This window comes from Canis lupus, chromosome 20 (genome assembly GCF_048164855.1).
Source record: "Canis lupus baileyi chromosome 20, mCanLup2.hap1, whole genome shotgun sequence".
NCBI classification, from domain to species: Eukaryota; Metazoa; Chordata; class Mammalia; order Carnivora; family Canidae; genus Canis; species Canis lupus.
The window spans coordinates 49,927,164-50,071,342 of NC_132857.1; the positions used below are offsets into that span (position 1 = coordinate 49,927,164).

The 144,179-nt window shown below is 34.5% G+C and overlaps 2 long non-coding RNA genes across 4 annotated transcripts; one reads left to right on the forward strand and one right to left on the reverse strand.

The window, feature by feature from the left end:
• Window positions 1-9,329: 9,329 nt before the first annotated feature.
• Window positions 9,330-48,216, reverse strand: LOC140611944 (uncharacterized). Of its 3 annotated transcripts, XR_012013259.1 has the most exons (6): window positions 48,165-48,216; window positions 29,125-29,290; window positions 23,537-23,706; window positions 10,609-10,799; window positions 10,266-10,410; window positions 9,330-9,665 (listed from the first exon to the last, which is right to left on the reverse strand). It is a non-coding gene; the product is annotated as an uncharacterized lncRNA (long non-coding RNA). The 3 variants fall into 3 exon arrangements; XR_012013258.1 differs by lacking the exon at window positions 23,537-23,706; XR_012013260.1 differs by lacking the exon at window positions 23,537-23,706 and having other exon boundaries at window positions 10,609-10,909.
• Window positions 48,217-48,295: 79 nt separating this feature from the next.
• LOC140611945 (uncharacterized) lies at window positions 48,296-71,212 on the forward strand. Its single transcript, XR_012013261.1, has 4 exons — window positions 48,296-48,879; window positions 68,903-69,103; window positions 69,393-69,448; window positions 70,904-71,212. It is a non-coding gene; the product is annotated as an uncharacterized lncRNA (long non-coding RNA).
• Window positions 71,213-144,179: the final 72,967 nt, after the last annotated feature.

Below are 144,179 nucleotides of genomic sequence, written 5' to 3' on the forward strand. Positions count from 1 at the left end.
GAATGGATATATCAAAATAAAAATCAAATATATTAGCCTATGAGTTACCATTTGTTCTAGGCCTATTAGGCATGAAAGAAATGTCAGTTCCCTGAAGTAAGGGTGAGATGGCTACTCTCTTCCCAGTTCGGTGGAGGTAAATGCAGTGCTTTTTCCATAAATGATGTTACTTTACTTGCTGAAGATACAAAGGCTCACATATTACATTCAATGCACCTCCTGGGTTTTCTAGTCTTTGTTATTAAGAGGCATTGGCTGATATTTATTCAGTTTTGACTTAAGATTTAATTTTGATCCGTGTTTTTATGTATGCCTAAGATTTGTTTTGAAGGAATTCTAGGACTTAGGAACGAAATAGGATTCCTGATTTCCTGTGGATGGCTGTGCCATTTACATTTTGTGATGTTGGCAGATGAGAAAATGAACAAAGAGGGCAAGTTTTCGAAAAACTCAATGAACCTAGGAGCTTCAAACATTTAAGTTAGTAAGAATGAGGTTCAAAATGTCACCCTAGCTAGAGATGAAATGAAGAGGACTATCCAGTATTATGCTTATGAACATAAACTAATTTGCTAAATTTAAGAGTAATACCCTGCCCTCACCCCCATTTTCTCATTGGTAAACTGGTAAGCAATACAGAAAGAATGTCAAAGCTGGGTACATTCCATGACATTCATGGATTTCTCTGGAACATTTGCAAGCACATGTGTCAGAGAGGCAGGACACAAAGGTGGCTTGTTACAACAATCTATATAGAAAACTGGGACTTCACGCCTCAGAGATTGACAAAACATTCAGCAATTGGTCTGGAGAATGAAGTTCTAAACTGGGACTACGTTTCCCTGAATCCTTAGCCACATATATTAAAGAACTATATCCCCTCCAGCAAGGATCTCAGAAGATTTCTATCCTTTGAGACTGTCTTGATTAAATCATCTTCTTCCCTGCTTTTAGGGTATACTTTTATTTATAAATGATATTAATGCTTGGGTATTGTGTTAAAAGCCTCACAAAAACACCAAAAACACCATGCCAATTTTCTCTCATTCATCATAAGCAAAGGTTAAAAATGTTTTATCTTGTGAATATTTTTTCCCCTTGTGGACCTCATATAGATAGATAGATAGATAGATAGATAGATAGATAGATAGATAGATGATAGATAGATACAGATAATGGATAGATACACACATATAAAATTCTGAATTTTATATATGTATATTTAATATAATTACACATATAAATTTTATTTTCAAATGATTTTGCTGAATTTCTAAGATGATGCAGAGCATAATTCTATCTTGGAAATATACTCCCCTTTAGAGGATTGAGAATGCACATTTGTAAATTTGTCACACTTTGCTCACATTTTTGTTTGCCTCATTTGGTTGGTGTTTGCCTAGTAAGCTGCAAGTCACTAGCAAGAGCGTGAGGCTTTCCCTGGGCACTGTAGGTGCTCAATGAATAATTAATCATCAAATGAAGCTGCAGCAGTTACCAGGAGGTTAGCCACCAGGCATCAGCTGCTATCTTGTGCTGGCTTGAGAGGAAAATAACTGACTGACATGAAATTAGGTAATTCTTAATGAAATTAGAACCTTCTTTAAAAAAAAAAAAATCTGCTGCTGGAATCATTCAATAATAATCATGGTAAAGGGAATAAAAGAGAAAAAAAAATAATCAGCATTTTTTTTCAACTTTTCTACAAGTGAGTTGATAAAAAGCCATCTACTGTCATTCATAAACACATTCTCAGATGTTATCATTTTCTCAACTTCCCTGATGCTCTTTTGGCAGTTCTATTCCACCCCCCCCACCCTCCCCACCGCCCCCCCCCCCTCGCCAACTGCCAACTGTAGCACTTCACTATGCTGTAGCAGTTTTGAGTTACTGTGTCTTTCTGAGACATTGATAATTTCCACCTCATACATTGTAGTGCTTGCAACTAGGAAAGGAAAATTGTGATGTGTCATCATCTTGTCTTTAAGAGATTTCATTTGCAAAATTCTCTTAGTGCAAACCTTACTATGATATTAAGTTAGACAACTTGAATACCACATTACAACCTGGCAAATCCTAACATATTCTAAATTATTAGCAGGAAGATCAAATAAAGGATAATAAGTTTGCTGGAACTTAGGTGGTAGGTGGAGGAAGCAGAGAAAAGCAGCAAATATAGAGAAATGATAGAGGTTAGAAGTTGTGTTTCTTGAATAAAATGGTCTAACTCTGTTGAAACATTAAAATGCACTGGAGATACAAAAACCCCAGACAAAGGAAGACTGAAATTAGATCAATCTCTTTATCACGTAACCAGAAAATGGGAAAGGACTAAGGCTGAGATACGTTAAAAGTATATTGAAGAGCTGTCTGAAACTTTTTATTACCCCCAAACCTGTAATTCCTTTGAGTTCTCTGGTCATCAGTTGATCAATTGTATGAGTCACATTATGTCACCTGATTTTCTGTCTTCCAATAAAGTAGTTTTTAATTTCCAATCAGGATAAAAGAAGAGCAAAATCTATATGAATTGTTCAGAATTGTCTTTTTCATGTCCACTGCTCTGAGGTGTCTTTTCTATGGGAAGCCCAAAAGCAAGACCCTCTGAGGATCTTTGACCCCCTGAGTGTTCTCCTCCATTCTCTGTAAACCTTGGGTCTCGATCAAACTTTTTTTCATTTTTTTTTCATCTTTTACCCTTTGTTCACAGTCCCAGGTTAATATACATAAAAATGCTTGATTATGAGATTCACATTGAATTTTTCAAGTTAAATTCAAAACTTTTCAGTCATTTGAAAACTGGTTCTTCGTTATCTACTATGAGCAAAAGCATTAACCAAGCCAGAGAGGTAGGTGAGGAAGCAGTTGAGGTGTGCAGGGATTTTTCCATAGAAGTAATTTGTAAGAGCGTTGGTCTCACTCCCTCTCTTTCAACAAATAGCTGTCTTTAGAGAGACCTGTTCATGCTCGCTCTTTCCCACAAATAAATGAATAAAATCTTTAAAAAAGGAAGAAAAAGAGATGACTCCAGCTTCTCATTTTAAAGGGCTTTGTTGAGGTCCAATTTACCATAAAATTCACATATTTAAAGTGACCAACTGAAGGATTTTTAGTATATTCAGTTATACAACCATCACCACAATCAATCTAGAATTATTTTCATAAACCCAAAAAGAAACTCAGAAACTGTGCCTACTTCTACCTTCACCCCTAGGTAACCACAAATATACTATCTGACTACGTTTGCCTATTCTGAACATTTCAAACTTTTGTGATTGCCCAAGCCATCTTTTTTCTTACGGGGTCCCAGTGTTGAACGTGTGCCAACACCTGTCAGTGCCCCACAGAGGAGGCTCACAGTCAACACCAGGAGGCAAGCTGATGGTTTTTTGTTTTTGTTTTGTTTTGTTTTGTTTTGTTTTTGTTTTTTTTTGTTTGCTCCCTCTGTGCTGGGTCTGGCTGTATCATCTGTAGTGGGGTGGGGAGGGTGCTCTTGTGTCCACGAATAGTCTTTTTTTGTTTGCTATAGTCCTATGAGACTTTGGAAAGCAAGCTCCATTGACTAATAGAGCCAGATGACCTAGAAGCCTGTCCTCCCTTGAGTGGCAGCCACAAAAGCTGGGTTGCTGGCTGGGTATACACACGAGTGCCTTCTAGGGAGATATTGGCTATTTGGAGTGGACTTGAGTGAGAGGCAGAATTGGTGTCTGCTGGCTTCTCTGGTCCCCAGGGAGGATCACAGATAGCTCCCAGATGTGTGCTAAATTACAAGTCTGACCCTCAGGCAGCAGCTTTTAGTGTATGCAAACAATCCTCTTTCAGGGAAAGACTAGGAAATGGCATTTTGCTTGTTGTGTCTGTGCTGAACCCCTGGAGCACAGCCACATTAATGAAAGATAGTCCAAAGAAAGGCAGGCAGGGACAAGGCGCCCCCAACCTAAAAGGAAAGCACCCTTGAAAGGATCTTACACCACCCTGGAAGGAGCCCTCCACCTTTTGCCATTTGATAGGTAGATGACAAAAACCTGGCTGTATAACAGAAACATGGAGGATTAATCAGATTAAAACAGCCTGCCAACAAACCCAGAACACCAACCCCTAGACTTAGAAACTCTGGTGGCAACCTGCTCAGGTCCCCCCTCTCTTCGGGAGTTTTGTACTTTGCTCTCCCTCAACAAACTTTGCTGCCCACCAGTCTTCATGTGATCTATCTCCTCAGCCTTCAAAGCGGTGTGACCCAGAACCATGGCCACCAAAGGAAAAGGAATCCTGCAACAACATGTCCTTGTGAGCCCACTAAGAACTGTTTTCTGTCGCCTGTGGGTTTCTGGATGTGAGTTCTGTTGGCTTTAATAGCTAGGTGTTTGGGGAGGGAAGGGGACAGTTTCTAGGTGGAAATCTTAAAAGTTGGAGCTTTAGATGTAAAGTCCAAACCCATCATTCCTCAGCATGAAGCTGGGAGTTGTGAATTCCCTCCTGATTGAGGAGTGAAGAGGTTTGGACATTGTTTCTAAATATAACCCCTAATTATGAAGTACTATGGTCATATATACTCCGGTTATACACATGTCGTGTATGTTATTCTATGGAATTAAAAAAAAATCTTTAATTAAGAGGTGCCTGGTTGGTTCCGTCGGTACAGCATGTGACTCTTGATCTTGGAGTCATGAGTTTGAGCTCCACGTAGGGTATGGAGATTACCTAACAAAATAAAACCTTTAAAAAACACAAAAACAAAGAACTGAATTTGAAATTCATATATCAAGGCATTACTGAAAAAAATAAATTAAAACCACAGACTGGAAAACTGAAGTGTGTGCTTGGAAGCAATACAAAAAAAAAAAAAATCAAAAGGATTTAGTGAAGTATTAAAATTGGTAGAAATTGAAATGATGGGTAAACTATCAAAATTATCACTCTTCCAAATAGAATGAGAGCCTGGACATTGACTTTTGAGGAAGTGGAGGAAGATTAATTTCCACTAGTGTCAAATGCAGGTATAAGTACCCTCAGAGTACTAAATGAGTGTTTTTGCAATATTAGGAATTTTAAGGACCTATGTTCTCTCATGAGAAAAGAGAACTATAAGGAAAAGCTTCTTTACTGGATATTTATTTTCCCCTAGAAGCTTACTGTGTTTGTTCCCTGGGTTACTTAAAAGGGGTTCTTGCACAGCAGAGACCTGATCCTTGTGTCAAATCCATCCTAATGCCTGGTTTTGTAAATAAAGTTTTATTGGAACAAAGCCACACCCATTTTTGACAATTGTGGTTGCTTTCAGCCTGTATTGCAGGGTTGAGCGGTTGCGACAGAGACCGTATAGCCCACAAAGCCAACATTGATTCTCTGGCCCTTTACAGAAAGTTTGTCAATGTCTGTTGCACAGTAAACTTTTTAAAGTTAGTTCATATCACTATTTTTAAAATTGGATAGTTAGGTTTTGTCATCTCAATAAATTTAATTGCGTGCATGTTAGCATGGAAATGACAAAGGTAAGGACGGAAAAGAAATAAAGCCTTTATTGCTTTGGGACACGGCTGCTAATGACTAATTTCATGTTTACAATTACAAATCTCTGTGACAGCCCACCAGACATGGTCTGCATTGAAATAAGGATGCTGCAGTGAGATCAATCTGGAATTATTTTCCCTGAAATTTTAGTGTTTGGCCCTAGAAGTGAGTTCGATGAGACCAATGGCTAAGCCTGGACAAATTGTTTCTGTTTAATACCATGTCAGATGCTCACGTTCAGAGGTTTGGCCATTCTCCCTCTCTTTCTCTCTCTCTCCCTCTCTGTTTCACTCTGTCTCTGCCCTCTTCCTGTGTCTGGTTTTGCCAATCTCTTTGCTTCCTCTCTCTTCCTCCCCTTCCTCTATTTCTTGTCCTCTTCTTCTTGACTCCCTCATTCACAAAAGCCACACAAATTCAATAGCTGCAGCTTTGTTTCTACATTGTGACTTTCAATATTTTATTAGAAACCCAAATTGAAAGCTGCCTAATGATCCCAGGAGAAGACTGCCAATTTAACATAACCTCTAAACAACATTTGAGAGGCAATTTCAGAGGGCCACAGTGGAGCGGGCATTGCAAAATCCACCGGTGCAGGGGCAGTTTAAAGGGATATGCATTTCGGTTCCTCCTCTTTGCTTTTAGCACAGCCATGGGGTCCTGCAGACATTTGCTCCCCATACTGCTGGCTTCTCACTTTCATTTTTATTAAAAAACTAACAAGGAGCATTAAGCAGCTCCCTGTTTAATTTCCCATAGAAAAGCAATAGTTTCGAGCAGCCCACTGGTGGAGGGATATTTAAATGCAAAATGCACAGCTGTGCCAAATGTATGCACCAGAGCAAAAAGGGTTTTTTAATATGACAGGTTAATACCATGGATTTTTATTTCATTTGCCACTGAAACAGCTAATCAGAGAGAATTGGACCAGTGGAAGCAGAGGTGAAACTGGGTAGTTGTTAAGAGACAAAAGATATTGCTTGTCAACCTTCTGTGGTTTTAATATTATGCTAGTGAGGTGCTGCAGAATTGACCAAACGTTACCCCACTGAGGAGATTTGCTCTGACCTACCCTCACTTGGCTGAGCCTCTAGAAGCTTCCTGCACAGAGACACTAAGTGAACCATGTTTTCACCCAGCCACCTGCTCAGGCCCTGCATCTGTCCTACCCAATGGGGGAAAAATTATATTAAAGCAAGCGCTAGAAAAGATCACACAGAGGAAATCTTTAAGGCTTCCTATCAGCCTGAACACTTGGCTTCCCTTTGGCTCTGGGTAAATAGACACATAGTAATGTGAATGATTGTAGAAAAGAGAGATTGCCCTAAGCACAGATTTCATGAAATCTCTGTATAAGCCAGGCGACCCTGTCAGATGACCAGCTTAGCCCAGCCCAGGTTGATAGGAGAACAATTCTTTAATTACATTTTTAACAGATGTCGCTCTTAAGCCGATCCTGCTTCCTTAGGCCAGGTTTCCATAATGACCTTTCCTTTTCTTTAGTTCATAACATACACATCCTAGTTAAAAAAAAAAAAAAAAAAAAAAACATGTAATGAATAATAATGCTTCCTGATAGGAAGCTTGGCAAGACCCCTGGATGGTACTTAAGATCTTAGGTAAAGATGCAATTATGATGTTCACACCCATTAGGTCTGTTTTTCCTCTTAAGAACAAGGTTTTGTCAAGACATAGGTCGAAAAGTAACTTTCAGAGTCAAAAGGAATGTTGGCAAATATGCCCTGAATTGTCTCTTTTAGAATTTTTCCTTTTACTCGAAATGAATCTGTGCTTGGCCCTGGGCCCCTTTCTCTAAGTTTTAGGATTGTAGTTTTAGGATTCAGTTTCTAAAGTCCAGACCCACAGCCACCTAGATCCCATTAGATACAACTATAAAGTTTTGAAAGATATGTTCTACTTTTCAAATAGTAGAACGTTCAAGTGATGAAGGTGTGAAAGAGGCCACAATCCACATATCTGAAGGGAGCAAGGTGTTAGTAGGTCCCAAGCGGTAGACAGATCACCACAGAGTAAAGGAAGAAAACATTTTCCACTAATTTGTTAACTTATAGCTCAGGAAACAGTTCTCTTGCTTTCAAATTAAGTCATTTCTGCTCTGCTACCCTAGACAAGCATCATGAAGGAACCATCTGAGGAGTTGAGTGAAGTTTTCAACAATAAATTGAAAATGGCCATTTACAAATGACTGCTTTCATACGGGTCCTTCTTCTGTTAGCTAAGGCAAAAGAGGTTAGCTTTCTAAAATAGTAAGCAGAAAAAGAGAGAGAGGAAGGGGGAAAAGGAAAGGTAAAAGGAAAGTATATCTGTAGAAATTAACTGCTAAAGGATTGATCTAAGGAGAAAGGCTATTATATTTCTAGAGGAAGAAGCAAATAGATCACCTGTTTTATTAAGTAGACACCTAATATATGGATAACTCTGAAATGATGTTTCCATTTCTTCTGGTTAAATGGTGTCATGCATGTATAATGCAGCTTCTGAACCCTGAGCCCAGAATACAGGTGGGCGGCAATATTTGCTGCCATTTGGTAGGTGCTTATTGTATGTCAGGTATTTCATTAAGTGCTTTGTAAAAAATGAAATTCAGAATCTTGTTTAGTGTTTGAGATGACTCAGGTCAGCCTGAGAATAGCTGGAGAATGATATTTGATTTTACGCCTTATATCTAAAATCCGATTACTGTAAAGTTGCAGTTCTTCCTACTTACACTTTGTTCTCTCTTAGCCCTTGCTATTTTACCCCTTTGGTACCAACTCCTCTTCCATCCCCTCGTTCCTAACAACCCATAATCTGCATGCTAGTGCAGCAGCCCTTGGTCCAACTCCAAATTAGCACAATTGAGTTTTCTCCCCAGCTTTATTGGGGTATAACTCACAGATAAAATTGAAAATTTATTTTCAATTCTGAGTACAAAACTAAAAGTTTACAAATAAACATAGTCGCATGCCTTTTTCATCTTCTCCTCCCCCTTTACTCTGTTTTTGTCAGTGAATGTAAATAGGCTCATTGTCCCAACTCACATGCCTGAAATATTCTTTTTTTTTTTTTCTGCTGGAGAGCTACACCAATGAACATTTCAAAAGATCAGCTTGTGTATTTAATTTAAATAGTAATCCTAGAAAATAAATCCCATCCTGATCCCCTGAGTGAAAAATGGCTCCAGCAGCAAGGAGGACTCTCTGGCCATTCTCAAAGTTCCTCTCCAGGTCTGGAATATACTTAGGCTGTGAGAATAGCTTTATCCCCTTGACCACAGCAAAAGAACTTTCACAATTAAGCCCTACAATTTATTTACTTATAATTATGCTTGTCTCTGTAGATTGCCTTTTCTTTAACTTTTCAATACCTGATTCTAAAGGCATCATGTGCTTTTATAGGTCAAAGTATCTTTAAAAGCTTTTTTTTTTTTTTTAAAAATGGCTTTAGTTGTTTTACTTAGAACATGCTCACCCAGAGAAAGTCAATAAGACAGGAATGACTGAACTAATAGAATTCCAGGTGATAACAGCAATCAAATTCTAATTTGGCAAAGTCAAAATGAAGAGTTTCCATCACCTTACAATCTGTGTTTTTGATATTTTATTTCTTCAGGTTTACCCCTTTCTACAAAATGCCTAAAGGAAGAAGATACCACCTAAAAAGTAAAAGGCAGCATTTATAAACATCTAAAGGGATTCATTCATTATTCAGAGAAAAAAAATCATTTATCTGAAATTAGTTGGAAGTAACACCAATAATGAATGAGAAGGGAGGCATGTTGTATATATTTTGTCTTAACAGAGGAGACAAAAATGTAACCCTTGAAAGCTAAACAGAAGCAAAAGCTTTATTCCATTTTTCTCCTTAATATACTTTATCCTTTTGATAAATTCACAAAATTATAATGTAAATTCCTCTTCAAAAGTGCAGTTTGGTTTTAGGTATACCCATGTTTCATTTTGGCCATCTGACCCTTTCTTCTCCTGTTCCTCTTTTTCTCCTTCCCCTTCCCCCTCTTTCTTTTCCTCTTTTTGTTTTCTTCCAAGGTTCAGGGTCTGTCTGTAGGGATGCACATATGTGTGATTATATAAGTTAAAGAGCATGCCTCTTCAGATGTCAGCCTTTGGGAATTTCAGGATTCGGGATCAGGTCAGAACCTGGAATTAGTTGGAAAAGACAAAAGAAACTGTGGCGGATAAGCAACATTTGAAAAGCCTGGACTATACAATGCTGCCAAGCTTCAAAGAACCTAGCTAAACTTGATGGACAGCTGTTGTTCAGTTCACTGTGCTAAAGAATCAAAGTGTGTAGATTCACTGGCAAAACTTATGAAAGGTCAGGCTTCTCAGGCCAGAGCTGTTGAGAAGCAAACAGAGCAGAGAACAAGACAACAGGGGCTGAGTAATACCATGGCTTCATTTCCTTCACATCAGAAAGTGTTCGCCTTGAGGCCTAGGAAAGCAGTTGAACTGGCCCTCTGAGACAGAGATCACCTATGATCACATCACCACCAGCATCAACCTCGTGGTGTTTGTTTTTATTTATGTTTTTATCGTGTTGTTCTTGCCTCCTCTCTTTTAGCAGTGTAAGGATTTTTTCCTGGATAACTTCATCATTTCTAATTTTAACGTTCTTTTTTTTTTTTTTTTATGAAAGTGCTTGTATATTTCTCATAAAAACATAGAAAACACCCATGAGAAAACGAAAAAGAAAACAAATACAAAAAAAAAAAAAAGAAAACAAATACAAATTACTACCACGTGAAGACAGCCACTTTTAAAAAATATTAATTGTTGTTTTGACTTGCAATTCTTGGTATGTTCTGGTTATTTCTTCCCTCAAACATTGAGATCCTTAGGTATCAGTTGACTTCGTCTCAGGTGGAGACTTCATCTTACACACCTTTCAAAAAAAGGAGGGACATGTAAAGGGCAGGAATTTCTATAACCTATCTATACCTTCATCAACATTGCATAATATAGAAGTAACTAAAAAGAAGCTATAGATAGAACCAATGAAGGTTTGCAGGTTTATTTAGTAGCGAAGAGCAAGAGAACTAAAAGCAAGGAAGACATATTGATTCAGAAGGAATGTGGTTACCCATTCAACTGTCCATGTTGCCCGCAGCTGTGCTCAGCCTCATCACACAGAGGCTAATAGTCAATTGCACCTCAAAAGTGTAAGTCTGTACAGCTCCGGAGACATAAAATATCTCAATAGTATATGTGAGGAGGATGAGAATAGCATCTGTGCTTCAATACCTGCAGAGTATCTGTGCACCTGCTTCTGTCCTGGCAAACAAAACAACAGTAGTGAAGTAATGGTTGGTCCTAGGTTTGTGGGAGATTGGCAGGGAGGAGATCATAGGTGAGATGGTGTGACAGCTGCATTAGAGAAACATCTGCAAAATATTATAACCATATTCATAAAATGTGTTCATTTGAGGCTTCAAATAGTCATTTATATTTAGTGCATTCTGTCTTAAAGATGTCTAGTTCATTTTTTCCATTCGTAAGGTCTCTGACTTAAATGTCATCTCCTCAGAGAATTATTTTCTGAATTTTATATTTTTGGTAGGCCGCCACCACATACCTGGTTACCATCTTAATTTCTTCATAGCAATTATCATCTGAAATTATCTTTTTCGGTAAATTGTTTATCTCTCATTTTTCCCCAATAAAATTTATACCTAATGTAATTGAGATAGTTTTCTGTGTTCTTGATCATTGTATTACTAGATATAGAACTTAAAATACTGCTTACAACACAGTAGGTGTTTGATAAATACTTAGAAAACTTAAGTAAAACTAAAACAATAACAACAACAAAAACAAACAAACAAACAAAAAAACTAGGTGCATGTAAGACCATAGCTTCACTGATTGTTTTATCTTCTTTTTCTCTATTCTGAAAGGCACGTGGTAAATTCCTCACTGTTATTGTGGATTTTTCTATACATTTTTTTTTCCTGTTTAAAAATTAAAGGTATTTTATTATATGCATATGAATTTTAAGAATTGGGGAGTGGAGAAGAGTGTCAGAGGCTAAGCAGGCAAGTATTCAGAAAACATTTGACGTGAAACCAGTTTACCATTTTCAAGTTCCCTTTCATGTTTGTGTCACCTTTCCCACCTCCTCCTTCTTACACTATATGCAGAGTCAGGGCTAGATATTACTCAAAGAACACTTGTTCCAGACTTTCATAGCACTCAATATAGCTGGGAGATCAAAACAAAGACTTCATACACTTTTCAGCTTATCAATGTAGAGTAAAACATGAAACAAACAAAAAAAAGGAATGAAAAAGTTGTATCTTTTCTTTCTTTTTTTTTTTCACACAAAAAATAATAATGTGGCTAGGAAGCCATCGTTGAAACCTGCATTCTGCATCTTTCAAATGAGCGTTGTACTCTGAGGAGGAAAGCAATGTGTTTTATTTTAACTAACACATGACATAAAATTTCCAGTTGAGTCATGGAAAGAGTGAAAAAGAGGAGAAAAATGAGCCAGACAGTGAGACAGTGCTGAATGCACAGATAATAAGGAAATGGTTTCCTTGGCAACAACAGCACTTTGGAAGGTTTCAGACAAGAGTACAACTGGGTACAAAGTATCTGATTAAAATTTATTGCAGGAGAAGAAAATTGTTCAAATTGAACAGTACCAGAATATGCACTGTAAATCTGAATGTGATTGCTGAAAGAAATATATATACATATATATAATTTTTTCTAATTGATTTTATTTTCTCCATTTTGGTATAAAGTAGCATTTAGGAGGCCAAATTAATCTAGCAAAGAAAGTTTTTTAAAATAGCCCAAAGATACTGATGCTTGATTTATGACTTAAGAATCAAAATCCACTGATAAAAGCAACAAAGTATGTATCTTTGAAAAAAATTCAGAAACCTGTTATGAGACACCTACTATCTCCTTTAGCTCCATTTCTTCAGAGAAGGATAATATTCAGTGTTCATTTTCAACCATCAAGAATAAGAAATATTGGGGAATCCCTGGGTGGCTCAGTGGTTTAGCACCTGTCTTCAGCCCAGAGCATGATCGTGGAGACCCGGGATCGAGTCCCACATCAGACTCCCTAGATGGAGCCTGCTTCTCCCTCTGCTTGTGTCTCTGCTTCTCATTCTCTCTCTCTCTCTCTCTCTCTCTGTCTCTCATGAATAAATAAATAAAATCTTAAAAAAAAGAATAAGAAAATTTTCTGTATATTTAAAAATAATTCATGCTTAGCATTTAATTTTCAAAGCTAAAATGGACTACAGATCATCAAGATAAAAATCTATTGTATAAACTTGGAATAAACAGAGTCAACTGGTCAATCTGACAGGCATATTCTGGTACATACAATAATGACAACTTAGGCCCTGTCCTGCATATTGCGTGCTATAAGGACATAAAGAGTAAAAGGTTATTGGATTTCTAAAATATTGCCAATTCTGAGAGGATATTTTCAAATGTCTTAAGCCAAAATGAATCATCATAACATTTTAAAAATCCCATTTTATTGCAGAAAATAATGTTCATTATTATAAAATAATTTTGTAAAAGTAATTCTGAGTTCTAAATCTTATTTTGATTGGTGTCTATATGTAAGGAAACTGCACCATTCAGTTTTCATTACTTAGCCTTACACACTGGAGATAATCATAGGAAGTGGTGAGTGAGCTTTAGCTCATTTTTATCTGTGATTACCACTTAAGTTTTCTGAGAACTCAGCATGTCTAAGAAGTTAACTCCTAAGGAAGCAAGAGAAATAATATTTCTATGAGGCAATTGAAAGTAAGGGAGCTATATTAGCTTTTTAATGTACAAGGTACACTTGGAGACTTCTGCTGAAAAGATGTAGAAAAGCAGAAAGCATTTCTATTTATTAATTTTGTCCTTAGTTACAGCTAACATTAAGAAATTCAAGTGAAAGAAATATATGTCCATACTTAATTTTTAATTTTAGCTCTCTAGGAAAAATATGCCAGGTCAAAATTTTAGCAAAGGGCCTGGGTTTAACTAATGTAAATGATTCATTCATCCTTAATAATGATGGGCAATTTCTAATGAGTAGAAAGTGAGAAATAAAATTAAAATGTCTACAGAACAGTATATGGAGACCCACATTTTCTTTCATTTACTTCTATTTCTGGTAAATTGTATTTAAAATATCATTGGTAAAAGGACAATGGAATTTCTAATTCCACCTCTTTTATAATTATGTTAGCAAATGTCCTTGCCTTTGGTTCTGAACTTTTATCATTAATTTTTTAGTTTATTTAAATTCTCATGTTAAAAGACTATTATTTTGAGAGTGAAAAACCCCGTGCTTGGGTAGAATACAAACTTTTTTTTTCTATTTTATGAAATTAGCACAGTGCACAGATCATTATTACCCACGTTAATTGACTTGCCATTGAAAATCTGATGATTTTTATAGAGATAATTCCTAATGTGCACATTTCTAATAATTTGCAGCATGATGTCAAATTCATTTTTATTAGAATTTTATTTTTTAAAAGAACTTTATAGAGAGCCTGGGATAGCCTTAATACTTGAATGGATACTTAGAATGTGAAAAAGAAGATGAGAGCAAGGATTTTGCTCTAGAAGAAATTACATACCCCCTAGAGGGAAAAAGATATGACTGTCAAATTACTTTCACGTCTTTGGGCTCAGATGCAAGTTAATAGCATACCTAGTCATTAAGGTCTATCTAAAATGCCACTAATTCTATACCTGCACTGATTCACCAACTACACCCTTGCACTATGTTTTTTCTCCCTCATAGGAATATAATTCTTAAAGTGAATATTATCACCTCTAAGATGTGTATTGTTTTCACGGTTATTATCATGTAAGATCAGTAAAGGATTCCCATCACGGAGATACACGAAAGTATGTGTAGGCAGGAGTGAAGCCAGAAGGGTCATTAAAAGGCAGTAAAGGAGCTAAAGCCTCTGGCAAAGCAGATGGGAGAGACCTACACGAATTGGTGATTGTAGGATGATTAATTAATGGTGATCAGAAAGATGGGTAAGTGGGAGAAGTAAAGTCATAGTGGTAAGCTGATGAATCTGTGAAGATGGTGACTGTGATCTCACAAAGGAAGTGATAGATTTAAAAAATGATGGAAAACTTAGAAAGCTGACTGGCCTTGATGAAAGAGTGAATGTAAAGGGAAAAGGCAAATCTAGAGCCAGAGTACAATCAGGAAACAAGAAGGCACTTATTAAAAGTAGGAGATGTTTGGGTTCAAGTTTTAATCATCTACTAAGTTTTAGTAGTAATTTTAGTAATTTTCTTACTTTCCTGAGCCTTATTACTTCAATTGTAAAAGATAAAAATAATATTTTATTTGGTAGTTATCAAGACTAAGGAAGATAATATGATATAAATTCCTTAATCTGGTGTCTGGCAGGTAACAAGAATTCAACAATTATTAATGCAAACCTTATTAATCTGTTGTTACATTAATAATAATAACTTAATATGAACTTATAATTCAATAACATTGCTAATATTATTCTTCTAATTTAATTTAAGATTTTATTTTTAAGTAATCTCTACACAAAATGTGGGTCTCAAACACACAACCGCAAGATCAAAAAAAGTTGCATTCTCTATCAGCTGAGCCAGCCAGGTGACCCATCTTCTGATTGGACCTAGCTGACTCCTTCACCCCTTAGATGACAAGGGACATCTAAATGAAAACTCGTTGAAGTGGGGAAAAAAAGAAAACTGGTTGAGGGAAAGAAAATGTTCTAGATTTTTTTTTTTAAATAATTATTGAGGATCTTGGAAACTAGGCCAAGGAGTTAGAAACAACTAATAAAAAGGGACCTTTCCATAAATCTTTTTGATTTGAGCTGAAAGTGGTGCCTTATCTATTCCTGTGATGTCCTAGGAAGCACAAAGTAATAAATAAATAAATAAATAAATAAATAAATAAATAAATTTTGTAAGCCAGACCAGTCTCTGCCTTTAGTTTGCTACTGCAAATCTGAGTGGTTTTTGCTGATACTAGTAACTGGCAATGTTATATAATTTTGAAAGAGGATGTATGATCCTGAAAACCAAGGGAATTTCAGAATATTTGAGTCAGTAAAACATAAGAGACAAAAATGATAAGAAACACCCACTAAATTAAAAGCTCCACAGGGGCAGAAACTATATCTTGTTCTATTTATAGCTAAATACCCAATGAGTGTTGCACTTAACAAGGAGACTTTGAGTGAATGAAATATTATGGGTTAATACTAATTTGACTACCATTTATTTGCACTCACTCATGACTGCCCTCTTTGTAAGTCACCAAGAGGTGTTTCTACATCTGTTCGAGTCCAATATGTATTTTGTCTTTCCATATATGTGTTAGTAATTGAGTCCAATGTTTGGTAAGATTCTAGTGTTTTTCATAATGCACATGAGACAGACTGTGATTGATCAAAAAGATTAATTTTTAGATTTTATTCACTAGCTGGAACATGTTCTTTGGCTTTGAAAAGTAACATTAAAATTTTTAAAATAAAAATTTAATATTTCTAGGGACCTTAAATTGTATTACAGGCATGCTAATATTATGGGTACCAAGATATATTTTGAAATCTGAACCTTCTAACTAGAGGAATTTTACCTTGATCTAAACTATACTTTTTTCTAAACTCTTATTTTTTTGTAATTAATTTTAAAATATCTTTGGAAGATAGAAGGTATTTTTAACCTACATTAAATTCAGAGGTACTTTCTATTAGTTTTCCAGATAAATAAAACTGTCTGTCTGAAATTCAGTTCTAATGAAACACTCTACTCAAGGGCTTTGTGAAAGTAACTATTTATAGCATGTCCTTCTGGAAATGGAAGGTAACCCCTGAATGGCACAAAGCTTCAAAATATTGTTAAATGTTTCTTTGTCATTGTTAAATAAATATTGGTAGGCATCAGAATTTTTGAAGAAACCTTCAGAATTAGTATACTAAGGATCAGGAATTCGATCCTAACTACACATTGGATTTAAGGATGTCTCAAAGCTAATAAAGGTAAAATAAGTTATTTTCCTTTTATATATATGAGTTTTCTAAAACCAGCATATAAAAGTGGATTTGGGGATCCCTGGGTGGCGCAGCGGTTTAGCGCCTGCCTTTGGCCCAGGGCGCGATCCCGGAGACCCGGGATTGAATCCCACATCGGGCTCCCAGTGCATGGAGCCTGCTTCTCCCTCTGCCTGTGTCTCTGCCTCTCTCTCTCTCTCTCTCTCTGACTATCATAAATTTAAAAAAAAAATTAAAAAAAAAATAAAAGTGGATTTGGGGCAGCCCCCAGTGGCCCAGCGGTTTAGTGCTACCTTCAGCCCAGGGTGTGATCCTAGAGACCCAGGATCAAGTCCCACGTTGGGCTCCCTGCATGGAGCCTGCTTCTCCCTCTGCCTGTGTGTCTACCTCTCTCTCTCTCTGTGTCTGTCATAATAAATAAATAAAATCTTTTTAAAAAAGTGGATTTGTATTAATTTTTGAAAACAACAGAAATGTATGTTTTGGCTTCTCAGTAGGTTCCACAATTTCTTCTGTGACTAAGTTGATGTTGAAAATAAACCACATGTTTTAAATGCATCAATCTATAAATCTCACTTTCTAAAACAACAGTAGACCTTCCTATCTAGAACCTTTGATATTAGCTTAATGACCCTTCATTTTCCATAAGTTCACATTTAGGATCATTCTCTCCATAAAAGTCAAAATAGACATGACATGAAACACATTTTATATTTTGGATATTTGCCAATTGTTAGCATTTTCATTTTATTTTGTTTTGTTTGTTTTTTTAAATTTTCCTCAGTAACTCCCTCTTTCAATTATAGGAACACACAGTGACAACTGAATGTGGATAGCACAATTCTTTTCTTAAGTGTTTTAGCATTCTTACTCATTGTTTTGTTTTACATTATTTTATTGATAAATATACTAAGCTTAAGAAACAACTTATCTTTGCAGTCTCATCAATTTAAAAGCTACATTTGATTTAATTAATAGGAGGAGTTTATGGGAAAAGCTTTTATCGATGGGCATTGGTTTAAGATATCTTGGCCTTTTGAGAACGATGCACTATAATAATTGGTCTAAGATCATGTTAGAGAGAGCAGGTCACTTTATATTCTCTCCCAACTAATAGAGGAGTCAGGTGAGGTTGCTTCCTGACACGGCTACTATTTCATTATTTTGGCTGATATTACCGACCTGAAGAAGCTATTTCCAGTATTACTTGGACCCAGCAGATATAGTCACTGACAATCAATGTGTAAATATAGAAAACAAGCCAATTTCTTCGTATCTGGACCTCTATTTGCCATTAATTTTCCTCTCTTGATTACACAATAAATCACATCTATCAATTCCATTGTATTATGATCTAAAAAAAAGGTAATTGTGGTGTAGTCATCAGGGTAATTATTGTTCTGGGTGTAGGGAAGCTATAGTCTACCTCAGGTTTTGAAACAGTGAGACTTGGGCTGAATAATTTTATGCAGTGATTTCTCAACTTGCACTGCACACTATCATCACTGGAGCATCACAACAAAACAAATCAGAATGCCTACAACTGATTCCCACTGCCAGAGTTTTATACTTCTGTGATTTGTTTTTCGAGAATAAAATGTTCCAAGTATGTAATTTTGGTACATTTGTTTTTGTTTTTCTGCAAATAGGCAATAACACATTTAATCTAAAATTTAAAAGTCAAGAATAAATATTTAACTTAATCCATATAATTTTTAATAATAAAATACTATAGATAGGTACTTTCCTTAAAAGCATTTTCATCCTCATTTTCTTCTTTAATGAAGTCTGTATAATCTAAAAAATGAATGGAATCAAATCTAATCCTAAATGTGATTTGTTTAGAGAATATAGACTCCTGATTCCTTTACCTTTTCAGTTAAAAAATATACCTCTTGGTGAAGATATAAATATATTTTCAAATCATTACCCAAAAGTAAAAAAAAAAAAAAAAGTTTCATTAGTTAGTTATTACATAGTATATACCTCCTTACTATTATTTCATTGATTTTCTAAGACTTTTAATATACAAATTGCAATCAGGAGGAATTATCAGTCTACAACTTCTTCTGCTTGCAATATAATAGAGAAGATGTACACTAATAATCTTACAGATATTATTACTGTGTTTAGCAGGTGAAGAGAAGAAAGTCTTGGGCTCCACATATCTTAAAAACTAACAATAGAAGATATAGCTGTTGTCACTCCAGAAAAATGAAAGAAAATCTTTGATTAATCAGGTAATTAAATTACATAAACAAGGGATAAAATGTAGAAATTTTTAGTCTCCGAGAACAGAAAAGAGCAGAGGTAAACTGACGTATAAATTACACACAGCTAGGGACACCTGAGTGCATCAGTTGGTTAAGTGTCCAACTCTTGATTTCAGCTCAAGTTGTGATGTCAGGTTTGTGAGATTCAGCCCTGTGTCAGGCTCAGCACTGGGCAGGGAGCTTGCTTAAGATTCTCTCTATGACCCTCTCCTCCTCTCTCTCTTAAAAATAAATAAAATTAAAAAATAAAAAATAAATTACACATATCTAATTTAACCTCTCATACCTCTGTATCTTTGGCATGTGAAGCTATATATGTCATCCTGATCTTGTTATTTCTGGCTGTCTTTTTCCCTCCTTATATCTAGCTATGAGCATTTGCATAGGGTATGCATATCAATCTGCCTTTTGGTGTTTCCAAATTCTCTGTTGAATTTTCACAAATCATTAAAATTGATCAAAAAAGTCAAGTTGAGTATCATAGTTTTACAGTTTATACCAAGGAAATTAATTTAAATTTGAAAATCAAATATATATGATTGAATTAATGGGGAATCAGAAACTATTCAAATTTCATCTCCAATGTAGAAAGAGCTGAACATAGACACATCCTATCTTCACCCTCTGGAGATGAAATTTAACACCCTCTGGAGATGAAAATGTCTTTGCCTCTTTGCTATTTGTCTATATCTTTTTGTCCTTTGCTTGCCTCCTAGCTTCATTGTATCAATTCTATCAAGCTATTTTTTAAACTTCTTTTTCACACAATCATAAATTTTTGAGACTAAGAAAGACCTCCAGAGTCTCAGTCTTATCTCTCATTCTCTCCACAAAAGGATTTTCTTCTCACGATCATAGGTGGCAAAAAATGCTCAGTGTTTCAGTGAAATGTCCCACATATATCAGTACCAGATACTGCGTCACTCCTTATTTCCATAATCTTTAACAGAAAAAATGTCATAGTTTTATATCTTCTTGAGAATCTACCTTTTAATACAAATTTATTTTGTGCCATGTGAACTCACAGATTTATTCCTTGATTTACTTTGATTCCATTATTTTATTATTTTTATTTCATCTTTTTGTATATATATTTGCTTTCTACTTATTCTAATCAGTTTGCCTTTAGATTTTCCTTCTTACAGTGCCTGCCAACATGAATATAGAAGGTTTTTTATCTATTGCTATTTGAGAAACTAGAAATTATATATTGTCTCAGAATATTAAAGGACTTAAGCCTAAATTACCTATATCTTTATTATTTATCTATTCTAAAATTCTATGTTTTATACTTGGTTCTATTATCTTCACTTTTTTTAACTGTTCAATTCAATTAGCACTTATTAATTCCCTGCTAATTGATGACATTATACTATGGGTTGAAAGCATAGAACAATTAACCCTCAGGAACTTTACAATCATGGCCCCGATTGTCAATATGCCACAAACATCCATCAATTTAATTCGATTTAAAATTGGCTTTTGCTAGTTACTTGAATACACCAACGGTTAATGGTTCCCTTGGTGAAGTAAATGTGAATAGTTATTATCCTGTAAGTATTACTTCTGAGGTTAGAGAAAATGTGAGCTCTTATCATAGATACCCTCACCACCCCTGCCCACAACCTTCTGAAGACCTGACCCTACACATATTTGAAAGATATTTTACTTTCTAGTAGATAAGAACTTAAATTTAATTACAGTAAGTCCAAAATTATAGCTTTTGGGAAAGAGTCACATACCAAATCCAGGTTTATAGATAACCATAAAATTGAAAAAGTTGGTACTTAGACCAAAGTTAGAACTGACTTTTAATGCCAAGTTATTGAGCAGCCCATTTAGATTAAGGGGAAAGCAAAACATTTCACTCATGGATTTCTATTTCCTTTTGAAGCTTAGAGGGTTTTTTTTTGGGGGGGGGGTCTGCTTCTTCTTTGAAAGCTGTTATAACTTCATTATAAAATGTGTTACATGTATAGTTGGCCAAGATAACAAAAATACTTAAATGCAATTCAGAGTCATTTTTCAAATGCACCATCCCTAATCTAATATTCTACAGATTACACATGACATAAGTAAAATGTGGTCAGCCAAAATTTCTAGTGTTTTCCATCATATGAAATGTGTACATCACAATAAAGCCTATTTTGTTCTTATTGATGTTATTAAAATTTTATTTTGAATATACTTTATTTCTGAGGTGTGAATCCTTTCCGTTTCCAATGGATATTAATATTCTATTGGAAACAAGTAAGCAAAACTTAAGACACACTTAATAGTGAACAAAATTCTGTAGGATAAATCATTATCCAGAAGAGAAAGTAAGGGGGGATGTTGAATTTTCAATCAAGTAGATCATTTTTAAATTTTTTATCTGCTGGACCTAGCCTTTCTGAAAATTATAACTTTTTTCATTCTTCTTTTGTACGTCTTTCTATTGCCACTTTCTTATGTCTCCATCTCAATCTTCATCATAGCCAACACTAATTGTGCCACTTGTCATGTGTTGGGCACCTTTCTCACTGCTTTCATGTATGATTGATTTACCATTCATATCTACACAAGATTCTATTACTACTCTCCTTTGCACACATTAGAAAAGTAAAGAATATAGAGATTTACAATTTTTCTCCCCACATCCCTATTTCCTGAAAACCCTCAGGCATTTTTGAATAGATGAACCTTGCTCAGGCTTTTCTTGAACAAAACAATTAATTTAGGATTTGAAATGCAAAGTTGTTAATAGGATATGAACACAACTTAGGCATTCCTCCCTCTTTACTATTCATGTATGAATCTGGTCCTCATCTGAATAAGTTCAAGCACTCAGTGTTTCAGCTCACTCAGAAAATGATCAGAGCAGATCCTCTCTGGCATAAAAATTAATTCATGCTAATCATATATATATATAAATATCTCTGCTACATCAAAGTATCAATGTATTAATTTGCAATGAGAAATTTAATTTCCTGAGATAGTGATATTTTCAGTGACTAGAGTAAAGATGAGGGCTAGTCTCATCCTTGAATAGCAAGGGAGGAAGGATGTATAAGTTATATTCATATCTTATCAACACCAACACCATATTCAGTCTCCTCCGGAGACTCATCCTAGGCACCCAGCTGCCTGCCCTTTTATTAAAGAATTTGCAATTTATAATCTCTTCTGGCCCCAACCTGTTTCCATACCTATTCTCATATTCCTTAAAATATCTCTATGCCATCATTCCAATTAGCTAATATCCTCAAAATAACTTTTTATTTTGTCTCTTTTCATCCTTGTATCTTTTTTCGCATCATGGTAAGATTTCCTTTCTCTTTTCCTGTATCTGGTGTAACATCTTTTTCTTTATACTCCTAATGTTATTACTCTGGTAAGAAATGTCATTATATCCTGCCTAGAAAGTTATAATGGTCCCTGAATTGGAATAACCAATAAATTGTCTCCATTGCCTGAAGATTTATGTTCTTAGGGTATACTCGAATATTATTTTTTATCTTTACAGACTCCCCCATTGCCTACTGAAGTAATATATATATATATATATATATATATATATGTATATATATATATATTTAGCATGAATCCTATATGAATATATATTAGCATGAATCCTATATAGATATATATTATATTATAAATATATAAATATATATATATAAACCCAGAGTTGAACATTCAAGAACATTCAATACCTTACTAATCTCCTTCATATTACTACTCATGGCTTTCTTATTTAATGCTACACATTTTATATTTACTCATCCTGTTCTTTTTCCTAGAATAATATCCCTTCCTATCCCTTGTGTACTAAATTTTTTATCAGTCTACAAGACCATTTAAATGTCACCTCCTCCATAAGGTCTTCTGGAGCTTCAGAAGGATATCATTTATCCCTCCTTTGACTTTTCAGAGGACTACATTTTTACTTTTCTCAGACATTATTATTTTTTCTTACATTAGAGAGACTTTACAATCATTTATTTTTCTAATAGTCCACTAGACCACAACTTCCAAGATCAAGGATTAAGTCTTATTCATTTTTGTTTCCCCGTATTATCTACTTACTAAGTAAGTATTTAATAAGAGCTTGTCCCATTTTAAATTAAATAGATCAAAAAGAAGCACTTGGAGCCCCTACTTTTTGTTTTATTTCATCTTGAAGCTTTACTTCTCTGACATTTCCCAAAAACTGTTTATACTTTCTGTGTCAGCAGAATTTCCCATTAAGTGAACAGTTTCAACCTACATATGAAAAGTTGTAAGCAGCAGTTCCTGGCCAGACAGTATTTCATTATCTTCAGTAATATCTGAGTCTAAGAAGATCATCTTTATTATATAGATGCTATAAAGAAATGTAGTTTAAATGGAAAATTCATCATTTATGTATTTTATACAGTTGAAGAGTATTATCAGTAGTGGTTCTTCAAAGTTTTCCCCTAAAATACTCAATGTCTTTCAGTGTTGAAATAATTTTAAAATTAAATTTAAGGGCAGCCCCGGTGGCCCAGTGGTTTAGCACTGCCTTCATCCCAGGGCATGATCCTGGAGCCCCGGGATCAAGTCCCACGTCAGGCTCCCTGCATGGAGCCTGCTTCTCCCTCTGCCTGTGTCTCTGCCTCTCTCTTTTTCTCTGTGTCTCTCATGAATAAATAAATAAAACCTTTTAAAAGAATAAATTAATTTAATTTAATTCACTTACCCTTTCACTCAGACACCATGGGCTCTTTGGAATGGTTTTAGTTTGTTGGTTGGTTTGTTGGTTGGTTTTGGGGTTTTTTTGATGGGTTTAATGTAGTAAGATGTCCTTTGTAGTTTTCCAAGTCAATATTTGGCAAGATAAACTGCTAAGCAGATAGCATCTGTGAGGAACTGAGATGTGCAAGCTCTTCACTAAGTGCTTATGGTTTATGCTCAGATATAGTGCAATTTCACCAATGAACTCAGAAAAGCAGAGTAGATATTTGGCATATTCCTTTCCAATCTGTTTCAGTGTATTTTATTCATGGTATGGACAATCTTTGAATTTTTTTTTTTTTTTTTTGCTAAAGAGATGAAATCTCACTGTACACAAACAGAGAGAATTATAACATGTCAGCTAATTAAAAAAAGATGTCAAGCTAATAAGTGCACCCTTTATTACAAGCACATATGGAAAAAATCTTCTTGAAAATGTAATTTATTTCCATTCTCCTAAACCAATGAAACATTTCCTCCATAGAAGAATCTTGATTATATGTGTTGAAAACTCCTTAGGACTCCTATATGATATACTTTATTCAGCTAAGTATAGTTTCTCTCTGTATCTACTAAAATAAAACTTGGGACTTATATTATACTTTCTTTTCTCCATTTTTTGAAAAGATAGTTAGACAATATACCCATGTTCAATTTTGACTACTTTTTTAGTTTTCTTTTGATGTAATCAGACAGAATTCATAGTTCCTCTATCTCTCTCATTCTCTCTCTTTAGGTTTTAAGACCTCAAAACTAAAATTTTAAAGTACTGCTGAAAGTCAAGATAAGTTAGGAAATGGCAATAAGTCTTATAGCATCTGGTCATTTGCCCTTTTTTTCTTGCTTTACTTGTTCTATAAGGTGAGCAGTAATCACTTGCAGGAATTAAATTTGAACCAATTTATCTATCTATATTATATACATTATGCTATATACTATATATATTATAATTATATACATAAAACACAGTTATAAATATATATTGTTATGACATATATGTTACTATAGTCCAGTGAAAAAGCATGACCAGAAACAAGAAACTCTCCAGTTTTCTCTTTGGCATAACTAGCTGTGTGAGTCAACACACATCATTTCCTCCACAGTCAAATATGTAGCAAAATTTATTTTTTCTAAGTTTTTATGAGGTTCAACTGAAATATGAATCCAAAAATATTTTTTAAATAAGCTTATCTGCTGTGTAAATTCAGGTGGTGGCAATGGGTTGAATTATAAAATAGAAGAGAAAAAAAAAAAGTTAAGTCGTTGAGAGGGAGTAGAAAAAACATTGAAGAACACCTCCAGTAAATACAGTAAATAATTATCTTCTCGATTAAAAGTAACATGATATCTCTAAATAAATCTTTCCTATACCTAGTCTGTTTTGGAGGTCAGTCAATGAAGACTGATTATAGCATGTAAATACCGAAGATGATACTGACTGATGATGAATGAGACATATAGTTAAAGCTCACGTAAAAGATAGAATATCTAACAGGATGATGGAGAGAAAGTAAATATTGGGAATATTCAGGAGGTCCTTCTAGTTTGGAAAGCACTCCCTAAAATTTTTGAAGTTTATTTTTCCTTTAAACTCAGGATCTTATAGAACCTAGAAAAAATATTATTAAAAGATGTAAAGGCACTGTAGGAAATAAAGAGTTTATAAAAATTGAATATATTGAATGGTAAATTCCAAAGAAATATAGCTATATTATACTGTGAATCTCAAATTAATCCTTCCAATCTTTTGAGAATATTTGTAAAGCAAAGGGTGACTTCTTTTCATTCTGTTGTCTCCCCCCAAGTATGAATCGATTACTTGTGATAATATTTGTCATCAATATTCCCATCAATATCTTTAGTTTCCAACTAATCAGTTACTATTTTAAGTACAGGTCTTTATGCATCATCTCAGCATAGATTGAAACATATCTCTGCTACTACTCAGTAGCTTGTTTTGTTTTTTAGTTGTCATTAGACTAATTCTTTGCTACCCTTCCCCCTTTAAATAAAAGAATTCCATGAGATGGAAGCAAGTAACGCTTTCAAATATGAACATACTAGACAAACTTCCTTGCTCGTGAATTGTGCCAAGGGAAGCCTGCTACAAATTTCCCAGGATTAGGCAGGTAGGCAAATACTTTTTGGAATGAAAGCTGTGTACAACACTGTCCTCCATTACTGTTCTCTCTTTTCCCATGATTATTCTCCACCAGCAACTACTGTAGGCTATAGAACCAGGACCCAAATTAAATAATCTGCAAGATGACATTGTTTTTCCATGACCTATTGTGTCATTCACACTAGTTACTGGTAGTGAATAGAGTGATGACGTGGAGACTTAATTTGTGTATAAATGAAGGATGCATAAAATCACTAGGCAGTGACAGGGATGAAACCAGAGATGTTGAGGAAATCACTGGCATTTTTGGAAATCGGATTTGGGCATATATGTAAAAGCAAAAGGAAATAGGGGGGGAAAGCTCAAAACAGAATATCATGATGGAGAAATTCAAGCAAGTATAAATTTTAGCCATGTGTCTTTAGAAATTTGTTGGAGTGGTTTTATAAGGTAAACGCATCTTAGTTGTTATTTTCTTACCACTGCAGAGAAAATTCCAAGACTGTCCTCTAAACATGTTTCTTAAGCAAAATAAACTTAGTTTTGCTTTCTTTTAACATGTTTTTTGAGTTTTATGTTCAAATATCACATCCAGGTAGTATTTGTAATTTGAATTTAAAAGTTACCATGTGGTTGATGGAGCTGAGATGAAACCATCAAAGGCAGGATATTTCTATTGAGATCTACCGACCTGCAATGTGTGGAGTGAGAGTATCAAAGAGAACAGTTGCAGTATAATAAATTTTGAAAAATGATACATATTTTACATAACATTCAAAAATCATCTTTAAAAAATGGATTGCTGAGTTGTATTTGTTCTGCGGTGCTTTACATCTGATCCATTTGTTTTTTTTTTTTTTTTTAAGAACAACAGTGATAACTGTTGACTTTTTTTTTTAATTTTTATTTATTTATGATAGTCACAGAGAGAGAGAGAGAGAGGCAGAGACACAGGCAGAGGGAGAAGCAGGCTCCATGCACCAGGAGCCCGACGTGGGATTCGATCCAGGGTCTCCAGGATCGCGCCCTGGGCCAAAGGCAGGCGCCAAACCGCTGCGCCACCCAGGGATCCCACATCTGATCCATTTGAAGGCAACGCTTCCTTTATATCCACACGTTGCTAAAGACTATTTTTTGGCACTTTTCCAGATATTGCGCTCACCACGTTTCAGCTTTAAATTTTGTTCTGAAAATATGGATTCACTAAATTGTAGAATGTTTAAGGAGACAGTTAAATTCTAACTACTGTATTGGGATATTTGGAGCAAAACTGTAGTTGTGTTTTTTTATGCTGTCTTTCCCTTTGGAATCTCAGGAAAATCCATGTCTCTGATGCAGTCCACATACCACAAGAAAGAATAGTATGCTTTCTCAGTAATTTGTCACTTTCTGTATGATGGAAAGCCTCATTTTCTAAAAGAAATATCAGAAAAGTGAAGGAAAGCACTTTGTACATTATTTTATCATTTTACCAAGAACAAAAATAATGGTTTAATACTTCCCGTAATTCCACTTTTTCCTTTTGCATACAAAGTAAGTTGCACAAGTTCAAGATTAACAGATCCTAATTGAAATGCTAAAAGATAAATATACAGTGTAATTATCCAGTTTGAAGTTTAACATTTTTGAAGATATTTCAATGTGAAAAAAATCTGTTCAGAGACTTCTTAACACATGTCATATTATAGAAAGAAATGAGCACTGATTTTTCTAGATATTTTCAGTGCCTAACAAAATATGGTATTTTATCTTGACTTTGTAACCAAGCACCATATTTTTAAACAGATGCCATTTCTCTTCTGATTCCTGTATCCCATTATGAATTACCTCAGTTGGGAAGAGGAGGGGGGAAGCATTTCATCAAAAAATAAGTCTATGCACCTGAAATACACTATGTTCTGAAGATAATAAAAAAATGTACACATACGATCATTTATCTCTGCTGATTTGAAATATCATCGAACCTTTAGAGCCAAAATACTGAAGTCTTGAGAGATACCATGAAACCATTAGAGTGGTATATTTATACTTCTAAAGGTGATATTCTTCTACCCCAATAAAATCTTTCCATATATGCAAACAATAATGGCAACAATGTAAATTGAATTATCCACAAAATACTATGTTTTTATTATAGCATTGCTAAAAAGATGTTCTGGGCTATGATACTGTTAGAAAGTGCTTTCATATTGTATATACCCGGGCTTCTAATTAGGCTTGTCAATCACTGATTGATTACTACCATAAGATGAAAGACCAATTGCATCCCAGCAATTATATTATCTTAAGGGTACAAAATGCAATGTTCTGCTCTCAGCTGTCAGCAAGATTTCACTGAATGAAGGTCTGTTCTATCACCACAGGCTGTTCAAAGGCCCTTCTGAGAACCTAAACGGCACATTAAGCTCTAGAAATACTGCTACTCAAAAGAAAATATGCAGTGGATTGAAGTTGACTAAATTTTAATTGATGAATGAGAAATCATTGGCATTGTAGCTTCACATTCTGTAATTTTAGGAAAATATAATCCATACAAATATGCAAAATTTCTGTTTCCATACTTCATATGCTTCCCTTCTTTTTTTTTATTTTTTTTAATTATTCATTTATGATAGTCACACAGAGAGAGAGAGAGAGAGAGGCAGAGAGAGAAGCAGGCTCCATGCAGGGAGCCTGACGTGGGATTCGATCCCGGGTCTCCAGGATCGCGCCCTGGGCCAAAGGCAGGCGCTAAACCGCTGCACCACCCAGGGATCCCCCATATGCTTCCCTTCTTATCCCTCCCCACTTCTCTCTACCTGTTGACTCTCTCCACGTGTAAACACTTCCACGTCTGTGAGGAGACACATGTGTTTCATATATTGAACTTTGCCTTTTGGCTTTTTAGAATTTTAAAATAGTCAGTGGATATATATATTTCTAAATATATTCTAGCAGCATAAATATTCTTTTCTCTCCGTTTCCTAAGGTTGAAATATTGTCAAGTCAATAATTATTTAATAATGAGTCAAGATTAATTATTAAATATTGTTTTTCATCCTAAAATGTACTCTTTTGGGGATAATAAACTTTCCAGTAACATTGTTTTAGGTGTATCTTTCAAATTCCAAAGTCAAGAGTTTAGGAGAAATATGTGGTTTAAGAACCCTACAGCCATGATAGCTGCTATAGTTTCAAATATTTGGAGGAAAAAAACAAATAACTGATTTAAAATGTGGAAGAGAGGCTTTAAGTTAGAGACTTATTTTGAATTTGACTTTTTGGTTTTCCGCTTTTCCAATAAAGAATACTGGATGACCTCCTAGTGCTATTGCTATGAAGCAAACCACCACAAACTGGGAGTAGAAAACAACACCATTTTCTTACACTTAAGGATTCTTTAGGCCAGGAAATAGGACAGAGCACACTGCTTCACAGTGTCTGGGGCTCACCTGGGAAGATTTGAATAGCACGGGACTGGAATCATCTAGAACTTTCTTCTCATGCCTTCCTTGTACTGGGGATGGGATGACTTGAAGAATGGTTATAGCTGGATCTGTCTATGGGAACAGCTGTAAGAGGTTTTCTATGTGGCTTGATATTCTCACAATATAATGGCTGGGTCAAAAAAAAAATGTGATACGAGTGAGTATGAGGATGTGGAAAAGCTACACGAGTTTTCATAAACTAACCCCAGTCACACAGGATCACTTCTGCTGGGCTCTAAGAATTGAAAGCAAATGCAAACCTCATCCATACTCATGGCAAGGGGACACAGAATGACCTCTCCTGGAAGGAGGCTAAAATAATTTACCACTATTTTAAAAAGCCAGCAAAATTTCATCTGAACACAAATTATTGATCACATCTGCAAAATAAATCAAGCTCTCCCAAGGCTCTCAAAATGCCTAAACTCTTTATGGGATTAGGTTCAAATTCAAGAGCCAAGATCCTGTCTTTTAAATATGGTCCAGGTATGGATAATGCTCCTCAGTGTGATCTTCTAATATAGTCCTTGAGTTTAGTCTCTCTTGGTCTTAAATCTGGTGAACTAAAGAAATGTGTTATCTTGTTTCGCATACCCAAAGTACAAGAGTGAGGTAGGCATAGGCTAAGTACAAGTGGCACTCCTGCTAGGAGATGGATGAGGGGAGGGAGAAGGAGAGGGACTGGAAGTGCCCAGCAGTCAACGTCCCATCGCATGTCTAAGATCCAGCCAGTATGAGTTGCCAGTTTCTGGGTTAGAGTCCACTCCTATTCCCTGGCTCCTGGCTATGGAATTCTCCATGGCTGTGAGCTCCAGCCTCTGGGCCCTTGTTCTGACGTCTGTGTTCTGTCCTTTCTATAAAAAGCAGCCCACGTTTGCAGCTGTGTAGTTGTTTCAACCTGAATCCTACCTGGAAAAATAGGGAGTTCAAAGCCCTTTTTTCATTTTGTACTCTCTTTCCATCCAAGCTGCTATAAAAATCTTTAAATTTTATGTGTTTTTGTGTGCCAATTTATCATTCACTTCATTAGACAAAGGCCACACCTCTCTTGCACCGGCTGTAATGAGGCTATGAGGAAAGCCAACAAACAAACATACAAACTCTAAGGGTCTCAGAACCGTTGGTATCCAACAAAACCTTTGAGAGACTTTATACACTGAAAGGGTTTTTGATGCACATCTTAAATCTTTCAGAAGTCTTACAAAATATGTTATGGTCATCCCTTGTTTAATTTTTAGCCTGAGACCATACTTTGCTGATGCATCCTAGATTTGCCTTGAGGCCTTTCACTACTTGAAAATATTCTGCTGGCAATAGTGGGTGTGGTAGCCATAACAACATGCCACTCAGATCTCTTGTTAGATGAAGCCCACTGACAGATAATCCCAGTGGGGCGCTTAGAATCTACCACGTAAGGAATGAGCCCATGTTTCCCATGGGCTGCTCTCGGCAACTAAGTGTGGCAAGGGTAAATTAAGCACCTTCCTATGAGAGGAAACACTCCCCTGATGGGGGACTTTGGCTTATCTGCCTAGAAGAAATTTCTTAGAACTGCACTGCAGCTGGCTAATCTGCCTATCCAACACACTCTCTCTCCTTCACAGGGGACAGACCTGCATCACAATCAAGTGGTTTTTTTCCCCACCATCCCTGGCTTCCCCACTCTTTTCCCTCACAGTATGTACTTGAGGAAATCTCTTGCACACCTCATCCCTTCTTGCTGTCTGTTTCTAGAGTAACTGACTAACACACATGATACTAAGAATTTCACGGTGGAGAAGGCCAAATAGAAAACTCTGAAACCATCTCCCTAAAAATAATATTATATCCTGGAGTGACTAGAGTTTAGAACTAATGACCTACCAGATGCAAGGGTGATGGTTTTATTATATGTAACCTCCACTTAATTCACCAATATGACCTCTGCAAAAATGGGATGGATTCTGAATAATGACTATAGATTCCTGAAGGCTTAACCAAGTAGTAACCCAGATTATAGCTGCTGCGCCAGATGTGATATCATTGCAAGAACAAATTAGCAAGACTTCAGGTACGCTGCGTGTGACCACTCATTTGAAAACTGTATTAGAGTCAGATTTAAAAAGGCTATAAAAGAGTTTGCATTCATGTCAGTTAAACAACAACATTTATTTATGGTTTGCCTTAGGACTATGTTAATATTCTTATTTTCTACCATAATATAGTCTGAAGATGTCAGCTCTGCCTGGACAACTCAAAGAACATTACACATATCATTACATTGATTATATCACACGAGTGGACCAAATGAGTAAAGGGAGGCTGGAACCTAGAGGCCACGTAAAGACACATGAGCCACAGAGGCTGAGAGAGAAATGCCACAAAATTCAGAGACCTACCACTACAATTAAATTTTAGGAGACTTCAGACACATGCCAGGATATTTCCTGCAAAATAAAAGATGCATTGCTGCGTCTTGTGTGCTCTCCCACAAAGAATCACAGCATTTGGTGACCAGCCCCTTTGGGTTCTAGAGACAACAAATGTTAGGCATAGGGATACTGCTTCACCCCATCTACAGAATAGCATGGAAGACTTTAACTTTTCATGGGGCCTGCAAGCATCTCTGTTACCTGTAGTGTGACTAACAACCTCAGTTTTCCTGGAACAAATGGGTTTCCTGGGACATGAGACTTTCAGTGCTAAACCCAAGAAAGCTCTAGATAAACCAATGTGGTTGGTCACCCTGGTTGGTGCATAAAATCTGGCAGACACTGCAGTGTTGTAAGCATCAGCAGTGGTAAAAATGTAGGATAGAGCTCGCGGTAAGCTGCAGTGAAAGAATAAAAATGCAGACACCTGGAATTATGGAAAAAGGCCATGCCATTCCAGCAGAGAATTACACTCCATATGAGAGCGAGAGGAGTTTAGGATGGATAGCAGAAGAGGGAGAGGATGATGCTGATGGCTCCAAGATGAGTTACTGTGATGGGGGCTATCTCCATAACCCATTCTTCTAAGTTTACTCTCAGGAAAAGAGGTCCCAGGGAACCCAAGAGAAGCTGCTCTTGGCACATATGCAGAGAAGTGTACTGCGCAGCGTAAGCAGGGAACTGTGGTTGCTCAGAAAGTGCATAACCCAGATCGCCTGCCGCAGGGAGTCTAGTTGACAGATGACCGCCATCTCTCAGTACCACTATTTTCCTATCGCAGTCTTAATTCGCAGCAACTTTGGCCTGGCTAAAATTCCTTAGACCTGCACTCCAGTCTGAGGTTCTGTTTACGCACTATTTTCTCCTGTTCTCTCCTTGTAAAGTGTCGTGCCTGCATCATGGTGTACCACCTCTCTCTCCCTCCCTTGGCTCCCTGCTCTTTCTAACTTACAGCTATTCCCACTCCCCACCGCACTATAAATCTATCACACTCTAATCTTGTTTTGACATCTGCTTCTTGGAGGACCTGAACTAATGCACTGGGAATGAGTTGTTGCATTTTAAAACCAGGAAATCCTGATTCTCATAGTTTCTCTATGTTCTACTTGAAAGACTAATAAGTTCTCTTTAGCTCATCACTCTCTAGTCTCATCTTATGATGCGTAGTTATGGAATATAAGGGACACTTGGAACATGCTGCCGAAATATCTCCTTGGCTGGATCTCTCAGGTCATTTAGGTACTTTGTTTTTCCATGTTACTGTAGGTGCCAGTTGTGCTTAATTCTTGATCACTATGTAATGAGAAATCGGTTTTCCTCCAGCTTCCAATAACAGCTTCCTTAACTTATTTTTAAATTTTCCCAACAGCTTCCTCAAGGCCTATTCAAGCATTTTCCATGACCTAGTTCCAAGGTTAATAGCATGTTTTCAATTTGCTCTTTATATTTTAGATTTTTGTGTTTTGTTGTTATGCATTTTGTTTTATGGCTTTAGCCCACCTCAAGTTACCACATTCCATTTCAATGGTTATTGGTGAGTCAGAACCCATTTCAAACTAAGGGCATACAATGCATATTCTACTATGTTCATGCATTCACTTTTGCTTTTCCCTCATGTTCAAAGTGAATCCAAACTCAAATATATAAATGTCAAAAGGAAGAGTGCATAGACCCTCCTGTTCAATAGGAACAACAAATTTGGAGCCATTTATTAAAATGTCCATAGATAATATTTATCAACTAACTGATTACCAATTTGTAAATGTGTAATATTAATGAAAGAAAATGTGTGACACTAATGAACAGCCTAGGGAGAATTTTCAGACCTACAAAGTATTCATTAACCCTTCCTATACTTAAGACTCTTCTTTCTATCACTTGCTACTACTACCCTTTCAGCACAGAAAAGCAACTGTCTTTAAAACTGGTACTCTGCTATCCAGAGACATGTTTTTTCCTCTACTAATGAGCCTACAGTATTTCCCCTTATGTTAATTCAAATCCAAATTTTTCATCCTCATCTCTGCCTTGAAATTTGATTCTTATGTTCCTCTTCTTAACACCAGTCCTCTTTTCTAGAGAGTTCAATCCTCCCTAAATGCCTTCATAATCTAAATGAAATGGATTTTGTCTTTCTTCACCATCAATCTAAATCTCATGTTTGCTATTGACAAATGGCTTAAAACCTAATGTTTTCCAAAAGATTGTCTTAACCCACCATCTCACAGATCTCTTTGAATTTCTAAGTCTCCACGGCATGTGTTTTCTAGTCATATGCCCTGTTAGCTAAATGAGAATGATATACTCATTCTTATTAATTCTTTGTTATTTAAAATCTATTTCTGGATTGACAAATTAATTCTGTTTTGTTGGGCATTTTTGTATATTTGATTTACATCCTAACTTATGGTGTTCATAGTTCTCAGATATTTGCTGCTCTTTTTAGTTGTGTGCTTTAGTTTGGGACCTCTCCCACATTCTGGACTGTGTAAACTGTCTTGTGGGTTATGACATCCTATTTGGGTCCTTAGCTTATTGCTATTGTGGTAAATTTCAGTTGGATGCCTTTAAAAAAATGTTATACAAATTCAGTGCCTCTGAGAAATCCTCTTTATTTTGGCCAAGATTATATGCTCATTAACTAGTTTTTACATTTCTTTTCTTGTAATTTTTGTAGATTGAAGATGGCAAGCAGTGATTTCAATATGTAACCCATCTGCCATTTTGATAGTCCACTGTATATTTTATGTTATCTTCCACATAGTTGACAAGGATTATATTTTCATCATCTTGACTTTCAGAGTAGCTAAAAGAGTATCTTCAATGTAATAAATGCTCAATGAACATTTTTTTGAATGATATAATTAAATGTCATAGTTCCAACTCATGGTTTAATTCTGATATTATTTTGGGAATATGGTTTTAAACTGAAATTAAACCACAACATCCCCTTGGACGTAGAATATAAGAAAATATTCATAACCAGAGATAAATTTGAGAATTAGGATTTACTTCAGAGATTCAGAAATAAATTTAAATTTCTAAATTTCTCTAGTTTTTCAGCTAAGAATGGTTTTACTCCTTTCAAAAAGAGATTTATAAAGTAACTCGTATTTTTTTAGGTATTGTTCTGGATGCCGAGTTTATAGAAATAAATAAAAATTTAAAAAATCCTTCCATTAAGGAGTTCATATGTGTAGAGCACTGAGATGTTTTCAAGGAGGAAAATATAGCTGAACAGGATTGCCAAGAACAATACCAGCTGGTGAGGGCAGAGAGTTTTTGAAGGAAAGATTGGGTAGAAACTTTTAGGCCATTGTGAAGATTTTGGTGTTTAATATGAGCTATATGGGGGACTACAAAAAGTTTCAACAGGGGAGTGACATAATTTTGGTACTGTTGCCTAGTCCCTCTATGCAGTGCCCATCACCTTCATTTACTTTTACACCACCCTGTAGCAGTCATTCTCAAACTTTTTGATCTCAGAAATTATTTTATTAACTTATTTAAACTGCTAATAATAAATCCACTTCATGTTTACATATAAACATATTTTTATGAAAATATTTTTAAAATACAGAGAAAGGGATAACATTGTTTTACATTTTTCAGATTTCTTTGATGGCTGCTTTGAAAGAAAACAATTGGATTCTTATATCTGCTTCTGCATTCAATCTATTACAATATTTTTTTGGTTGTAGTATATTGAAAAAATCAAATATGTAGTTAGAAAATGGAAAAATATTTAATAATCTATTCATATGATTATGGATAGTGTTCTTTGATATAACACCAATAATTGATAAGAAGTAGTTTCTTAAATATTGATTACACTGCAAAATCTGAAACCATATCAAAGAAACTTTCACACTCTTTTGCATTAATATTCATTGATTAATCTTGTGATCTGAATGAGTGTTACCAATATATGATATTATAACAATATGTTGATCATTTAGAAAATACGGGTTTATTGACTTTTGCATATCTTTTATTGACATATTTCATTACATAATATTTAAAAATTACATTCAGTAACAGCACCTTTGATCCCACCAAAAAGGTCTTTAAATATTATGAAGCTGACAAATTCACAGTGGCAGATAAAAGTATTCCAAAATTTTAATTTTCTCTTGAAAACTCAATTGTTTTCCCTTGGCAGCATATACTATCAGTTGCTTTAGTCACTTGTTTATTTCTGAGAAAATATCTGACCCAAGTCAAAATATCCATAGTATTGGTTTGGCATTCTTTTAAGGAAAAATGATATTTCATGAAGTTTTTAGTTCAGTTCACAACTTAATCACACAACGGTTTTCCTTTAGGCAACCATTGTATTCAACATGCTATAGAAGTACTTTATGCACACTTTCCATTTTGCCATAGAGTATATTAGAAGTAGGTACTCAAAAGCTGATATTTAATAAAACTAGTACTTTTTAGTAAGTTATAACTGAGACATTTATAACTGAAATTATCATTGGTTTTCTGCCAAATTATAGCAGTTAATACTACAATACTATTTGACTATTAGTACATCCCTTGATTCCTGTGAAGGCACCAGCGATTTTGCCTACTATTGTTTTTAACCATCATTTCTTCTTTTCTTCATCATTTCTTCATCCCATAGATCTTTCAGAGTACTTCGTTTAGTGCATGTGCCTTACCCCTCCTTGAATTATGACTAATTATGTTTCTGTCTCTGCCATATTCCAAAGCTCCCTGAAGTCAAGACTTGTATTTGATTTTACTCCATACACCACCTCAGTCACACAGTGATTTTCCCTTTACTACTAGTATAATAAGTACTGATTGAATGAGTAAATCAGCAGATTTTTTTTGTTCTAAATGGGAGACAATATATGTCACAATTTTGTTGAAATTCCCACCAAATCTTTCTATACTTAAGCTATCCACAATACCATGCTGTAATAGATTGTATGCATTATAATTTATATTTACCAATGCACAAAGGTAATCATTTGCCTTACGGGAATATTTACATGTGTGTAATTTTATTTTATTTTAATTATTGATTTACTCCTCTCTATCTTTTATGATAGAGTTCCTGGTGGACAATGAATGTCTTATGAAAGTTTACTGCCTAGTATAGTATCTTGTATGTATGAGTCATTCAAAAATTGAAAGCTGATGAATAAATAAATAAATAGATATTTTTGGATAAAAAACTTATTCACAGATAAAAAATGAATGGTAATAAATGATACTGGAGCAACTAGGAAATCACATAAAAAATTATCCTAGACACAGAATTTACAAACTTCACAAAAATTAACTCCAAGTAGATCACAGGCCTATGAGCAAAGGGCAACTATAAAACTCCTAGAAAATAACATAGGAGAAAATCTAGATGACCTTGCATTTGGTGATGACTTTTTACATATAACACCACAGGAAACTCCATGAAAGAAATGGTAAATTGGACTCCATTAGAATGAAAAACTTCTCTGTGTATGAAACTCTCAAAAGAATGAAAAGATATATATAGATATATAAATACATAAAAAAATGAAAAGACAAGCCAGAGACTGGAAGAAAATATTTACAAGATTTCTCTTCTAAAGTATTATTATTCAGAACACACAAAGAACTCTTAAAACTTGACAATGAGAAAATAAACAACCTTATTAAAACATGGGCCAAAACTTTAACAGACATCTCACCAAAGAAAGTATATAAATGGCAAATAAGCATATGAAAAGATATGTCATTGGGAAATGCAAAGTAAAACAACAATGAGATACCACTACACACCTATTAAAACATTCAAAATCCAGAACAATGACAACACGAAATTCTGGTGAGGATGCGGAGCAACAGGAACTCTCAATCATTCATTCATTGATTGGTGAGAATGCAAAATGGTACAGTCACCTTGGAAGACAGTTTGCAGTCTCTTGTAGAACTAAACATACTCTTCCATACAATCCACAATTATTTGTGGTATTTACCCATGTGAATGGATAAATAAATTATGGTACATCCAGACATTGGGATATTATTCAGCACACACATGCACAGAAAAGCTATCCAGCCATGAAAAGACATGGAAGAAACTTAAGTGCACATTACTAAGTGAAACAAACCAATTTGAAAAGGCTATATGCTAAATCATTTCAACTATATATTTATATATGACATTCTGGAAAAGGCAAATCTGTGGAGATAGTAAAAAGATCAATGGTTGCCAGAGGTTAGAGAAGAGGGATGGATGAATAGACAGAGCAGAGAGGATTTTAGGACAGTAAATTACTCTTTATGAAACTGCAATGGTAGATAAATGTCATTATAAATTTGTCCAATCCCATAGAATGTACAACACCAAGAGTGAATCCTAATATGATAACAGTGTGTCAGTGTCAATATAGGTTCATCAGTAGGCTCAAATGTACCATTCTGGTCAGAATATTGATAATCAAGGAGATTATGCATATGTTGGGAAAGGTGGTAATTGGGAAATCTTGTGGTACTTCCTGCACAATTTTATTGTGAACCTAAAACTACTTTAAAAAGTAATCAATTAAAAAAGGAGAAGAAAGGAAATTTCCTTATATGGATGGTGCCCACTCAACATAATCCATATTGTATAGATTACAAAACATATTCACACAGAAAATTCTATTTTCCCTTATATAAACCAGTTAAGCATAAAATACAAACGTTATTAACCATTTCCTTCATTTGTCATTGCTCTACAATTATGCTGTTGTTAACCAGTCTTTCTATTACTGTTAAATGTTTACTTTTGGCAAACCTTTGGCTGCATAATAAATGCATACAAATGGAGGGACTGGTAATTAGTTGAAAACTTATAGCTTGATTACACTATTAAAATTATAATTAGAACAATTGTTAACTTGTATTGATTATGCACTAAAAATTGTGTAATATTGTCTCATTTACTTTTCTTAACACTTATGTGTAGAAGGTTATGTAGTTCTACTTTCACATAAAGAAATTGAAACATCAAGTAATTTACAGAATGCTATACAGTAAGCAGTTAGAACCAGGATTTGAACCCATGTACTCATTCCGTTATGCTCCTAAATACTATAATGTCACACTTTTTGCAAAATAATCATTAAATATTATTGAAAAGATGATATTTTGCTAAGCATTCTAAATCAGTCTAACCTTTTAATGGTTTATAGCCCAAGATGCCCATTGTACAAATAAAGAACAGCATGTAGGTGGAGTTTGCCTTGGCCTTAATAGCTTTTTATATGATGGTATGAAATTAAATAATTGCAATGATTTAAATTCCACTGACCGATATCTCCCCTGCTATTGTAATAGACTAACAACCTACAGGGTCCTCTTTTCAATTGCCACTATTTTCAGGAATCCCCAATGGGTATCAAATATGTTCATTAAACCTATCTTCTCCCATCAGATGTTGGCAGTTGTGATAGTTAATTTTATGTGTCAACTTCGAGAGTGTTTTGAATGAAATTAACATTTACACTGGTGAACTTTGGGTAGAGCAAAATTCCCTCCATAGTGTAGGTAGGCCTTTTCAGTTGACAGCCTGAATAGAACAAAAAACCTGGTTTCCCCAAGTAAGAGAAAATTCTCTAGTAGGCTGCCTTTGGATTTCATCTACACGATCAGCTCTCCTGGGTCTGCAACCTGCTTTCCCACACTGCAGATTTTGAACTTTGGTCTCCATAATCATTTGGCCAATTCCTTATAATAAGTCCTTTCCTTTCCTTTTTCCTTTCCTTTCCTTTCCTTTCCTTTCCTTTCCTTTCCTTTCCTTTCCTTTCCTTTCCTTTCCTTTCCTTTCCTTTCCTTTCCTTTCCTTTCCTTTCCTTTCCTTTCCTTTCCTTTCCTTTCCCCTTTCCTTTTCCTTTCCTTTTCCTTTTCCTTTTCCTTTTCCTTTTCCTTTTCCTTTTCCTTCCCTTCTCTGGAGAATACTGACTGACATACCAGGCCCTGCAATCAGTGGCTTAGCCTGTCGTGGTGGCCTACCTACATAGTGATTTGTGACTAACTGGAGAAAAAGGTCACTCCCTCTCATGCAGTATTTTGCTGGAGAGTTCTCAAAGCAGAACTGCTTGTAATTCAGTCTTTCACACAGTTTTTCTGTACAATTTTTATTTTTATAGTCCTTCTTCTTGGGATATGTGAGACTGATGATTTAATCAGAATTGTGACTCCCCTTCTACAATGACTCCAGTTAAAGTTAACTCTCATGCACAGCTACTTCTTCTCTTGGGATGAATTATTTCCCTCTGTTACTGTCAGGTTGGTGTGTTACACTATCTTTCCAAGACATGCTTCAGATACTTCAGCTCTCTAGTAGTATTCTTTCCTGCGGATCACTTCAGATGCCATGCAAAGAAATTCTCTTAGGAATGTCCTACCAGGACTCTAAGAATGCCCAGTATGTCTGAATCTCAACAAAGGTAATATTACCCAACAAAGTTAATATTTCTGCAACATGCGGAATACTTTTGTTCTAATTCCCAAGGCATTTATATTCTGTGGGAAAATTAACCCTCATGTGTCCTATTTTATTTTTCCATTTGACCAGATGTCAATAAGCACAAAACACTAGTAGTTCCACTAACTTCACTTATGGACATGGAGAACTATAATTTTCCCCAAATTTTGTTTGTATAAGAAGAATCTTTGGCATAAAGGGTAAAGACAAATTGTGTCCTATGAGGGAGTGATCTGATGCTTATCAGATTTGTTTATGCACAATGTCTTATCTGACTAATAAGCACATATTTATAGGGACAATGAATGATTCAGAAGGTGATATCTGAACAGAAATCTGACATACACACTAATATTAATTGTCACTCCATAAAATGATGAGATTAGGAAGAAAAAGTAAGATTAGAAGAATATACAATCTAAAACAAAAATCCTGTTTAATTTTTTGAGACAGTGAACAATGACAGCTCAGTAGGGTTTAATGTTTAATTAGGCAAGGTCACAGCTGAACTTTTAGTTTTCTTCCTATTATTAAGTCTTCTATAAAGAGGTGGAATTTTAGAACCTATTTGAGGATCAGAGAAGAAAATGCATTTAGCACTCCAAGGGATAAAAAGAAGATTCTCCAGACATTAAGATAACTTTGCTACTACCTACTCATTATCTGTCTTATAACAATAGCCAGCTAGTCAGTGACTCACCCAAACCAAATGTGCGAAGTGTGCAACTCTGAATAGATCAAAGACATGTACTCCATTTACTGGTATTAAGATACAGGTGTTAAAGTTGAGGAAATAGAAAATAAAAAGTGATGGAAAGTTTACTACAGTTGTTGGCTCTAAGGAGTTGCCAAGTGAGCCAAGCTCAGTCATCTATTGTTCAAACAAATGTACCTCTATTATGCCCCCGGAGCTATGACTACTGCCCTGAAGGGTACCCTCCAGGTGATCTCAGGAGTAACAATGATGCAGGTCTGCTTGTGAGTTAAGATAAATTTCTACCACATTAATATTGGATATGTCAGTACTTAACTGATATTAAGGAGGAAGCATTTTCTTGTTACTGAATTCTTTGCTCATTTTTAAATCTCAAAGTGTTGTTATACTTACAAGCAAAAAATTATTAGAGATCCCCTCCTTTAAAAAAAAAAAAAAAAGCGTGTTCATGATTATGTGTATTAAAACTTCCACACCTTAAAGTTACCCTTCAAGTTAATGCCATTAAGCTTCCTTTTTTTTTTCCCTTTAAAGATTTTATTTATTTATTCATGAGACACACACAGAGAGAGAGAGAGAGAGAGAGGCAGAGACATAGGCAGAGGGAGAAGCAGGCTCCATGCAGGGAGCCTGACGTGGGACTCGATCCCGGGTCTCCAGGATCACACCCTGGGCTGAAGACAGCACCAAACTGCTGAACTACCCAGGCTGCCTGGCATTAAGCTTTCTAAATGAAACTTAGGGATAATGTGCTAGTTTTGAACATCTTCTTAGAGTTTATTTTGGGGTGCCTGGTTCAGTCGGTTAAGGACGGACTCTTGATTTTGGCTCAGGTCAAGATCTCGCAGGTAATAGATATAAGGCTCCTTGTTCAGTGTGTCCTCCCTCTGTTCCACTCTCTCTCTCTCAAATAAATAAATAGAATCTTTTTTTTTAGAAAAGTCTTCTGTTATATTATAACAAATTATTTATTGTTCCTATATGTTAAAATTTTCTTATTCTCTTTACGTGCATCAAGGGTACTCAGATATGTCCCTTGCTAATGCTAAAAAGCATTATTTTTCTATATATATTTTCTAGTCTCTCATGGTTATAATGATGTTTCCATTCTAATACTCAGTCTTGCTATCCACAACTGTATTAATTATAGAACAATACTAATCATTGGAAGGATTAGCAAGTAAAAAATATTGATATTTCTGCAAATGGGAAATAGTACCAAAACATCTCATTTTGTCCCACATCACATTCCTCTTGGTATTTATTTTTGGATCCTTTGAAATGACTCTTTCATGCTCAAGGGCAAGCACTAGGTCACTTACCTACTAGTCATCCTTTCCCAATTTTTCTTTGTTAATCTAACCACAAATTTACCTAGATTTCAGGTGACTACCTGCTTTAGAAAGGGGCTCCTCCTTAAACCTAGTTGGAGGATGAATCTTGATTACTGAATATCATGGCAATTCTACTCCTCTCAAGCCTGAATTAAGAAGGATTTAATAAGGATTTTCTTATATAATTCCAAACCAGGACAATGTTGAGGAAATCTTCTAGGGGCCTCTGGAAAAGATTTCATTCCTCTTAGGAATATATCCTCTTTGCCTCTTTTGACATTTAGATGATTGTGTGAGGATGGGATGCTGAAAGCTCATCAGTAATACCAAAAGGGGTCAAGTTTAAGGACATTAGCTCACAGGAAGAGGATGCTTGCTCAAAAAGATTAGAGGAATTGGGTGTTTGATGATTTCATTTAGCCATTGATTTGATGAACTCTGGAATGTCCTCCCTTGGGAATCTTGTTTCATGAGGTCATGTGCCCCTATTGTCTAAGCAATTCTGAATTGGGAATAGTACTACTTGCAGCTGAAACCATCCTAACTGACACATCTTATATTTAGGACCCACGCATACTTATTATCTGCTTTCATTAGCTCCAGGATCTTGAATTTTTGAAAGGAAATGTTAAATCCCTTCTCTCAAAGAGAACAAACATTTTCTCAGATAATGGTAAGGTGCTACAGGGAACATTCTGAAAGAGTATGTGCTGTTTTTTAGGTATTAAATCTGAAATAGGGAATTCCCATCCAACTTTGGTAACTATACAGTTAAGCACTGTATTTTTAAAATGTAGAAGAGTGAATAATGTTGAAATAATTAGATTTTAAATTTAGATATCATTTTAGAAGAGCTAAAATTATCTTTATATATACATATTATTATACATTCTTTATCTTATAAACACTTCAGACTAATCTATAATCTGTGTCAATATTATGCAAATGCTGAGATTTGTAACCTAAATGTCTCACTAAATTTTCAGAGAACAACTAAGAAACTGTAAAATTTCTTGTTGGAACAGATGGTCCTTTGATTAATGCTCTAGTGCATAATTCCACCTCTATTGAGTCATTTTAATGAGAAAGTGTTTAAGTGTTCCACCAGTTGGCTGGTCAAATTGGCAATAGGCACCAGTTAAGGTGTAAACCACAAACATAAATCCATCTAGTGACCCATGAGCAAGTGAAACTGTATCTGCAAGAGTCTTTCTAATAGAGAAGATAGTGATTTAATATTTGAGAAAGCAGCATGAAAAGTTTCTCATTGCTTTAAATTCCTAGCCAGCGGCAATTATTATATGATACAGATCTATGATAAAACTAGTCATGTAAAATTTCAAACAAATCAGAAAAAAACAAAGTAACCAAAGTCGTTTGGATTTAGTCTTGAAAATGTTCTTAGGTTGGAAATGAAATGCCTCAACACCAGATTTAAATCAATTGAAATAACTGGAGAGATTATATTTTCAACTCACATATTCATAGTTCATTAGGTTTAATAGTGTGAAAACCTCATATTTAGAACACCATTGGCATTACCTACACATCCCTTCCCATAAACATCCAAAACTAATTCTGATAAAAAACTTCAAATTTGAATTGTAGTTATGAATCCACTTATTTTCTCCTAGAAAATTTAAAAGCTCTAGGAATGTATCCATTCAATTTCAATATAGTTCATTTCAAAGGCTGTTTATAAAAATAAAGCCTTTTAGATTAAGCTTTTCCCAACTGTTGCTTCCAGTTTTGCCATATTACATAATTTTTTCTTAAAAAAGGGGGAAGGGGGGGCTCTTGAACTTTTAACCTTGCCCTATAAGCTAAGTCAAAAGTTATCAGTTACTAGTACTCTTTTATATAAGTTGGAAGGAAGTAAGGGCAAAATATAGGTTTAGACTTCTCTGAGCATGCTTCTGGTTATCTTATTCTGCTGATGGATCTGCTAGATTCAAAGTAAAAAGGTATATGCTTTGTACCACTTCCTGGCTTTTCTCTTCATAACCTTATTAGTTTCCTTCAGCATGACTACTTAGTGATAGTATAATTATTGAAGACTAGTAATGGTCCTCCATTATTTTGGTTTTCCAAAAGCCCTAGTCCTTTTAAGCAACTTATTTGTATACACATATACTTTCCTAATATTTAACTTACTTTAGCCCCCTGATTAGACTTTGATATATTTGTTGAATGTCTATGTGGGCAAAGTCAGTGTCAAGTGATAAAGAATGGAGGCTATAATACAGATATCTCAGATAAGAATTAGTCAGTACAGAGCAGGGTATGCCGCGCTAACAATCACAAGGGTTCTCTGGTTTAACAAAACAAAAGTTTATTTCTCTCTTGTACATAATCTTTTATGGATTAGGGCAACTGTTTAGCACAACCAGGGCCCCAGCCAGCCATTGATACTGAACTGATCTGATCTATGACTTTATCAGCCTGAGGACTTATCTACTCTTGCCTTAGGAGAAGAAAGAGCTTGTGAATTGTTGGCTTTTCCAAGCTTTGGCTGGAAGTGACACACATCACTGCTGCCCAAAGTCCACAGGCAAATACTAGTTACATGGTCAAAGGTGAACAGAAATGTGGTGGTGCAGATGGAATGTTTGGCAAGTGAAACTGTTGCTACCATAGTGGAAATTTGAAACTATTCATGCTTTTTAACAACAACAACAATAATAACAACAACAACGACAATTCTGCCAACATTTCAGAAAGGGGTATGAATGAAAAAGAGTAGATTATAACTCAGAGGTAACCAATTATTATTTGGTAAATTGGGACCCCTTTGATTTATTGATTTTATAATTTTTTACAGTGGGAAGTAAATATAGTTTTAGTTTTGGAGAATTAGAAAATATTAACAAATCAGGTAGTAAGTACATGTTAATCCTCCCCTTGACTTTACAGACCTCACTTTCCTCCTCTTTTCATTCACACTCCATTGTAGAACAAAAATTTAAAGAATAAAATTTGCCTTTATTTCATAAAGAATACATTTTGTATATAAATTTAGTAAATTGTGGCTTTTAGACTCTCAATATATCTTATGATTATATGACTCTAGGTGAGAAAAACAAGAAAGCTCACTTAGTTTAAATGACTGCCATTAATCTTGTATTTAAGCACAGCTGACTCTAAGTCTACTGAATCCAAGTCTTGTGCTCATATCTTACCCCCTTTGTCCAATACTTTGAAAATACCTCCTTGTTATGTTCATCTCATCCACTACATAGAGAGTTCCTAAGGTCAAGCAACATGGATTTCTGGTATATGTTTGATCTATATTACATGGGTTATGTATTTGATACAGGTACTCTGACCAGGAATTTAGTGCCTTATATATTCCAGAGGTCTGAAGAGGCACCAGATTGTATTCAGAATTATGTATGTGCCAATGTCATCAGGTCCAGGTTCAATGTTTTTTTGTTTTTATTTTTTACTCAAGTAAATTAATATGTACTAGTATAATATTTTCAAGTGTACATATAATGATTCAACAATTCTATACATTTCTCAGTGCTTATTGAATACTCTTAATCCTCTTTATGTATTTCAGGCATCCTCCTTCTGGCAACCACTACTTTGTTCTCTGCATTTAAGAGTCTAGTTCTTTTTTTTTTTTTTTTCTTTTTTCTTTTCTTTTCTTTTCTTTTCTTTTCTTTTCTTTTCTTTTTTTTTTTTTTTTGGCTTTATTTCCCTTAGTTTATTTGTTGTTTCTTAAATTCCACACATGAGTGAAATCACATGATAATTTTTTCACTTAGCATTATACATTCTAAGTCCATCAATGTTGTAGCAAATGTCAAGATTTCATTCTTTTTTGTAGGTGAGTAATCTTACACTCTTTATCCATTTATCTATCAGTGGACATTCAGGTTTCTTCTATATCTTGGCTATCTTAAATAACACTACAATAAACATAAGCGTGCATATATCTTTTTGAATTAGTATTTCAAATTTCTTTGGGTAAATATCTGTAGTGGAATTGCTGGATCATATGGCAATTTTATTTTTAATTTTTTGAGAACCTCCATACTCTTTTCCAGTGGTTGCTCCAATTTTCATTCCCACCAATGATGCAAAAAAGTTCCTTTTTCTCCACATCCTTGCCTACACTTGTTGTTTCTTGTATCTTTTATTTTAGCCATTCTGACAAGTGTAAGGTGATATTTCATTGTGGTTTTTATTTGTATTTCCCTGATGATTAGTGATATTGAGCATCTTTTCATGTGCCTGTTGGCCATCTGCATATCTTCTCAGGTTCAATAGTTTCTGACAGATATTTGGCATTCATTACTGATTGCATATACACCACAATTATAAATCCCTAGATATAGTAATTATCCAGGATTAACTACTAATGACAAAAAGAAGAGAATGAGAGAGACATTATTGTACACATGCTGCTTACATTATTTGATGTAATATTCACAACCACGTTGACAAATGAATTTACTGGCTCTGAGAAGTTCAGTAGCTTTCCAAAGTCAGTGTTAAAGCACATATTTGACCACATGTCTACTTGATTCTAAATCTTGTGTTTTTTTCCCTCAATGCCATAATGATGCTCCCATAAGAATATTTAGTACTCTAGCAAATAGAAACATCATCAAGAAAAATGGTATGCCTTATTTTCCTCTTTTCTTGACATTCTATTTACTTTCATATTGAATAGGGATTTTATGCATCCTCACCAGCAGTAAGACATGCTTCTTAAATAAGATTGCAGTGCATAAAGATTACTATTTAAATATTTTTCCTAGACTTGACCTCTGCATTTTTCTTCTTTACTTGGGAAAAGTCAGAGAACATAGCTGTCTTCAGGCTAGATATAAATGTTTTTGGGAAATAATGGAATTTGTGAGATTGGATCTCTCTCTTACATATATACTAAAAAATTATAAAATGAACTATATCCTGGGAGTAAAAGGAGAAGAGTATCCTGCTAAATCTAGTTAAATCATGGTCCTCTTTCTATTCCAAAAAAGATTCTCTTGTGGATATTTCTTTTTTGTTTCTAAACTGGAGGTCAGTCCAAGATGTCTTTCACACACACACACACACACACACACACACACAGAGTTTTCAAATATTTACTAATTTGTTTATTCAGTAAATATATATTTATTGAATGAATATTTATTGATTTTTTAAATACTAGATTCTGTAGTAATGGTGTACAATTGAAAGCATATTTACTGCTTCCTTTCAATTTTATTTTTTTTAATTTTTATTTATTTATGATAGTCACACAGAGAGAGAGAGAGAGAGGCAGAGACACAGGCAGAGGGAGAAGCAGGCTCCATGCACCTGGAGCCTGACGTGGGATTCGATCCTGGGTCTCCAGGATCGCGCCCTGGGCCAAAGGCAGGCGCCAAACCGCTGCGCCACCCAGGGATCCCCCTTTCAATTGTAATTCAAGAGAGAGGGCACGTGGAGATACCATGAGGTCAGAGGCAAGAGTAGTCATCCCCTCTCCATTACATCAAACATAACAAGATGAACAGATTCCAATGTTGTATTAGGATTTTCATTTTGAAGATATTGAGACTGAGATCCCTGTGTGGCTCAGCAGTTTAGCACCACCGTCAGCCCAGGGTGTGATCCTGGAGTCCAGGATCGAGTCCCACATCAGGCTCCCTGCATGGAGCCTGCTTCTCCCTCTGCCTGTGTCTCTGCCTCTCTCTCTCTCTCGTTCTCTGTGTATGTCTCTCATGAATAAATAATTTTTTTTTTAAAAAAAAGGATATTGGGACAAAGAGCACAGCCAAAGTCTTAATGTAACTGTCTTCACTTTCATTCAGCTCTCCAGGTCTTGGATCATCCTTTAGGCCAAAGCAATAAGCCAAGTACTTTTCTATTTACTACCCACATTTTTGGTGTCAAGTTGTATGTGAGTCTTTTACATTTGTTGTTTCATTTAAGAAGCATGTTTTTCCAGCTAGCAAAAGTTGTTACTGATTTGGGGGTTTAAGAGTAAAGTAGAGACAAGAATTTTTAAGTGGATCTTTGAGCTGAATTGAAAGTGGCTTTTCGGTATATGACTGATCTACACAACAGAGATTACTTACTTGATGCAGATGATCTGATCAAGAATTCATAATCTTAAATAATGCAAAGTTCCTCCACCCCTGTCTGCACCAAAGAGGCCAGGAAAGACTCTATTAGAAGGGTAAGAGAAGAGGTTGCACATTGAATATATTGTCCTTCCCTTAGGCTAGCACCACACCATGTGGAGACATCTTCTGTGACCCTTCAGTTTCTCCAGTGGGAAAAGAAAACTTAAGGGGTACAACCAGCCCCCAAATTCGGGTTGCATTATAGGCACCTTTACTCTGATCTTGCACCATGGGTATTGCAGAGGAATCTGGGAGCTCAACCACTGAGAATCTGATTGTGACAAAGAAGAGGGAAGGAACTAGCAACAACCAGCACATGGATATTGGCATATTGAGTTCACACCTGCAGTGTCCAAGTAACAGTCCCAACTGGGAGATTGTTCATCTGCAGAACTAAGATGGGGACACACCCTGACTAGGGAGCTTGTCTGGTTGTAGATATGCCTGATTTGGATCCTCAAGTGAAGAGCTTTGTTGGCTCTAGGCCCCTGTTTTTCCACCTCCAGCCAAGGAGCTGAATCACAGCCCAACCCACTATACAAAGTTTTCTAACCCTATCTGATCAGAAGAGCTGGTGGTAACTCCTGGAAGCAGTGCAGCCCAGCAACACTTGAGCTGAGAGGAGGACAGATGGAATTGATTGCCCACAGAGCATAACTAGTACCAGGTATGGAACATTTTCATGCTCTACACAGGCAGGAGGATAATTCATAGCCGAGGCTCAGGGTAGCTCCTGGCCCCATCCAAATGAAAAGCCTGTTGGAGAAAATTAAGATTTTTTATGTAAGTTTCATGGCAACCACAATGACAAATCCTGTAGTAATTACACACATAAAAACATAATAAATAAGTCAAATCAAACTAATACCATAATAGGTATTATACATACACAAAACAAGACAGCAAGATAAGAAAAAAAGGTAGATTGGATGTACAAAACAATCAGAAAACAACAAAACGACAATATTAAGTCCTTACCTGTCAATAATTACTTTAAATGTAAAAGAATTAAATTCTCCAAATAAAAAACATACAATGGCTGAATGGATTAAAACACACACACACACACACACACACACACACACACGATAAAAAAATGTGCTGTCTATAAGAGACTCACTTTAGCTTTAAAGACACACACAGACTGAGAGTGAAGCAATGGAAAAAGACATTTAAAACAAATGGTGACAAAATAAGAAGTGTGTAACTACACTTATATCAGACAAAAGAGATTTTAAACTAAAAATTATAAAAAGAGACAAAGAAGGTTATTATATAATGATAAAAGTGTCAATACATAAGGAAGATACAATTGTAAATACTTACACACCCAATATTGTAGCCCTTAAATATATGAAGCAAAAACTAACAGGGCTAAAGGGAGAAATAACATTAATACAATAACACTTGAGGACTTTAATGTCTCAGTCAATACTGAATGGATTATATATAGAGAGAATCAGTAAAGGAACAGTGGATTTGAATAACACTATAGACCAGTCGGATTTATAGACATATACAGAACATTGTATCCAACAGTAGCAGAATACATTCTTCTCAAGCACACATGGAACATTTTCCAGAAAAGACCATATTTTAGACCATAAAGAGTCTTAGCAAATTGAAGATTGAAGTCATACCAAGTATGTTCTATGGCCACAATGGCATGAAACTAGAAATCAGTAATGAGGAAATCTGGAAAATTTCCAATCACATAAAAAATTAAACAGACTCTCCTGAACAACTAATGGATCAAAGAAGAAATTAAGGGGGGAAATAGAAGTTCATTGAGACAAATGATAATGGAAATACAATATATCAGAACTTGTGGGATGCAACAAAAGCAGTTCTAAAAAGAAATTTTATAGTAATACATAGCTACAGTAAGAAAGAAGAAAGACCTCAAATTAACAACCTAACTGCACTTTATAGAACAAGAAAAAGGATAACATATTAGCAGAGAAAATAATAAAGATTAGAGCATAAATAAATAAAATAGAGAACAGAAAAACAGTAGAAAAAGATTAACCAAAGAAAAAATTTTAAAAACTAAAAAACTTTTAACTAGATTAACCAAGGAATAAAAAAGAAAACCCCAAATCAATAAAATTATAAATGAAAAAGACATTATAATTGATACCACAGAAATTCAAAAGATGATAAAAGGCTACTATAAACAACTAAACACCAAAAAACTGGACAACCTAGAAGAATGGAAATACTCTTAGAAATAGACAACTTGCCAACACTGAATCACGAAGCCATAGAAAATCTGAATAAACCAATTATGAGTAACAATATTGAATCAGTAATCTAAAATCTACCAATGAAGAGAAGCCCAGGACCTGATGGCTTTACTGGTGAATTTTACTATTTAAAGAATTAACACCAATCCTTCTCAAACTCTTCCATAAAAATCAAAGAGAAGTGAACACTTCCAAACATATTTTATAGGGCCAGTATTATCTTGATACCCAAATCAGAAATGAACACAAGTAGAACAGAAAACTATGATGAATCCTGATGAATGTGGGTGCAAATATTCTGAAGAAAGGTACTCCTGGGTGGCTCAGTGGTTGAGTGTCTGCCTTTGGCTCAGGTCGTGATCCCAGAGTCCAGGGATCAAGTCCTGCATCGGGCTCCCCACAGGGAACCTGCTTCTCCCTCTGCCTATGTCTCTGTCTCTCTCTTTGTGTCTCTCATGAATAAATAAATAAAATCTTTTTAAAAAAATTCTGAAGAAAATACTAGCAAACTGAGTTCAGTAACACATCAAAAAGATAATATACCATGATCAAGTGGTATTTATCACTGAGATGCAAATACGGTTCAACATACACAAATCAACCAATGTAATACATGGTGAATGAAAAAAATGAATCATACAGTCATCTCAATAGATGCAGAAAAAGCATTTGACAGCATCTGCATCCATGCATGATGAAGTCTCAACAAATTTGGCACAGAAGAAACATATTTTAGCATAATAAAGGCAATACATGACAAGCCCACAGCTAGCATCATAGTCGATGATAGAAGATTGAAAGGTTTTCCTCTAAGATCAGGAACAGAATAACAATGCCCATTCTTATCACTCGTATTCCACATACTAGTAGAAATCTTATGTAGATCAATCAAGCAAGAAAATGAAATAAAAGGTATCAAAATTGGAAAGGAGATAAAATGATTTCAATTTGCAGTTGACATGATATTTATATATATATAGAAAATCCTAAAGACTCAACCAAAATACTCTTGAATCTATGATGAACTCAGTAGAGTTGTAGGATATAAAATTAACATACAAAAATCAGTAGCGTTTCAATGTACTAACAATGAATTATCTGAAAAGGAAATAAAGAAATCAGTCACATTTCCAATAGCACCAAAAACAATAAAGTACTTAGAAATAAACTTAAGTAAGAAGGTGAAAAATCTCTACTCTGAAATGTAAGACATTGCAGAATAAAATCAAAGAAGATGCAAATAAGTGTAAAGGTATCTCATGTTCATGGATTAGAAAAAACTCGTATTATTAAAATGTCAGTAGTTGCAAAAGGCATCCCTAGATTCAAGCAATCTCTGTCAAGAGATTCCAATGAATTTTATTTCACAGAATTTAAAAAACAAAACAAAACAAATAAAACTCCTAAAATTCATATGGAACCACAAAAGTCTCCAAATAGCCAAGGAAATCCTGACTAAAAAAGAACAAAGCAGGAGGCATCATCCTTCCTGATTTCAAGGTATACTATAAAGCTATAGTTGTCAAAACAGTATGGAACTGGCATAAAAATAGACAATGGAACAGGATCGCAATCCCAGAAATAAACCCATGTATTTATAGTCAAGTAATACTGACAAGGGAACCAAGACTATTCAATAGAGAAAAGACAATCTTTCAATAAGTGTTCTTGGGACAACTGGATATTCACATATAAAAGAATGAAACTGGACCTTCTCTTTCAAACCACTCAAAAACAAAGTAAAACAAAACAGGTGAAGGGCATTAAGGAGGGCACATGACGAGATGAGCACTGGGTGTTCTACTGTATGTTGGCAAATTGAATTTAAATTAAAAAAATAAATTAAAAAAAAAAGCTTAAAATGGATTAAGACCTAAATGTAAGACCTGAAACCATGAAACTCCTAGAAGTAAACATAGAAATAAAGCACCTTAACATTGGCATTCATAGTGCTGTTTTGGATATGACATCTAAAGCACAAGAAACAAAACCAGAAATCAACAAGTGGGATTACCTCAAACCAAAAAGCTTGCAGCAAGAGAAAGCATCAACAGGTAAAAACAAACGAAACAAAACACACAAAACAAAACAAAACAAACCCCAAGGATTTGAAAAATATTTTCATGTCATATATTTAATAAGAGGTTAATATCCAAAATATTTAAAGAACTTCTGCAACTCAATGAAAACAAACAAAATGCAATTTTAAAAAATGGGCAAAGGACTTGAACAGACATTTTTTTTTTTCAAAGAAGATATATAGGCCAATAGGTACCTGAAAAGATGCTGACCATCACTAGTCATATGGGAAATGCACATTAAAACCACAATGAAATATCACCTCACACTTGGTAGAATGGCCATCATCAAAAAGAAAATGGATAATAAATGTTGGCATGAATGTGGAGAAAAGGAAACCTTTGTGCATTGTTAGTGGGATTGTAAATTGATAGAGCCACTATGAAAAACACTATGGAAGATTCTCAAATAATACAAACAAAACTACCATATCATCCAACAGTTCTACTTTTGGGAATATATCCAAGGGAAATAAAAACACTAAATGGAAAGATGTATCTACCCTCATATTCATAGTAGCATTATTTACATTACATTATTTACAATAGTCAAGACATGGACACAACCTAAATGATTATCAATGGACAAAGAGATAGATACATCTCTTTGTATATGTATATGAGTATTATTGAGCCATAAAAGAAACAAGGAAATTGGTACCATTTGGGACAACATGGATGGATGTGAAAAGCATTATGCCAAGTGAAATAATTCGGAGAAAGACAAATACTCCATGATGTCACTTTTAAGTGGAATCTTCAAGTCATAGAAAAAGAGAACAGACTTGTGGTTATGAGATGTACATTGTGGGGAGGGGAAATTGAAGGTAGATAGTCAAAAGGTACAAACTTTTGGTTATAAGATAAATAAGTACTAGGGGTATAACACACAACATGATGACTAACTAACTGCTATATGATATATAGAAAAGTTAAGAGTAAATTCTAGGATTTATCATCATGAGGAGAAAACCTTTTTTTTTTCCTTTTTTCTTTCTTTCTTTTCTTTTTATTGTATTTGTATCAGAAGATGGACATTAGCTGAACTCATTGTGGTAATCATTTCACACCATATGTAAATCCAATCATCTTGCTGTATCTTTAAACTTGTACAGTGATGTATCCCAATTATTTCTCAATAAAATTGGAAAAAAATTAAGAAATATTCTGTCTATTGTTTCTGGGTAACATATGATTGGACTTTCCTGAGCCAGTCAATTATTCCTCTGTGTATTTGGGCATTAGCTGGATTCTTATGTGTCTGGAATACTGTCAAGGTAAATACCTTAGGCTTTACACAGAGGATTAGACTAGATCACTAACGAACTCATCCTAATATGTAAGGGAACAGAAAATCGGAGAGTCACAGAAAATTACAGATTTAGGAAATGTTTTCTTGTTAGTTTAGAAAAAACACATTTAATTTTAAACTTGGAAAAAGAAAATCACTATTCATTAGAATGAACACATATATTTGGTTGGATTAGAAATCTCTAAATATACAAAATGCTAAGTTGAATGTATATATATATATATATATATATATATATTTAATATTTTATTTATTTGAAAGAGAGACAGAAAGAGAGAACAAGAGCAGAAAGAGGGGCAAATGGACAAGCAGACTCCCTGCTGAGCGAGGAGCCTGACTGAAGGCTCCATTCCAGGATCCTGAAATCATGAGTTGAGCCAAAGGCAGATGCTTAACTGACAGAGCCACCACAGAATAACTGCATGTATTTATAATTAAAAAATTTTGTTTTGATATTTACAATTTGGGTATTGGATTTCTCTATTTAAGCTAGAGTCTATTTTTGATTGGAAAATTTGATAAAAACCTGCATTAAATGTGATTTTTTAAAATTCCTCAATCAAGAAGTAAAATCCATGTCTTCACTCCTTCAATAGACCGCTAGTTTGGTTTTCTTAGCTCTAAATATAATTTTCCATTAAGTTCCTAGAGAGAGTAGGTTTTTGGTGACTATGTGGAACCATAGTTCATGTATGAATTTAAATAAATAACCTTTACCCTTAATTGTTAGTTTTTAATCTATGATATATTAACTTCAACCAATAAAACCCCAACTGATAAAAAGAAGATTTAGAAAGATAGAGATAGAGATATTTGGACAGAGATAGGATAAGGATAGGATTGTGATTTCCGTCCAAATATTAATCAAATTCCTAGGTTAGTTAAAGAAATGTTTCATTATATGTAAGAATAGGGCAAAGCAAGATTTATAGTGCTGACAAACATGAATGCCTTAGCTGTTAAGCCCCTGGAGATGAGTAACCATCGTAAGAAGGAATGAATGCAGAAAGTGAAAAGTGAGCCAGTGCCCAAACTGTGGATGGGGATTTAATCAACAAGTCAGGTTAGTGAAGAAACTCATTCCCCCTCAAGCTATCCAAATAACACAGCTTTTTCAATATGTTCTTGAACTAACAAGAGCTTAAAGAAATAAAATCTTAGTATTTTTCAAATATAACTTAACATACACATAAGTTCTGTTACTGTTTACTCATTTCATGCATAATTAAATATACTAATCAGTATTATCTATTACCAATTAATTAAAATGTTGGTAAAAATAAACTTTTTAATTTTGTAGCTTGATTGTGATAATAGCATCACTTATAATAAGAATATTACACTATCCTATGCAAAAGTAATAGTAAAATATAATTACTTCTAATGCATTATTTTATAGATTTCATTTTCAGATTAAAGTAGAAATGAGGCAAAATATATATCCTTACTCATGTAACATTCAGCATCTTCCAAATATAGTTGAAACAAAGAAAAGTATGAACAATTCCTAGTTTTCACATGTATATGAATAATTTTCATATAATTTTAAAATAAATTAACTTTATAAAAGTAAATACAAGTAAGAAAATCTCCAATAATATGATTCCATTCCTCTAAAAATTTCTTATGAGCTTTAGTTTCCCAGTGCAAATCAATTTAATGTATATTCCAGTACATGCCATTGTATTCTATCAGATATTTTAATATAATCTTGTTAAATGCTTATATTTTCCAGAATTTTTTTAAATGATTAAAGAGATTGGTTCTCATCAAGAGTGCCTCTGAATTCTCATTGATTGTTCTACTTTGGATAATAGCAAATTTAAATTAACATTAATTTTTTTAAAAAAGTAATAATTTCTAATTTGGAAAACAAACATGAGTTTGTGAACTAAAATTTTTCCTCAAGTTATTTCTTTGGTGTTGTCCTAAAACCCCCATTCCCTACAGGAATGAATGAAATCTGGTTTATTAGATGAACAGGAGATTATTTACAACAGCAAAAATTACAAGGTGATAAATATAAATCATGTGAAAGTTTAAATACCACAACCAGTGTTAATTACCCATCCCCAAGTGATTATTAGAATTAAAAAAGGAAATAAAAACTGCAAGTTTCATTATATGACATCCTGATAATATAAATTGCACAGTACTACAGTATAAGAGTGCCTCCAAGTGGCATTCATCAAAACTCCATATGAAAAATTTAAGTACAAGAGCTAAAAGTTAGGCTTTAGTAACAGTAGACCCTAAAGGAACACTATCATTCTTTTCTTTCTTCTTCCTTAGGATCTACCCTTCTTATTTATAATTTAATTTAGAGGAAATTCTTAAATCTCTTTAAATATCTACACTTAGCCTCATTAATCTTCAGAATTCTAGATTGTTTCTAATATTATTTATACTGTCTTAATATAGTGTTTAGGTAGCTGATGAGTAATTATTTCATTTCCATTAAACTTGTACAGTAGAATCTGTTCTGATTAGTTATACTATGCCCCCTCTTTTCGTTGTTCTTGAAAATATTGTCTCTATTTCCAAGATCTTAGAGGATAAGAGGGACAAAAGACTTATTCCCCCCTATATAATCCTAGAGTCATTGTATCATCTAATTCCACCTGTCTGATTTCACAATTAAATATAAGAGTTTAAGGGATATACCCAAGGTAATCCTGGTTGATAACTTTACTAATGGAATCTGCCTGACAATGTTTATAATTCAGTATTCATTAAAATATATTTGCTATGACACCAAAAATAGAGCACTTCCCCATGCCCTAAACAAATGCATTTTTAGTACATGGTTTTCTTAAAACTCAACCAAACTCTAGAACCCCAAATAAATTTAGAAGTTGCCTAAGGCAAAAAGTGCTCTGTAACCGACAAATGTACCAATAGGTTCTCAATAAGCTTAAAATTATTAATGTGTAGTGTTTGGGAATTTTTCTAGGTTTATATCACAGAAATATTTAAATTAGAAGAGCAGAAAGGATTCTAGGATAGTAATAAACAGGGCAGTTGAGCTTGTAAGATAACTTAGAAACAGATCTGTGTGCTCTGAAAAGATAATCTTTGTAGTGAATGTTATTTTCAAACTATTTTCACTTGTAAATACTACTCTTTCCGTTATTTTACCACTCTTTTCATGATATTTCTTCTAAATTTCATGTTTTACTGTTTATTTCCCTACTTCTTTTTCATATAAATGATTCCAGGAAGGCATTCTTCTCTCTTTTCCCAAAGGTGTCATTCCAATGCTGTTCTTTCCTAATTCTTATTCCTTCCCCCCTCCCCTAATTGCTTTTTATGGGTCTTTTTCTTTCTCTCCTGCCACTTCATATGCAACTTTCTTGGAATGAGATAGCCAACATCAATAACAAGATTTAAAGTTCATTCTCTGAGGGGCTATAATGTAGATATATCCAGAGTACTAAGTACAGAAAAGTTCCTGTAGATTTTCAAATAGATATGTGGATATCTGTATATATAACAAATCTATTAAGTTTTTTAACTTTTGAATGTTATGCTGTACTATCTATGGAACTACTTTGTTGTGAAATTAGATATTTACGGTTATTTAATTCCAAACTGCCGTTTAAGGCTTGAGCTCACACTGTAGTGTCCCTTAATTTCTTCAGCTGTATCCCATTTTAAAAATTAAATGTGTTTAACTTTCTTGCCAAGATTCCACTTGTTCAAGGTTGTCTTACACAATGGTCATTATTTTTTTTAGTCATGGTTTCACTACCTGCCAATCTGATTTCATCTCAGAATTTCATTAGTACACTATTTGCTCCGACTCTCACATCATTAACGAGGTTTCAAATTAGGTCAGGCTGACATTCATCCCTATGGCACCCAGAAAACATGACATTGTTTACCATCACTCTGATTCAAGCCCATTGTCCAGATTTTAAACATTTCAACAATGCTCAATGCAAAAACCACTTAAATTAGCTCCTCTGAAAAAAAATTGTGACTGAAATTTAATGAGACACATCAAAACTTGGCTATAATTAATACAAAAGATCTTCTACATGCCTGTAGTTGTTAATCCTGCTTATTTCTCCCATGATTAACTATTCATTTGTTTATTTTTCCCATAGTGAGTTCCTCAGATATCTTCTTTGATATTTGCATTCATTTTGTTAGTGATGAAAGATACATGTCAACCTTTATAAATATTTCAATAACTTTTAGTTTGGTAAAGATTACTTAACTTTTCATATTGCATGCCAAATAAACCCAGATGGTATGCATATATCAGAATGAAATACATGTAATTATAAAATCCAAGTTAATATTTTACCACATTTTTGATGACTTATTCCCAAAATTAGAACAAGGAATAAACTGAAAATGAATAAACCACATTTTTATCTGGGCTTTATGCTAATTAAATATAGCAATTTAATTCTTTAGAATTCAAAATTCTAAGGATAGAATCATTTTTAAGAGACAAAAATATCTATAGAATAAACTAAGTTATAAGATATTTAACCCTAATAGTAATAATTTTTATATTTATGGACTATTTACCTCTCAACCAGCTGTCAATACTCCATACTATGTATAGAAAAAGATTTAAAACGGCCTTTCTTATACCCCTAAATGAAAATGATCAGGGAAAATAATGTTGAAATGAAGGCAATGAAGAATATGTGCTTTGAAAATTATGGTTGTTAGAAAGTACTCAAAAAATACTATTTGATTATTGTCTCACAGATATCCTAAAATCTGTGTATATCTCATCTCCCTGAATATATTTAAGAATATTCAAAGGCAGGAATATATGCTTTTGAAACGAATCTAATGTTTTTCACTAAATAAATATTATTTGCTAAGTGACTGACCTTGGATTAATATGCCTCAGAATGGCTAGATTTGTCAAATGAATTAGTCTCTGAGATGGCACCAGTTATAAACTCCTCAGATGAGTTGTGAGTCAACAGTGTTTGAGAATTATTGTCCTACGAGCAACAGTAGCAATGAGTGAATGAATGAAAATATTTAGGTGCTATCTAAAAGGACATGGTAAAAGAACAGCAACAATATTTCTATCGAGCTTAGAGAGAATAACCTCATAGAACGTTTTGAGTTATTATCAGCATCAATACAATGTGATGACAGAGAATTACTCCATTTATCTGATTATACTGTCTGTGTTGACTGAATATGATATATATTGTAGCCGTTTAAAGACATAATCAAAATGTCAGATTATAAATGATATATCTCAAATTAAAATGACAGTGAAAGCTAAAAAATGATCAAAAAGGTATTTATGTTCATTTCCAAAGATTTAAAGGGTCTATATTGGTAACATTGATATCAACAATAGGCCTGGAAAACTAAGTCAAAACATATTCACAAGATATATTTGAATCCTTTGGCTGTCTCTAGATTCAAAATTAATATTCCAAAATGGGAATTACCTAATTTCTCCAATTGTCGCAGTAGTATAAATGTAAAGAATAATATTGTAAATTAAAAAAAAAAAAAAGAAACCTGCTATTAGTTCACACTATGTTTGAGAAGATTTGTGGAGGTAACATGGTTTAGTCAAGAATGTGAGTTTGAAGAAAGACAAATTTTACACTTGAATTCTCATTATAGAACTTGTTATTGCAATGACCTAAACCAAGTTATTTCAATTTATCTTTTCTAAACAGAATCATAAAACCTACTCTGGGTATGGATAGGGGTTAAACCATATAGGTTGGTTAAATGTGATGATAACACAATGTCTGAAACCTACTGGAGGCTTTGTGAATATGTGTTATCATTTTAAAACTGTGACTTAAAGCAATCACAATGATAAGAACCAAAAGATACTACAATTAATGGGGCATCTGGGTGTCTCAGTTGGTTAAATGTCCGACTCTTGATTTCAGCTCAGATGGTCTCCATGTTTAGCAATGAGCCTGCTTTGGACACTATCTCCCTCTCCTTTTGCTCCTCCCCCTGTTCATGCACATGCTCACTCTCCCTTTCTCTCATACTATCTCTCAAATACGTACATACATACATACATACAATCTTAAATAATAACGATACTACAACTGAGGGAATTGAGGGCCTGGTTGCAGAGAACAACTGAGGTTCTTCTCTGGTATAATTATGCATACAACTTTTTTTCTCACTTAGGTAGGATTCAGTGAGCTCACAACTCCTTTACTTGCCTCAACAAAATTTTTAATTCATAATTTTGTTCCAGCAGAAATGCTATACTGAGGAAGAAGCAGATATCAGGGCAATCTTCATACATTCTGTGACTTGTAGCCTCTGTAGGGAGTACTTCAACAGAAGGAAAGTGGCTTTGATTAGACAGCCAAGAGGGAAAAGGTCCCTTTTGCACTGATGAAGATAGCCTATCTAATGTTTTAATTATTAGATAACTGAAAATTCGTTGCTGGGGCATTAAGACATAGATAAGAGGATACTAAAACTAAACAGTGCACACTGCTTTGTTGTCCATCTTAAACATTATCATTAACATATGCACTGAATCAAAATAACTGATACAAAGAAATTGTAAATTACTTCTGCTTATGATCCCTCAGACATGGTCCATAGAGGTCAAACTGATGACATATTTTACAAAAATCATCTCATTATTTCATTAATATGGTAAATATCTCAGTATATAATCATAGGATGATAGTGATTGAAATACCAAAAACAGCCTTAACTGTAATTCAAAGGTTGTGTAATTTTATCCGTTTATATTAAAATTTGTAAAAAAAATTAGAAGATACCATTAAAAAAATACATGGAGAGAAATCCTATAGGAATTCAAGGGGAAAAAATCATAGGGTATACTTGGGAAAGTTTCATGAGGAAGTAAGAGTTAGTTGTTTTTTTTGTAAAAATGAGTGCCATGTAAAAAACAAAATTAAGTCAGCTTTATTTCCCAACTTTGAACTTATGTTCATATTTAGGAGGTTTTCAGAAATATACAATTTGGAATGCAATTTGACTTTCAAACTCTTAAGTGTTACAAAGTGTGAACTGTGATTCAACAAACATGATAGAGAATAAATAATTATTCAAGGACAGACCAAAAAAAAGGAAAAAAAAAAAGGCAAAATTTTAAGTGCAAGAAAATAAAGCAGTATAATAGAAGTGATATTTATAGTTCTAATACACATGAAGCAATATATTTAAGGATAAGTTCCAACAACAGAAGAAATCAAACACTATGTGAAGAAAGAAGATTGAATAAAGTATAAAAAATACATTTAAAATATTAATAATATATTTTAAAAAGCAAATCTAAAAGACATACTTTTCACTACAAAGAAAACATGTAGTAAGAGAACATCTTTGGCAATAAAATATAAAGGAAAGTCTTCATTGTTATTAATGAAATTATATAATATAGTTACAAATTAATTATCTAATGAAGATAAATAAAGCTATTTGTTGCCACATAAACTTTATGACATGATTTCTTTTTTAATTTTAAGAGAACAATGCTGTGTATCTATGAAGAAAAATTCATTTATGTTTGGTCAGAATGCATCCATGATAAAAAACATAGATGCAAAAAAAAAAAAAAAAAAAGAAATAACTCATGTTGATATCACTAAATTCAGCAGAATATATGTTCTACTCAGCCTTAATTTCTTTTTAGGCTGTTATAAATTCTCCTCTGTTCAGCTTCAAAAAAAAAGACAAAAATAATGGATTCCTCATTGGAAAATTTAATGCATATTTTAAAATTTTTCAAAATATAAAGTTGCAATTATTCTGATGAGAAGATATCAAGATAGCAAGATCAGAGAAGAAATCTGCTTAGTATGTACAACATAACCAATCTTTTATAGCACACAGAATAAAAAGTAAACAATGAAGTTTAAAATTATCTGGTTTGATGAGGGAATTAAATAGAAAGATTTTAGACTGGTGTTTAGTCTTTGGGAATGTGTGTGTGTATAGTAATAAATTTCGTCTGTGTAATGCAAGTTAAAAACCACTTCAAAATTCTGGTTAAGAAAGATTTATAATCTTCCAGAGCTGAAGATGTAACTTCAATAGGCTTCAGGAATTTATGAAAACAGAGTTGTCACAGTTCAATTACTTACATCATTTCCTGAACTGAGAAACACAATAATATCATAAATTCTTCTATAGTGGAAAATATCAACCATTTACATAATGCACTAGCGATGACTTTAGCAGCAGGCCAGCTAATTGTCTACCTTCTATAAATTAGCAATTAGGAGATTATTTTCATTCCTCATGACATCTATTTCTGTACATTTTTCTGCATCATTTCCCGGGTGATCTTGTTCTACCTCTTTCTAAATTGATTATTTTCTAACCATAATAACCTTATATTAAAACATATGATTAGACATAGACATTTTAGTGTGAATGCAACAGAACAAACATTTATTGAGCATAGTATTGCTAAGAATAGGTTGGATAATGTGGGAACTGGAAAGATTAATCGAGTAATTTCTTTGCTTTCAAATTTATTGGAAGGGAACAGATATAGATATAAGTACATACATATCACAAAATGTCATTTGCCATTGGCCACGAAAGTGTTTTAATTTTGTGTAACAAAGAAGTAGCTGTGATGAGGTGCCTGGGTGGCTCACTGGGTTAAGCATCTGCCTTTGGCTCAGGTCATGATCCCAGGGTCCTTAGATCAAGCCCAGTGTCAGGCTTCCTGCTCAGGGAGAGCCTACTTCTTCCTCTTCCTCTGTCCTGCCCCTCACCCCGCTAGCTTGTGCTTGCTTTCTCTCACTAATAAATAAATAAAATCTTTAAAAGAAGAAGCAGCAGCAGCAGCAGCTGTGGAACCATAGAGGCAACTGTTGTGAATCCACTGGGGTCAGGGTTAGGGAGTGCTTCCATCATGGCCCATGTAGCTTTTGAGAGGACTTTTAATGAATGTGTAGGTTTTTAGTGGGTGACACACAAAATTCAGATAGAGATGAACAGGAGGGAAGAACCTCAGAACATAGTTTTTGAAGGTGTGGAGACAAAATATGGGATTTATCTTTTGGGGTAGAAAGGAGGAGTCTCATTATATTTTAGAGCAAGAAGCTCTTTCTTTTATTCTGTATTGTTTTATCAAGATTACAGGATGGTTACTCCTCACATTGAAATACTGCTAGTATCGCTACTGTGCTTCTCTCTAATTTGGTGAATCTTTCATATATACAACTCTCATTCACAAAGCTGATTACCAAAGTGAGAAAATTCACTTAGTTTCTTTTGATTGTAAGTAATTTTTTTAAGCTAAGGTTCAGAATTTTTTTTGGTTAGATTTGACTAAAAGAAAATCGCAAACCTGGAGTCAACTTCCTTTTAGTTGAGCTTCACAATACAGTCCATTGTTTTTTCTTTCCAGTGTAATCTTTTATTTTTTAGCAAACAGCTTTTAGAGTTACATAGGCTATCTAGATTAAATGCTTTGCATTTAGCCAAGAAAAGCTGATGAAACTCTTATTCAAAAATTTGAGAGGCTTTACTTTCTAGAACTTAATATGTACTGAACCTCAAAATGGTCATCTATGGAATTCTGATGAAATTGCCTTAAAAGCACAAGGCATTTGCTAATTGCTTATGATTTAATTCAAAATTTTCCATTCTTCCTATGTAAAATTCATAATCAATTATTTTTATTTTATTATTTTTAATTCCAGTATGATTTACATGCAATATTATATTAGTTTCAGGTGTATAACATAGTGATTAGGCAATTATATATACATTATGAAATGCTCACCACCACCACAATAAGAGTAGTTACCATCTGTCACCATACAAAGTTTTCATACATAATCAATTATTTTTAAATTCATAGGCTTCACTTGAATAGCATTTATGACCCAATAAAAATATATTGGGTAAAATTTTATCATGCTCAAAGAGATGCAAGGACTAAATGAATGTGAGGTTGCCTTGGCAATACAGCCCCACACTTTAAAAAGCAATCTTTCCATGGTTTTTCTACCTGCTTTGCAGAGATTACATGAAATATCCAAGAGAGACCATATTGTTAGCACATTAGGGCATTTAGTGTCTACTCAAGTCTCTTTAACTTTTCAACAGAAATCTTGGTAATAAGTTTGCAACTAGCTGACCCTGTGCCTATGAATAGACCATTTTATTCCTCTGACTCTCTTTTCTAATCTATAAGCCAGTGAAAAAAGGCATAAACAGCACAATCTATGCTTAAAAAAATATCAACCCTCTCTCTAACCCATTCTACATCCTGCAATACTCATTAGAACATGAGCCATGCATGAGTACTAAATGGATATTTTCAAAAATCCCACCCATAATTAGGTGAATGGATAAAGATTTGACACATACACACACACTGGAATATTATTGAGTGATAAAAAATGAAATCTTGTCATTTGCAAGAACATGGATTGATCTAGAGAACATTATGCTAAATGAAATAAGTCAGATGAAAATACTATCCATATAACAAGACATGGAGGACTTAGAGAAATGGGTCCAAAGAGCTATAATAATGAAAAGGTGTCTATCTTTGAGATGATGAATAACAATGAACAGTGGTTCTCAAACTTTAATATGAATGGGAACTATCTGGAAATACTGCTCTTGTTCAGTAAGTATAGAAGGTCTTCAGCAAGCCTTTTACAAAGAAATGCCAATGTTGCTGGTCAGTAGACCACACTCTGAGTAACCAATGATAAGAGACACTCAGAAAGCCTGGGAGTAAGCAGTGAGGCATGGAGACAGGAAAAGGATTTTCATATATGTGCCCAAGCAGAAACACGACTCAGAATCTCACTGGAATCAGAAAGCACATTAAATCCGCGCTTTGTTCTGGCAATATTTGCTACCAAAAGTCCTTTTATGAACCATATAAATTGAGCTTTGAGTATGGAAATTACCTGGCAATAGATATTTTAGCTAAAAAATATCTCTTTCTTTGTAGGCAATCTACTTGACTATCTAGTAAGACACCAGGTCATAAGAAGAGATAAGGAAGGCAGAATTAAGAAATGTGAATTTAAAAAGAGATGATTAATCCATTTTCTGGAGAAAATGTAGAAACATAAGACTGGGAAGATGATTGCATTGGTCATCTGCATATAACAAAAGAATGTGTTTTTTGTTTTGTTCTGCATTTTCTTTTTGAGCTCCAATGTATCACTTTTTTTACTGCCCAGATATATTTCTTTAAAAATTTTCCTGATATAACTTATTTGCTTCAAATAATTATTTTATTTTATTTAATTTGTAGTTAGTATACTCTTTATATTGCAAGGTAAGGACAGTCTATGAAACTCTAAACAGTGACTTGGGCAAAGTAAGCACTTTGGGCTTCAGTTTTCTCTTTGCAGATCCAAAAGTTCGTATGCTCCTTCAGCACTGAGTTAATGACACAGTCAGGACCAAAACCCAGATTTTAAATTCTCATTTTACTTCTCTCATCACATTATCAAGTGTTTCTTATGTATTGCATTAGGGTGTGATATAAAATCAAAGATTTTGATTGGAACTAGAATTGCTGCGCTCAAATTCCAGCTTGGGTAACCTTGGGAAATGTAATCTTTCTGAACCTATTACCTCATGTATAAAATAAAAATAATTGTAATATCTTATTTCAAGGGATGGTTCGAAGATGACATGATAATATTTGGCTACCCATCAACTACCATATAATCATAAATGTTATAAAAATAAGAATTATCATTAGGCAATTATGTTGCTTTTGTATAAACAATCCATTGGGGATCATAAATTAATGTTTCTAATGCTATCTGAATATCTTTATTACACTTTTTTCAAAACAAACCTATCATTAATGAATTTCTAATTCAAATAAACTTGGTCTATAATTATTGTCTTAAAAACTTGGTGTGTATTCCATACTAGCCATTATAATAACCTTACTTTTAAGTAAAAAATTACATTTTTTAAGACATTTAACTTCCATTTTAAAACGTTAAAACTTCTTTGCTTCTTATTAGGAAGAGTTCTGTTGGCACATTCATCTTATGTTCTTCCTAATGCTTTGGTACCTCAACAACCCACAGGTCTAGACTGAGGTTAACCATTTTTGTCTGATATTTTATAAATATAGCTTCTGAAATTCCTCCTCTATAATTAGACAACAATGGGAATGAAGGTGATTTGATACATTCAACTATTTTAATATTCAAATAGTCATAAGATTTAAAGTCCATTTCAAATAAATGATTTCAACAATTATATTGTATTTCTTGAACAGCAATCCAAGTCAGCAATCAAATGATTGAATTTTGACATTTTTGAGCTATCTCACCAATATCATATACAGGACTAAGTTTTTCCTCTATGGGGAAAAAAAATATTATAAGACGATTCCAGGATCCTATGCTTACAAGATCAAATAGAGAAGAGGCAAAGGGAGCGATATAGAGGACAAGTGAATCAGCACTCACTTATTCGTGTTCATAGAAATATGATGAAAAAAGGGAAAATTTTACAAAAAATCTTCCACTCAAAGAAATACACAACCTATTTCTAGCTGTGGTTTATTTCTAATGCAATGGGACTGAAATGCAAACTTCCTCAAATCCTTTCTGTTTTTCTCTCCACTCACCCACCAACAATAATTGAGTATTTTAACTCAATTATTTAATAATTGAGTTTGAGTTTGAGTTTAAAAACTCAAGTATTTAATAATTAGAGTATTTTAACTCTGACTAAAAAGAATAATTTTAACAAAATCTGCTTACTTCACAATCATAAAGGTAATATGCCCAAAAGAAGAATTTTCAAAATCTGATGGTGGGTTTCCCTGAAACAACAAAAATAAGGGAAAGAAATTTAATTACTGTACATCTGCTATTTTTGTCACACAAACCTTAGAAGTGCTCATTATCAATAAAGAGTATATGATGAAATTGAGACCTAATAGGTTATACAACTTGCCAAATATCACACATCAGTAAGTGCGATAACCTTGGATTCTCCAAAAACAATGTATTAAAGGTCGGGTCTTTTTATCCCCAGATATGTCATTACTTTTATGATGTCACAAAGTCTTTAATCTTTCTGGACTACAATTTATGCCTCCCTAAAATGATGCTGTTTGAGCAGAAGCTTTCATTCTGCTTTGTAATTCTGTGATCATGACTATGGCTGGGGCATACATTGATAGAATAATTGGCCAATAATACAGGGTCGTGGCATCATCTCCGAAGCTTGCCATAAATGACCTGAATAAAAAAACCTAAATATAATAACAGCTCCATTATAATTCACTAAATAGTGTTCTTTTGGCCTGAGAGAGTTAACATACCACCCTGAATGCCCAGTCTAATATCAGACAGTAAATGAGGCATTTGGGAGATGGGGATCAATGACATCCCTGCATGCACATCAATTGTAGAATAATTAACTAAAACCAAAAACCAGGAAGTTCAAAAATTGAAATGCTCTCCACTGCACTTTTCTATCACCAATCATTGTTGTACATCATTGTACAGGATGTACTTGTGATTGAGGAGAGAAGCCTTGACAATTTAATGAAGAAAAGATAAAACACAGTAATCCTATAGAGAGAAAGGCTGGTCTCCTATTTATCAACAAATGCATTAGGAATCTTCCATCATTAAATTATATGTCAATAATGGTATGAAATGAAAAGAAATAAGTGCCAAATAGGTTTCCTGGTATAACAAAGGTCTTAGAAATTTAAGCTTTTATAATCATGTAAAAAAAACTAAAAATCCTCCTGCTCTATGACCTAATTGTACCGAGATATTAATAGAAATGGGTCTATCATTCTTAATCACGCAAAAATTGAAATCGATAAAGGATTTGCCTGAGTAAAAACTACAACATAAGTCCCAACAGACTGTGCAAATAACATGCAGCATTTTTTTAGCTTAGGACACATAAATTAAAATAATACTGCTGTTGAAATCACATAGTTCAGCAACAGAGGAAGCAAAATAGAATACAACAAAAAAATGTATGTGTTTTAAATATAGCTTCTTTAATTAAACTTCTGGAAAAAAACAAAATGGAAAATTTCGGATTAAACTTCAAAGATTAGGGGCACCTGGGTGGCTCAGTGGTTGAGCATCTGTCTTTGGCTCAGGGCGTGATCCCGAGGTCCTGGGATCGAGTCCCACGTCAAGCTCCCTGCAGGGAGCCTGCTTCTCCCTCTGCCTATGTTTCTTCATCTCTTTCTGTGTCTCTCATGAATAAAGACATAAAATATTTTTAAAATAAATAAATAAAACTAAACTTCAAAGATTATAAGGTAATTTTGTAACAGCCTTCCAAAACATCAATAGATCAAGAGAAAAGCTACAGATTTCTTTAACCTCAAATTATCTGTATTGCCATTCTTAAATAAAAATAAATGCATTGTAAAATATTTTGCTTTGCTCTGCAAGAATTCATTTTCATCTATGAAATCATAGCCATTATGGTGTCCCATATGCAGAACAATGTGATAAAAATAATAAAAATATGAAGTTTGACTATAAGTAATTTTAGAGAAGTAAGATTTTTAATTTTTAAGAAAAACTTACTAGATGTCAGTATTAATAATAACTAATATTATTTTAAGAGTAGTTGTTTCAGTTAATTTTGCACTGATTCTAGAAATAAAATAAATGATGTTCAAAAAGTTTGGAATTTCTCTTTACCACTGTAACAGAACCAAAGGAGAAAGGTGATCTATTTTTCTTCATTTTGTTTTCAATAATCATAATCACCATCCTGATACATTTCATTTACAAGTCTGGACCCAATTGTTTGTGGAGTTTTTGAGAAATTATGTTTAATTTTAATGAAGATGCAACAGACAGAACAGCAAGCAGAATTTGGTAAAAGTATCTTCCACTTTCTGACTAGGTAATAGCGGGCAAGCGATTTAAACTCTCAGAGACTCTATTTCTTGTCTTCCAGATGAAAATGAAATGACTACTGAAATCAGAGTTGTAAGGATTATATATTAACACACTTAAGAGAAATATTATGAGATCTGTGAAGATATATAAATGATAGTCATTAATTTTAAGGAAAAAGTTATTTTTTCCCATTTTATAGGTTGACAGTAGGATTACAGCTTCACTCCAAGAATTTTCTTCTTACCAAGCCTGAGCAAAGAGCACCACTCCTAGACTACTTGTGCTTCTGTGTGCATGCTTCTCCAAAAATCAAGTGACTTCACTGGTAGTTAAACTGAGAAAGACTGAGTAGATGTGGCTGTCCCAACGCTACCTGCTTTCTTCCTCTTGCTGGCTGAGAGTGAGTTCTATCCATTCCTCTGAGCTTTGCTCTTTGAGGAGGGGTGTTTAGGAGGACTACTGTGCAGGGCAAGTCCCACCTGGATCCAGAAGAGTTGTGTCTGGCTGGGAGAGGCTGCATATTTCTGGGATTTATTGAGAGGATTGATTGGCACACACACTATGCTCTCTCCCACAAATCAGGCATTATTAGATATAAAGGGACAATTTGGCATCCATAATTATATTTTAAAATCTCAACTATATTCCTCAATAAAAAAAATAAGGTAAAAAATAATTCTTTTCTTCAGTCCCAGGTAGAAGCTCTCAACATGGATATTGAATAGAATATGCCATAAACTCTAAGGTAATTGGACGTGAAAATAACAAAATGTATAAGCGCAAATTGTTGAAATTTGTCATAAGCATCTCTTAGTGACTACTGATAAGTGTAGCACTTAGATGCTGTACATGTCCTGGCAGAAATGTAACAAAATTAATTTGGAATTAAAATAACCATTTAGGTATGCACAAAGACATAAATATTTTTAGATTTCTATGTTCAAAAAAAGAAGATACTATAGCATTTTATGTGTACCCTAGTAATTGTTTGTGTTTCCGATCAATAGAAATATAGTGCTGACCATAAATATGTGTTTAAAGTTTAAATCCCTATAATTTGAATTTCCTAGTAATCACATTTAAAAAGGTAGAAAAGACATAATTGACCTTAATAATGTATTTAACTGAATATATCCAAAATATTATCATTTGAGATGTAATCCATATACAATATTGATGAAAAATATCATATGAATTTTTTTCTTATTACTTTTCCTAAAGTCCAATACGTGTTTTATATTTATCTCATTTTGCACTAGCCATATTTGGTGAGTAGCCATATGTGTCTAGAGGATACTGAACTTGATAACAGCACAGGTGTAGATCCTTAAGAGAATACTATATCAAAACATCAGACACACACACACAAGCACACTTATGTGTAATAACGTAAAACCTTCATTAACCAAAATGAGTGAAGAATGAAAACTTCAAATTGAATGCCTTAATTGACTTATGTTTGGGATGGGGTTTCTTTCATATATATATATGAAAATATATATTTTTGATATCATATATATAAGTATATATGATATATGTATCAATCCTCTTCCTTTTCTTGATTAGGTGTTATTTAGCAAAAATAATTATATATTTAATATGTAATTAAATATATATTTAAACAAGTGAGATGATGAACAATTTGTTTTGGAAGAGAAAGAACAGATGTTTGTGGACTGATTTACCTGCCATGCAATCTGAGCTCATAGAAATTAAATATATTTTTCCCCAAATATCCTGAAACAATTAGTCATCAATGTTAGAACAGCTTAAATGTTTCAGAGGGATTTAGCACAGTTGGGAACCCAGCATTAAGTTGTTTTTTATCAAAATATTGAAGCTTATTGCACTGATGGATTCACTGTTTTGTTCCACAAAATCTGAGTTTTCTTACAAAACAAATGTATGCAGAAGCCAAAACTATGACTAGATCAAACTTAGAGACAACATAGATCAAATCAAGACTAGGGATCCTTGGGATATAGATGTGTTTATCACAGTGTTCTACAATTCCTCACATAGAGTACAAATCGCATTGTCTTTGCGGCAGCTTGTACTATCACTTGATCACTTATATAGTATTTGGTGAGGAGGAATGTTCTGGTTTCTCAGAGATACAAAAATTTTCGGAACCCAAATCTGAAATCCGACTTAACACTTAATTTGCTTGATTTTTTTTTCTTCCACTCTTATTCCTAAGCAATCCTTCGAGGAAGACTGAAAGGGCAGAGGTAAACACCTGCTTTGTGAGGTCCACCCTGCTCTCCAACCAGCTGTAAAGTCAGAGAAAGACTTCAACTGCAGTACTTTCTTAGTGTGAAAAAAAAAATCTTTCTGAAAGTTTTAGTGTCTATAAATAATTATGTACTTTTCTGAATCAAACTTTTCTGTAGTTTTTGCCACCTTGACGCAAACCTTAAAAAACCAATCTTTTAAAACTAAATTTAATTGCTAGATTCTAATTCTGAAAATAAGTCTCAAAATAAACTTCAGAAGCTGTGAAAAATGGTTTACATATGTTATGATTGTAATTAATTTAAAAATAAAGGTATGCATATAAAAGTACTAAGAGAAGTCAAATGTTAATAATAGTGTCTTTGTGTTATGAAATATGGTTGTTTATTTTGGAATTTGATTTTATTATACAGTAAGCGCATATTACTTTTTAAAAAATATTGTATTTATTTATTTATGAGAGACACAGAAACAGAGGCAGAGACACAAGCAGAGGGAGGAGAAGCAGGCTCCATGTAAGGAGCCCGATGTGGGACTCGATCCTGGGAATCCAGGGTCAGGCTCTGAGCCAAAGGCAGATGCTCAACTGCTGAGCCACCCAGGTGTCCCCATATATTACTTTTTAAATTATAAACTTCGTAAAATAAAATGAAACACCCATGGATATGTACATCAAATAAGGTATAGTGACTCAGAAATACTAAAAACACACCCCCACCAATACAATCTGATGTTAAAATATAAAATTACAGGGCACCTGGGTGGCTCAGTCGGTCCTGGGTCCTGGGATTGAGTCTCATGCTGGGCTCCCTGACTGAGAGCCTACCTTTCCCTCTGTCTCTCCCTCTGCCTGCTGCCCCCACCCCGCACTTGTTCTCTCTCTCTCTCTCTCTTCCCCTCTCTCTCTGTCAAATAAATAAAACCTTTTAGAAAAATCATAAAATTACAGTTCTAACAACTCCCAGAAATTTTACTCCTCAGTGTGTAGCTTTCAATATTAACACTGTTATTGTTTTGGGTCAAAATACTTAATCCCTATTTCAAATAACCTTTCCAGCAGAACTTGTCTTGCTTATCCTCATTCTTTTCACTTCCAGGAAAATATTATCTTTCAACTGTTAAATATTCTTCTATTTTTCACAGTGATTATGATTAAATTGTAAATTTGAACACAAAAATATAGCTCATGCTAAAGACTAACATGTTAATATCTAGTCAGTATAACTATTGGAGAAATTCTTAATACTTTTGCATGCATTCATTTATTCAGACATGCAGGCAAGCAGGCAGGCAAAGTGTTTATGTTTTTATATTTCTTAAAGTTCTAATTTTGAAATATTTTAAACATACAGACAGAAACAAGGAATATTGTGACATAACCATGTTCCCACCATCCAGATTTAACAACTGCTATCATTTGCCATAGCTGCTTCAGGTCTTTATTTTAGAAAAAAAAAATTTCATAAACAGTCAAAGCTTCCCACTCTTCTATTTCCCCTTTATCCTCTTTATCCAAAGGTAATATCCTTAATTTGTGGGGGGTTTTTCTATGTATGGTGTTAAATTTCTAGCATTTTACATTTACAAATAATAAATTATATTGTTCTGCATTTTTAATTTGCATAAATGGCATGTATCCTTTTGTGACTTATTTTATAGCACATTAGACCTTTTAGTATTATCCCCTTAACCCGCTGGATCTAATCTTTTTTTTTTTTTTTTTTTTTTATTCATGAGACCCAGAGAGAGAGGCAGACACACAGGCAGAGGGAGAAGGGAGAAGCAGGCTCCATGCAGGGAGCCCGATGTGGGACTGGATCCCGGGACTCCAGCATCATGCCCTGGGCCAAAGGCAGGTGCTAAACTGCTGAGTCACCCAGGGATCCCCTAACTACCTTATTTTAATAGCAATCTAATAATTCATTTTTCCACTCCTCTGTGGACATTTTTAGATTTTTTTTTCGATTTTTTTTCCAAAACAAACAATATCGTAAGGAATACCATGAACATCCTTATAATGCACATATGGCAGTTTCACCAAGATGGACATATTACAAACAGAAATTCTGCATTATGCAAGATGACCATCATCAATTATGCTAGATAATGCCAAATAAAAATCCATAATAATCATGTTAACATACACTCCCTCCAACCATATATATTTTTCCATATCCTCAAATTAGCCTATTGGGATTTTGACTGGACTTGCAATAAACTCATAAATTAATCTAGGGATAATTAACATATGTATGTGATGTATATGTTCTGTTATTATATATCATACTAATATATACCATTTATGAACGTGACACATGTTGGGAAGGCAGTCCTCCTTGGGCCTCTTGTATTCCAGCTACATATTTTGTGGATGTGACAAGAATGCAAGGCAACTGACTGCTTTCCACTGGACTGGAACAGGTCATTTCTCAGTGTTAGTTATGTAGCTGGTAGCTTTCAGAAAAGAGATAATGCCTTCTCTCAACCCGAAATGCAAAATCAAACAAAAAAGTCTTGCTTACTGCCTGCAGTGAAAGCAGTGGATCCCTAAACTCAGTTTTCTTCTATAATTCAGCCCACTGTGTGTGCAGGCATCTACCTGGGCCTGTCATCTCTCTGTGATCTTGGGTGATGAGGGCAAAGGGACCAAAGCAAGGATGGCAATATTCATGCTGCTTCCTTAGCTGTACTACTTTGATCTCTAACTCAGGAGCCTTGTGCCTTCTGCCAGAATCTATGAAATAGTGTCAAAGTAATTTGGCAGGTTCTAAGTGGGGTAAAGTAAAATCTCAGAGCCAACGGCACACATTTTATTTATTGAAGACTTGTAACCCTCAATACAGATTTATAATTCTCTGTATAAAGGGCTTCCACATCTTCTGTCAGAAGGAAGGAAGGGAAGGAGAGAGAGAAGAAGAGGATGGGAGGGGGTGAGAAAGGGATGGACACAGGGAGGGAGGGAAGACGGGCAGAAAGGAAGGAAATGAGAAGTATATTGGCCAAATAAAACATGTCTTTCAATCAGATTTGAGATTAAATTGCTAAATTGCCACCACTGTGCAAAACTGTTCAGTCTGTGTTACACATAAACCTATATTATTCCTCTTAGCTATTTTATTGCAGTGATTTGGTTGCATTTGTTTTTCTTACTGTTATCCAAGAATAAATATCCTTTTTTTTAAGATTTTATTTACTTATTCATGAGAGAGACACACACACACACACACAGAGAGAGAGAGAGAGAGAGAGAGGCAGAGACACAGGCAGAGGGAGAAGAAGGCTCCGTGCAGGGAGCCCGACGTGGGACTCAATCCCAAGACCCCAGGATCATGCCCTAGGCCAAAGGCAGGCGCTAAACCGCTGAGCCACCCAGGGATTCCCCCAAGAGTAGATACTCTGTAGTGACCTTGACATAATTTATATGCTTGGCATTTGGTATGTGATGTGCATATGTTACCTTTCACATATTCACTTAAGATGATCATGTGCTCTGTCTACCTTGTGAAGACTTCAGAAATCACCTATCATGGAGTCGCCTTTGTTTCTATCTCACCAGTTGGTATAGTAGAGAATTCTGTGTGTGTACTCGTAAAATAAATGCAATTGACTGACAGACTAACTATTATCCTAGTTGGAAGCATATTTTAAAATGTTCACAGCAGTTACTCTCCCTACTTATGATGATTATAATCATAATAATCAATTCCATTCGTATTATGCATTATATTTTCCCAAACTTTTTTCATATACATTATTTAATCTGATCATCTAATAAGCCTGGACTACAATAATCAACATAAATCTTATCCATTTGGCAAGGTAAATTGATTATATATACTTTTACACATAAGATCAAAATAAACTAACATTATGCAAAAATAAAAAGGCAAAGGACACATCTGCTTGTTATTTTACCTATGGTGAGCATTAATCCAAATCGTTTATGTTGACTTTGATGAAGCTACATCTGTTTATAAAAGTGCTTTGATCTGTTTTACAAAGCAAGTGCCCCTAGGGTATCCTTAGACTGAGCAGAAGATGGTAAAATTATCCTTTCTTTTCAGATTTTGAATTAGATAGCTTTGCTTAGCCAAAATGTCTCAGGGCAGAGAATATTACCATTCTCAACTTAATTTATAAATGTGTTCATAAGTGGGGTTTTTTTTTTTTCCTTCTTCTTCTCAACCCATTTGTAATATTGCTTACTGCGCTCCAGGTCTAAAATGTTTCTATGCTCAATCATCTTAAAGTGTAAAATTGTCTCTCAATTTGGAGATCACTAAGATGGACTGCATCTCTGAGAATAATTAATATCTGGAGACCCAATTTAGTTCTTTTTGTTCTAATGTTCAACAAAGGTCCTCATTTATCAATGTATGTTTCCCATGTGTCACATCGTTATCTTAAAAGTAGGTCACAGGAAGAACACTATTGACTTTTAAAGTCTAGTATTCAAAGATACTGTTCCAGCGAAATTACATGTTCCTTAAACAATGACATCTAAAAGGGCATTGTACGGTCAACCACAACCACCTAATGATGATGACAGAAGTCCAAGAAATGTTTCAAAGTGGTAGAAAAACTGTTTTCAACTCAATAATGTACGATTACAAAATCTGGAGACTAAATATATGTAGGCACAGTAACTCTTAAATAGCCCAATCTGCTTGAAGATAATACTTATTTTCAATTCATATGATTATGAGGTCCATTAAGATTTTAATTTAGAGACCATGTTTTTAGTAACATAGGTAAAGGTCATTGAACTAAACAGTTCAATTAATGAAAATCTATCTAAATAGGAATATTTGGCATAAACAACTTTAAATTACAGGGAAAGAAATATTGGTAAAAGGCATGGAAAGAATAAGGGAAAGAGGGAAGGAAGGAAGAGAGAAAGAAAGGAAGGGGGGAGGGAGAGAGAGAGGAGTGAAAGCCTACTCAGACATACTTTATCAAAATGCCAATCAGAGCAAATCTGTCATCTATGGCACGTTTGCTTTGGAATAACCTAAAATTTCAAAACATCACAGTTAGCTTCTAGTTTTAAAAGTCTTTTTATGGGACTGTTCTTGTTCATCATAAGTGTCTCAACCTTCATTTACTTCAACAGACTTTACCCCTGATGAAGAACTATCATTATTTGCAAAATAGTGCTGTTTACACTGTCACTAAACATATGAGAGTTCTGAATTTTGTGCATTTCCTAGGAAAATAAATAAATTACATTGTTTGATGTTTCAGTATTCTAGACTGTTGCCTTTTAATTCATTTGTATTATAAACTATTCAGTGCCTATTATCCCTCAGGGATACAGAATAAAGAAACAAGGTTTAGGAGTGCCTGAATCGCTCAGTTGGTTAAGCATCCAACTCTCGGTTTGGGTTCAGGTCATGATCTCAGGATCATGAGATTGAGCCTCTCCTCAGCCTCCACATGGAGCCTGCTTGAGATTCTCTTTCTCCCTCTGCCCCTCCTCCCTCCTCTCTCTCTTTCAAAAAGTTTTTAAAAATTAAAAAAATAAAATCTATTAAGGAAGGAATAAGTTTTGACCTTCAGGAGATCATAATCAATGGGGAAAACAAATATAGAAATAAGAGTAATTCTATTTGATGGATACTAAAGCTAAGAAAATATAGATTATTTTGGAACACTCAGAGTTTTTTCCCCTCACGTATATCAGTGTGTTATCATTAGTATGACATTTTGCAATATGGAGCTATCATCTGAAGTTATGGCAACCATCACAAAGACACAGGACTTTCAATACTATTTTCCAATAAAGAAGAGAAATTCTTCCAAAGTCTAGTGTCATATTCACAAGATAGTTGTACTAGGTGTTTCAGTCAAAGTTCTCCACAGAAACAGAACGAGTAGGATATGTCTGCATGTATGTGTACAGGCATACCTCATTTTATTGCACTTCACAATTGCTCTATTTTTAACAAATTGAAGGTTTGTGGTAATCCAGTGTTGAGCACATCTACTGGAACCATTTTTCCAACAGCATTTGCTCACTTGATGTCTCTCACATTTTGGTAATTCTCACAATATTTCCAACTTTTCATTAATATTATATTTGTTATGACAACCTCTGGTCAATGATCTTTGATGTTACTATTGTATTTTGCAGTTGTTTTGGGGTGCCAAGAACCATGCCCATATGGACAGTGAACTTAATCCATAAACGTTTTGTGTTGTTCTGACTGTTCCACTGACCAACCATTCCCCCATCTCTCTCCCTCCTTGGGCCTCTCTATTCCCTAAGACACAATAATATTGAAATTAAGCCAGTTAATAACCCCGAAAAGGTCTCTAAGTGTTCAATTAAAAGGAAGAGTTGCACGCCTCTCACTTTAAATCGAAAACTCAAAATTATTAAGCTTAGTGAGGAAGACATGTTGAAAGCTTAGATAGGCTGAAAGCTAGGCCTCTTGTGCTCAACAGTCAGCCAAATTGCAAATATAAAGAAAAAGTTCTTTTTTTTTTTTTTTTAAATATAAGTTCTTAAAGAAAATTAAAACTACTACTCCAGGGGCACCTGGTTGGCTCAGTCAATGGAGCATATGATGTTTGATCTCTGGGTTGTAGGTTTGAGCCCCACATTGAGTATAGAGATTATTTAAAAATTTAAAAAAAAAATCTTTAAAAAAATAGTACTACTCCAGTGAACATATGAAGGATAAGTCTCACTGCTGATATGGAGAGAGTCTTAGTGGTCTGGTTAGAAGATCAAACCAGCCACAGCATGATCTTAAGCCAAAGGCTAAACCAGAAAAAGACTCTTCAATTCTGTGAAGGCTGAGAGAGGTGAGGAAGCTGCAGAGGAAAAGTTTAAAGCTGGAGAGGTTGTTTCATGTGGTTTAACAAAACATAAAAGTCTTTGGTTTGTGGTAATATTTGTTTGTGGGCAGCCCTGGTGGCTCCCCGGTTTAGCACTGCCTTCGGCCCAGGACGTGATCCTGGAGACCCAGGATCGAGTCCCATGTCAGGCTTCCGGCAGGGAACGTGTTTCTCCCTCTGCCTCTCTTTCTCTGTGTCTCCCATGAATAAATAAATAAAATCTTAAAAAAAAAAGTAATATTTGTTTGTGGTAATTTGGAACTGAACCTACAATATCTCTGTATATAAATATACACATATATGTGTGTATGTGTGTCTATATATGTATATGTAAGTACATAGGAATTGGCTTACATGTTTGTAGGGGTTGGCAAGTCCAAAATCTTCAGAGCAAGCTGTTGACTGGCACCAGGAATAGTTGATATTGAATCTCTAGTCCAAAGGCAGCCAGTCCATAGACAGAACTGTCTTCCTCAGGGGACTTCAGTCTTTTCTCTCAAGACCTTCAACCGGTTTGGTGAGGCTGACCTACATTATGGAGGGTTATATGCCTTATTGAAACTCTACCAATTTAAATATTAATAGCATCTAAAAAATCCTTTACAGCCACTTCCAGGCTGATGTTTGACCCAAAATTGGGAATCATGGCCTAATCAGGGTGACACACAAAATTAACCATCACGCTACCAGAGATGTATTCTCCGTATTAATGGTGTTTGGAAATGATTTCATGGGGAGGGATTTCTGCTAGAGTAGTACATCTGTTTTCTTTCCCTAATATTTACTTCCTCAAAGATAAGTAAGAATCTGATTGCCAATGGCATGAGTATGTCCATACTTATCACTAATGGAATTTATCTATTAAAAATCTGAAAATACTGAAGACTCGTTCTCTCTCTTTTTTTCCATCTCAGATATGAGACAATTTTTGTTTAGTGCTAAGAGTGGGTTGTTCTAGTATTTAGACTACAGAGCAATGCATGGTGATAGCAAGTTCTTCTCACTACAGATATAAAGACATGCTCTTGAGTCAGCTTTATTAATATTGCAGCTGCATTTTGAATTCTATTGACCTCCTATAAATTGTCACTTAAATTCGGGAAAGAAAAAAGAAGTTTATTTATTAGTGTTCTAAAACCAAAGCAACTTGGTCTTTGTCTAGGACCTTGAGAAATAAACAAAGCCTGGCTCCTGGTAATCAAAACAAGTGGACATCAGTTTATGGAAAAATCATGGGGGTTGCTTTAGATGTTCATGTAAATTAGTGCAGCTGACATGAGATTGTTTCAGTGAGTCACAGAAGCCTACAGAATTTTTGTCTACTAGTGAGTGACTATCATTTTAGATCCAAGGCCATTTTTTAATAAATACAAACTGGCCTTAGTAAGACTATATCCTAATAAGGTGAGAAGAGGTGGATGTATTCAACTGACCTTCACTTGATTCTTACACATGCCAAAATAGGCCAATATTAAATTACACAGAATGGAGTCTTAAAGTCTTAGTTAAAAGACTCTTATATAAGTTAAAGTTCTTACATAAGCCTTTCAGGCATTAGTGAATGGAATAATTTTCAGCTACTTTAATTGAACTTCTCAGTCAAATCTACAGGCCTGGACCTTAACTTACCAAAGTAGCTAAATTTTGTTTAGTGGTAACACTCAATTCTTTTATGAGATGCATACCAAATTCACATAATCATCTATGATTATCATTATTAATGATATATCATCTGGCGAATTAATTACTTACACCTTTAATTTTACAGAAACAAGAAAAAAAAATGCCATCACTTGCAAAAATGTCTAGGTAACCTGTCTTGAAAGATATATACTAAATCACTGAAAAATATACTAATGAGGCATTAAAATAGTTTATCAAATAACAATTATCCTACTTAGTTGATCTATTCATTTAGTTTTTTTCTTTTGCTTTGAGAACCTTGTCAATCGATTATATTTCAAAGTTGTTAAAGCTAAGTTTCATTTCAACACATTTTGCCAAAAAAATACATAATAAATTATTTTATTATTTCTCAAAGTGTATTTTTATCACGACACTAATACCACAGATTTGGGTCATCTCATTTATTGAACATGAATCTCACCTATCTTAATTATCAAAATTAACCATTATCATTATCAAGCTTATCAACCAATTGGAATTAATTTTTATTATAAAAATCTAATATTAATTTCTGACATAAGTAATGTGTTAATATGATTTAGGAAAGTATAAAATGATATATAAATTATAGGATCCAATTTGTGACATACATTGCTAAAATTAGCTAAATCAAGATTAAAATGAAGAGCGTCTATAATAATTAATTTAGACTTTTTTCATAATCAGTTGAAAAACAACAATCCAATATTCTGTTTCTTATAATTTAATTTTTTAGATAGTAATGTATAGATAAAATATATATATAAATTTTTTTTTCTGAAATGAAGATTATAATAGGCACTGTGTTTATTGGGTAAATGTCAGTGCATAACTGTGTTGACTTCTGAGGTTCAACTTTTATAAGTAATAAATAAGAATTGTGTTAAAAAAAAAATAAGAACCAACACATAAATAACCCCATTAAGATATCAAAACCAAACTGTTTGTATGTATTTAATGAAAAAAGATCTATGCTCTTTTTTAAAAAGATGTATGCAGTTTAAGACTAACATATGCTCTTAGTTTTTGTTAAGTATTTTATATGATAAAAATGATAATATGATTGTAAATATAATGAGCATTTCATGATATGATTTGATAGGATAGATTTAAAATACCTGATTATAACATATTCACCGAATCTGGTGGAATCATACAAAAATGTCTGTCTGTGAATTTTCTCAAATATAACTTGGAATATTTAATGGTCCTTTAAAATGTTCTGATTTTATTTAAAATAGTCACTATCATAAGCTGTACTGTTTCTTCTGTTAGAAGTTTCTGGCAAATAGCCAGCCCTGTGACCAAGCATTAAAATAACTGAAAATAATTTGTATAATTAAAGACCATAAAAATCACTTTTACAGTCATAATTTTTTAAACCAATGTTGTCTTTGCTTTGATCTTATCAGTTTTTTGCAAGGGAAAGCTATATACGGACCATAGAATTCATGAAGTCTCTGAATGAAAACTGCCATCAACTTTACCATGCACACTATGTAAAACATACGATTTGGAATATCTCCACAAATCTCCCCATTTCTAAAATCTAATATCTATAATATTTCTAATATCTCCCCATTTCTAAGTAATGCATTATGTAAAAGATACTGAATTTTTTTATTGCTAATACAGATTTATTTTGAATCATCATTAAAGATTTTCTCCAAACAAATATTGTTTTAATTGTCTCATGGTTAGGATCTCTCATTTTTGTTTCCAGAACAGAGTATAACTGCAAAATTCAGGATGAGAATCCTCTCCCTCTTGTAAAGTGGGAGGACTACTTTGAACTCACTAGGGAAAAGAATACATGAAAGTTGAGGATCCAGAAACTATGCCCCTGGGAAGATTTCCGTGTAGCTTCAGGGGTTCACACATCCCATTTTAAAGACCATTGACTTTAAAATACTCAGAGTTGTGAGAATAAAAATACAGAGAAGAAAAAGGATACTGAGTAATCCCAGAAATACTGAGAGATTCTCTGAGAATACTCAGTTTTCTTTGATTGAGAAAGGAAATAGTTGAATGAAATTATTCCACACTTGAAAGTAAATAAAGCAATTACAGAAGCCTGTGTTTGGAAATCTCAGTCTCTAATCAAACAAGTTTGCTGGAATGTAAATGGCAGCTAGATTGGTTTTAAAAATATATTTCAGGGCAGCTCTCAGAACAGAAGCAATGTGGGGATGATTAAAATATCAGGAAGAAGAAGGTTAATTTTTTGTCTCTTAAAAGAAAGGTTGTAATGTTGTAGGACAAGCCTGAAATAAGGTAAAGAATATCTAAGATGTGCCTGGGTCTACTGCTGCTAAAGATGCGATAAGAAAAGGGGGGAGGTGTTTTAGTTATTATTATGTATGAAAAAAATGCATGAGAATCAATGCAATAAAATGGAAAATGAAGGGCAGGACCTCAGTGAGGAGCCTGAAGCGACTCAGCACAGCCTTGGGCACCAGATATATAGAACCAACAGGAAAATGGGTCATAAGAGATTTTGAATATGTTAAATAGGGAGGAGAGCATGGCAAGTAAGTTCTGCTAACTAAGGTTGTCAAATTACTGTCTCAAATTTGCAGAAAGTCAGAAATGTCCCAGCAGCTACACACACAGAGCAAGTACAATAGACACAGATAAGCTTTCCTCCAAGGAAACTTTAAATAAGGTATATGTCATGTCACAGTCTGATGAGAAATTTCTTCCCCACTGAGTTTTAGTTCACAATTCACAATCTATGGACAACTGTGATAGGCTGAACAATGAGGTTGTGACCCAGAAGAGTTTGCTTTTTCCCCGCAGAGATTGCTGAGCCTCTTCTGTGGTTTTTTAGCACCAAGAGCATCAGTTTCCTGGTTTATGTGGAGAACCGAGTTCTGGGAACAATCATTTTTGCCTCCAACAAGACTTTAGCAACTAGAAAGTCACTTGCCTTTCTAAAATGTATGATGGGAGTTTGTGGTGTGCATTTGTGAATCCAATGACAAGGGTTAACATTGTTGATACTCTAAAAATTAAAGAACATGAATTTGCATTGGATTAATTCAAATTTTGAAAGTGCTAAAGAAACCGTATCCAGAGCTTTTAAAAGTAGCCTAGGTTGTTGCTGCTGAAAGGACCCCCCAATATAGCCAAATTTCAAAAATAAAATATAAAAATTCTGTTCTGGCTAAGAGAGAGGAGATTTTTTTTCAGACTTTATTTTTTTTATCTCTAATTAATTACTTTGAACATTGATCATACTTTACTTTCACTTACTAGGGAATGGAGATTATTACATTTCGGGCTTTTAATTCCTTTCTCACAATTTAATTCAAATCATAGGAATCCCTCTGGAGTTGGCATCCATGTTGCATGATCTCTGTTGAGTTCTGATGCACAGGTGCTTGGACACTGTTTGAGAGGAGACTTAGAACAAAGGATACTATTTTGGTCTTGGAGTTAAATATATTATTTTATGACCTAATTTAAAATTCCCTCATGACTAAAGATAAACTAAACCCTAGTGCTCTCCCCAAAATACAAAACAAAACAAACAAAAGGAACAGTCCTAGGTATGGTGGGGTAATCTGGCCAACTGCTGGTCTCTTCCCCTGGTAGGTCCAGCCATGTTCCTGACTGACGACAAATCTAATTAAGTCTAGTCTAGAGGGAGACAGGAAAATACAAAGTATTGAGTAAACGTATGGGGGAAGGGCATTTATTTATTACTCCTCCCATATGTATGGAGGAGAGCAAAATTTTACTCTACTGCCCAAGTGGAAAAATAATAGAGCAAACATTTCCAGCTGATTTGTGCCCTCACTCATTCTGCCCCTAGGAGCAATGCCTTATTTGATTAATGATTTCGGCAGAAGAAATTTAATTCCCTTGTATTCTGTCCTTTTCTATATTTGCCTTCCTGTGAAGAGGTTGCATTAGGCTTGTTCCTTCAGGGCAGCATGTGGTCATCCAGGTGGGTCAAAAATTGGGTAGATCAATCTGCTAAATCTGGAAGAGTTAGCCCACTTTCCCCGCATTGATCCAAAACCATATTTTCCATCAATTGAACTAACAATCAATGCAAATATAAGTCTGATCTCTAGATGTTTGATCCATGTCTACATTTCAACTAGTTATGAACTCAGGAGGGCAAAGTGGGGATGTTATTGTTATTCTGGATGAAATATGGAGGTTTTGGTGCAGTGTGTCAACCAACTGAGCTTACTAGTTCCCCAGACCGAAAAGTCTTATTGTTTCCAGCTCAGCCTACATCTAATCTTTTTGTCAAGATCACTTTTTAATGACAGACAATAATCAGTGCAAAATCTAAAGTCTCTTGACCGGAAATATCAAAACTACACATAAGTGGTAATGAGAAAAAAGGAGAAAAAGTTTGGTGTCTAATGGAAGATAGTCTAAAAGCAATATAAAAAAAAAGTCTTGGCAATAGATAAAACTGAGTCTTTATTCAAATTATGAAAAATCAGTACTTTGTTCAAAAGGAAATATTTATTTTGCTAAATTCATATTACTCCAAAGTAATCAGCAGTAAGTAAAGAATTTTTTTTAAATCTCCGATTTAAATAAAAACTGCTATTTTAAAAATTCTACTTGGTTTCCATCAAAAAGACAATGGCAACATTTCTTAGACTTTGTTAATTTGTTTTAAATCTTAAAGAAGTTAAAGTAAATCACATAACATTACAATGATTAAGTGAATTTTTTTCTATTTACATGTATAATTATTTTAAACTAATTAACAATTACTTTCTTGTTTTTGTCTACCGTATCTTGCCCTCCAATTAAAGACTTTTCACTTTTTAACTTACTAACTTGGGATGCCTGAGTGGCTCAGGACATGATCCCAGAGTCCAGGGATCAAGTCCCATATCAGGCTCCCCGCAAGGAGCCTGCTTCTCCTTCTGACTGTGTCTCTGCCTCTCTTTCCATTTCTCTCATGAATAAATAAATAAAATCTTTTTAAAAAATAAACTTACTAACTTAATTCACCTTTTAACTTACTATGCTGTATGAATTATCCACTGTATAAGGATGCTTTGGCTGCAAGGAAAAGAAAACTCCATGTAAAGCAGCTTAAAAACTAACACATGTAACCTCATATGACAAAAAAATATGAAGACTGTATGGTCTTCCCAAATGGACTGTTCAGCAATATCATCAATGCCCCATGTTCCTTCTGTGTCTCTGCTCAGCCTTTTGTAATGATTGGCTTATCCTCTGAAAGTTACTCCCTTTTTCATCCAAAGATAGCTACCATATTTTCACTTGTCAACATGCAGGTAGAAGACAATATCCAGATTCAGAAAAGTCTCTTTCTTCACATGCATTTTCTTTTTCAAAATCAAGAAAAATGTTTTCAGAAGTTTCCAGTAGAACTCTTAGTACTTTTGGCCAGAATTGGATCTCATACACCTTTCTAAGCCAATAAAGGAAAAACAAAATGCATTATTTGGGGTGCTATTTAATATTCAACAGTCAGGGTAGCATAATCACCTATCAGAATAGAATATTACTAATGAGAATGGACAATGGTCATCAACCGATATGTGTGAATATTCAGGTATTTACCATCTGTCTCTGTGTATGGCACTTATTATTGACTCAGACTAGTGGTTCTTAAACTGTATTCCCTAAGCCAGCAACATCAGCATCATTAAGGAGCTAGTTAAAAATGGAAGTTCTTGGGTCCCATCTCAAACCAACTGAATTAGAAAAATATCAAGAAAATTGATATGAAGGGCTCCTGGGTTGCTAAGTGTCTGTCTTCAGCTTGGGTCATGGTCCAGGAGTCCTGGGATCAAGCCGCACACAGGGCTTCCTGGGCGGCGAGGAGTCTGCTTCTCCCTCTCCCTCTGCTTGTGCTTGTTTGTGCTTGCTTGTGCACACACACTCTCTCTCTCTTAAATAAATAAATAAAATCTTTTTAAAAAAGAAAATTGATATGACATTGTTGTTAATTATATTTGCCTTAAACTTGTAGTGAAAATAATCATAAAGAAATATGGCTCTTTTTTTGTGATAATTATGTTAAGGTAAAATAAGCTAGAGATACCGCGAACAGAAGTGAGTTAATAAATTATCTGATTCTACCAGTAATTATTGAGCACCTATTTTATGCCTGACTCTATGGTATACACAAATTATGTTGCATTTCTTCTTAAACTAGTTCAAAAGCATCTCCCTTCATATGTACATGAGTAGGAGGGCAGTCCTATGATGAAGGAGTGTCTTAGGTCCAAAATTCTTAAGGCCAGAGGCTTCCTCTTTGAAGAGAGTCCTTGCCCCATCATTGATTTATTATGAAACGAAACAACATTTAGTATAGAATGGTTTAATGTTGAGCAAATGTACAGATAACGAATAATATTTTACTAATCTTAATCCTTTCAGTAGTTTCTGCCACCTTTTATGAACTCCCTAGAGGGAGTCACTTGTGAAAATACTTCTAGGGTGAGAAGTATTTTCAGAAGTTCAGATTTGCACTTCATTGACAATTTCCCTACAGAGATAGGAGGATCACAGTTATTTTCTTTAAAAGAGATGTAAGTTAAAGAAAAAAGGCAAACTTTAAAGCTTTCAGGACATCAAACAGAATAATCAAATATTTTATAAAATATATATCTTGATATGTCAGCCAATATGTGTTTTCAACAGAAGAAAAAAGTTGTAAAAATCCTCAAACAACAATGATTTTCATGCATGCAAATTTAAATGTTAACTTTGGGCTTATTTTAATTCTACTGAAATATTTAAACTAGTTTTATCTTCTTGCTTCTTATTTCCCAACCCCTTTGACAAATACTCTTTACACAAAAAGTGAGACATTTGCAAACTGATGAATCATTATCAATTCATGAGGTATGAATATGCAGTGAAATTGCAACTAACGGATATTAATAACTTGCAATTTTGCAATTATTTGTTATATTTTTTGTACCCAGCAGGTAATAGCACTTTGAACATTTTGTATTTGTTATATATTAATAAGAGATTTTACCAGATTAAACTCAAAATTTCTGGATTGAAAATTAGGTTAAAAATACCATATTTACTTATACATTTCTCCCTCAGGTAATCTTATTCCCATGCTCAATTTTAAGAATTCAAAGTTTTGATTTTAATTTTATGTTTTTCTGTGAAATTATCAAATATTTAAAAAATAAGAGTTTTTCTAATGTTTTAGCTAGCACATTTGAAGAATGTACAATTATCCTGTTTGCAAAAATGTATGAAATCAGAATTACAGAGGTATTAACAGTGGGCTCTACTTTCTCCAGCCAAACCTCAGAGATTACACTTGAGTGAAAATTTTGTTAATGGTTGTGGTGGCTTAAATACACATCAAGGTTACTCACTGGAAACAGCAACTTCACTAACTTGGAGATAATGTATTTTTTATATTTTGCTGAAAAACAGAAGTAAAATCTGGTATTAAAGTTGTAAATCGACATGGATTATAAGGCATCCTGATTTTAGAAATATTAACACGTGTAAATACATTGGCTCTATACTGATGAGATAAAATCAAATCTGTAGAAACATTGATGCTTCCATCAAACAGATTAGATTCAAGTTTCTTTTCAGAAAGTTTTTTTTTTTCATTGTTTCATTGTGAAAATGATGAGGCATGACCATTCCTTCTTTTCTACTTGAGGAAGGACTTCAGTGATCCTTTTCTATATGGAGAATAAGATCCTCGCTTAGGACTTCGTTTTTGAAAGGAAAGTTAGATGCTTTGTCATTTAATTTTCCGTCTTTTATTTAGATAGTATACATGGGATAGTAAATAAATAATTTAATTTTAGTGAAATTTTTAAAAGAAGGGATAGAAGGCTCTAAGGAATGTCATAACAAATAGTTTCTTAGAATGTAAGCAAAAATAACTGCACAAGATTTCTCTTATTGAGGTTGAATCAGAGTTCAGATTTTATTTTTTCTTCCCTTTTAAAAATAGAAATGCAGGGATCCCTGGGTGGCTCAGCGGTTTAGCGCCTGACTTTGGCCCAGGGCGTGATCCTGGAGTCCTGGGATTAAGTCCCACGTCGGGCTCCCTGCATGGAGCCTGCTTCTCCCTCTGCCTGTGTCTTTGCCTCCTTCTCTCTCTCTCTGTCTGTCTATCATAAATAAATAAATAAATAGATCTTTAAAAAAATAAAAATAAAAATAGAAATGCAGGAGGCCAGGTATGACTCTCCATTCAAAATAGATGTAACCTATTCACACTTGCTGTAACGAGACATGCTTGGCTGGACTGCTTTCCATTGGTGATTGCATTTCTTTCAACTCACACTCCTCACCAAACACATATCCTCAATCACTGTATAAAAACCAACAACTATTTATTCATATCTGCAATCTTTCTTCTTATATTTCCCTCCCACATAGAGGATAAGACTTTGAAAATGCTTTTACTTCCTTACATCCCCATCAAGAGACAAAACTTTGGGAAGTACTTTATTTCTCTATTCCATCCCCATTCAGCTGAGTTTGTTGTGATTGTTTAGTACTTTAAGTTTCTTATAAAAATTTGTTTCTTCTACTCTAAAAAACCATAACTTGGACTGATCATATATTTGTAATTATTGTATCTTTGGCCACCACTCACCACTGCGTTATTTCCTTCTCTCCCTCCCATTGAGACAACTGATCTGATTCTTTTAATATTTGCTAAGAGTTTGCTTGAATACTAAATATGTGGTTATTATATGTTAGGGTGGCTTCTATATTCTCCAATATTTTAACACCCATGTGAAAGCTGTCTTAGCTGGGTAGAGTATTCTTGGGTTAAAGTCCATTTGTCTCAAGAATCTATATTTTCATGTAATATCTAACATCACTGAGGAAAAACTATGCTTCTTTGCTTATAACTTCTGTCTTCTGTGTGGCAGACTATAGGATTCTTTTAACCTTAAAGTTCAGGAATTTTTCCAGGATATACCTAGATCTGTGTTCCATCCACCCTGTCTGGAAATCAGTGAACTAGTGTAATTTGCAGACTCAAATATTTCTTCACACCAGGGAAATTTCCTTCTTTATTTGTTGAATTACTGCCTCTCTTCCATCTGTTCCTTTTTATCCTTTGGAAACCTCTATTATTCATATCTTATGTCTTTTGTATCTATTTTCTTTGTCCCTTTTCCTTTACTTCATGATTTTCATCTCTTTATATTTTTGCTCTGTGTTTTGAGGTATTCTATTTGATTTCCCAGACCACTAATTCAAATATCAACAGTGATGATTTTTCCTTTTTATTCATTCTTTGAAATATTTGTTTAGAAGCAAATTCTTTTACTTCTAGTAAGTTATTTTTTTGTGTTGTGTTGACTCTTCACTGATAGATAGATATATAGACAGATACATAGATACATGATATATACATAGACAATATAGATATAGATAGAAATATAAATGTTTATATAAACTATGAAACCAAAAGCATAATGTGAATTTATTGTCTGAATTTTCCCATAGCATTAAATATGTTTATGAAATATCTTTTTTATGGTTGTTTCTGTCTTATTAATGAATTCTTTAGTAAACATTACTAAATTTTTTGGCTAGTAGAAGTGTCTTGCCATTTTAGATATTGCTGTGGTAATTCTGCTAGTTGTGCATATTCTTGAAGTCTATATGCATGTGTGTTAATATCTAAAGTTGATATGGATGATTTTCCTCCTTGTTTCATTGTCTATTTTATGAATAAAATTATTTAATAAATGCATATTGCTTTTATAATAGAAAAACTTAAAGGTCAATTTAAAAGCTTAAAAAACAAGTCTGTTTATAGCACAAATTTAGCTCCTCCAATGTTTGCATATTCCTCAGCCCACTTCTGACCAGCCACCCTTTCTTCTTTGATTACTGGCCTCTATCATTTGTATACAATTATATAATCGCTTTAGAATGGAAATCTCTTCCAGAAGAAGGACTGTTTTATTCATTTACATATATCTCACAATGTTAAAATAAATGCAATGTTGAAAAATTGCAGATAAGCAAAAAAAAACAAAAAAAGAAAAAAGATAAATTAACAGATAAGTTATATACGGTAAATTAATAGCTAAAAAGCATTGTTCTAAGTTTCATTGTTAATACTGTGTTCAGTTTCCATGCAAACATTTGTCATTCAACATGGGTGAAATTCAATGCTTAGATACTTCTTTTAGCAGAAAGTACTAGAAAAGTACATTCACACATTCATCTTTTTAAAGTTCGCATTCGTTCACTTAGTCATCAAACATTAATTTAGTGCTAATTATGTTTCAGATGCTTAGCTTACGGCTCCAAATCATTCTCTGTTCTTTTAAAATGAGAAATATTCCAAAGGCATTCCTCCTCTCCCTTTTGCACCTTATTGGCCTGGTTCCTACTAAATGGTTTTCATATCCCATTCTTCTCTTCTAATCCATCTCCCAATTAGCAATCTCCCACCTCTATGGATGAAATACCATTCTGTCACCTATGGCATGTGCAGGTACAACGAGTTTGTTTATCAAGAAAAAGTTGGAGGGAAAAAAAGGTCTTACTCATTCCTGCCTTCATCAACCCTCTAAAAAAGATTTATGCTTTGGGGTAGTATTAACTGTAATGAAGTCTGCAGAAAGTTAAAAAAAAATCTTTTAGCATCAAAGTTAGAGTCTCCAGTCAATTTGGATGGACTCGATGGGTATAAAAAATGGAAAATAGCCTAATTCCTGCCATCAGCTGTGAACTGCAATGATGTTCCTCTGTGTAGACAGTTTGAACAAATGCCACAGGGCTGTGAATAGCCTCAAGCCTTATGACAGTGATGCCAAATAATGAGAAGCAATTGTTGCCTTCAGATTATGGGAGAGCAAAACCACTCAGATAACTATATTTTAATACCATTTATAAGTGTATTATTGCTTTGTATCCTAGTTTTTGGTATTTTCTTGATTAAGAAACAATGAATCAGGCCTATGGACAAAATTTTTCTCTAGGGCTACCAAGGCATTAGCTTGAACCTTTTGACTTTAGTACTGCCCTTGGTTTCTTAAAAGTGAAGGCAGGAAAGCTTTACATATGTAGTATAAACCAATCAACAGGAAGAATGTCCAGTGAAGACTACTCTGTAAGAGTAGCTATTTTTATGTCTGCCTTTCTAGGGTCAATAGTCTAAAGGGAAACGATGTGTTGAATTTACCTGGACAGCTCTCATTTTCTTGGATGCATTTGAAAACAAAAAAAAAACCAAAAATGAAAACCTTATATATAAAAACACAAAATAATTCTATGAGAAAGACTGTCTTCTTGCTGTAGTAACAACCCAAATTAGAGAAATATGACTAATTCTGTGCAGTGTAATATTGGAGGTGACTTTTAATTATGTCTCACTAAGAAATAAGTAAAATTCTTAAGCAGGCTAATGAAATGTATTCTAACAGCTCAATCTGGATTATCTCTCTGATTAGCTCAACATCTTGTATTTTTCTAGAGCCAGTAGGTTCTCTCTTGGAATGGCAGGTGGTACATTTTATCAGTGCACTATATTATATATATTCTATATATAATTGAAAAATAATTTCTAGACTCTTGGTTGCTCAGAATTTACATTCTAAATGCTATTTTAACACCAATTAAATATAACAAAGTCCCTTGCTTTCTTTTCACTTTGCAGACTATTAACTGCCTTTTAAACTTCGGAACAGTGTCCCTGTGCACCACCGTGATCCTCAAGTGTGTCTCTCCTAACTGTGTGTCTGTGGGCAATCACTTCCATGTTCCACTACCACCTGCTGAAGAAGAAAAGTTCTATAGCCCCTTGTTGCTTTATGATTCAGACTGAAAAAAATTCCAAATCAAATAGAAGTTATGACTATATCAATATCGGTGTAACTCTTAAATTATCTCCCTTTAACACGGATTTTTTTCCCCATTTTTTATCCATGGCTGAATGTCTGGGCTGTTTCTTTGGTTTTCAAGTAATAGGAGCCCACTCAGGTTAGCTTTACAAAAAATAGGAAATGTAGGACAAAATTAAAGCTGTAGGTCAAAAACCTCAGGAAAAAGTAGAGATTTCAGCCTCTGGGGAACGAAGACTAGAAACACATCAGGAATTAAGGCAGTTCCTCTGTGGTCCCTCCTGTTATTCTCATTCATTTTATCCATCTCTTTCTCTCCCACCTCCTTCACTCTTTAAGACCATGATGTCTTTTTTTTTCTTTTATTTTTTAATATTTTATTTATTTGAGACAGAGAGAGAGAGCATGAGCAAGGGTGAGGAGTGGGGAGGGAGAAACAGACTCCCCACTGAGCAGGGGGCCAGTCCTATGGTTTGATTCTAGGACCCTGGGATTGTGACCTGAGCTGAAGGCAGATGCTTCACAGACAGAGCCACCAAGGCACCCCAAAACTGAATCATTCTGAGTTTCTTAAATTCCACTCTGTCTCTCTATGAGTTATTTCTCTGCTCTTCTTTTATATGGGAAAAATATTTGCTCAACTGGCTTTGTAGTTTGGAGGTTTCAGTTCAGAAAAGAGCCAAAATTGACTAGTATGTCTGAATTCGCAATTCAAAATTTCTGCTCTATCCAGGATTCTAAATCAATTGCACAGAGCTATGTCCAGGAAAATGAAGTCACTCACAGCAATCACCCACAGTGCCAGGCCCCCCACTGTTAGCTTGGCAGACAACTGGAAAGGTCTTCATTACACCATCTAAAAACAAACAAAAAATTTTTTTCACAGTGTATCAAAAATGTAAGCTGTCCTAGGTCATGAAGAAAAAAAGAAGAAAAAGAAATAGTTTCTAGAGCTACTATAGTCAGAAAATATATTGATGCAAGGCAGTTTTCAGACAGTGAATTTATATGACTAGGGTACATTTGTGGCTTCTTCAGGAAAGAAGTTTTAACTAAGCAGCCTAAGGAAATAGAGGGCTAATATGTAAGATTGGGGATTTTGTCACATAAAGAAATAGATGTAGAAGTAGGACAAGGAAAGCAGACAATAGTTTCTTCTTTTCGAAGGTTCTTGCCCTCTAGTTAAGAGCGTGACACGTTTAATATATCAAGAAAACCATATTCCCCAGTTTGAAGTCAAGTGCTGGGTAGTATGATATGGATTAGGATTACTAGAAATCAGGGAAACCAATTATTAATGTAGATGATAAGAGTTTTATTGAAGCCTAGAATTTTTCCAGGCCTTTGTCTAGATGTAGGATTCACAATACAGGAAGGGAAGAGAGATGGAGATTAACAAGACTGGGATTATAAGGATGGGAATGAGAATTGTGTGGACAATGACTAAAAGTGATAACGAGTTATTGTCAGAGGAAATGTTGATAGAGCAAGGCTGTTGTCAGATATACTAACTACAAAATTGTCCATTATTTTCTTCTCTAAAACAATCAGAAATAAAGTAAATTTTTACTATCAAGATTAATGCAACAACTGGTTTTTGGCATCAGAATGTCATGATCTCATACATAAAATGTCACTGATATTATTTCAATTATTACCAACAGAAGGCTGGGAGTGGCTAAATGTTTTCATAATTTTCAGAATGAGTCAGTGACATGTTAAAGATACTAAAATAGATTTTGTCATTATTATAGTCTCCAGAAAAATCATAGATGAATTGATTTATTAAACAGAGAGTTGAGTTGGTAAGCACTTAGGAAAGAGTGGAGTTCTCATGCAACAAACTAAATTTAACCTCGTGTTTCATAAGATTACTTATGAATAGAAAGATAAGAAAGGTGTCATCACGTAATACGTCTTGATCACAGCATGAGATTCCATGGAGGCATAACAGCCATAAGTGTGTCAGTCTTAAGTGTAAACAACATAATCTAATTCTGGCTCATTAAACAACAAAAACAAAACCAATATAAAGGTTACCCTAAAAATAGCTGATTAGAAGGAAACCACTTTTTTTCCAAAGAGCTAAAGCACAAATCACAATTATTGAGAGAGAGGACGAATCAGGCTTGAAGGAGTACAGGTACAAGGAGTCTCGCCCAAAGCCAAGGCACAGATCTAGCCTTCAGAGGAAATCACTGTTACCAGCAGTACGTATCTGAGCCCACTGATTGTGTGACAGCGTCCCCAGCATTTTGCTTTGGGAAAGCAGTTTTGTCTAGTAGCTAAGAATATGAGCTTTGGCATGAGATAGCTCATGCTTTCTGTCTCTTTGTGCACAACCTGGGTTTTCCTGTCTGGATCCCGTGAATAAAAATACCCAACTACAGTGGTTGTTATATAAATAAACGCACTAAGATGGTTGTTATAGAAATAAACCCAAACTGCTTAACATAGTACCTGACACATAATAACTGACCAGGAGGTAGAGTAGTGTAGTTGTTAATTTACCCAATTTTGGCTAACAGAGTGGCATGGCTGGGGGATGAAGACCTAATACATAGTCATAGTCCCTAGGAAATAATAATTCCATTGTGCATTGCACTTGTTAGGCAGTACACAGTAATGTGTCCAATTCTGGCTGTTACATTTAGGAAGAATTTTAAAATCTGTATATTTACCATTTGATCTTTGGAAGAATACCATGTGGAAATAGAATAAAACTCAATCTGTAGAGTTCCATTCATGAGATAGGAATGATAAATTGGAATTACAGGGAGATGGACTTCAGATCAATATAAGAAAAAGCTCCCTAAAGATTATAGAAATAGGGTGCTTTTTCATATCTGACAAAAGAGAGTGGCTTTCTTTGAAGTAATGAGAACCACAGATCTATTCAAGCAAAAATTAAATGAGTATTTTTAATGATATTATGGAAGTTCCTACATTTTACAGGATTTTAAAAGTCCTAAAGGTCATTTCCCATGATTTGTGAATTGGTTTAAAGATACTCACCTACCCTTGTGAAACATATTGTACAAGTTCATTTTGAAAAAGGAGGAGATTGGAGCAGCAAACTGCCAACAATCCACACAATATATTTATGCAGTATTCAAAAATCTACTTTGTGACATGTCAAATACCCTGTCTCTTACTTAGAAAGTTCTATTAGTGCTGTAGGAAAAAATAACAACAAAATAACATTACCCTAAAAATCTTTTTACTTTGGTGGACAGCTTTGGAGCTTTTGTGCTAACAGGAGTGAAAGACAAATTTTAGTAACATTTTACACGTAGAAAAAAATTAGCGAATTTTTACTTGCCTCATCAAAACAGAAAATAATATCAGAGATTGAATGAAAACAGTTGAAGCTTTGAAAAGTTAGGAGCAATTTATGTTGGTTGTTATTAATCTCAAATTTTACTATTCTCAAATAGCAGCACACTTTAAGGAATTTTTAAAAGTGACTAATAAAGGAACTTTTAAAGATTTTATAGATTTGAGGGAGACTGCTTAAGCAGAGGGGAGGACGGAGGGAAGAGGAGGGACAGAAGCAGACACGCCACTGATCAGATCGCCCAACATGGGGCTTAATCCCAGGACCCTGAGATCAAGACGAGCCGAAGGCAGACTCTTAACCAACAGAGCTACCCAGGTGCCCAAGAATTTGTTTTAGTGATTTTGTAAAATAAGGCAAATTATTCCCCTCATAGGAAAAATAATTCTGGTTTCAAGAAAATGCTGTAAGACCAATTTCTAATCAAAATGCGAGGCAAGTTATGGCTAGTATGAAATTAGCATTCAACTGATTTTCAAACAATTTCCCTTGCATGTAGAGAAAGCATACATGAAGTTGTTTTAGCATAGATGAAGCCTCATTTTCTTCTAACTTATTTGTAAGGGACTGTGTTGAAATCTAAGACTATTTGGTTAGATTCTTAAAATAAATGTGAAACTTTCAATCTACCAACCTACTAATCTAGGAGCTATTTATCTCCAAACAGAATTACAGAAGTCCAAAAAATAAGAAAGTCATGCAGTACAGAAAAAAAGCTAATGGAGTATGGGGTTTGGGTCTTGCATTCTCACTCAAAAACCCTCTGACCTTGAATAATTTGCCCTTTCCTCAACTTTTTTCCTCCTGAAAACTGTAGATAAAATATCTTCTGATCAATTATATTTCCATAAAGATGTTGGCATATTTTGAATCACTAATCAAGAATGAGGATACTATTATTCCTTCATTGTAACTACAGAAATAAAGCCTCAGAGGTACCTACCAGTTTAGTGGAACAATTTCTGAAACTGCTTTTCATGTTAAGACTCCAATGCTCAGAATTTTAGGCACACATAAAGTTTAAAGGAAAAAAAAATATCAAATTTGCCAAAGTTAAAAGGAATGGGTGAAATAGGTGATAGGATTAAGGGAAGCACTTGCCGTGATGAGCACCAAGTGATGTATGGAGGTGTTGAATCACTATACCATACACCTGAAACTAATATACACTCTATGTTAATTACCTGGAATTTAAATGGAAAATTTAAAGAAAGCTTAAAAGAAACCTAGTAATAACTTCTGGTGTTATGATGTTAATACATCAAGCATATATTGAGAACATGAAAGAATAAATGTAACCAGAAAAATAAGCATCTGGCCTTCATCGGTGATATTGTATTTCTGTCATTTATCTCCCCTGTTCTGATCAATAATTATCAATAATTATGTATGGGAGATTATAAATGTAAATAAAAATTATTTCAATCCTGTGATGAATTCTTTATATGTGTTATTTCCAGCTCCTCAACCATCTTAAAGAATTGTACCATTATGTTCATTTGGGGGAGGAGGAAACAGGTTTATGGTGGCTGTGACTGGTCTAAGATAATCAGTAAAGGAAAGGAATGAGTTTTATTTCAGGCCTGTGTTGCTATTTTTTTTTTCTTACTCTAAGTTTTTTTTCAAGATCCTATGGTATCTTCACATCTAGCATATGGATCCTCTTCTCATGACTATATAAAAACTGGTGTGGAAAACATTATTTGTTACTCTTGTCTTTTAGGTTTCGTGTCTCTCTATTCCTGAAGACACTCAATCATATTTGGCCCTGGATAAAGCTGCCCGTTTTCCATTCTTTCCTAATTGCCCATCAGAAAAAGCAATAGAATGACTAAGTTGATTCTAAGACAACATCTGCAGTCCCAAGTGTTGAGAGACATCAAATGCTTTAGTTCCAAAGGCAGGGTATTAATCACTAAAAATGTCTGTGGATGTGTCTGTCAAGACGTTAAGGAAAATAAACTTAAAGAGAAAGGAAAGGGAATATAATCACACAATACAATTACAAGAAGAAAGACAGATATAAAGAAGATATAGACAGGCTGCCTAAGAAAAAAGTAATCTTGGAATGTAGGCCAATAAAAGGGAGAGGAAAAGAAACTAAAGAGCTGCATATAGCAGCTAAGTGCCATTAAAGCTTTTTCTAGTACCATAAATAGCACCAGAGATTGCCCACTCTGTACTGGAATGCAATAAGGATTATATCCAAGGCTAACTGCTTTGTTGTATATTGTATTATATTCCCTAATTGAATTAGGAAGTCCTTTTCTGAACTTAAAATTGGTTATTATTGCTATCATCTAACCATACAAATTGTTTTTGTACATGAGCTATACATCTCTCTCCCATTCTCTATCTATATCTACATTTGATATACTTAATTTGATAATAGATTAATTTTTAACAATTGCTTTGGTTTAAAACTAAAAAATTATTATTTACTTGTAAAAATCAGATACATAAGAAGGGAAACATTTTTTTGTTTGTTTTAGAAATATGACCTTTGTTCTAAATAAGCAAATATCACTCCGTCCAAGCTAAATCAGTTTGCTTTCAATCATCACATAAGTTACAAAGACAACCAGAAGCATCTTTCTCTTCTATATTTGGTATCATCAAGATGCTCCAATTGACTGAATATATTATGTTAGCACCAAATCTTGTTGGCAAGAGTTTTATCTGACAACCTCCGCATTCCTCACCCAACCATCTGTTTTTCTTGGTCCTTAGTCACAAGGAAAAATTTTCTAATTTTTTGCAACACCCTTATCAAGCTAACCTAATAACAGATTTCCATTGACTTCAGAGAATACTCAGCACTTGCATTCTTACCCATGGTGTGTGAAGAAAGATGTGAAAATGATTCAGGGAACTATGTAAATGAAGTAGTGTTGCCATTGGGAGCAGATACAGATGCCTTCACTCTTTTACACTCTGGATACCATGAACTAAGGCCAAACATTCTCATGTATTGAAACACATTGCAAAATAAGTTATTTTTAGGAAAGGATTGGAAATGCAGCCTGACTCTCCACAATATACTCCAGTAAATATGTTTTCACATATCATCCACTTGATTTGACAGTAGACATACTGCAAAGAAAGTTTGCCCTTGTGAATCCATCATAAAATTATTACTGGCCTAGTATCTATGATTTAATTACATAACACATTGGCCCTCATTCAATCCTAATAGCTTTTCTCTACTCTTTCTAGCATTTTCCTTCTCTAAACATACCATTAATTTTTATACATTCAATGTGTGTGAACCCAGGCCATACCACATAAGTAATAAGTTCTCATATAGCTTTTATAATTATTTTAGGTTCATTCAGTCACCGGCAAATCATTGAAGACCTTCTATGTCCTCTGGCTATACTTAGGCTAAAATGTAGTCTTGTCACTTAAGCAACTTCCACCCCCTTTTAGGGATTATGTATTGTGCGTCCATATATTTTTTTCTTCAAATAATCTGGGAAGTCCTCTTCAACAACAGCCGTTGCTGTGTATTTAATATCTCAATAAACGGTTTGTTTAGAAATTCAGGCACAATCCCTATGTTAATGGTGAAAATTGTAAATTAGCCATGTATAATGGCTATGTGAAAACACCTTCTTTTCAGCCATATCCGTGTTATTGTATTCTTGCTTATCCATCATGAACTCTCCATATTTGAAATAATTTGGAAATAGAGACCAAATCTATTCGTCTTTATTTTCCTCTAGGATCTAGTACAGTGTGTGGTACATAGAACAACATATTCAAGGAATGTATTTTCTTAGCTATGAAGGAGAGAAATTAACTCAATTAAGCCTCTAAATGGCTGCTCCTTAATCATCCATCGTCTACACTAAATCAGTTTTGTGAGTCTGTCATATTTCTATGTCATTACATTGTTCTGCCTAGCAGCAGCATTCCTTTTGTTGTTTTTCCTCTTGAGTAGAGGCATTTGATCAAAAGATCTACAATTATAAACAAATATTTATCATCTTGACAAAAGAACATTATTATTCCATTCAGACAGCAACCTTTGTAACTGAGAGTTACAATAGAGATCTGCAGAAATAGTCCATGTAAGTTCCAGTCAAGGCATTTGTGGATTTATTGGAAATACTTTCAAAATGGCTCCAGTGGTATATGAGAGAGTGATAATTGTTGGACGAAGCATTTATGGTTTTCTGCAGTCTCGACTACTTTAGAGAACTTAGTAATCATCCAAAGTTACTCCCTATGAATGATTGCAGCTTTCTTTCAGGCATTCAGTGCAAGCCTCATTGATTCTCTTCATGATTTATTAAGCCAGGGCACTTTTGTGGTTAAGCGACAGAATTCAGATTTCACTGTAATATCTTTTGTAATGGTTTTTTAAAAACTTTATGGAAGAATATGAAGTTGTATATTGCCTAAATTAAGTGTGTACTTATTCAAACAAATTTGTTTTCAAACAGTTTCAAAACCGTTCATAGTCAATGCTTATGTCAGATATAGAATTATTTAACTTTAAAGTATGATTAAAACATTTATGAGAATGATGGCCCATATTATGCAGATTATTTTAACTGGGACTTCGTCAGAAAGAGAATGAGCCCGTCAATAATGACCAAGACCCGGGAATCAGGAAAAAAATATTTGGGAGAGTCTGTGGAAAATAGGCACTTATCATCCAAGAGGTTACTGTTTAAGGACTTTGCTAGGCAATTGACCTCAGCAGATCTGAAAGCCAGTAGAGAAGACTCTACCATGAAGAGGAGGAACGAGAAAGAAGATATTTCCCTAGAAAAATAAAGGAGAAGAGAATGAAAGATTTTGGTTCAGTAGAGCATGCATATTACCCAAAGGACTGAGCGCCCAACTGTTATGCTGATACAACCGGATTGTATTAAAATAAAACAAAATACTGGTCACAGTCAATGAAAAGTCGTGCTCTTCATCCTGGTGTGTTAACATCTACATAAGATCAGAAGCCTGGCTGACTTAATCCTAAAAAAATAAATTGTAGCCCAGAGAATTTTTTTTTTTTTTTTAAGATTCTGTTTATTCATGAGAGACAGAGAGAGAGAGAGAGAGAGAGAGAGAGAGAGAGAGGCAGAGACACAGGCAGAGGGAGAAGCAGGCTCCATGCAGGGAGCCCGATGTGGGACTCGATCCCGGGTCTCCAGGATCATGCCCCAGGGCAAAGGCAGCACTAAACCACTTAGCCACCTGGGCTGCTGGCCCAGAGTTTTTTTAACCCAACCTAGCGGCTAAGGACAGGCTGCCTCAAGGTAGGCCATGTTGGCATGAAGATAATTTTGAGTTAAAAAGCAATCAAACCACAGCAGATTCAGGAAAAGTTCTTTATACCCACAACCACCTAAAAGAATTTCAATAGAGGGCCTGCTCCAAGAAGAGAGCTATCACCATAGTAAATACATTAGGACGGGAACTAGGTACAGTAGACGAAGAGGAACCTAGCAGGGCCTATTTGATCAGTCTTCTGTGTCCCAATTTTTCTGAGTGGCCCAGTAAATATTTGTTTACCAAACATTTATTCTTTTTCATCTTCCTCTTATTTGCATTTCTTCTCTTTGAAGTCCTAGAGCCCTACCCCCTTGTCCTTACTTCAGAATGACATATATACTTTCAGTTGATCTGTCTTTGGAATTTCCATGTCTGTGTGGCTTCCTCATATATGTATAAAATTAAGTTTGATTTTCTTCTATTAATCTGACTCATGTCAAGTTGATTCTTCTTCCAGCTAGAAGGACCTTGAAAAGGCAGGAACTTCTTGCTCCCTGACACCTACTCAAGGGTTTTAGATTCTGTGCAAGAGCTAAATTTACATAAGGAACTGAAGTGACACCAGCAGCAAGGGTCAGAGGGCTTTAAGAGCTGAAAGCTTGACAAACTCTGCATTCATTGCATTTACTGCCTCCATGAAGACTATAAGAAGTGAAGGGCATTTAAAACAGGGGAAAGAGACTCTAAGACTTCAGTGACTATCCTGAGTTCCTTGTGTGAAGGTGCACAAAAAGAACATACTCTTAGTTGGCAATGTATTTTGTCTTATTTTGCCTGTTTGTTTTAGGAAACATACAGAGTAATCAGGAAATTTTTGTCCTTTCCAACAAGATAGAGTGTTGGATAGAGGAGAGATTTATACTAAAGTAGAATAATAATGAAAATGGCATTTTCTCTGTCTTTAATTATCGAGGGAATGCACTCATACCTGGAGAAAAGAACTGAAGGAACGAGAGAGGGAGAAACAGAAATGACAGAGACTTGCGGTCATTTTCTTTCCCCCCTAAATACGTATCACTATCTCCCTTGATTACTGTATCACTGTGTGTGTCACTTTTTCATTTACTGTGATATTTTTTCTTTTAAAATGTCACTTTTGGAATGAAAGGAACAATAAAAAAGAGAAAGAAAATCATGCCTGGAAAAGAAGTATTAGTAGCTTTATTAGTGAAATTACTCCCTTCTTTTTTTCATCTTTCCCTACCTTCCATGGCAGTGTCAATCTTTACAATCAATCCACAGCTACACAGTGGTCCTCCCTCTCCCTACCCCACCGCAAGTATGAAGGAATCAGTATGTAGTATGAGCACATAATTCAGAAATAAGATTTCTGAATGAGATCACTGCTTCTATGAAAAGGTTAATGAAACTAGGGCCTGCTGTGAAGAGCACATTAGTTTATGCACGATAGATGTAGGGAGGCTTCATAATAAATTATAATTAGCCTTTTCATAATGCATTTCACAAATACCATCGATTTTGATAACCAGCTTCTTTGGGACACTCAATATGTTTCACACCTCAAGATGTATAAAATACAAATTAACAGAGTAAATCTGAACTGACCATCAGATCAAGGCTCTGCAAGAAATCATTGGTAGAATTAGTAGGAGCAGAGTTAGACTGGGGATTCCTGAAATTTTGGGGAGTTTATAAACATTTTATAAACTGATTAATTTGCTTGCCCTTCTTGCCAGCTGCCATGAGTTCTCTCTCCTCAGCAGTCACAAAGATGCAAATATACTAGCCTCATTTTGGATGCAAAAAGATGAAACTAGGTCATTAAATAATTTATGCTTTTGGGGCAGATTTACACCCTTCTGAACTCTGTGGGAAGAAGCTCAAATCCTTGCTTAGGTTTTTGACTTCAGAGTGTGACCCCTGAGCCACTGTCTTAAACTGCCGGAGTCTATTTTATCATCTGTAAAAGCAGAAGCAAGAAAACCTATTTTGCTATTCTTATGGATGTTGCTGCACATAACTAGGATGTATATAATACAGTTAAATAGGTTAATTTTTATAAAAATACAAGATGATGGGATTAATCTTGCCATTCCAAATCACATATTTCTCTAAGAGTGAGGCTACTGAGTCTATTCCTGAAATTTTATGAGAACATTCTGAGGATATGAATTACTCTTGCCAGGCTAGAAAAGGATCTTAATTATAACAGTAAGAATGAAATCTTTATTCACTCAATAAATATTTATGGAACACCTACTATTAGGTACCAGGCATTGTATTAGTTGCTGAATACGATGATGAATGAAATAGACATAATCATTACCCTGATGGAGGTTACTTCTATGGGTGAAGCAAACAATTTTACGGAATTTCACTTAAATGACCCCCCCCCATGAGAAATAAGTTTTCCTATGAAGAGCAATTACATTTTTAATTTAGGCTGATGATCAATTCATAGAACCATAAGAAATTTAGAGTCATTCAATTCTCTCCTTTGGATTAGATCTTTGATGACAATATATAGAAGAATAAAAGAATAGAAATAGAATAGAATAAAAATCACAATACTATATATATATCACAATACTATATATATATATATAGTGTGTGTGTGTAGATATGTGTGTGTGTATATATATATATATATATACACACACAATATGTTCTTTTTTTGCATTATTTGAATCTATATTTGAACAAAACTTTTCAGCTAACTTATTTCTACAGTCTACCAAGACAGATTTAAGGGGACAAAAAGACATCGAGGCTGATTTATAGCTCATCAAAATCATCCCACTAGTAGAGATTCATCAAGATCAACTGAGTAATGGTCCGACTGAGTTAGTGAAAGTCAACGTAGTGCTGACATAGCACATCTTAAACTTAAGAATGATAGCTTTGCATTGGTGGCTAAGAGAACTGATACTGCATTTGCCTCAGTAAAATCTCAATTCACTAGACATTAAAAGAAAGAAGGCTATGTCCATATCAGTTCTTCTGAGTAGCAAAAGGATAAGCAGAAAACGTTTTCTAGCAGAAATTTTTCCATTTTCCCTCCTTAGTAAGTATATAAATGATTTAATCTTTCATGACTCAGGTTCTTGTTTTGCTTCGAATTCCTCAATTTATCTCCCAAGAACCATTGAAGAAGCCACTTTATGTTAAATGCAAAAATAATATTTACAGGTATTTTATACTTTGTGAAAAATATGTTTGATAATTTTGAAACAAAAGTTAAATGCGAGAGGTAACATAATGTAGTGATTAATCCGGTACTATGATGGCTTTGAGTTTAGCCTAACTCCCTAAATTCTTAAGTGTGTAATATTGGGCGGTACATCAGTTTCCTTATTGATTAAGTTAAAATTCTTATATTATCTGTTTCATGAGGTTGGCATAAGGATCAAGTAAATGAACATTTAGAAAGGGTATCATCTTAGGACAATGGCTGCAGCAGTTAGCATATGTAAGTGTTTATTAAATGAATAATACACACAGAGACAAATAATTTTCTTAGGTGACTCATAAATGGGTTCTGAACCTGAATGAAAACAAAACAAAACAGAAAAAGGTTTTAAAACATATTTTGAATAATATCAGTGTCATTAGAATAAATAAATGACCCCTCCAAAGGTGGCCACTTAGACTAGGAAAACATTGATTTGAATGTATAAGCAGAAGTATGCTTCTTAAAAGCTATTTTATTTCTCTTGAATTCCATCTTATATGATGACCCAGATCTGTCTGCTAATCATATCAAAGATTTTTTTATTGTCATTCAACTTCTTCTGGAAGAGGAAGAGAGGTTTGAAATCTGATGCCAAAAGTGAGACCTGGTACATTAGACACAATAAAGGGTTCTCCTTTTTTCAAATTAACAAAATGTCATTAGCTTTGTACCTAAAATCAAAAATGAAAAAGATAAAGTACAGTTATTAGGAATCAAAGCTAGAATTCATGAAAAATATATGGAAATCTAGGAATACCAGAGTTACTTAGCTGTTATGGGTGTGTGTGGTTAATATTCTGCAGAAGGCTTTCTTGTTAAAAACAGCACGGTATGTCACAATTCATATGAGTTGGAAAATTTTGGAACTCTTAGTGTCAACTCAAAGAATCAGAATTTTGAAAGCTTAATTCTAATATTCAATTGTGAGGAACTGGCAAATTTAAAAATATTTTATATTTTAATTTCTTAGCATATACTTTCCTGCTGCTGAGAAGCAATAGGGAAAATGAAGATTTATTGAAATAATTGTCAGGGGAGAGCAGGGGATGGGGGTTAGAGACTTTGTTTTATTTGTTATAAAACACTAAATAATCAAATTTATTTTACTTTATTTTTTTTTTGACATATTAGTCTGTGGTTATATCATTGTCAGAGCCAGACTTAATTGGAGACTTTTATTTATTTATTTATTTATTTATTTATTTATTTATTTATTATTTATAGATTTTATTTATTTATTTCACAGAAAGAGAGAGAGGGAGAACAAACAGGAGGAGCTGCAGAGGGAGAGGGAGAAGTAGGCTCCCCACTGAGCAAGGAGACCAATGACATGGATGGAGCTCCATCCCAGGACCTTGGGATTATGACCTGAACCGAAGGTAGATGCTTAACCAACGGAGCCACCCAGCCCTCCCAATTGGAGGCTTTTAAAAAGTAGAAATGATAGGTGCACTTTATTATGTAAAGATATCAACACCTGAAGCCAATGCTAAAGGAAGCAACAACACTGAGCTTGGGGGGGGCGGGGGGATGGAAACTGTTAGTGGATTTAATTTTGTCAATTTGCTGAATAACCCACCCTGCCCTACAATAAAACTCTCTGACTGTGAGGCAAAGCTAATAATGCTGACATCATATCCTATCATTCTCTCTCCCCTCATTCCCTCTACCCAAACCACTCTAATCTCATTGCTTTCTTGAATTCACCAAAAATCCAAAATGATAAATATATTATTCCTAAATAAAATATATAGGAATTAGGTCACACAGCTGTGGAGATGCAAGTCAAAACTCTTCAGGGTAGATTAGCAGACTGGAGACCCAGGGAAGAGTTGCAGTAGAAGTTCAAAGGAGATCTGTTGACAGAATGCCCTCTTACTGCGGAGGTCAGCCTTTGTTCTATTAGAGCTTTCAACTGATTGGCTGAGGTCCACCCACATCATGGGGGATAATACGTTTTACTCAAAACCCACTGATTTAAACATTCCTGTCATCCAAAAACATCTTCATAGATCTATCTGGAATAACATCTGATCAAATATCTGGCCACCGTTACCTAACCAAATTGACACATACAATGAATCACCGCATCTGTTATATCCCACTCATGACCACTGCACCATTCCCTGTAAATATAACATTCCTCACCAGCCATCTGTGCAACACCCTCCCTCCCTCCTCCTCTGGTCTCAGCTATCCTCTCTTTGCTCCATGGCACTTATCACTACTTCACTGATAGTATACCCACTTGTTTTGGGGGGGTTTTGTATGTTGGCTTTTGGGTAGGTCCATCTTTTCCTATTAAATGGAATCAGAGATGTTGTCTGTTTTGTTCACTGTTGCTAATGCCTCACACACAGGCACTCAAGCATTCATTAAAAAATAACAATAATAAATGAGCATAGGGACCATATTGTCATCAATTAACTCATTTATTACAGGAAAATGCCGAACTGCTTCATTAAATAGAACAGCTGTATTTCATACAAATATTGAGGAATAAATCAGACAACTCTCTTCTATACACTATCTTGTTCCTCTATGCCACTGGGTCCATAGTTTAAGTTATGCAAAGAGAATCTCTGAAGGACAGAACCCTGTTAGAAGTTGTGTACTCCCCTACAATTCTCTGCTTTATCTCAAATACATTATATCAGTTACAATTAGAACAATTGGTTGCCAGGGTCACAACTTGAACTGGCTTAATTAAGCAAAAGAAGGATCGTACTGGCTCATATTAGTGAAAAAGAACAAAAGTTATAGTTGATTTAAAAATTAATCAACTAGATCCAGGAGCTCAAAAAAATGTGATTAAGAATAAGCATTACACTCTGCAAACCTCAGCTCATTTTTTCATTCTGTCCTAAGTCAGGTACTGCCTTTGTGGTGGCAGGATGGCTCCAGGCCTTCATGCGCACAGCTCATCTGGAGGAAGAAAAGAAAATTAAAAACACCTCTTTTTTTAGTTCCCCCAGAAAACACTCCAGGAATTGCTCTGATTGAGGTAATATAAATTATATGTCTATCTATGGAACAATCTCTGTGTTTATAAAGAGGAAATGCTCAATTGAGCCAGGGCTGCTTCACAGTCTCTACTGGGGTTCGGCATCCAGCAAGCTCTACTGATTGAGCCAAAACTGCTTCACATTCTCTGCTGGGGTTGGGCATCAAGCAGGCTCTGTTGAAGTGGCATCACCTCATAATGAACAAATAAATTTTTTAAAATAAGCTTTCTATTTTAGAATAGTTTAAGATTTAAAGAAAAATTGCAAAGGTAGTAAAGAGAGTTCCCATATACTATACCCAGTTTCTCCTGTTATTAACATCTTATATTAATCTGGTACATTTGTTACAATTAGTGTGCCAATATAGATACATTTATTATTATTATTATTATTATTATTATTATTATTATTATCTTCATCATTATTATTTCTGAGAGAGAAAGAGAGAAGTAGGGGGAAGGACAGAGGGAAAATGAGAGAGAATCCCAAGCAGATTCCATGCTGTGCATGGACCTGGACCTGGGGCTTGATCTCATAAACCAGAGCCTGTGACCTGAAATCAAGAGTTAGACACTTAACTGACTGAGCAACTGAGGCATTCCTAGCTACATTATTATTAACTAGAGTCCACATTTATTCCGATTTCTTCAGTTTTCTCTAATATTCTTAGTCCATCCCAGGATCCCATCCAAGATACTAACTGTATTACATTTAGTCATCCCATTTTCTTAGGCTACTCTTGACTGAGACATTTCCTCAGGCCGTTTTTAATCACCTTGATAGAGTACTGGTAAGATATTTTATCTTATTTTTTTTTTTTTAAAGATTTTATTTATTTCTTCATGAAAGACACAGCGAGGCAGAGACACAAGCAAGAGAAGCAGGCTCCATGCAGGGAGCCCGATGTGGGACTGGATCCCGGAACTCCAGAATCACACCCTGAGCCAAAGTCAGACTCTCAACCACTGAACCACCCAGATATCCCACTGAAAGCTATTTTATAAAATATTTCTCACTTGGGATTTTATGTGATATTTTCTCATGATTAGATTGGGTATTGGGTTACTGAAAGGAAGACCACAAGAGGTAAATTGCCATTTGAATTATACCCATTCAAGGGTATATAATATCAACACATCACTGTTGATGTTAATCTGATCATCTGGATGAGGTAGTGTTTGTTAAATTTCTCCACTATACAGTTACTCTTTCCCCCATTGTTATACTATGCTCTTTGGAAGACAGTCACTAGGTCCAGCCCAGACTAAAAGGTATAGAGAGTGATGCTCCACCTTTTTGAAGGCAGTGTATCTATATAAATTAATTGGTATTCTTCTGCACAGGGTATTTGTCTATCCTCCCCGATAAGTTTATTTATTCAATCATTTATCCACATTAGTATAAATCATTATTATTTTAAACTTATAGTTTTAAACTTATAGTCCAATAATACATTATTTATTTTGTTACCCAAGTTGTTCCAGCTATGGCCATTGAGAGCTCTTTCCATTGGCTCCTGGGTCCCCTTGACAGAATTCTGACATTGCGGGATATTTTTCAGTAATTTCTTATTTATGATGCTACACCATACTCTAGGAGTGGATTTTTAAGGACAGTCTGAAAGTAATGATCAGAAAAATGGTGAATGTATATATGCCAAAAAAAAAAAAAAAATCCACAACAACTCTGAGTTTGTTGTGTAGCCAATCCTTTATGTAAAATTAGACCAAGAGAATTTCTATGAAATGAAATGAGCTTAGATTCTGTTCTATGATGTATGATGTTTTGTTTTTATTTTTCTACCAGGAAATTCTGAGACTATCAGCTTATAATGCCAATGACTGTTACACAAAAGTTGTTTATTTAAGAAATGTCTTTGCATAATTTAAGCTTTGAGGGTGACATTCCAACTCACATGCTTAAGGTCCATATTGATTGGATTTCTTTCAGCCTACATAACCATATTTCAGTATTTCACATAGATGTTAGAAAAAAAAACCTTGATTTTTTTTTAAACAGAAGAAAAAAATTCTTCCATACTTATTTTTAAGTATTCATATATTTCAAAGTATTCATTTTTTAGGAAATATTTTAATTCTTAACAGATCCACAAATTCTGTATTATCACAATCAGGTAGTAAACCACCATTTTATTACAACACTGCTGATAAAATTGCTTCAGGTCTAGATCCTAGGATCTACATTCTTACTGTAACATAGCAAAGATAAGGCAGAAAAAGATAAACTTACTGTGTCAAGACCATTTCTGTAAAGAATATCAACTTGGTCTTTATTATTCTCTGGAACCCACTCTAGATTTGTGATTCTTCACCCATGACTCCTACTGATGATTCAGGTTCTAATATGACTATTTATCCTACATTTGGTCCCTCAATCTGAAGTCACTTTCTTTCAGGAACATATATTTACAGTTTCTTAGTCAAAGACTGTTGTCTTTTAGAAAACTGCTATCATCTACAAACAAAATACTTTCCAGTTTAGTGCTACTTTTATAATATAAAATCATAAAATTTTTATAATATAAAATCATAAAATTTTTATAATATTTTATAATATAATATATTATTAAAATACATAAAATATATAATACATTTTATAATATAATAATTAAGATGGTAATTATTGCTTGCTATAATTTCCTACTAGTTTCAGAAAAGTCTTAACAGTGTTTATTACTTTGGAGCCAGCTGAAAGGAAAAAAAAGAAAGTGCATCTCTGTCCTGGCAGGTGGGGCTGGTTTCATAGAAATCTCTATGTTCTGAGAGGGTTGTGGAGTTCTGTGTATATAGTATTCCCACAACTCCACGACTCTCCAAGGTCATGTTTTCCCCAGTATCAACAACTTGTGGGCTTCCTACCACATGGAAAAATTCATCTCTGTGCCTTTCCTTTTTGTGTTTCTCTGAGTATCTTCACATAAATTCTTGGTTGATGCTTTATAGCACTTCATTCTCTGGGATCTGTTGACAATGTCCCAGGAATGAATGACCTTAGTCTTATCACCTATAGTCAATAAGAAAGTTCTTATCACCTATAGTCAATAAGTTCTTATCACCTATAGTCAATAAGAAAGATCCTTCCATTCCTTAAGGCCAGCTTTTTCAAAGAGGTTTACCAGAATAAGGCAGTTAAAGAACAGTGATCAAAGAATAGTTTGAGGGTGTGTCTGTAATTGATACTTTGAACAAGACAGGGTGCCTAGGTGGTGCAGTTGGTTAAGCATTTGATTCTTGGTTTTAGCTCAGGTCATGAGGTCTGGGTCATGAGATCAAGCCCACTGTATGGCTCCATGCTTGCACTGAGACTGCTTGGGTTTCTCTCTCCCTCTGCCCTTCTCCTTCCTCTCTCTTCCTCTCAAATAAACAAAATTTTTTAAATAAAATAAAATAAAATCGACCCAACAGAGGTAATTTTGGAAGTAGAGAGCAGGATGGTTACATTTCCCACAGCCTTGTGGGAATAAAGATTCAGCAAAATCCCATGATTTCTGCCATCACTGGAAGGTGTCCATAGGACTCTGAATATCACAAACAATTTCAATTAAGTAATTCTAATTAGAAAGATTCATGTAATAGTCAAATTTTCACAATTTTTCACAATTTTTTTCTATGGGGTGAGAGAGTGGTGGTTAGCAAATTCATCAACCCTTTTAGGAATATTCTCCCCAAATTCAGAAGCAATATAAAATACCACATAAAATTAGAATGAGTAAAGCTAGTAGTTAGTAGACAATAATAATTTAATATATAGAAATTTGAAATAGGTGAAAAAAAATGAAATCCCACTTAACTCCTTTTATCATATCTTCCTTAACCAGCTTAAAACCCTTCAATGACTCCTTAATATCAAAAAAATTATGATCAGCTTATCTAGGAGGCCATAGAAGATTGGCATGATTTGGCTCTTGAATTTCTCTTTATCTTCACTTCTCATCAAAACTTTCTTTGTAATCTTCTGTCAGATAGAACTGCTTGCAGTTCTCAAAACTCACTATGTTATTTCAAAACTGTCATTATCTATCATGCTTTTTCCTCTACTTGGAATGTATCACTTCTAATATAGCCGTTAAAAACCTTAACTTATGATTACTGCATATTTAGAAACTTGAATGACCCATTATGTTCTGTTTTTTCATCTATTATGTTTTATTCATTGCTATATCCCAGTGTCTAGCAAAATGGATAGCACCTTCCAGACACAAAATAAAATGCTTGTTGAATGGATAATTGAATCCAATCCTTAATTGAGAAAAGAGACAAACTAAGACCAGACATATGAATATAGGAATTATAATAAAATAAAATAACAAAGGTAGTTTGGCAAATGTAATAACATGAATACTTAACTACTGATATTAGTGTTAACACTTGTACCTACAGCAAGATGAATGGTGCCCCTCAAAACTTTATACTCATCTAAACCTCAGAATGTGACCGCATTTAGAAATGGGGTCTTTGCAGATGTGACTGAGTAAAATGAGGTCAACTGGATTCGGTTGGGCTCTATATCCAAAGTGCAGTGTCTTTGTAATAGGACAAGAGACAGAAAAACAGAGGGAAGAAGCTCATCTAAAGGTGAAAGTAGAGATTGGAATGATGCAGCTGTAAGGCATGGAATGCCACCAGAAAGTAGAAAGAGGAAATGAAGGATTCTTCCCTAGAACTTTCAGAGAGAACATGGCCTTGCTGATACCTTGATTTTGGATTTACAGCCTCTAGAAATGTGAGGGAATAAATTTCTGTTTTTTAAGGTACCCCATTTGTGGTAATTTGTATATTCTCCCTTCTAAAACTAATGTAATACCTAGGAAGTAATTTAAAGAAAAGATTATACCTAATACAGATTTTCATTATCAAAGTGAATTTTCTCACAGTTTTGTTCATGCCTGTATAAATAGCATCGCATAATGTCTTTTGGTGATATGTATAGTTTAGCCCTTAACCTTCATTTGAATCCTGACATGTGAATTCCTTACAAACCAGACATTCCAGATCCTCTTCCTAAAAGCCGTAATTCCTGAATGTAATGCCTAATCCCACTCATTCCTAATGTCTAAATAGTCTTATATTTTTTTATGTTTCCCCCCCCGTAGATCCTCAATCCATTCCCTCCTAGGTGTCCCTATCTGGGAAGTCCTTAAAAATTCTATAGGCTCCATAATTTTTCTGAGGTAGTATACTTAGCAAACTCATTTTTCTTTCCAAAGTCTCTATTTCCCTTTCCTTCCTCCTGTAGCTGACTTTGCAGTTAATACATTTTATTACCTTTCAACCAGTAACACCATGCTGTTCTACACTTGAAAGCTGAAATACCACGAATGTAAGAAGCAGAGAATAACAAAAGAAAAGGAAAAAAAAAAAAAAAGAAAGAATTGGAAACTGGAAGTTTTGATAAAAAAAAACTTCACTAAAAATCACAATTTTGAAGAGAATTGTTCTTTTCTTGTCAAAACTGCTATGAGGAAAAACAAATGGCAAGAGTGGAAATACTGACAGTCTTGTTGCTTTTCAAATATAGAGCTTGGAGAGGGCATGTGAGTAGGAGGGGGCACTCGACAGAGGACTTGCTAACTGCAGGAGCCAATTTCAACTCTCCAAATGGCTGATTAGGTATCCAGACCAACATTCCTGCTTAGCAGCTTTAAGAAGGTAGGGTAACATACAAAGCTCATCAGATGAACATTAAAGAGTTAATAAGGGACTGAAGAATTAGAAATCTTTTGAAAATCAAGAGAGGTAAAAACCACAGAGATGAGCCCAGCATTTGGGCCCATGTCTTTCCCATATATGCCAGGCTATGGAAAACAAAGGGCTGGGTGGAGGTCTTTTCTAAGGGCATGCAATCTAAAAGTTGTCTATGATCTCATAGAATGAGGACACATAGACACAGATATAGGAAAGTAGGAAAAAATATCTGAAAGATAAAATACAGATTAATAATTATATTAAAATTCACTGTCTCATTATTAATTCAAGTTATAGAAAATTTAAATTATGTCTAGCACCCCCAATTTGAGGTAGGTACAGAAATGTGAAATTGACTTGTGTAAAACCAGTTCTACTTCAATGCACTCAAATAAATAAAGCAATACCGTGGGCATATCTATCCTTTTAGAGCCAACAGATCCAGGCACGGCATCAGCCTCAACTCATGCCAAATAAATATTTATTGAATAGAAAGCAAAATTTCATTGTAATATTTGTAATTATTTCATAAACCACTGAAAGATAGCATCAAGATCATCAAATGCAGAGACTAAGTAGCCTGGGCTTTTTCTCAGAGCCACTTTTGGGACTCCAGCTGGGGCCCTGTGGTGATGACTTACTGACACTGTTTCAAAAAAGAACATGGATTCATCAGGAATCCAATTTGTTGGAGGTTAATAACATTTAGCATTTGCCTGCAAAGGTCTGTTAGCAAAGGATTTAGAAAATGTGGATAATTTAGACATTGATGAAAGAGAAGCTGAAGAATGCCAAATTTGGGGGTTGCTTCTTCAATGAGTGATTTCTATTAAGAAAAGACTATAAAGTGGCTCTGAGTATAGTTATTAGGAAAAGGATGAGACCCTAGAACCACAATACTTTCCTAAACTGAGAAACTAGACATGGCATGTTATTAACATTTTCACATTTTGAAATGGGGTTTTTATTTATCTCCTGACATTCTGTTGAGACAAGGTTAGATCTTCAATTTTCTCTCCTGTATTATAAACAAAAGGGTGCTCTGCAAATGCAAAAGAGGAGTCGAGAATGATAAGATTCAGTATTTGTATCTTTAATAACATGTTAAGAATTAGCTAGATACCTTGATAACACTGAGGAAACCTGTAGCTTCAAATAAAATGTAAAAGAGAATTAGTAGAGAGAATTTGTATCATTCTATATTGTTCTAAATAAAATACAAAGGGATACATTTAAAAATAGGAAAATAATCAATTTTAATATCAAATTTGAAATCCACAAAGCAAAGTAATAAATTCTATAACTACTCAAAATACTTAATTGCAATTATACACAGATATTGGGAAAAACATGCTAATATTGTCCTGTATTATTAAAGAATATTAATGTTTACATGTTAACACAGAAAGAAATACAGAGTTTGACATAGTAACTGGCTTCAATTATTATTCAACACATTGACTGAGTACTACCAAAATTTTCCTAAGCAAACCTTATTGAATATCTGTCTTAAAAATGTTTAAATCAATAAGAAAGACAAAGTTTATTTGACTTGTAGGCAGATTCTAATTCTACTTTCACTTTTTCTACAGGCTAAATAATTACAATTAACCACTGATTAATGCTGTAGTTAATGAGAAATTAAAGCATTCTTCAATTTTCTCCCTAAATCGAAAACAACATTTAGCTAAAATATATTTCATTGTTGACAAGGAAAGCAGGATAGTGAGCAAACATTTGTTTAAAGTTAAATGTTAATTTCAGTCTTTTTGTTTTAATACAAAAATGTATTTTAAGTCCCTAATATTCTTTCCAGGAGTATGAATATTTTAAAAGTACTTTTTAATTTGTTTTATTCTAAGAAGAAAGTGATTAGATTTTTCTGAATCATTCAGGACATTATTTTTTTCCAATAAAAATCCATTGTAATCAAAAGAAACCTTTGAAGAAGCTGCCATAACCTTTAAAATAACATATTTACCTTCTATTTTATTTTCTTGCTCAAAGATTGATTTAATTGCATTGTTTTTGCTTAACTGCAAAACCATTTTTACTGGTATATAGTTGAGGAAAAAAATATGAGAGATTTTGAAGATCAAGTTTATCTATGAAAGCAACAATTTTAATTATCACAAGAAATGGTTGAGTGCTAGCTCAGTGTACTAGAGAAAGATCGTGATCCTAAGAAAGTCTCTTCATTGTAACTTCTATAAACTTTGACTGAATTAACCGTTTTCCACGTAAATCACTTATCTAATTTCAGTGACAGCGTTAGATGAATGGATAGCTTACAAACACCATGTTTTTGCACCAAATTCTCTTGTCACTATTAGTTCCAGCATACTGCCTATTTTAACAGGGGCCTGTTCAACATGCGGGTAGGGAGAAGAGCTAAAAACATGAGGGAGTAAACTGATCATGTTTTCTTTCCAGTATCTGTGCTCCCTTTTGAGTTTTCACTACAAAGTGAGAAGGTTGAGGGATGGTAGTAATACTTTTAATCTTCCATTATTTGCATTTATTTGCCAATTTCAGTGGATTACCCAGTCCAATGCTGGCAAGTTTTGATGTGGGACAGAGTCACATTTGATGTCTTTGCACATTTTTATGTCACCTTTCCTTTCCATGGCTTGTTATTTTATCAAGTGCCTGAGATCTTCATTCTGCTCACTGGCACCCAGAATCCCCATTGTAACACCCCACCCAAGTGGTATTTCCTCTTAAAGTGGAGCTATGCTTTTCAAAAATTGCATACATCACAATTATTCTTACAGAAGATGAAATTGGAGTCCCAGAGATGTTCAACATCTTGCCAGAGATGACCCTACAGGGATACTTTTCACGATTGTCAGATCCCAAGCTATACTTTCTACTCTCTTATATTCTGTTCTTTGATTAGAGGAAAAGAACAGGTCAGTAAAACACTTTAGGGGAATGAGTCTACACACCTCTATAGGTTGCCATTCCCAACACAGAATATATAAATAGAAGCCCTGGAGTTGTGCAGTGCATGACATGAGTGACCATACATGATGGCTCTGATGTTGATAACAACAACAACAACAACAACAAAAAAAAAAAAAAAAAAAAAGCAAAAAAGAAAGAAAGAAAAGAAAAAGAAAAAGAAAGAAAAGACAAAGATTGCATGGATTTTAAACAACAGTAATTTATGATTTAATTAGAAGACTAGAAAGGAGACATCAAGAATGATTCTAAAACTTTAATTCTGAAAGATAGTTTTACTTTTACTAGAATAAAGGGACATGGGAAATGGGGCAACTGTGGAAAGGACAAGAATACATTCATCCTTAGATACTCTGGATTTGAAGTACACAGAGTACCTGTAATAGGGGTCTCCAAAAGATAGTTGGAATTATGGTGCTGGATCTTGGGAGGGAGAATCACTGAAGATTTGGATGATAGCCACTGACAGAGAAGTAAAAATTGAAGTCATGATATTGCCTGGAAATAGGAGAGGCTCAAGTATGGAACATTGGGGGAAAGTTGATTTGCTGTTCGGAGAGGTGAAAAGGCCAGACTTCAAAGCGTTCAAGAATAAGACAGAATCAAAAACTTGACAATGATACAGACCTCAAGAAATGGAAAATCTTTAAAGCCAAAGATATAAAACTTCTCTGAAATGATATCTGGGAGAAATAGAGGATGAAACCCAAAAAAGATGCATTCCAAAAAAGGAGCTCATTGGAAGAATAATATAAAACAAAACAAAACAAAAAATATATCTACATCGAGATGTCCATATGATCTTCTAAGCTCACTCACTTAGCTAAGGGATTTTTCCTTGCCAGTAGTCTCAAAATATACCATCTATTTCAGTCTGTGCCTCAAACATTTTTCAGATTAGATATGTCCATTATTTTAATAAGGGTATTCAAGGTAAGTTTGAGCTTGTCAAAATCTAGAAATCAAAAGACTTGTTATATATTATACACTGTATAATTCCAGAGTTGAAAATGACCTGGGTTTGACAGTAGGAGATAGAAAGAAGGAAGAAATATAATTTATTTACCTTTTTGCCCCTTCCTCAGTATAGGGAAAGCTGAAAAGCAAAGATTTTTGTTTTTTCTCCTTAACACATCATTATATGAAACACATAAAATTTATTTATCATGTTTATTGTCTATCTTACACATTAAAATGCAAGCTTCCTAAGGTTAGGAGTTTTTGCTATTTTTGTATTTCCAACATCTTGAATTGTACCTGACAGCAAGCATAAGTGTTAAATAAGTCTTTGCTGAAAAGGAGCTTTTTTTTTTTTTTTTTTTTTCACCTTAACCTCTCAACCTCTCAAAGGTCAAAGTCCTAGAGATTTAAGAGTGGTTTATTTGGTCAAATGGCATTCTTTATCTTATTCACTGTCTATACAATCTAATCCCTGTATAAGCCAGGGCACCATCACTTTGGATAGCTGTTTATGTACAAAGTTTGGGTGTGTACTCACATAATACATCTATAGCACAACACACAGTTGGCATGCATGTATATAGACAATCATTTGTCCTCATATGTGTGGAGTATAAAGGAAAACTTTCAACAAACAAGAGCTAAAGCCTAATAAGTTAGAAATATCAAAAAAAGAAAAAATTAGTATGAGATTTAAAAATTTAAAATACCTTAAGGTCCTGATTCCTTTGAATTTTAAGCCATTTTTTGTGGCTTCACTAAGATTTTTTGGTATTCCATGAATTCCGTGAAGCCCAGAGTTACCTCATTATGGGCTATCTTCTTAAAATTGCATCTAAAATGTACAGATTTTCAAATGTAAATTGCATATTCTCTTTTTTCCTGGGAATGAATCCATAGATTTTCTCAAATTTCAAAAAATAAGGCTAGACTATTGACGAATGAGGTTTTTTTAAAATCATGCTTTATTTTTACTTATCATCAGTCATTTTCATTTAATCAACAAGCACATATATGCTAGGAATATATATTGGGCGCAGGCTATGTGCTCCAGTAGGTCCTTGAGATAAACATAAACAGCAAATCGAAGCATATATTCCCTTAGATAGTATCTATTAACTAACATGTAGAAGTGCCAAATAATCTTACAAGTATTTTCTATTTTACTTCACTAAAATTCAAATCAAATCATATTCTAATGAATTCAAAATTTATTACAACAGAGATAAAAGCCGCTCAACTACATGTTTGTGAAAATGTATTTAAAGAACACGAAAAAATTCATTTCTTATTATGTGGTGTAATATCATAAATTATTGGTAGTCAGCTCTCTTTCTACTTGTTAAAATATGCAGCATTTGGTTCTGATATTTAAGTGTTTTACACATTTATAGAAATAAAATAGTCAGCACTTAAGAGTTGTTATTATCTCCAACCTAATCCTGATGCAAATGTGTAAGTTTCTTTCTTGCAAACTAATAAGAAAAATACATAAAAACAAACTAAAGTGAAATCGCTCTTACCCCCTTTCACTATATATAGTATTTCTTTATACCTCCATAAGTGTGTTAGGAATGTTAACTCTCTTCATATAGTTAATGTGTTAGGCTTCTCTGTTTACAGAATATTAGTCTTGCATTATAAGACATTACTCTTGTGGACAGTTTTTAAATTTCATCATTATTTCCCTGATGAATGAAGAATCAGGTCAAAGATCTGTCTAAAGTCCTTATGAGATAATGGCTGTTGGCTTCAGATTTATTATTTCTTCTTTCCACGTTTCTTAATTCCACACAACACAATAGAGATAGAAGTAAATTGTGATTCCATTTCTTTTTTCATGGTCTTTTCTCTTCTTTTCTTTCTTTTCTTTTCTTTTTTTCTTTTCTTTTCTTTTTTTTTTTTTTTTATAATTTCTCTACCAAGTTGATCCTACACATTCTGTGGTGATAGTACAAAGTGAACCTCTATTTTAATGGAGAGAAATATCTTTCTTTGAATTTTGCCATGGACTCATGCAACTTTTTTTCCCATGATAAACTAATATTGAAGTAAGTACTGATTTAAGGTCATTTTTATGTAGTTAAAACCAACATTGTCTGCAGAACCCTGCCTTGCATTTATCATCAAATTTGTATTGTTTTGTTCTCAGACCAAATCAGTTAACTGGTGGACCTCCAGCTAAATGGTTTCCATTAAATACACGTACTTCGTTATCTTAAATATTGCTCTTAATCTTCCTTTTAAACACCGACATTATATATTTCTGCACACATTTATCCTCCCCTTGCACTATGCATGTACTTTAGCACATTGTAAATCCATTTATTGGCTTCTTAACGAATACTTTATCTTAATATTATATAATTTAAATCAGAATATTTTTATAATCGCTCTTATCATCAGGATTCATTTAGGTTTATTTTCAGATTCAAATTATTTGCCTTTTTTTCTTTCTGCATCTCCTAGATTCCATCTGGAATCATTACTTTTTCCTCCCTGAAGAAGAGTTCTTACAATTTCCTTTTGGGTTCGTGTGCAGGTAATGAATTCTTTACTCTTTGTATCCAAATGCTTTTATGCTATCTTCATTCTTAAAAATATTACCCACCATGAAGAAATTAAGCTTCCCAATTGTATCCTTTAGCATCCTAAAGATGCTGTACCATCCTGTGGCCACTAATGTTATGTAATAGCCACTCAATCACTCCTTTGAGGTTTATCTCTGGGTACTTTTGATATTTTGTGTTTTATTTTCTTCATCAGGTACGGGACACTCTCGGCCATTACCTCATGAAAGCTCTGTTGGTGGCCCATTTCTGCTCTTTCTTTTTTTCTAAAATTTCAGATAAAAGGGTATTAGATTTTCTCATTGTGTCCTCACTTACCCCTTCTTCTCCGTTTCTATATTTTATCTCTCTTTGCTTCCTTCTAGCTCAGCTGTGTCTAACTTGCTATTAAAATCATTCATTGTCTTCTTGGTTTTAGTTATTATATTTTTCAGTTCCATAATTTCTTGTTGATTCTTATTCATATATGCAGTCTCACTATTTATAGTTTCCAATTCCTTCCTCTCAATTTTAAATTTACTTTTATTTCCCTGAACACAGTGAGCATAATTGTATTACAATTTATATCTAACAATTTCCACAACCAGACTGTCTCAACCAACCTCCGTTCAGTGTTGCCCTACTAATTCTGGTTTGTGCATTTTCGTTCTGCTATTCACTTTATTTTCTTTGATTGTTTCTTTGAACAATTATCTTCAGAAATAATTTGAGTCCTAAGATATTTCTTTATTCTTTCCAAGATGAGTTTGCTTCCTTTTGCCAGGCAGAAGCACACGCTAGCTTACCCAATTCAGAGCAAGGAATATTGTACTAGGGTTGCTATCTTTAGCAATCACTTAATATTAACTTGCATCTTTCCAACTCAAGGACTTTCCTGAATGATAGATTTTTCTCTCATGTGTCCTGATGATTGGCAGAGTTTCTCAAAACAAAGTTGGTAGTGGTGTTCTAGTTCTCAGAGAAGGTCCCTGCTCCTTGTGGCCCAGGATTCTGACCCCTGTTGTCTGCTGCCTCTCAGCTGTCTGGTATGATTGAAAGCGCCCCTAAGGAAGAAGTGGCTCATTCTCTCCCTTATTATTATGTGAGGACCTCAGCAGTGTATTAGGATGCTTTTAGGTCCAACTTTTTAGGTGCCTTTGGCAGGAGGTGCTCAGAGTCACCTAGTTCACCATTTGCTGGAAATAGATTTCCTTCAAATGTTCGTTTTTCATAGACTTTATTCATAGACACATTATATTTGGGATTTAACAATTTATAAATCTATATTGAGATCTCAGAAATATCAATATCCTCCGTGCTAACAATTCCACCCTGGTAGTTTATTTTGAGGAGATATAATCCTCTCCCCACCCACTATTGATCCCTTCCCATAAAATAAACTATGGGAACACTTTATAAAAAAGATATTGATTATAACATTTTTTGAATTTTTTTTTCTAAAGATTTTATTTATTTATTCATTAGAATACACAGAAAGGAGAGAGAGAGAGAGAGAGAGAGGCAGAGACACAGGCAGAGGGAGAAGCAGGCTTCATGCAGGGAGCCTGAGGTGGGACTCGATCCTGGGTCTCCAGGATCACACCCTGGGCTGAAGGTGGCGCTAAACCGCTGAGCCACCCGGGCTGCCCACATTTTTTGAATTCTAAGAAAAAATGGAAACAGGTGACATGTCAAATAAAAGGGAATAGATGTGCTAATTATGGTTCATTCATACAATGGATTAGTATTTAGTGATTAAAAATAGTATTTTTTATAATCATGCAAGATAATATTAGAATATGAAATTTCAAAAGACTATGTGATTAACATTTATAAATTGAAGAATCAAGACTATAAATCAAAAGCACTAAGAGACAATGGGCACCTGAGTAGCTCAGTTGGTTAAGCATCTGACTCTTGGTTTTGGCTCAGGTCATGATTTCTGGGTCATGAGATAGAGCTCCCTGCCGATCTCTGATTAGTGTGGAGTCTGCTTACCATTTTCTTTCTCCCTCTACCCCTCTTTCTCATGCTTTCTCTCTCTCTCTCTCTCTCTCAAACAAATAAAACCCTTAAAAAAGACAACTAAAAAACAAATCACCAGAAATCTATAGTTATTCTGAATGCTGATATATTTTTGTTTATATTTTTATGTATTTTTCTACTTATAAAATAAAACCAGACAACTTTTAAAATAAAAAAAAAAATATTGCAAGTCTCTCTGAAAGAAAATAAAGAGAAATATAATCAGTAATTTTATTTGGGTAATAGGAATTTCAGGACCCCACTTTGTCAAATTTCTTTGCATTTCATAAATTCTCTAAGATTAGTATGCACAGCTTTCATGATCAAAGTAAGATAAAGTCTATTTTAAAACTAAATGCTAAAAAATCAGGCTTTATTCCTTCCTGAAAATAATGTTGCATAAGCTCTTTTTACATTACATAAAGCTATCACTAAAATAAGGTTAAAAATTATTCAGAAGGACGTGTGGTAAAGTTCTGCAAAGGATGTTCTAAATAAATGGCTGTCAGCGTTTACAGGAAGACTTTACAAAGGTAATCAACAGGAACTGGCAGAAATTTATTTTCAAGTTCTTTTTTTTTTTTTTTTTCAAAAACAATTGGCTATTAAAAAATGCACTTAGAGCACCTGGGTGGCTCAGTTGGTTAAGCATTTGCCTGGGGCTCAGGTCATGATCCCAGTGTCCTGGGATCGAGTCCCACATTAGGCTCCCTGCTCTGTGGGGACCCAGCTCCTCCTTCTCCCACTCTCGCTGCTGGTTCTCTCTCTCTCTCTCTCTCTCAAATAAATAAATAAAAATCTTTAAAAAAATTTAAAAATAAAAAATACACTTTCACTGTTTAAGTAAGCAGTTTAAATAAAGCCTGAATTAAAGATTTCATATGGAATTATTTTTTCAGTCGTTTCCTCAATGTAAAATATAGCTAAAGAAAGGACAACAGTCTTGAAATTCTTTATATTAGAAATAAAATACTACCTACTATTTAAAAGAGTGAACTTTCTAGAGCATTCCTTTTGTGAAAAAAATCCCATAATAGAAAAGAGTAATATAAACTAATTGCATAAAGATAAGGCCTTCTGGCCCATGTCATGTGCTCCTTTCTTTTTGTGCACCTTTAAGTACTTTATCTCACTGTAAATAGTGAAAGAAAAAGCATTTCTAATTCCTCCCATTATTGTCTTGATGTCCAAATCTGATGTTGTTCTAATCAATCAACTCGTATTAATTCTAGCGTTGTTTCCTTAGTCACTCTTGGCAACACCCACAATTCTGTTTCTGCTGTTGCAAATGTAGTTATGTAATATTCATCTTGCATAGTATTTATAAAACTACAGGTTTTAGGTTGTTTGCAACAGGCTTTAATTACCGAAATAAAACAAACAAAACTGTATTACGCCCTTGAATTCTTTCCTGCATGCACTGCAAGTTAATTGTGACAGCAGTATAAGAAAATAAAGGCTAATAACTGGGTTACTAGGTGGTTTGATTTGTTTGGCAAACAGAATGTCGTTCTTTGCAGACTAATCTGATAAAATTTTAATTTTTACTTTCTTCTCAAATCAGTGACTTTTTAACAGATATTTGCTCTCCTCAGATTTATATGAACAGATCAATACATATTCTTATATCCTAAATTTATCAAGATTTTTCAAATCCTGTATTCCTCACAAAATTTGTTGAACCAGATGGAACTATGACAAACTTGAGTATGAAAATTTTAAACACAAATACCTTTTTTTTTTTACTTAAGATACTTTATGAAATCTGTCTTTATATCCATTCATTTACTTGTACCCCACCTTGTCTGAAAGATTTTGAGATACATGTTTATGTGTATATGCATGTAACAGGTTACGAACACAAATAAAATTAATGAATAAGAAAAGGACAGGATGCCTGGGTGGCTCAGCGGTTGAGCCTTCGGCTCAGGTATGATCCTGGAGACCTGGGATTGAGTCCCACGTCAGGCTCCCTGCATGGAGCCTGCGTCTCCCTCTGCCTGTGTCTCTGCTTCTCTCTCTCTCTCTTTCTCTCTCTCTCATGAATAAATAAATAAAATCTAAAAAAAAGAAAAAAAGAAAAGGAGGACAAAGGAAAAATGACACAAGGAAAGCTGAGGTCAAAACAATGTGACACTAATGCATGAAAAGCTCACCAAGACATTTTATATATTTGTCAGCTGAAGAATACAAGTTTCATCCTAAATTAATTATTTCATATGAAATTAAGTCCAGTAATCAAGGTGAAATAAGAAACATGATGAATAAATAATTTAGCGGGAACAAAGAGTTGTTTAAGAAAAGGATCATTCTCCCTGATATTAAGAACAAAGAGAAATTACTTTTGCAAATTCTCAGGAAAAGGATGCTCTGTTATCCAAACAATAATTTTTATAGCAATAAAGCAACTTGTTCAATGTCACTCTTTCCTATGTAACAGGTGCATTATGGATAAGTGGGAAAAGATCACTATTCAATTCGGGAGAAACAGCCTGATAAGGAGATTTGAGAGGAGTGAGACTAAGTGTAAGTGTATAGCTTTACTCTGGTCTAGTTTACTTCAAGGCTGCTTTGAGATTGTTTTCCTTAAATAAAAGTTCTCTCTGCTGGGCCTTTCATTCATATTAAACAGCAGTGATCCCAAGCTTCTAATCCTTGACCAGTAGCTATCTTATTTTCAAGTTAAGCCAAAAGCCACAGGCAATAGCAGTCAGTTGAGCTGACATCCACATGACATGCATTTTTGAGGATGGAGCATCCTAGCAAGGATCTACCTAAAGAAAAGGCCACTGTTCCCTGGCCACTGTGCAGAAATAAAGGAATATTAATGAAATGGGAATGGTGTCTCTTAGGAAGTAGTTATGAATAAAGTCACAACTGGTGCTGTAACTTACAGCTATGTAAGAGCTCTGCATGATGCTCTCTTTGCTAGCATGTTGCCTGGAAGGATTGCATCTATGGGAGTTTGATGGCATCTTTTTCTAATTCACATAAAGTCTCTCTAAAACTTAGCATTGGCCGAGGTAAGGAGTTTTAATAGAATAATACAGGGAGTCCTTACGTGGTTCTGAATGCATAACATTCAGTAACAATGATTTAGTTGAGTGACCCCAGCCTCCCAATGACAGAGTTTAAATTTCAGTTATGGAATTATGGATAATTGCATACTAGTACAAACTTCACTATTAGCTCTTCAGTCCAAGATCACTAAGCAAATTAATCGATGTGTGTCATGATCAGTGACCAACTGTGTTACTTGCTTCAAAGTCTGTTGGTGATTGAGCATCTGCTAACAAGTCCGCACACAAACAGCAAAGTATGTAATTATATTGACTTCTTATCTCCCTATGGTAAATCCAGATAATATTTTACAAAATGGATAATTGAAGGAGAGACATAGCCAACAAAGATCAAAATGCAGTAGAAACAAAGAAAGAAAAAGAAAGAAGAAAGAAAGACGGACAGACACTGGAAATGAAGTTTGAATCAAATGTAAGTGGAATTATAGAAGAAATAGCTGAGTGTGGGAATGTTGACACTGGCACCATTCTGAGGATTAACTTGTTAACATAAATGAGTAAAGCACTTGTGATAGATAGGATGAAGATGTCTCAGGGGAAGTGATACCAGCCAAAACCTCACATTAAAGGAACTCTCAGAGATATTTCATAGCATTGAAAGTACAAAGGGTAAAATGTTGGAAACTAATCTAAACTTTGAAAAGAGTAAGATGGTTCTCCAGAGCATAGAGAAGATGTTCACTTCATATGGTAAGTGACATGAAGAGAAGAAAAGTGTTGCTCAACTCACAGTAAGCCTTTTTTTTTTTTTTTTTTTAAGATTGTATTTATTTGAGAGAGAGAGGAAAGAGAGCATGTGCGTGAGAGTATGTGAGTGGAGGGGAGGGGCAGAGGGAGAGGAAGAAGCAGATTCCCCATTGAGCAGGGAGCCTGATTCAGGACTTGATCCCAGGACCCTGAGATCGTGACCTGAGCCCAAGGCAGATGCTTAACTGACTGAGCTACCCAGACTCAATTCATACACAAATATAACATTTTAATTTTCAATGTCTCTAATGTTTTGAATCCTAGTGTACTGCATAAGTATTAGATTCATGAAATTTTTATAAATCCATACATTTGTAACCAATAGTAAGAAAAAGTTTAATGTTTTGACAACAGATTTAAAACGCCACAAAATAATCATAATCTTCCCATGGGTTATCAAAATTACTTTACACAGTTACAGCTTGTGTGTTCATTTTTGTAGTCCCACCCATTGCGCAAAGAGAGGATTGCTTGTGCGAAACACTGCAAGTATGCAAGTAAGTAAGTCAACACAGTGTTGGTAAAACATGTATGTAAGAGAAAGTATTTTGAAGTATTATAAGAAAAGCAGAAAACGTAGAAAGTGTATTCATATAACAACGCTGATAACTACTTCAAAAGTGACATAAGTCAACAAACTCGAAATACATATTTATAACATGTATGGAATAAAAGTCTTAATAGCTAAGGATAAGGAATCCAAACAAAAAGAAATTGAAAAATACCCCAAGAGATAATAGAATATTAGAGAAGAAAATACGCTCTAGAAAAGAAGATCTGGTTGCAAGGAACTGAAATGCACTTAAGCTTGCACAAAGCAAAAGGAAATAAGTAAATAATGAGAATACCATTCAGTCTTCGTGAGGATGGAAGCTTGGAGACAGTCAAGAATGGGAGCTATTTTGCTTTTCTCTTCAATAATTCTCTAACTTTCTCTCTGTTTTCAAGCTTCTTTATGTTTGTTTATACATCTTCTTCTTGGCCTCAAAAATGACCATTTCACGTAGAATCGTATCACTTTTGGCTCAAGGGGCTATTATGGTTGACTTTACTTTCTAATATTAAATGTCTGGGTTCTCAGTAAAGATTCTGGTCAACCACAATTATTTGGCTAGTCTCAGGGCAGGTTTAGTATCAGGAGATAGTTTTGCCATTTGTTGGCTATTTATAAGGACTCTGAGAAGGACAAGTACATTTACTGACATGTGCAATCCAGTTAATTAACAAAAGATGAAATTACAAATACTAATGAACATTTGAAGATACTTAAAATTACATTCAAAGAATAAATCCATAAAACAGTGAGACATTGATCAGATTTAAAATGTTTTACCCACTTATTTATTTATAGTAAAATATGAGTAATCAGGTAACAGCAGACAAGTAAGAGGGAAAATTGGTACACCTATGAGCACTGCTTGAGAGATTACAAGCTAGTACAGTTGTTTCAGGTAGAAATATCTGAATTTCCAAAGACCTAATGTCACTTTTAGAAATTTACCTTTGAGAAATAATTAGGGAGGGGGTGATTGGATGGCTCAGTCAGTTGAGTGTCTGCCTTCAGCTCAGGTCATGATCTCAGGGTCCTTGGGATGGAGCCCCACATCAGGCTCCCTGCTCAGCATGGAGTCTGCTGCTGCTGCTTCTTCTCCTTCTGCCCCTAACCCCACACATCCTTGTTCTCTCTCTTTCTCTCCCTCTAATAAATAAAACCTTAAATAAAAGAAAAGAAATAATAATGAATTTATGAAAAAATGTTATATGCAGGTATGCTCATTTTTATAGTATTTATAATAGAAATGAAATGAACAACTTCAATATTCAATAAGAAAGAATTACTAAGTGCTAATGTTTTCATATGAAATGTCATTCACTCATTACAATTCATAAAAGTCCCAAAATTCACTTCTGTAGACATCAGTGTTCACAGATAATAACATGGAGAAAAGTATAGCTGTACACTCTGAGAGAGTGTATGTTTGTGGAAGAATCTGATAAAAATCACTTAAGACAAAAGAATAAATTCAGATCTGTGCTTCTCAAACTATATGTAGTAAAAGACCAGTGTTACTATTTTCTTTTTAATTCCAAATCACACTGTAAACCTATACTTAAAAAAAAAAAAACTATAATAACGAAATCAACAGAAAAGTGAAATAAAATGACATGTTAAGCATAAGGGCTGTTTTTATTAGATTATGTCATATGTTATACAAGTTTCTAAGCACTTGGAATTCCTGTACTTAACACAGGCTGGTAACAACCAGTTTGCAGAACAACACAACTTGAGTAGCATATTGCAATTGACCTTCATTTTGCTTTTCCTAAAAAGGGTTAGTCTTACTAAGTGTAAAGCTTTTGATTTGCTTTTGATGAGATGCAAGCTGATTTTACAGATATTTTGTAATTATCATAACTAACATACGTTGAAGACTTTCTAAGTCAGACACTATTTTCTATACAAAAAATGACTCAAGCCTCAACATAACAATGTAAGGTAAGTAAAACTACTCCATTCATTTTACAGACACACTGAAGTTAAATAATTTTCCCAGGGACACACAGCTAGTCAGTGGCAAAGCTGAGACTTAAATGGAGGCAATGTGACTCGAGAGCACATTTCTAATGCACTGTCCCCCCCACCACCCCAGATTGCACGTTGCCTTGTGGTCAGAAGCTAAACCGCTTGGACCCATGGAGTAGAGGTTGAGCACTAACTCTGGGCTATGCAAGGTTGGAGGTCTTCTCTTGGCAGGAAAAGAAGTCACAGACGTAGCTTAGGAGGAGAATAAACAGAGTTTAATGTGAGATGTGTTCTGGGAATCCCTTTATCTATTTCAGGAGGTCACTGATAAATTTGTAGTCTCCCAACTCTGTAAAATATTCAGTATAATTTCATTTCTGAGGAAAATACAAGAGGCTGAGTTGTGTTTCGATGTTCTAGTTGTCATTATTCTCATCAGTTGTGCCATAGGTAACACACCAAAATTAACTGTGTTACAGTGTGCATTTTTTTAAAAATTAGGGACTTATTGTTTTATTTATTTTTTCTTTTTTCATGCATTTGTTTTTCTAGACCTCAGAAACAGAGAGTTGTATTAACCATATACCTCATTGGGACACTTGGGTGGCTTAGCAGTTGAGCATCTGCCTTCTGCCCAGGGCGTGATCCTGGAGACCCGGGATCAAGTCCCGCAACAGGCTCCCTGCATGGAGCCTGCTTCTCCCTCTGCCTGTGTCTCTGCCTCTCTCTGTGTGCCTCATGAATAAGTAAATAAAATCTTTAAGAAAAAAATAAAAGCATATACCTCATTTTTTAACTCACATCGATCTGGGCGATTTCTCTGTTGTTTTATTTTAATTTTGATTCTCTTTTGTCCCAGTTCCCTACTCCCTTTTCTCTACCTACCAAAGAAAGCAACCATTTTAACATGTAATAGATAGGTAGGTAAATAGAAAGATGATAGATAGATAGATAGATGATAGATAGATAGAAGTACAATATCATTCATTTTTTAAAAAATATATTTTTTATTTATATACATTCTTACAAAATACGTATTTTGTGTGTTGTTGTGTTGTTTTGCTCAGTACCATGTTTTTATTTATTGCTTGTTTGTTGGTTTGTTTGTTTTTGAGTCTGACATGAAACCAGAACACTGGGATCATGACCTGAGCCAAAGACAGATGCTTGCCCCATTGAACCACCCAGGTGCCCCTCTCAATACCATGTTTTTAAGATCTACCTGTATCACTGTCTATACATATACACGCATTCAGTGTGTATTATAACTTCAAATACTATTTTCCCTTTGAGACATTGGACCAAATAACCATAAACAACTCACATAAAATAAGTCAACAAAACAAAAATAAAAGCCTTTTTTTTGTAAAATTAAATAAACAAAGCTCTTTTGTAGTCGTTAGCTTAATTATATGATATGCTAAAATACGAAATAAAAGTTAAGATTTATTAGTCAGTTCGATGAATTAAAATAATCTGCAAGGGATTTTGTACTTTAAACCCTGGGTTCATAAGCTATTATTTTTCTGTATACAAAGTTCTGGGAGCAAAAAGGTCCTTATCTGTGTAATTTTAAGGATGTCTGTTGTAGTACTAGAGAGTTACTTAGAGAATTATTATTATTATTATTATTATTATTATTATTATTAAGTTATGACTTGTCTAAACCCCAGATATGCTTAGGATTATGGACAAACAATATAGAAAAAACAGATGCTATAAATTAACCACATTTTGATAACCAGGTCTTGGTGGAAAAAATTTGGTTGATTAAATATATGCTTGATATGGAAATGAAAGACCCATCAAATTAGTTAAAATTCAAAACAACTTAAGAGTTTAATTTCACTTGAATTTTCAGATGCCTGGATGGCTCAGCAGTTGGGCGCCTGCCTTCGGCCCAGGTCATGATCCCAGGATCCAGAATTGAATCCTGCATAGGTCTCCCATGAGGAGCCTGCTTCTCCCTCTGCCTCTCTGTCTCTGCCTCTCTCTCTCTCTCTCTTTCTCTGTGTCTCTTATGAATAAATAAATAAATCTTTAAAAAAAAATTTCACTTGAGTTTAATGCTCAACATCATTGTGCAATGACTTTCAATAATAATATGACTAATAATGTATGGTTAAGAATACATTTTGTTTTTTTTGTTGTTGTTGTTTTCTATTATAAAAAGAAGCAAATCTTTAATGATAGTAAGAAATTGATTGTGGATGAATTTAAATTTGGCGGTAATGCCAAGACTGGTTATTGAACGCACTACAGATGGTCCCTGTTTTATATGATGCTTTGACTTAGGATTTTTTGATTTTATGATGAAGTGAAAGCACTATGCATTCAGTAGAAATCATTGTACTTCAAATTCTGAATTTTAATCTTTTCCTAATGACTAGTGATACTCATTATGATGTCTTCTTGTGTTGTTGGACCGTGGCAGCAAGCCACAGAAACCAGTCAACCACCTAATCACAAGGGTAAGTAATCATTTTTATCCAGACAATCATTCTGCTTTTCACTTTCATTACAATATTCAATAAAAAATTTGAGATATTTAACACTTCATTATAAAATAGGCTTTGTGTTAGATGATTTTTTTCCCAGCTGTAGGCTAATGCAAATGTTCTGAGTACATTTAAGGTAGACTGGACTAAGCTATGGTATTCAGTAGGTTAGATGTAGTAAATGCATTTTCAACTTAAAATATTTTAGATTTTAATGGGTTTATCAGGATGTAACCCTATTATATGTCAAGAAAGATCTGTAGACTATGAGTCCTTAAGAGAATAAAGATACTTTTCTTTGTCCACCTAGTATCTAGCACCAGGCCAGGAGCACTGGGTATACCTATAAGGTTCGATAATCAGATAATTTAGCCTAACTAGTAATATTTGTCCATTGGATTTTTAGGATTTTGGAAAGCAGGAAAAATGTACACAACCTGGAGAAAAGAAAGTACATGATCATTGAGGATGTAATATTTAATGGTAGAGATAACATAAGTCAAAATACAGAGATAATTCACAGGTTTGCAGGCCAGGAAATTTGAGATATGTGGGTGGCAAGGTAACTTAAACTAATCAATCATGTCAATCAAGGTTTCTCAATTAAAGTTCCACATTTGAACCAAAGAATATAGGAAATGTTTTGAGTAACTTTTTTCTTAATTCAGTGACTATAGGTAAAAAGATAAATTCATGACCTTCAGTGGATGCCTTAGGACAACAGGATCTAAATCTCCCATGATATTCCAGTTGAAAAAGACCTAGAGACTGATATATATATGTTATTAATGGATATATCTATATTTATCTATCTATCTATATCATCTATATAGTTATCTATATACATATCTATATCTGCCTACATCCTATATATTTGTATATCTCTGTCTATCCGTGTATCCATCTATCTTTTTTCCTCTTGGGAGAGAGATAGAGAAGTTATCTATTTATAATGAGAAATAGGACCATTGAGTTTGTCAGAGACTGATCAGCATTTTCAATCGTTGCAGGCAGACCTTACGTATAAAGGCTGATTGTTATCAAAAAGATTGTTCTTGGAGTATAAAGTAATAGTACCTTTGAGCCATAAGGACCTGATTTATATCTCTCCTAAATAAGACAGACTTGTTGCAAAGACTGCATGATTACTTGTAGCCCAGAGCACATTCTCTCTTCCCTGAAGCTTAGGCACACTGCCATTGTTTGTTTTTCTAACTGCTGTCTTTTTACTGCTTTCCTGAAAACCTTTCTTCCAATGGAAGTATCCTCTTTTTAGATATCTCTTGTATGTATTATTATGCTGAAAATGTGTTTGACTTAACTTTCTAAGTCATATGGCTTGCATATTTTAAAGAAGGGGAGCCCTTCCCAGAAGCTTAAAATAAAAAGTCTCTAATTGCATATCACATTTTAGATGTGATCTTTGCAGTTATATTTCAAGCATTTCATACATTTCCTTACTTTGTTCTTTCCCTTCACAAGTGAACACACAGTTGACAGGCTTAAGTCTAATGAGCATCTATTTGGGTCAAAATAATCCCCACTTTCAACTCTCCTAATGAATTTCAACTTTCACCCCAAGTGTATTTAGGTTATGAGCCCTATAGTCTTCATCGTTAAAACCAATACTTGCATTTGTTGTTTTTTACTCATTTAATAAGATAAATCAAAAACTGCAATAAAACAGTGGTTTCAAGTTTTTCTTGAGCAAAATCATCCATTACTCAAATGACATGTGAAAGGACAACTACTATGTTTGAAATGCAGTGAGTGTCTGGAGGCCCATTGCTTGCTCCCTCTTTTCCTCCCGCCCTTGCTGCAAAGAAATTTCCAAGGCACTAATGTGCCAGACTGTGAGGTTTCAAAACCTCACTGCAAGACCCACGATAGATGATACATACAGATATTTAGATAGAGTCTGGTCTGGTCTATAGAGCAGTGTAAGAGTTTCCTTCACTGCTGTAACAAATTGGGACAAACTCAATGACTTAAACAATACAAATTTATCACTTTACAGTTCTGTCTGCTAGAAGTCCAACCTGGAACTCACCAGACTAAAATCAAGGTGGCAGCAGGAGTCCATTTCTTCCTGAAGATTCTAAGTTTTGAATCCATTTCCTAGATTATTTGGGTCTTGGCACAATTCAAGTTCTCGCAATTGTAGTACTGAGATCCCAATTTGCTTGCTGGCTGGCAGCTGGCAGCCATTCCCAGCTTCTAGATTCCACCTGGATTCCTTGGCTGGTGGCCCCCTTCCTGCATCTTCAAATCCATCAGTAGTGGTCCAGTGCTATTTATGCTACAAATCTGTCCTTCTTTCCTCTTCATCTTCTAACTCAGCCAGAACAGGTCTCTACTTTTAAGGATTCTTAAGATTGGGCCAACTGAATAATGCAAAATTATCTCCCTATTTCAGGATAATCTCAATAGTCTGCATTCATGATCAAATCTTAAAGCCATGTTTGCCATGGAAAATAACATAGTCACAGATTCCAAGGATTAGAGCTGGAGGGAGGCTGTCTTTGTGGAGGGAGTATTACTGTGGTACTTACCACATTTAGTGTCTGTGTAGTTATTTGAATTTATTTTAAAGTGGGGGTCTTGCCACAGGCAAGGCCATTAGGTAATGTGCCGATTAGTCATTTTTTAATCTAAACTGCTTCTTTAATTGGTTTTTACGTCTTAGATATCATCCTGACTTTGAGACTTTGCACACCACAATTTGATTAATTATACATTGCTTTTCTGTCAATTCCTAGAGGAGAATCTCAGGTCTCTATTTCCAATATTTTGACTGAACATAAGTGGGGCAAACTCACAACTATGTGATGCACCATCAGCATAACAAAGAAGACTGTGTTTTAGATTATGAGCTGTCAGGTTGATCCATAACAGACTATTATCCTTTCTGCCAGCAATTTAGCCATAACACACACACACAGGCATGCACGCACACACATGCACACCTGCACATACGCATGCACATACACACATGCATATAACATGGACAGTTACTAAAGTGATAGAATTGACCCCAGAGCCAGGCTGACCACAGGCTTGAATACACTGATGGACCAAATTTTGACATGCTTATCTGAATCTAATTGGAAAATCAGATCTCTATATAGTTATTTACCCTTAAGTTCTAAGCAGTTGCATTTCATCTGTTATTTATGATCTCATTCAGATTTCAAAAAAAAAATCCAGTACTTCGTGACACATCTCAATTTATACTTTACCTTTAAGACCTGGTTACTCTTTGAACTAAGAACACAACATTTATTCATATGCACAGAAGTTATGAACCACAACCAAAGGTGAATGAATGCACTTCTGCAATAAATACAGTCATTGGTCCAACCTTGGTCTGAAGTGCGATTAAAATGGCGCTACTTTTTCTAACAATTTTAAGGGAGAATCTTCCCAGGGATGGTGGTTATTGGCCAGCCACTTCCTAGCATGAGTAGCAGAGGAAGGTGGGGATCCTGCCAGCCATCCCAGGGCCCCTGTTGTTAGTTCTAGTCACTGGAGGCTGATGTGTGGCTGCCTGAGACAGCTATAAAACCCAGTCCCAGAACACTGACTATACCTAATGTGCTAACAAGAGAAAAAAAAACTTACTTTCTTTTTTCTCTCACTTGGGATACTAAAGGGCAATAGGGCAGCTATCAGCAAAAAAGTCCAGAGGCATAGATCTAGCAACACAGAGAGAATCTGAAAGGTGCATTTTCACAAATGGTAAGCACATGATATGCTTTTTTTGCATTCTCTAGGGGTAAGCTATTTCTCAAAAGCCAATTCTCACTATGACAGGCACCTTTGGCATTTATGAAATACTCAGTGTTTCGCACTCATCTAAAGGAATCTGTGTGTTCAGGAAACAGTGACTGAAAAAATGCAAGTGTCCTGGTCAGCTACTGCCAATCACTATTTCTCACTCCACAGGGATTTATTCAATGGAGAGTACAGCTTCAGGTCTTCCTTTAGGGAAGTTTCCTTCTCATCCCAGAATAAATCCAAGTAGATTCTTCACTGTCCTCTAAAATCCTGACAGGCCATGTGGAAAGAAAACAATAGCACATTTGTGAAAATGGAAAATGTGCATATATAATTACATTATATAAAGTAAAGACCACAGAATTTATGGACTATAATGTCTTTGGAAATACCACAAATCCTTCAAAGAGCAGGATTTTACTGAATCTTCCAATTGCAATGAGCACATTGGACATCATATGCATTGCTGCTTTCAAAGTGTTGACCCATTTGCTGAACAACAAGAATGACAAAACAGCCTACCAGCCCCAAAGGGTCAAATTCAGGAACATTTTACAAAATCTCTTGCAGATTCACCTCAGACAATTGCATTTTAGGAACGATTAAATCAAAGTGTCATGATGCAAAGAGAAATAATAAGAAACTCACTGGTAAACCTGTCATAGCTGAGGGAAGAATGAGATGATCTTCTTTGAAACTAAAAATCTTTTTCACGCATTACAGAGGATATTATGAGCACCAGTTGAGAGTGAGGGAGTAATTAATAAAATTCAACCAGCTATAAATTTCCATTCACTGGGCAAAAAATATTTCTCACATTCTGATTTGAGAAAGCACAATGATTTAACTTTTAAATAATAAGTTATTCTAAAGGAATTATAAGCAATGGGCACCATCAACACTTAGGTTAGTAGATTTTTTTTCCTTTAAGCAATGGGACTGAGCACTAGCTGTAACACCATTGAGAAGGCACTTGGTATGAGCACACATATACCAATCAATTTTATGAGCAGCTGGTAGGTCTGAAATTTCTATACTCTTTTTTTCCTACAGACATAATTGCTTACTTCAGTGTACAACTGTAAGAAAAAATGAGACTTTTTTTTATTTGTGAGACCTTATCCTGGTTTGTTTGCGAAACCCCAAACGATCCCATGCTGAAATAGTTTTAGAAGACCCTCATATCTATAGAAAATCTACTTGGCTTATAAAATTCACATGAGCCTTTCATAAAAATTCTATATATTGCCTCCGCAACCTTTTCTCTTCTCCCATTACATTATAGGTTAAGAGGACATAAGTATGGGTTGGAAGTAAACACTTGCAGCATAATATGTGTTAGCATTCCCTCAACTAAATATTCCCCTGAAAAACTAAATAGAGTAGAAAGGGCAGGCAGAGTGCATTATACTTATTTAGTCTCATTGCATCATTTTATTTAGGGCCTAAAATGATCCTGTTAGCATGGCTATAATTTCTTTTGGTCTTACGTAGTGAACATTGGGTTACTGAGGTCAAAACTTGATCTCTATATGCACCCTAAACCAGGGCCATCTCTTAATTAAACATAACTTTCTAGAGACAAGAGGTAAATCGAGAGCAAATTTATATAAATCATGCTGAAATCCAGGAGCATTCTAGATTTTTCCCTTGTCCTCATGCCCCATATTTAATTTGATAAGTAAAGATTTCTCTCAGGTTGGCTCTCTCTGCTGTGTCTTCTGATGCCCTAGCTTTAATTCAAGCTGTCATTATGTCTCACCAGGATTATGACAGTAATCCACATGATCCCTCTGCCTCTAGTCTTTCTCTACATTTGTTCTGTCATCTACGCTGATACCATAGTGATGTGTCTAAAGCACCAATTTGTTATTTCTTCCATCTTGTTTAAATCTTTTGATTGCCTGGCTAATTCCTTGCTTGTTCACAATGACAGAAACTCTATTAGTGGTATTAAATATCCCTTGGGCAAGTAACACCGGAGCACACAAGCAGGAGTCAAGCAACATACTCCGAGCTCCTGGGACATGGAGCCTTCACAAGAAAGAATTAGAACATAGACCCAGTAGAAATCCAAATCTATGCAGACATGTCTGATGGAGGGGAAGAACACATAGTAACCTGATTTTAGGAAGTATCAACTAGGGTCCTGAGAGAAAATCTCTAAGAAAAGAAGGAATTTATCAATGTAGACCACATCCAACAGTAGGAACAAGTATTTGCGAATAACTCTTAGCTATTTTTTTGAGAAGGGGGGGTAAAGCCAAACTTAAGTCCACTAAATCCATCTGTGTGCCCCACTCTTAAAGTTATCCACATACTCTTTGAGGATGAGTGCCTTGTAGTAAAACCCTATATAATTATGTCAGTGTGAATCTCAGGATCTCTAAATCTAGGCATCTTCTTTTTTAGTCAAACACTTAAATAAGTCTTTTCAAACTTCCAGTTTTATAGTAAAGTTATAGAGATATAATATACAGCATGGTGACTATAGTTAATAATACTACACTGTATATTTGAAAGTTGTTAAGGGAGTAAATCTTAAAGTTCTCATCACAATAAAAAAAATATAACTCTGAATGGTGATGGTTATAGCCAGAGAGAAATGTATAAGATCACTAGCAGAACCAACATACATATTAATACCCTGGGATTCAGAGGTAACGGAAAAAAAGACCAAAAGTCACAGATAGTCACTTTGGAAACATGTTTACGTCATCTCTGGCCATTTTTGAGAATTTCTAAAGGCACAAGGAAAGGGAGGAGGTTGTGGTAGAAATTATTGAGATAGCAACTGAACCTTAAATCAGTTAGAATTTTTATCAATTAGGATGATGTGGGTGAAAGTGGGAAAGGACATTTTGGTAAAAGACAATATGGCTTAAGTAGTGAAGGTATCTGTTATCTCATAACGAGAGTCCAAGGATAGATTGTCTCCAAGATTGTCAATTCAGTGGCTCAGAAATATCATCAAAGACATAGATTCTGGGAAACTTTCTGCTCATCCAACTTCAGAATGTCACCTTGATCTTTTGGCTCACACCTTTTATGGCTAAAGCAGTTGCAGACATCATTTTGTCAACTAAAAGTAGAAAAAGTGCTTAAGATCATCCTTCACGTCTCATTGGCTAGACTAGATTATATGGTTACCTTAAATTACTTACCAGCAAAAGGAATGAGAACATCAGGGTAGATTCAGACAAATTTTGACTTAACCTGAAGGAAACTGGGCTCTCATTAGCTAGGGAAATAAGGCAGAAATTATGGTTAGGTAAGCACAAATAGTGTCTGCAAAATCTAGGAGTCACAAAGCATTGTAGTCTATGCTTTGTAAACTTCAGATCCTGAATCAGTAGGTCTGGGGTGGGACCCAGGGTTCTTTGTTTCTAACAATTTCTCAGGTTGCTACTGTTCCATGGATTACATCGTAAGTAGAAAGAATTTAGGTGGCATTAACATAACTTTTTATTTCAGTGACTTCGGTAACCATCAGAATCAAATCCACACTCCTTAGTATATCTGCCATATACTGTCCTTGATGACAATCTGGTCACTTTATTCTCATTGCTCATTATAACCTAAGCATAGTGTGTCTTCCCATATGGCATGTAACATAAGAGCTATAAGAATTTAGACTCCTATGGCTTCTTGCTCTCACTTGCTATTTCCTCTGCTTATGATATAATTTCTTATCCCTTCTCCTTATTTCCTTTTTTCACCTGGATACATAAATTAGTTTTGGCAGCCTTCTCTAGTCTCAACACTCCAGATTCTACTATGTGTTGTCAGTGCCTTCTTTCAATCCATGACTATAGTTCTAAATCACACTGCAATATAATGATTTCTTTACTTTTCCACCTCCTCCATTAATAGTGGAGACTTCAACAGCAAAGGTATTTGAAATACTGCATGATTAAAATAAATAAATAAGTAAATAAACAAATATTGCATGATTAATGCAATGTCTGATAAAGAGTAAATGTTCAGTGACAGTGTTTAATTGATTAATAAATTCCCTCTAATATTCTGTATCATACAGGTCTAACTGTCTGTATAGAATGTGGCCACTACCACCCAGTTAAAATAAGGACTGGACTCCCATCCCCCCATTATATATAATTATTTGAGATTATTTGCTTTGTTCTTGCTTTCCCGTTATTTTTCTTTCTTCATTTTCTTAGTTTTCTTCCTTACTTTTTCTCTTAATAAATTTTGTTCCAGTAGTATTAAGAAAATGCTACTTTCTATAAATATTTTATGCATATTTATTTATAACATGTTAATGTTTTGTGCAAATTAATGAATAAATCTTGACCCTAAAAGAGCTTAGAATCTGCTAAGAGATCTAAGACATGTGCATCATACAAATCTAATTCATGTTTAAAAATGAGAATTTCATAAAAGAAAAATGCAGGAAGTGGTATAGGAGTTCAGAAGACAGTCTAGGTAGGTTATCAACGAAGTTGTAGTGGACACTATTACTTGTTTCCTCACTCGTTGCCAGCAGGACTTTTTTTTCAGGCTGTTGGACTGAAGTCTCTGTTCTTCAATGACTACATGCCTCTCTCACTTCTTGTTATAAGATCCTCTGCTTGGAGCAACTCAAAATTTGACAGTTGATCTTCATTGGAGTGAGCAGTGAAGAGACAAAGAAAAGGGTGACAAGATGGAAGCCACACACTTTTGGCAAATCTAATTTTGGAAGTGATATCCCATCATCTTAACTAATGTTAGGGGACAGACATTAGGTACAGTCCACATTTAAAAGGGAGGAGAGTACCAGATGGTAGAGATCATCTAGAAGCTGCCTGCTATATATAAACCTCATGGAACTTTCATTACAAATGAGACAAAACACCAGCAAACAAAAATAAAAAGGTAGCACAGGCCCACCTTGAAGCAATTCAAATGGTTGTTTTTCAGAAGACACTTTGGAAGATAAAAATAATGGTAGACAAGAAAATTGCAAATATGAGCAAATCTGGGCAGCCTGGGTGGCTCAGTGGTTTAGTGCAGTCTTCAGCCCAGGGTGTAATCCTGGAGACCCAGGATGGAGTCCCACATCGGGCTCCTTGCGTGGAGCCTGCTTCTCCCTCTGCCTGTGTCTCTGCCTCTCTCTCTGTGTCTCTCATGAATAAATAAATTTTAAAAATAGAAATAATTTTAAAAATAAGAATTCTCTCTCTCTTTTCCTTTCCCCCTTCCCCTGACTCATTCTCTCCCTCTAAAAAAACTTTAAAAAAAATATACGTACAAATCTAAATAAGGGTTAACAGTATAAAAAATAATAATAGTTTGATGACTAATATGAAGTGTAATTTTTAAAAAAACAGAAAAAACTATAAACAAAGGAAAAGAGTAAGACATCAATAACATGATAAAAGAAGAGAAACAACTGAACATAAATTTTCTAAGCCCCTTGTATTACCTTAGAGTTTCCCATGTCCAAGTATGCATATTACATTTTAAGGATAACTCCTAAAGTATAGACAGAGCTTCTATTGTTCCAGACAATAGAATGGGTCTATGGGTATGTGTTTGGTGGAAAGGAAGCAGGAATATAAATAAAACCCAATCAATCTAAAAGAACACAGAAAATATGAACATTGGGAGATATGGAAAAAGCGAGATAAATAGAAGTCACAGAATGGTAGAAAATGAAATGTTTGAAAATGAAGAAAGCACAAAATAAAAGAGCTATCAATTAAGCAGAATCCACAGATGATAGCACTGATTAGATAAGGGTCCCAAGGAAAAAGAAGAACTAATGACCTGCCATGCTTCACTACTGATTAGAAAGTTGACTGTGATATAATCAGAATTAGGGAATATGTGACAGGTTACTATTCAGTGAAGATGCACAACAAAACTTCAATTTTGAAAATTTTATTTAGGATTCAGCAGCATTTCCTGAATGGCTAAGTGGCATGGCTTTATTGTTAGCAATCAGATAAATGGAGTTGCTAAAACTGTGTTTTTATAGCATCATATATAAGATCGATATTACTTATTCATATCCAAGATTTGAGTGCATGAGTGTGCATGGGGAGCGGAAGGCAATGGACCTAACATGCCTTCAAACAGCCCTTTGATACTACTGGTTGAATCTGAGTTGCCTGTGAAACATCCAAATGAACTGCTCATTTAGGCAGAGTACAGATGCAAGGATGTATGGAGTAATAGCCGAATTTCTTGTCAGTTAGATGCTGGATCAAATCTCAATTTTTCCATATACTAGTTGTGTGATTTGGACCAAGTTACTTTAATGTTTCTAACCTCAGATTCGTCATCTTCATAATGGCCAAGACTATCGGTGCTGAAAGAATTCCTTCTAAAAAAAATAAAAAATAAAAAAATAATAAAAAAATAAATAATAATAATAAAGAATTCCTTCAATTAAACAAGATAATGAATATAAAATGTTTAGGACAGTGCCAGGAACACAGACTGTGGTTATTAAAAGAGCTTTATTTACAGTCAAATTCTATGGACACGATTTAAAAAAAAAAAAAAAAAAAAGCAAAAACAAAAACAAAAACAAAAAACCCTCAAAAGTAACATTTTAATTCAAAATGAAGTATAAAATTAAAACACATCTTGAATTTAATTGCCCTTAAAGTAAATCTACTGAAAGACTAACATGCCATGAGGTTTCCGTTGAAATAACCCCATCATGTGGGTCATATTTGTTAACATATCTAGGAGAATGTTGTCAGGGGGTCATACAGTTCCTTGCCACTGTTAACTAGATTTCTACTCAGAGTTGAGAAGCATTTTTTTTTTTAAGATTTTTATAGTATCAGACAAGCAATACCATAATTTACTAAAAATTCTTAGATTATCCATTTGAATAAATCATATAGAATATATGAAGCCAGCATACTTATACTAATCTTACTTTGTTTAAGAAGAAACTGACAACTGGAAAAACTTCAATTTGTATATGGATTCATGTCTTATCAGTGAAAATATAAACTGAGATAAAGTAAATCATCTAAAGTAAGAAAAAGAGTCTAATTAAATTTTAGAAAGAAAGGGGGTTACTTCAAGACAGTATATTGTTCTGGCAAGAATCCTGGACGGCCTTTGACAATAATACTTAAAAGACTATGGAAATCATGTACCAACTAAGCCCATCTTCTTTCTCTTTTAAAAATGTTTTGAAATAATTTCAAACTAGTAATTTTGTAAAATAAAGATACTCTTTCGTATAATCATAGTACAATTACAAAATGCAGTATATTTTTTATCTCAGATATTTTCATTTTCCTCTCAGACATTTCTCTAGAAGTTTGATTTGGATCAATTTTATATGTACTTCTTCTCTACTTAACTTTTTAAACATAAAATATAGTTATAACACCTTTTATATAACCTTCCTGCTAATTTAAATATCTCTGTCAGTCCTAGGTCAATTTTACAAGTTAGCTTTTTTTTTTGAAAGAGTCTGACTCACAAGGAGTTGCAAAAATAGTGCAGAGATTCCCCATGTACTCTTCCTCTGCCTTTGTTCAATGATAATATCTTATATCTTACATAACCATAGTATATTGTCAAAATAAGGAAATTGACATTGGGACAATGCTATTAACTCACTTACTAACCTTTATTGGAATTTCACGTGTTTTGCGTTTACTCTGTGTGTGTGTGTATGTGTGTGTGTATGGACACAGTAGGGAGAATGGTTCTATGAAAGTTTGTCATGTATATAGACTTGACTACCAACCACATTCATGATACAGACTGTTCCAGGGACACCAGAGGGGTCCAAGCATCTACCTTGGTCTCAGGTTGTGATCCCAGGCTCCTGAGATAGAGTCCCACATTGGGCTCCCCAGAAGAAGCCTGCTTCCTCCTATGTCTATGTCTCTGCCTCTCTCTCTGTGTATTTCATGAATAAATAAAATCTTAAAAAAAAAGGATACAGACTGTTCCAATGATACAAATGCAAAACCTCCTTTATATTACTATATTACTCCTTAATAGTCATTCCCTTTTTCCACCTCTAACCTCTGACACTCATTATTATGTTCTCCATCACTATAACTTTGTCACTTCAATTTGTTATGTAAATGAAATCATTCAGTTCAACTCTCTGAGGTTCAATACACACAAATACACCATATAATATGTGTGTATATCTATTTATCTATATAAATATATTTATATATCTATCACCTATATCTTTATAGAACTGATTTTTTAAAAAAATCAAATCTCTCCAAATGATTTAGTTTAAGAATGCCATTGCCCTTCCTTACTTAAAATTTGGATAATATCATGATATTACTGCTTATTTAACTATTATTCTATATGGTTGTTTATGCAGTGGGTAATTTTGTCTTTGTTTTGTTCTCATTGTGTGATTGGTTGCTTGGTTGCTTAGTTTTGGAAGAAAGGGATTGGAGTTGACCTAAGTATAGCTTAGTGCATCACTTTGAAGAATCTTTCTCAATTATTCTAAAAAAAAAAAAATCAATCGTTGAATTGTGATTGAATAAGATATATCAAATATGAAAGAGGAGACTTATTTTCATACACATAGAGCAAAAAACAGCTAAAATATTTTCTACTCAACAGAAATCCCGCTGCTGTGTGAATATTATTAAATCATTAACACAAGCCTGGTAAAATCTTTCATATATATGATTTAGATGAACTAATACAGTTCATAATTGACATAGTTTAAATATTTCACTGTTAAACTATTACATCTGTCATAGTTTATATTTGTGGTAATCAAACCATTACAAGCACATTTTGGAGATGTAAGTAGGTAAAGGTATTACATTTGAAAGACTGGCAATCAACTTGTTAAATTTTTTGAGACTCTTTACTTGTAACTAACTAACAATTTTAGGAAGATGATCTGTAGTCAAGGTAACAAGGAACAGAAAATGAATAGTGTAATTATAAGAAACTTTGCCCTGTGTGGCCCTCTTTACCACAGTACACTGTGTTTTGCTGTGCTCCTATGGGTACCAGAGTGTAACATGCTTTGACCTTCTCTTCTTTACCTTGCTGAGAAAGGTAATTTCAACAGAACATTGAAAGTCTCTGAGAAGAGTTTTCACAAATACAGTTCCTAACTTAACGTTTCTACGACTGTGGTCAGTCAAATAATCTATAATTCCTGACTTATTTCTCTGGATAATCACTTTAAAGCAAAGTAAAATGTAAATTTGATTTCAAGAGAGATGAAGCTATAAAAACATTATTTTTTGTACTATTCCAAAGACTGCTGCAGCTATTGTGTTGTTACGATTTATGTAGTATCGAATATTTTCATAATGTTTATTCAGAAGGTAGATGCAGATACTATTATTAATTTGTTTTTAAAGGTACAACACTGGTGTACAAGTGGCGGTGTACCTAAACTGCTTCTATTATTACAGAATTATTTCTTAGAAAAATAGACACATAACTTGGAGAACTTGTGGCACTGTAAATTTTAATCTAATATCATTCTATATTTCTAAGGGTAAAACTGGCGAAAATAAATCTATTTGCTCAACTATGTGACACAACAATATTAGGTAATGATAACAGATTTGATTTTCTTTCCATGGTTTTTATCTTGCCACCTTGATCTACCCATTAACCATTGCTTGGGAGGTGGAGGACATAAGTGGAAGCAAAATAACTAGCCAACTTTCTTAAGAGATTGTTTTAAAAACTAAGAGTTCAGAGCACTTTTGAATTTGAATAGTTTGCCTATTTGAAAAAAAATTGTTTTCTTTTTTAAAATGTATTCATTTATTTGAGAGAGAGAGAGCATGAGTGGAGGGAGGGGCAGAGGGAGAGGGAGAGAGAATCTCAAGCAGACTCTGTGCTGAGCCAAAGCAAGATATGGGGCTTGATCTCACGACCCTGAGATCAAGAACTGAGCCGAAACCAAGAATCTGACGCTCAACCAACTTCACCACTCAGGCATCCCGGAAAAAAGTTTTAATGTTTCATCACAGTTTCCTACTTTTGTTTTCTTCTCCAAAAACCAAAGCACATAGTTTATACCATATATAAAAAATGAAAAAAAAAATTGATGATATTATAAGAATAATTCCTTGTTATAAACTAAACAAAGATACATGGTTTAAAATGAGAGGGGAACTGTGAAAGGAGATTAGATAACTCTGAAGTCCACAAAACTGATCTGAACTTTCCCCAGTCTTCACTCTCCAAGCTGCCTGCTAGTGTCAGGAGTAGTTGACCAAAGACCAATAGTTTGAGAGGAATACTAACTACAGAAGGACTACTGTCTTTTTTGTTTAATTTAGCCAAAAAGCCTCTCTGATTTTATTTTTGAATTTTTAAAATTCAATTTGCCGACATATTAATGTCTTATTTTCTTATGCTGGAGGCTGTAAGGAGAAAGGTCCAAGAATGAATGTCAAAGTATGAACTAGCAGAAAGAAATCCTTACTGCCCCCTAAATTTGCATGCACTCAGAGAACCACAAGCATGTTCCCCCACCTCCACCCCAAGAGGAGCCCAGGGATGTCTAAGGGCTGTTTACCTGCAGTGAGGAAGGTTCAGGAAGCCTAAATGTTCAGTGATAGAAAGCACAGGACCCAAAACTTGAGCAATGGAAATAAGAGCCCATGATTAAAGAACAGTGGGAATTACACAGCACAGTAAAAACCAAGAAGATGCTTGTTGATGTAAGGATGAAGTATTTTTTTTCCCCTGTATGAAAATAATATGTGAGCCCTTGGCCGAAATTTCTCATCTCTCCAGATCTATTCTTTTCTGCACTGCCTTGGACCTAAGGCTTACTTGTATAGACTGCCTCATTTGGGCTCTGTTGCCATTTGGATCACACTTAGATTTGAACAATAAGAACCACCAGCAAGACATAAGCAAGAGAGAGAGCGAGAGAGAGAGGAGAAATAGGTCATGGCATTTACTTATATTCTCCACTTACCCCCTCCATATGTCACCTCACTCTGTTTCTCACAAGACAAATTTTGACAGTAACTGCCTTCTTCTCCATGATCTATGACTATTCATTTTTAGCGGGTTCCTGGTATTGCCTTTCCTGTTGTTTCTTTAGGTATAGGGGTAGTAACAACTTCCCCCTCTCTGAATCCCAGAGTGATTCATCATCCCTTATTGATACCCCTTCACCTTAACCACACCTCTGTAAAGAATCCCATCTTTATATGCTCTGCCTTTACTCCTTTCAGTGTGCCATTTATCACCTACCTGATATTGAATTCAGACTACTATCTGGCAAAAATAGGAGGAAAGGGGGAGGATCAAAATTA